The sequence below is a fragment of the Rhinoraja longicauda genome, chromosome 7 (genome assembly GCF_053455715.1).
Source record: "Rhinoraja longicauda isolate Sanriku21f chromosome 7, sRhiLon1.1, whole genome shotgun sequence".
Lineage (NCBI taxonomy): Eukaryota > Metazoa > Chordata > Chondrichthyes > Rajiformes > Arhynchobatidae > Rhinoraja > Rhinoraja longicauda.
The window spans coordinates 62,537,931-62,641,519 of record NC_135959.1 but is presented as its reverse complement, the minus strand read 5'-3'; the positions used below and the strand labels follow the sequence as shown (position 1 = coordinate 62,641,519).

Below are 103,589 nucleotides of genomic sequence, written 5' to 3'. Positions count from 1 at the left end.
GTATTCCTCACTTTCCTTGAATTATAGAGTAAGTGAAACGATTCAGGACTTGCGAAGCTTTGGAATAAATTAGCCAAGGAACAGGCAATAATAAGCCGTGGTCGAAACTACTGGTCTGAATCCTTATACTTTATCTTGCGATGGAGAAAAGCAGAGGAGTCAAAGCTAATAGTTTAATCTAAGAGGGTCCACTAATGAAATGAAGTATACCTCAGATTTGCCTGCACCATGTTATCAGTTCCATTTTTGAACACAACTTTTAAAAGCTTTTGCAACAATGAAGTACAAACAAGTCACAAAATACCAACCAAGTTCAGTGGAGTTGAGTGGTTGTAAGTCTTACAATTTTAAACAAACAAATATTTATTTTTGGGGAGGGGCTATACTGACCCTGTCCTTCAGTTTCCTCACAATAAACACGACTGACCGACAGTCCTAGTCTCTGTCATCTACCTTGTGCTGTATCCCCCCTGTGTTCCATCTCCCTGCTCCACATCCTCCACTCTCTTCCCCTCCTGCCTTGGTACACCAGCTCCACTCTGCTCCGAGTATAACCTTGATGGGGGGTGCAAAGAACACAAGTCTTCTAGCAACTTGCTGGAAATAACCCAGTGAGACACGAGAGAGGAGGTGAGCATTAAGGGGCGGTCAGAGGACACAGGAAGGAGTCTTTCAAACGACAATTGAACCATGACTGTCGTTCATTGCCTTTGACCCATTCCACAGCAAAATATATCATCAGCCCCATCCCCAACCAACAAGTAATCAAAAAGGCCATAGGTCAAATAAAAAAGCTTTTGGACACACAGAGAGGAATTTCAAGCACAATTCAAAACTGCACTTCCTGCAAGGAAAGTACATGCGAAAGAACCTTAGAGAAACTGATTGTGATTATCTTTAAATGTGGCTGCGGTGATTTGGCAGGGGTCTCACTTCTGGCAGCTACAGAGAGGTCGTCACCAGGTTTCTTATCAAATACCTCATCCCATTCTGTCCATCTGACACAATGGACATGATCCTCACCATGTGAGAACTCCAAGGAAACAGGCAAGGACATCATCAACCTCGCGAGCATCTTTGACTCCATCAATTGAGGGGGGGTGTGGTGGATGCTCCTCATGGTTGGTTGACTTCAGAAAGTCAGTTCCATTTTATGTTTGCTTCATGTTAGGACTGCCTTGGCTTCTCCCAGATTCTCCACACAGTGTAGAGAAATTTATTTGATCCAAGCAGCCATTGTTCTATTCCTAGTGCCGTGCTTCCGTTTAATAACAAACAGCAAAGTATTAGGTGGAAACACATGCAGAGTATATGACTTTAAAATAGGAGTTGAATTTTTATCTGCATGATTTGGTTTCATTTTGTTTTGTACCTTAATACTAATTCCCTTTAACGACTACATCCTTTCAAGCTCTGGGCAATATCAGAGGCAGATGTCAAGGTTTTAATAAACCGGTCCATTAATATAATTCTTGTATCGTTCAGTTTTGTCCTTCTGTGATGAGCTTCAGCCTATTAACTCTTGATTTGTCAAACAAGAAATAATCTTTCACAGATTACTTCAGATGATTCTATAAACCTCTTTAAGATTTTGTATTGAACGATCTATTCTGGTGAAAAGCCAATTTTGCTTACCTTTCATATTATACCATTTTATATTATTGCAATGGCTAGTCTCGTGACCTTTCAATGTCTATAATGCCTCCCTGTAATAGGAGCCTCAGTTGCAATATTCAGGCATAAGTGACTGGGGCAGAATTAGGCTATTTGGCCCATCAAGGCTACTCTCCATTCAATCATGGCTGATCTGTCCCTCTTAACCCCCATTCCCCTGCCTTCTCCCCATAACTAATCAAGAATCTATCAATCTCTGCCTTAAAAGTTATCCATTGACTTGGCCTCCACAGCGTTCTGTGCAATGAATTCCAGAGATTCACCACCCTCTGACTAAAGAAATTCCTCCTGTTCTCCTTCCTAAGGGAACGTCCTTTTATTTTGAGGCTCTGGTCTCTGGTCCTAGACACTCCCACTGGTGGAAACATCCTCTCCACGTTCACTCTATCCAACATGGAAATCACTGTCCTGAGTTGCCACATAATGAGTCAGAATTGTGGTTAGTGAAAAGTCGCTGGCTCCTGACTTGGTTGTCTTAGTTTAGGGATACAACGTGGAAACTGGCCCTTCGTCTTTCGAATCCACACACACCAACAATCACCCAATACACTACTTCTATCCTACACAACGGGGACAGTTTACAGAAGACAATTAACCGACAAACCTGCACATTTCTGGAACGCGGGAGGAAACCGCAGCACCCACAGGTAACCCTTCCGGTCACAGGGAGAGTGTACACACTTCATCAGATAGCACCTGCAGTCAGGATCCAACCCTGGTACTCTGGCGCTGTAAGGCGACAACTCTACTGCTGCACCACTGTGCCGGCCTTCATATTTGGAATATGGGAGGAAACCAAAGCACCAAGGGGAAACCCACATAGAAGAAGAGCTGGTAAACTCAACAGTGGAGGTCAGGATCGAGCCAGGTTGCCTAAAACTCTGAGATAACAGCTTTGACGGCTGCACCACCAATCCACTACATCCCACAAATGGAATCACCCGTAGCTGGACAGTCAGCTTGTTAAGAAAATGTGAACATCTTCAATAGCTGTCTAATTTGCAACTTTTGACTGAGCCAAAAAATGCAAAGGTTTTCAAATATATTGAATGATTTTGAATGTTTATGCGATTCAAACCTTTCAAGCACATTCAAAAAACTATTCAAACCTTATAGGATGTTTTAAACATTCAGAAACTGATGAAATCTACATCACTTAAAAAACACTAATTAAACATTAAGAAAACAGTTTTGAAGCTCAAATGGAGCTGATAGTTGCTCGCTGGTGCTCCTGTCCATGGGAGTTAACGGGACCATACTGTCTAAGGTGTTTATTCACAGAATGCTGGAGTAACTCAGCAGGTCAGGCAACATCTCAGGAGAGAAGGAATGGGTGACGTTTCGGGTCGAGACCCTTCTTGAGACCATACTGTCTGCTCCAGTTACAACCCAGTGCTGCATCATCACCCAGGGTTGTCACCATCGATAGTCAGGGATCGATCGCTCCAGCCTGCACTCCCTCGCATCTTGAAGTGTCCCGTTTCGCTGATTAATGGAAAAATAACAACAATCTGCACCTTCAGGTTTCCATGTCCCCATGCACACACACACACACACATACACACATATCTTCCAAGTTCAACACTATAGAACAGTGTCACAGAGGAACCGGCTCGTCGGCCCACTTAGTGAAATAGACTTCCGTGTGAATGAGCAGTTGCACAGAAGCCCTTGAGCATGTAATAGAAGACTGATATTTATCCGGCAATATTCTAGTGCATAAACGTGCTTGCAAAATGGCGTGAGATCAAACCTTCAGCAGAGGTGCTAGCAATTATGTTCAGAATAATGGCACATTATGCTTTTGGCTGCATAGTAACTCGCATATCACTGTACCTCAATTGGTCCATGTGACAATAAAAGACCTTTGAGGATAAAGGACCGCTCAAACTAAAAGATGATCTTTATTTGATCCTCTCTTAGGAGGTTTGGCATTGACGAGAGAAGTCCAAGACCTTTGTGCATGGTCCCAATTCCTTCTTTCTCAAAGATAAGTCCTTTCCATTTCATGGGAAACACAAGCACAACAATTCCTGCTCCTTGGATCCGTTGACAATAGACAATAGACAATAGGTGCAGGAGGAGGCCATTCGGCCCTTCGAGCCAGCACCGCCATTCAATGTGATCATGGCTGATCATTCTCAATCAGTACCCCGTTCCTGCCTTCTCCCTATCCTTAAGAGCTCCGCTATCCTTAAGAGCTCTATCCAGCTCTCTCTTGAATGCATTCAGAGAATTGGCCTCCACTGCCTTCTGAGGCAGAGAATTCCACAGATTCACAACTCTGACTGAAAAAGTTTTTCCTCATCTCAGTTCTAAATGGCCTACCCCTTATTCTTAAACTGTGGCCCCATGTTCTGGCCCCATGTACCATGCTCCTACTATCAAAGACTGCTGGTGATTATTGCCAATACTTGCCCATCACGATTCACACGACTTTCCAACCAATGTGCAATTTCCTAGCACCCGCTCTACCAATGAATACAATACATTGCACATTCTCTCACATTTTTACATTAAAGTGTTGGGAAATTGATTCTTCTGACTTTCGTTAGGTTCTGTAATTCTAAGTAAAATGCATTATTATAAAAAGCTGAATGTTGCCTTTGGTTGCTTCATCCAAGACGTAGAGGTTTAATGGTGTGGATAAATTTCCCACCACTAAATCCTTTTTCCTGAGAAACAAAACGATGAGGCTGGTGAGAAAAAGGTATTTCAAATATTTAAATAAAATAATCTGAGTTTACAATTTGGTTTTTTTCTCCTACTATTTGCAAGTTATCGTGGGTTGTTGCATTTGGGAACACACAATATATTGTCTTTGTTCAACTCCTTCTGTTTGAGTTTAATCTCGTAAAAAAACTTTGACTAATTAAACAGATGACTAATCAGGACAGTACATTTTCCTTCTGACAGTTTCATGTTTGAACTCAAGTCAAGTCAAGTCAAGTCAAATTTATTTGTCACATACACATACTCGATGTGCAGTGAAATGAAAGTGGCAATGCCTGCGGGTTGTGCACAAAAATAATTACAGTTACAGCATATAAATAAAGTTAATAAGTTACTAAACATAGCACAAAAAGTGTCGACAAAAATTTAGTCTCTGGGGTTATCAAAGTTGACAGTCCTGATGGCCTGTGGGAAGAAGCTCCGTCTCATCCTCTCCGTTTTCACAGCGTGACAGCGGAGGCGTTTGCCTGACCGTAGCATCTGGAACAGTCCGTTACTGGGGTGGCAGGGGTCCCTCATGATCTTGCTTGCTCTGGATCTGCACCTCCTGATGTATAGGTCCTGCAGGGGGACGAGTGTAGTTCCCATGGTGCGTTCTGCCGAACGCACTATTCTCTGCAGGGCCATCCTGTCCTGGGCAGAGCTGTTCCCAAACCAGACTGTAATGTTGCCGGACAGGATGCTCTCTACAGCCCCAGAGTAGAAGCAATGGAGGATCCTCAGTGACACTCTGAATTTCCTCAGTTGTCTAAGGTGGTAAAGGCGCTGCTTAGCCTTACCCACCAGTGCGGCAATGTGCGTTGCCCACGTCAGATCCTCTGAGATGCGGACTCCCAAGTATTTGAAATTGCTCACCCTATCCACAATAGCAAAAAAACACTTGGCCATGATCTTACTCAAGAGCATCATTCAACTATTCCAACCTGCTGCATGGTTTTTGGTGTGCCTGCTTGAACTCAGTTTATTGCAGCTAAAGTCTCAAAATATGTTTGCATAGTGAGTGCATTGAGCACTGAGCTTAAATAAAATAAACTAGTTATTAGGTAATATAGAGCAGCAGACAAATACTTTATCCCAATCCAGTTATTTAAAGATTGGATTTCATTTATTTCCAGTGTGATTTCTAAGTTGGGACATCTGACCTTTATGATTTAGCCAAGTCACAGCACAAATACCTGAATTAGGATTCTCACAACTTAATATCTTGATCAGACTATTGATGAAAAATACAAATATTAACTCTACATGCCACAAATATTGAAAAACAACAACAATGAATCGTTTACTGTTTAAGTTTGCTACAGGCCATTATTACCACTCCCTAATATGTATTATGTTGCACCTTTTGCTTTTTATTAATATGTCTCCCGACCTACCATGCACACATTAAACTCAGCATAGAGCTGATTTCACTGTCAGCTGTTAAGATGGCTTAAATTAAAACACCACCATGAAGAAGAGCCTTTTCAGGATGGGCGTGGGTTGTTGCCAGGAGAGAAGAAAATCTAAGAGGAAGTCCAGCTGTGCCTTTTTTCACAATTATTCAGACTGTCAAAGCACTCAAACCCGCACGTTTCAAATGTGTCAAGGGTATTACCGCAAATTCTATATATGTTACTTTATGCTTTACTTCATGGCTGCACCATAATTTTCCTAGAGCAGATATTTGTTTGCACCAGTTGAAGAACAGTGCAGGCATGAATGACCCTTCAGACCTGTTTTGCCATTCAGTGAAATCATGTCTGCCCAATGCTCCTACTCCATTTGTCCACTTGATCTCATATTCTAAATTAGTTAAGGTAACAAATATCTATCCATTTGTTTTGACATTGAACAATTGCCGTGGCATCAATTACCTTTTATAGAAGAGTTCCAAACTTTTACTGGCGTCGGTATAGAATGGGGTTTCTAACTTCACTGCCGAGAGATCTAGCACTAATTTTTAGACCCTCACCCAGGCCAAGGCTGTCCACTCTCTCTATCCAACCTTTCATTCCCCCAAATGTTGTGAAAACTGATCAAATCGAACCCCGAGACAAATTCCAGGGAATTTAAACCCTGTTGTTGTAATTTCTCCTCTTGACCCTTAGGAGACCTGGTGTCACTCTGATAAATCAGTGCCACACTTTCTTCACAACCAACAAATTTTGTCTATCATGCAATAAGAAATATGGTGTGGTTGTTGAAAGTCAATTACCTGTTCTCCATTCCTTCTCTCCAGAGATGCTGACTGACCCGCTGAGTTACACCAGCATTTTATGTTTACCTTCGATTAAGGACCCAAGCCTCCTGCAGGGAACTGCTTGGGTCCTTAAAGTTGAATTGTTGAGAATTGAGAAGGTGTACAATATATGTTACTGAATCTAAACCCCATGGCTCTGATGGTATTAGGTCAATGCTGAGCATTGCATTTGCAAATATTTTGATGGCATTGGAAGGAGAGTCGTGCTGTGTCTGCCTTGTAATAATTTAGCGATGGGTGAAACACTCCGGGTGAAACAAGAGCTAACAATATGATATGATACAATAGACCTTTATTTACCCCAGGAGGGAAATTGATTTCCCTGAAGACTCACGCACATAGTTATGTATTCTGCCTCAAATAAACTACTACCACTTCGGAAGTAAATATGCATTTCTCAAGATGTTACAAATTGACAAAGATTGGGGTTTTGGATTGTTTTTCTTTAGACATTGATGATTTTCTTGGAAGTGAGCTTGTAGTCTTAAAACTGATTTTTTTTGTGGGGGATTTTCCTGCAAGCACTAGCATGCAAATACTTTTTGAGGCCTCCACATGTACTAATCAGAGTGGACAGCACGGCAAAATGTAGAGAAGAGTGGCAGCAGAAATGGTTGATCTCTCCCATGAACCGTCAGTAGATATTCAGGAGTCAAGAGAGCAGCCGATGGAACAGCTGTAGAGTCGCTGCCTTACAGCGCCAGAGACCCGGGTTCGATCCTGACTACAGGTGCTGCCTGTAACAGAGTTTATACGATCTCCCCGTAAGCCATGTGGGCTTTCACCGGGAACACCGGTTTCCTCTTACACTCCAAAGACGTACAGGTTTGTAGGCTATTTGGCTTGGTATAATTGTAAATTGTCCCTAGTGTATGTAGGATAGTGTTAGCATGCAGGGATCGGCCTGTTTCTGCTCTGCTTCTCTAAACTAAACGAAGCATCTGGGGAGGGAATGGACCGGAGACGTTTCAGGTCACGATCCTTCTTCAGACTGAACTGAGATTTCAGAAATATTTTACAAGGACAAAGTGAACCATAAACTGATCAACAATTACTCAACAGCAGGTGCTGTTGCAGAGAGGAAAGATGATAGTCAACTAAACTGATGAGGATGACCTATTAACACCATCTAATTCTCCAACCAGCTCCACAAAAACTTACTGGAGGCAGCAAAACTGAATGCTTCACCATCTGGAGGGAATGTACCTCCTCTGCCTCTCCACATGGCCAGCTAAGTCTATTTTTAGCTGCGAGAGCTTTTATCAGGCTCTTGAAATAACAGTTAATCAGCACCAAAATATTTGATCTATTCCCAATTTTTATTTCGGCCTTCAGTAGGATATGAAATAGTATCTTAATTGATGCAGAATACCAAATGGGAGGCTTCGGTGCAAGTAGTAGATGTTATTGTCCCCAAGCAACTCACTGTCTCCTTTACTGAAAGTAACTTGAATTTACTTTAAGTAATGTAGCAAAACAGGACATCCAACAACCACATGAATTTACTTTTCCGTCTACCAGCTCTTGAGCTTTCAAAGGTTTCAAAGGTCTTTTATTGTCACATGTACTAATTAAGGTACAGTGATATGCGAATTACCATACAGCCATAGGAAAACAAAAGCAACAAGACACATAAAAGTTAACATGAACATCCACCACAGCGGATTCCCCACATTCCTCACTGTGATGGAAGGCCAAAAAGTCCAATCTAATTCCTCTTTATTCCCCCGCCGTCGGGGCAGTCGAACCATCCGTCGGGGCGATTGAAGCTCCCGCAGCTGGTGGTCGAAGCCCCTTTCTACAATCGCTATTATTTTGTACCATTTTTGTAATATTCTATATATTGTTCTTTTTTAACATCATTAGTTTAGTTTAGAAATATAGAATGGAAACAGGCCCTTGAGCTCACTGAGCCACTCCAACCATCGATAACGATGGAGCGATCGAAACTCCCACATCGGGGTAGTTGAAACTCCCGCGGCTTGGAGTTCCTGAAGTCGGTCTCAGAGACTGCGAGCTCCGTGACATTAAGTCCGCAAGCACCCATGGTTGGAGATCCGAGGTCGACCCCTGGCAAAGGGGTCGCGAGCTCCACGATGGTAAGTCCGCAGACGACCGCGGGGGAGCTCTCAAAATCGGCCTCCAGCAAAGGCCACCAACCCCCCGATATATTAGGCCGCAGTGCAGATGGAGATACGATACGGAAAAAAAACGCATCTCCGTCGAGGTAAGAGATTAGAAAAAGTTTCCCCACCTCCCACATAAAACATAAAGAACACTAAAAACATACATTTAACACAATTAAAACACAAAGAAGGACAGACAGACTGCTGATGAGGCAGCCATTGCTTTGACTTCCCCATTAAAAATGGGACTCCAATGAAGAAATGGAAACGGTCACACAACCTCAGCATCATTATTTAGGATTTTCTTCCAATTTTCCTGTCCTGAGTAATCTTTTAACAAATATTTTCCCTAAGCAATTTAGTTTAGTTTAGTTTAGAGGTAAAGCGTGGAAACAGGCCCTTCGGCCCACCAAGTTCGCACCGACCAGTGATCCCTGCACATTAACACTATCCCACACGCACACAAGGGACAATTTTACATTTATAACCAAGCCAATTAACCTACAAACCTGTATGTCTTTGGAGTGTGGGAGGAAATCGAAGATCTCGGCGAATTCCCACGCAGGTCACGGGGAGAATGCATAAACTTCGTACAGACAAGCACCCATTGTCAGGGTCGAACCCGGGTCTCTGGCGCTGCAAGGCAGCAACTCCATCACTGCACCACCGTGCCACCCTAATTGATTGGCACCCAGTAGGAGCCAACCTGAGCTGTGATACAGTTGCTTAAAACTGTACTGAGAAAGGGAACTTTCAAATTCCCCAATCGCAGCTTAGTCCGGAATGGAATTGTATGACATGCAGTTCAAAGCAGTGCGCAGTGCCTAAAGCCTTAGTCTAAATATTGTTTCTTTCTGCCTTGTAAAAAAGTCCAGTGTTAAGATATTGTGGCACAGTTGGAATTGCAACAACAAGGGAGCGTAACTGTGGGAAGAGCAACTTATTTCAATTCATCGCTGAGTGGGTTAGAAGGTGGGCTTCATCCTTACAGTGGGCACAGCTGGCCTAGTCTTGCCTAGTCTGAAGAAGGGTCTCGACCCAAAAAGTCATCCATTCCTTCTCTCCTGAGATGCTGCCTGAGTTACTCCAGCTTTTTGTGTCTATCTTTGGCCTAGTCCGTGGTGGATTAAAAGCTATTAAGTATAGGTCAGCCTTTTAGCTGACACTGAACTTGGATATCATGGACATCATCAAGTTGGCTGTGTTATTTTTATTGTTTCATGGGATGTGGACAGCAGTGGCAGGCCAGCTTTAACTGCCTTGAGTAGATGGTGATGAGCTGTTTCTTGAACCACTGCTGCCGTTCTGGTGAAGGTTGTCCCACAGTGCTGCCATAAGGAGTTTCAGGATTTAGATCCAGAGATCCTGAAAAGCTGACAATATATTTAAATGTCAGGATGGCGTGACATTTGGAGGAGAACACGCTGAAGGAGGTGTTTCCGTGCACCTGTTGCCTTTGTCCTTCACGATGGTGGAGGTTCATGGGTTTGGAAGATTCTATTGATGAAACTTTGGAAAGTAACTGTGGTGTATTGTATAGATGAAACTCACCTTGACAATGGCTCATTCCTGCTGAAGGGAGTTGATGTTTAGATGGGACACCAGTCAAGTGAGTTGCTTTGCCCTGGATTGTGTTGAAGTTCCTGAATGTTAGAGAGGTCGATACATTGAGGCAAGTGGAGACAATTCCACTGCAGTTCCCAGGGTAGGGAAGTCCAGAACTGGAGGGCACAGGTTTACATGAAAGGAGAAAGATATAAAAGAGACTGAGGGACAATTTCTTTGCACAGAACGTGGTGCATATATGGAATGAGCTACCAAAGGAAGTTGTGGAGGTGGGTACATGCGACGTTTAAAAGATATCTACACAGGGACATGGATAGGAAAAGTTCAGGGTGATTTGGGGCAAAGACAGGCAGGCTCAGTTATAAAGCATGTTCATCATGGACGAGTTGGTCTGAGACTATATGACTCTATAACTCCTGACTTGTGCCATGTAGATTTTGTAAAGATTCTGGGATGGGACTTGCTGTAGAATACGCAATTCCTAATTTGCTGTAGCAACTATTGTGTTTACAAAGCTGGCCTAGCTAACCTTCTGGTGGAGGTTTCGACAATAATAATGCTGTTGACTATCAGAAGAAGACAAAGTCTCTGTTTGAGGTGGTTATCAATGTAAATGTTACATTCCACTCATCAGCTCGAGTGTGAAAGTTATCCTGGTCTCACTAACGTGGAATAGGCAGCTTCATTATCTAAGGATAGAGACAAAATGCTGGGAGGAACTCAACAGGACAGGCTGCATCATTGGAGAGAAGGAAAGGGGTGACGTTTCGGGTCGAGACCCTTCTTGACTATATGAATCAAGCAAACTGCTTAATTTCTATGATTTAGTTAAATAAAATAGATATCCTTTAAAATTTTAGACTCTCAATTCTACCTGTTACATTTACATGGATCCTTCTGTTAGAGCTCTGATTGTTTTAATTTAAAGACCAGAGCTTACTAGTCCATCATTTAAGAATTCTTCTGATCAATTTACCAAAATCTTCCCTTAGAAAATTAGGCTCTAGAGTGAATAGAGGGATCAAAAGAAAATCCTCCTTTGGAGGACAAAAATCCTCATCACTTTAAAAAAAAACTTGAATTTGTGCTTAAAAGGCAAAGTGGTTACAATATTGTCCTGGAAGGTGTGGTTAGGCTCAAACAAACAGGATGGACTGAATGATCTCCCCCTAAATCATGAATATTCTATGATTCTAAGAAAAGCAATGGTGCATAATGTGTACGTTACCCTGCTCTGGAATGTGTAGTATTTGTGAATTTCTACAGTTCCTTAAACGCCCTTGCCTTGTGTGTATCTTGTAAATGCTGATATTCCAGTTATTGATCTCTGCAGCATATAAATGAATCAATATGACTTTGGGGTTTGTATACCACTGATGCAGAATTATATTTTATCTCCCTCTAGTCCCTCCTGACTCTCAGTCTGAAGAAGGGTTTCAAACCGAAACGTCACCTATTCCTTTTCTCCAGAGATGCTGCCTGACCCGTTGAGTTACTCCAGCATTAAGTCAAGAGTGTTTTATTGTCATATGTCCCAAATAGAACAATGAAATTCTTACTTTCAGCAGCACCAGAATATGTAAACATAGTACACTGTAAACAAGTACACTGCAATATAGTAAACAAGAAAGAAATGTTCAGTGTGCCTATATATACACATACACATATGTACATGCATACATACACACACACACACACATATATGCACACATAAAAACAAATAATAATAGTGCAAAAAGACAAAACCAATGCCCCCAAGTCTATGGTAGACACAAAATGCTGGAGTAACTCAGCGGGTCAGGCAGCATCTCGGGAGAAAAGGAATGGGTGACGTTTCGGGTCGAGACCCTTCTTCAGACAGAAACGTCACCCATTCCTTCTCTTCCGAGATGCTGCCTGACCCGCTGGGTTACTCCAGCATTTTGTGTCTACCTTCGATTTAAACCCAGCATCTGCAGGTTTTTTTTCTTGCCCCCAAGTCTATGTAGTTCAGAGCTTACTGAAGGTTGTATTCTATGTTACTATGTTCGGTATAAACCAGCATCTGCAGTTCCTTCGAACACATGATATTTTATCTGTCAGTTTCAATGTCTGGATGTCTGCCCTCCATTGGTTAAACATTCAGGGGGGAATCTTTTTGTAAACTTATTTGCAGTCCTACTTCGCAAATTTCCCAACTTTTATTTCCCACCCTGCCAATTGTTGTCACCCGTTTACACGATTGCACAAAGTCAGAATGTCCCACTTGGTCCAACCAATGCACTGAATGTACAGCAGAAGCATTTAGATCTCTTCAGGGGATGACTGTGTTTTGCCATCCTCACAGGCATCTGTGTCATCCGAATGTCTTTGCTGACACATGTTAATTCCAGATTTTTCAGCAAACAGGTGCAGGGAAGAAATGCATGGGAAGTATGTGAAGCACACTGGTGGTATTCATACCAGACATAGATGGAACACTTGGGGAGTTGTCGAAAACACTTCAGGAATTTGCTAATAGAGTGACTGCTTAGCCACATGAAAACCTTTGCAATTAATATTGTGCCAGAGACACAAGGGGAAGTTTTTTAACGTGATTAAACAGTTGTTATTTATTTGTGCAGGAGCGGAAGGGTTGAGTTGCAGTTTCATAACCACACTCTGGTTTTCTCAGAAGGTGTGAATCTTGCAGATTTGTGAAAGGGAAGCGTTCATAAAACTGGAAAATTGTAATTACTTACTTTCAACGGAATCCTCGCTGTGGGACAGTCCACTGACTCTGAAGCCAAGCAGTCATTATTCTGGCACCGGCCTCAGTTTGTGATGGGAATTATTCCTTGCGACAGGCACCTTGCCAAAGGCAAATTCGGTCTTCTGGTGATATGTGCAGGTTAACACAGTTGCCGGTAGGGGTCACTGGTTGGTGCTGTGAAGTGCAAATTGCCCAGAATCTTAAATCCCCTCCCCAGTGAGTCCAAGGACAATGTTCTTCATCGGGATGACCTGAGGTCAGATGGCGGTTCGAATCCCGGCCCTTCCTGTATGCAGTCAATCATTGATTCACCTCACACATGTTAAAATATATTTTAAACAATTGCCACACATGGAAATAATCTTGCTGATGGACATTGGAAACTAAAGTCCAAGCTGGACTTTAGTTCCAAGCTCCCTCTAATTGACAGTTGGCGAACGATAGATCAAATGCCATTTATATTAAAAAAATAACTGGATTTATAAAGAGGAATTGCGACTGTTGTTGAAACGTAGGGTTCTGCATGTGCTGCAAGAGTCAATATAATGTACACTTTCATGAACGATCAAAATCAACTGGTCCATAGCATAAAAGGAAAGGTATCTCAGGGAATTTATTGGCAACAAATATTTAAGGGTTGATAAGGTTGTATGATGGGAACCTATCGAGCTGGGTTAATATCAACAAGTATAATAGTGGAGTCTCTCAGTATTGTTCCAATGCATCTCTGTTGCTCTAGGAAGAAGGATATAGAGAAGGGCTGCAGTTCACGGCATAAGGAATCTATTGAGCTCGTCATATCTTGCAAAATAATGATTTCGAATTCAATTAATCTGGTAATTTATGAGTTGGCACCAGATAAACCTGTCAGCAAACCTGCCAGGTTGTCATTAAAACCTAAGATAGACACAAAATGTTGAAAACTCAGCCAGACAGGCAGCATATCTGGAGAGAAGGAATGGGTGACGTTTCGGGTCGACACCCTTCCCCAGACTCATTAAAACCTAACTGCTTTACTAATATTATTGAAGGGAGGCTTGTACCTCGGTGGTTGGCTAACACCTTGGCTACTGATATGAGTGGAAGGAGGAAAATTGGTCCCATATAATTGGAAAAGAAAATAAAACAGCCGGATCTTTAAGTAAAAGGCAAGTGGTTAACTCTATCTAGCTCTCTCTTGAAAGCATCCATAGAATTGGCCTCCACTGCCTTCTGACGCAGAGAATTCCACAGATTTACAACTCTGAGTGAAAAAGTTTTACCTCATCTCCGTTCTAAATGGCCTACCCTTTATTCTTAAACTGTGGCCCTTGGTTCTGGACTCCCCCAACATTGGGATCATGTTGGCATTGGCATTGACTATCAAAAAATGCTGACCATTTTCTCAGAAGCTGAACATTAAGGAACAGAAATGGCTTTGATTCGTGAATATCTCAAAAAATGTATTTTGTTTCTTAAAGGTACTTTTGCCTTGGAAAGATTCCAATGTCAGTATGCTATTTATTATTCACTAGGAGATTTGTGCAGAAGAGTATTCCAGATTCCAGCCATCATTGAGGGTTGGAAATATCTTGCAACTGGTTTTCTCTAAATGACAGTTGATGTTAGTTTTTTTTTGTTAATCAAAGGTACAGGTGGATATGGTGGAAGTTTGGAATTAGGACTGGGATCAATATGTTCTCTGAATGTTCGGACAGTTATGTGCATGGACTGGGCACTCAAATTCCAATAACCCCCCTGAGATCTCAGCTGACTGGTTATGCGAGAAATTCAAATCTCCCTTTTCAGCAACACTCTAATAGAGTTCTTAATGATAGCAGAGTATGGGGGGAAGGCAGGAACGGGGTACTGATTGTGAATGATCAGCCATGATCACATTGAATGGTGGTGCTGGCTCGAAGGGCCAAATGGCCTACTCCTGCACCTATTGTCTATAATATTGGGTCGGGTTTCAAGATGTCTTCATGTACATGAGGGGAATCAAACACGAGATCACAGTGTCATCTGGAAGATTTTACCAGCTGGAAGGATTGTAATCAAATATCAAACACCAGTTCATCCACGATCCTGATATGAAAATACACATGCATGTCTTCTTGTTCTTTTAGAGCTCCCTCAGTAACGAGCATGAAACCCACTAGTGTTTAGCAGCACCTAACACCTTGTTAGGGGTAATGAAGAGTGATTGTTATTTACTGGGTTGCCAGCAACACGCTTGTCCCAACAATAAAAGACTACTCCAGCCCATTACCTTCTCGATGGCCGATCATCTCTGCTTCCTCTTGGCCACAAGTCAAGAATACAAAACCCAACCAAATCATTACAAATGCGAAGAAGGGTCTCGACCCGAAACATCACATTCCTTCTCTCCAGAGATGCTGCCTGCCCAGCTGAGTTACTCCAGCATTTTGTGTCCATCTTCATTCCAAAACCTCTTGTTTTGCATTCAATCAGAGTTAACTTTGCTAGCGATTAAGATAACTGTCTGCCAACAACAAGAACATATTCAGAGCAACAATGGCGAGACCTCCTGAGAGACACACAGATGATATGGGAATTAGAGGAGATTGCTTTATTGCAGTAACATCCTCAAAGCCTTTTTGCACAAAGCTAACTGGGATCATGGTTCAGGATGTCAGAGTTTCCTCGCCAGACGTCAGAGCCTCTACAGTGATGTGCACAACTGGTGGCTTCCGCTAATGCTGCAGTGGATGTTGAGGTGCTGGTCATCATGATCATTGTGTAGCAAATGAAGCTCTCCCCTTCTTTCCCAACAATGGAACTCAGAAAACACCCATATTGCCCCAGCAGGTCACATTTATTTTCATTAGTGATAATGACCTCCCTGCATCCTGTGTGTTTGCTTTATGTTATTGATCAATATTGCAAGCCTATCATAAATATTCAGCTCTCTTTTTTTGGCTCAGGGAGCTCTGCAAATTGTTTTTCAGTTAGTGTTTTTACTGATTATTAAATTATCACCTGGAATTTCCATAGGACATCTTCCAGTATTCCTTCTGTGGAACATTAATGGATTCTCGGAAGAAAGATCGGAGTTGCTAACGTCATTTTTTTGGAGATGGCCATCAATTTTCTGTCCAAGATACAGTGAGAAATTCCTGGGAAGATTCTATCACCCCATACAGCATTGAGCATTACTTTGTGTTTACAGGGGTTTTGTATCTCCAAATTTGGCAAGAACATTTATTACTGAGCTAAAGTATGATACTTTTAAATAACAACTTTAAGCATAAAGATTAGAAGCATAGTTCTGCAATTAAAATCATTTCTAACAGCTGTGATACTATTAACTCTTTCACAGTTCAGATTTTGAGATGTTGCCACTGTTCGTATGAATGCAACAAGACCAAGCTGGGGAAATTGTGTCCCTTTGTTTCCTGCAACAAAAAAAAAAAAATCTATGCAGGATTGGAATATAGCAACAACTGGACTATTAAAGAAAAGATTTTCACCAAATGGATAAGCTTGCGTACTCAAGTTTGGATCTGGATTGTCCCTATTAAAATGCTTGTTGAACTTTTTTTAAATATACGTGTTTAGAAAACAAACTACATTCTAGTAATAGAGCAAATCGTGGTCAGTCACATTCCATAGATATCTGCAATACCTGTGGAGTTATGATAAACCCTTTTTCCTGAAAAGCAATGTAACCTCCATGTAACTGCTGAATGAGCTTGCCACTTGTTCTACTAGTGCCCAGTTCGACAGAAGACAATCATCCATTTGCAAACCATATTATAAATTGACCATAGGAAATTGTGGCCTACAACATTTATATCTTTTATGGTATATTTAGTGAATAAAATCCCAATTTAGATTCACCATAATAATCATGACAAAATAATAGCTAAAGCATTCCAGTGTTTGTAGATAAAATAATTCTTCAACCTCTTGATGTTTTACTTTTATGGGCAGGTTCAATGCTGTTGTAGTCTGTGAACCATTGGCAGTATATAACATATTATATAATGATGGTCAACACGATCAACGACTCAGTTATTTGTGTGCAAGGCAAGGTCTGGTTTTACTTTTGTGGACCATGCCTTTTTATTTTTTTCTTTCTTTGATTGTATTACATGGAACACTTAATGCAGACATTTTCTTATAAATATACACCAGAAAATCTGCTTCGTTGTGACCTCTCCTTGTATATGATTTGCTAAGCTAAAGATTCTAAGCCTAATGCACCATATTTCCACATTTTAAAAAAACACCAAAAAAAAACCCTAAAGTATACAAAGAGCAGATTTACACATTGCAATAGTGGCAGCCTGGTGCCTGTACATTTGTGTTTTTAATATCTCAATAGTTGCACAACTGAAAAGCAGTAAAGGTGCTACTTTATACTGTTTTACCTTTAAACATATGGTCGTGTGTTCAGGAAAAGTGCAAAAGAGCCACAAAACACTGCTCCACTATGATATGAATAGAAGACAAGTGCATAGATATATTACAATGAATATTGCTCAGAATATTGTGCTCCTAGCTCATGTCATTTGAGTTTACAGCTCCATCAAATGTATTTCAATAATAACAAACACCCATCCCATACTTTCCATCTCATCCACTGTCTTCCTCTTTGCTCAGTACACTTCCATCTTATATATAGCATATGCACAGACATGCAAACAATTTCACAAATACATCTACTTCCAAAACAGCGTCCATCTTCTTTGACAAAAAAATGTTCACGACTTCTGAAGATCCATATCATTACGATACTCGAGTCTTTAGTGCAAGCTTTATATATCTGTAGATTGAGCAGCAGTAGTGAGCAATATCCTGTTTTCAAATTAGGATTTCTACCACATCTCCATCAAGGTTGGGTTTGTAGGAAAAATAGCCACGTCTTCCTTTATTGTCACATGATCGGGAAAGCAAGGTGGAAACATCTGCCGGAGAGAAAGAAAATATTCCAACAAATCAGTGCTTTGGGATGCATGATTTCCTCTGTGTAGTCTCCCAAATTTAAAGAGACACTGGCAATTCTGAAGTAATTATAAACCTTGATTTTACTTTGTGATTAAGGCGTTTGCAATTGTGTCAAAATATCTCCACAGGCAATGTATATGCTTATGTAGATTCAAGGATACAACGTCTGAAGAAGGGTCCCGACTCAAAAGTCACCTATTCATGTTCCCGAGGGATGCTGCCTGACTCGCTGAGTTAGTCCACCACTTTGTGTCTTTTTTTTATCATTTATGGTTATGTTGTCTTGGAAATTCTTGGCATCTCTTCTCCCAGCCAAAATAAGGGGTTTCCTCAAGCAACTTATAAACTTTAATATTTTAATATGCAGGAACTAATTTAAAGTATGCTTTCCAGAACACTAAAATTGATGGCAATTAATCATTATTAAAAATATTGCTACTTCCATTTCTTCCAGTTTTTTGTTCACCTAGACTCTCCTCAAAACACTTGATTCCAAGGCAGAATCTGCTTCCACAGATACTTGTTTTGATGACTTGTCATATTGCATTATTTAATTGAGAGTATTAATGGCTATCCAGTCACGGGAAAAATGTATTCTATTTGAATGTAGAAACAAAGAACAGCAGATGCTGGTTAAATGTACAAAAGGGCACAAAGTGCTGGAGTAACTCAGCAGGTCGGGCAGCATCTCTGGAGAACATGGATAGGTGACGTTGAGGCGAGACCCTTCTCCACGCATGCTGCCTGACCCGCTGAGTTAGTCCAGCACTTTGTGTCCTTTTGTCCTATTTGAATGTTGCCCCCACTCTAGATACACCCAGACTCACCAGGGCTTTACTGAATATCACTTGGTGACCAGGCTATTTTCACTTTCCAAACCCAGTGGTACTATACACAATTGCAGCTTCCTGAAAGTTTGGAGAGGGTGTTCATCTTGACAATTTTTGAGTATTTAAGTATTAAAGTATTTGGACCTATTCCATACTGAAAATAACCTATTTTGCATAGTAAAATGTCCTTTAAAACTGATACTCTTGCTTATCTTGAAGAAAGATACCAGGAATTATCCACAAGATAGACACAAAATGCTGGAGTAACTCAACGGGACAGGCAGCATCTCTGGATAGAAGGAATGGGTGACGTTACGAGTCGAGATCCTTCTTCAGATGGGTCTGAATAGAAAGAATGGGTGACATTTCGGGTCAAGATCCTTCTGAAGAAGGATCTCGACCTGAAATGTCGCCCATTCCATCTATCCAGAGATGTTGCCTGTCCCGCTGAGTTACTCCAGCATTTTATGTCTATCTTCAGTTTAAACCAGCATCTGCAGTTCCTTCCTACATAGGAATTACCCATACCCAGTTACAAACCAGCAACCACACAATTAATTAGCAAATCATTTTACCTGCAGTCACTCAAATGCAGGAACAATGGTGGCGTTTTTTTTTCTTTATTTGGGCCAGAAATCCAAGGCTGATTATAGAGCACCCAACACCAAATCAGTCTCCCCAGTTCATCAGAGAGCAAGGATTATATGTGATCTTGCTGGCCTATACGGCTTAATTCTGTTTATGCTGCATTTATGAGGGAGCTTGTAGGCCGTCATTAAATATCAATCAGTAAATGTGGTGCGAGGGGCTGAGGAAATCCCTGGGTGCCAAATATGGGAAATATACAATGAAGTTTATTCAGCAGAAATTGCTGAAAATGGTCTCTGAAAGGATATAATCCCACAGCATTGAAGTTTAAAATCCTCAAAAAACATTTTGCTTTGCACACTCCTGGACGAGGAGGAGAATTAATTCAACTTTTTTTAGCCACCAACAAAGCCATGGGCACATTTGTTTACCTGCTCTCTCAGCACAACTACGTGCCGATTTAGGTCTGACGACAGGGCTGCCAACAGGGGTTGTGTTGAGGCGCCTTCTTCCATGGATTGGAGCACTACTTGGACGGATCAATTCGGGACTTTTATCAGTCTGCGTACTGTTGTCTTTACTGCCAGTCTTGATGTGTGTGGAAACCACTGGAATTGAGAGCACAGTTGCTTCAAGTGGGGCGGACAAAGTGTTTTTTTGACCATCTTTAGCAGTAAGCATCCCTGTGAAATAGAATTAAATTACCCATCAGTCCGAAGAAGGGTCCCCACCCGGAACGTCACCTATCTAAATTCCCCAGAGATAATAGACAATAGACAATAGGAGCAGGAGGAGGCCATTCGGCCCTTCGAGCCAGCACCGCCATTCAATGTGATCATGGCTGATCATTCTCAATCAGTACCCCGTTCCTGCCTTCTCCCCATACCCCCTGACTCCGCTATCCTTAAGAGCTCTATCTAGCTCTTAAGCTGCCTGACTCGCTGAATTATTCCAGCCGAAATGTTTAGGAAAAAACTACATATGCTGGTTTAATGCGAAGATAGACACAAAAAGCTGGAGTAACTCAGCGGATCAGACAGCATCTCTGGAGAAAAGGAATAAGTGATGTTTCAGGTTGAGACCCTTCCTCAGGCCTGAAACATCACCTATTCCTTTTCTTCCGAGATGCTTTCTGACCCGCTGTGTTACTCCAGCGTTTTGTGTCCATCTTCGAGTTATTCCAGCAGTTTGTGTCTTTTTTTGTAAACCAACATCTGTAGTTCCTTGTTTCTACATTCTAAAATTGTCTGTTGGTTGTTTGACAGCCCTATTTGTTTGTGTATTTCAACTTAGCCTCATATAAATAAAACACATTTATTGAAAAGAAAAATCACCTGATATTCCATTTTTTAACCAAATTGAACATTTGGTCATATTCATGCATGAACAGTTAACTGTACCCTACTCCTTTTTAAAACTTAATTTATGCTTCCATTCTCATCAATTTATGGGCACGGAGCATAAAACCTGTGGCCTGGAATGCATTTTTAGTAAGTGCCAATGTTTTATTGCATGCAGTACGTTGGTGAGTAAAGCTTCCCTTTTATAGTTTTGATTCATGCTCTTGGAAATGTAACCAGAGAGTAGGCTGCTTTAATGAAAAGTCCTTTATACAGATTTATATAGTAACAAATCATAGTAACAATGTCGTAAGAAAGTAGCACTAAAAATTACAAGGCATTAAAGTATAATATTTGTATCAAAATTTGAAATCCATTTGTAAAACTTGTACAATTTAGTTATAAGTAGTGAACTCCCACTAGCGGGAGAACCTAGGGCCAGAGGCCATAGCCTCAGAATAAAAGGACTTACCTTTAGAAAAGAGATGAGGAGGAATTTCTTTGGTCAGTGGATGATGAATCTGTGGAATTCATTGCCACAGAAGGCTGTTGTGGCCAAGCCGAGAGATATTTTTAGGTGGAGATTGACAGATTATTGATTAGTACGGGTGTCAGGGGTTATGGGGAGAAGGCAGGAGAATGCAGTTGCAAGGGAAAGCTAGATCAGCCATGATTGAATGGCGGAGAATTGATGGGCCGAATGGCCTAATTCTGGTCCTATAACTTGTGAACTTATCTGATAGTATTTTTGAGAATTTAATGACAGATTTACACTCATTCAATTGGCATAATCATGTCACTAAAGTTCTATATATTTCATAAATTCAGTTTTATAGATGCAGATAAAAAGTTCAGTGCTTGTAATCGTGCGTGATGGGTATGAAACATTTTACACTGGCAAAGCTGCCAGCCCCAACCTAGGGGTGTGCCAAAATAATGACTGAGGAAACAGTACTGACTACTTATCCCGAACTAACAAACTAGAGTAAAATGTACCTGAAGGTTGATGTCCACGAATGCTGATGGGATTATTTCCATGCTCCATGACTATGGCTCAATTTTATGGGATTTTGAACTCTTTCCCAGTGAGTGTTAATAGCACCCTGATGCAATTTTACCGGATGGATTGTTCTGCATACATACGTTGCTCAGATTTGCTCTTTAAAAGCATTCGAGCAAGAGTAAGTAGCTTAAAGAGGTAGATATATGTTTTTAATGGAGGTCAGGAGCAGCTGAAATGCTCTGATCAGATAATTATGTGGGCTACTGGACCCATCCCAACCCATCCCAGCCCCACTGCTGGATTTCAGATGGCCCGATGCTTTAGAACCATGCAGCCCACGAACGGCAGGAGTTCAGAGTGAGGCCAAACTCAATTTGAAGGAACAGCATCTCAAATTTCACTTGGGCAGCTTCCAACCCAGTGGTATGAATATTGATTTCCCTAACATCAAGTAATCCATATAACCCCTCTCTCTCCATCCCTCCCCCACACGTCATACTAACTTCAAAGTCATCTTGTTGAATCTCATTGTGTGTAATTGTAATTGTTTTTCACCTAGCCCACAGCTAACAATGGCTTGTTTTCTTTATCATCGTTACTTTTTTTGCATATCTTTCATTCATTTGTTCTATATCTCTCTATATCACCTTCTATATCTCTCAGTTCCCCTTTCCCTGACTCTCAGTCTGAAGAAGGGTCTCGACCCGAAATGTCACCTATTCCTTTTCTCCAGAGATGCTGTCTGACCCATTGAGTTACTCCAGCTTTTTGTATCTATCAGGAAGTATTTCCTAGGTTGACACAAAATGCTGGAGTAACTCAGCGGGACAGATTTATCTCCTTGTCAGTCACACCCTTGCCAGATTTATGGCAAAGAGATCTGACCCGCAAAGCAAAACGCGTCATTTGCCATTGGTATTGAGCTACCAACAGGTTCACCGGCTAATTTTGGTGATTGTCCACAACTGTGTTGTATCTGCATTGATCATTTTGAACTACATAACAGCAGGATGAAATGCTCACACTTACAACTCTCAGCATCAAAACCATCAGTGGCTGAATTACAAATGTCACACAAAAAAAAGAGACATATTTTCCCCACAGCAATATACAAGATACCGATGGGGCATTACATTTTCAAATACCGTAATGGGGAGGGTAAAGTATTCGTATGGTGTTCACCTGCATTTCCGGTCCAGCGGTTTTCCTCCTTTTTCCCGTCCACTATTTGGGAATTGCTGAGGGACGTCTGGTGAGAATGCAGCCCATGTGTGGAGGGAAATGACCTGCCAGGCCTCAGAGACCCTGCTTCAAGCTTTCCCGCCTCCTTCCGTGATCGCTGCTGGAGCACTTTTATCATGGCATCTTTCTCAATAAGCTGTGCATGAAGGTTTTTTATTCTATTCGAAATGCAGCTAAATCCTGTTACTTCTGCTAACCTATTGGAAATTTAAAAAAAAGTTCTTTAACTACACAGTTGTTTATTCCCTCTCCGGTCCCAAAGATGGCGAGTTAGTTCAATGGGCAGAGGTCTTCAAATATGAACATTCACAGATTCGTATCCTTCTAAGCTTATTTAACTCTCCTTGTTATTGTTGCAGCTGTTAGTTATCTCTCATCAGTCCATTAATTCCCCAACCCATTTCATGTCTTTTTCCTTCATGATCCAGTTCCCGTCCAGTTTCGCAAACGCAAACGGGGGGGGGGGGGGGGAACAACACCTCATATAGCTTGCAACCTAATGGCATGAACATAACGGTATGAACAATTCTCCAATTTTAAGTCACTAACCCACAAATAGCTCCTTTCCCACTCTCTCCCCCCACCCCCCAAGCCCACCCCTCTTTCCATCCCCTCCCTGAACGCTGGCTGACCTTCCACTGATTTCTCCCCTCCCCCTCCCTCTCCATCCGCATCTTTTCAATGGCTGCACAATTCACAACTTTTCGATCCCACAGCTTAACAATTTGCAACTCTTTATCCTTTTCGGGCTTACACTTGTCTTTTCGTCCATGGCCTTTGTTGAACAATCTCCCAATCAAAAAGGCCCTCACCTGTGTTCATCTACTAACGGTCGCGCTCTCTCTTGCCCTATTCTCTCTTCCTGCTTTCTTTCAAGCCCCCTCCCCCACAATCAATCTGAAGAAGGGTCTCGTCCCAAAACGTCACCTATCCATGTTCTCCAGAGATTCTGCTGACCCGCTGAGTTACCCTAGCATTTTGTGTACACCTCATGTCTTTACATTTTCTTCACAAATGAGGGCTGATCTGCTCTTTATTTTCAGCATTTTCAATGTATTTATAGTATCAAGCTCTTTAATTTTCCTTTTATGTCTTGTATAGTTCTGAGTATCTAATTTATAAGAAAATAACTGCAGATGCTGGTACAAATCGAAGGTATTTATTCACAAAATGCTGGAGTAACTCAGCAGGTCAGGCAGCATCTCGGGAGAGAAGGAATGGGTGACATTTCGGGTTGAGACCCTTCATCAGTCTGAAGAAGGGTCTCAACCCGAAACGTCACCCATTCCTTCTCTCCCGAGATGCTGCCTGACCTGCTGAGTTACTCCAGCATTTTGTGAATAAATACCTCTGAGTATCTAATTGATTAGTCACTACCTCTGATTAAATACACAGACATTATAAATACCATCAACCTTCCAGTCCTCAGTAATCGAGTTAACAGAAGTAGCTCATCAGCTGAGACACTGCCTCAGCTAAAATTATCCGACTTGATGATTGTATAATTACATGTCTGTAAAAATAATGACTTTCTATTTTAGAATACTCCAAGTGCCAATTGAGTGGCCATTTGCATTTTTAACATGTAGTTTCTCTTTTAGTTTCAGTTTAGTTTATTGTCATGTGCACCGAGGTACAGTGAAAAGCTTTTGTTGCGTTTTAACCAGTCAGCAGAAAGAGAATACATAATTACAATCGATCCATTTACAGTGTATAGATACAGGATAAAGGAATAGCGTTTAGTGCACGGTAAAGCCAGCAAAGTTTGATCAAGGATGGTCCAAGGGTCATTAAAGTGGTAGATTAAAGAGTTCAGCACTGCTCTCTGGTTAGACAATAGACACAGGAGGAGGCCATTCAGCCCTATGAGCCAGCACCGCTATTCAATGTAATCATGGCTGATCATTCCCAATCAGTACCCCGTTCCTGCCTTCTCCCCATTCCCCCTGACTCCGCTATCCTTAAGAGCTCTATCCAGCTCTCTCTAGAATGCATTCAGAGAATTGGCCTCCACTGCCTTCTGAGGCAGAGAATTCCACAGATTCACAACTCTCTGACTGAAAAGGTTTTTCCTCATCTCAGTTCTAAATGGCCTACCCCTTATTCTTAAACTGTGGCCCCTTGTTCTGGACTCCCCCAACATTGGGAACATGTTTCCTGCCTTTAACGTGTCCAACCCCTTAATAATCTTATACGTTTCGATAAGATCTCCTCTCATCCTTCTAAATTCCAGTGTATACAAGCCTAGTCGCTCCAGTCTTTCAACATATGAAAGTCCCGCCATTCAGGGAATTAACCTAGTAAACCTACGCTGCACGCCCTCAATTATGGTAGGATGATTCAGTTGCCTGATAACAGCTGGGAAGAAAATGTTTTAAGCATCTTCACGGAGTGCCTAGAGTTTGAATCGTGCCTTGCAGTGCCTTTAGATATCGAGCATGCATGAAGGGGCTGTTATTATGGAGACAAGCTGTCTTGGTAAGGCATTTATAGTGGTTACCTCACCTGTCAAAAAGATCACCAGTTCACACTGACTCGTAACAAGACACAGCCAATGAATCAGTTGCTTCGAATTTGTTCACATACATCGTAAAATTTGTCAATCAACGAGAAAGAGGAAGCTCATTTCAGACATCACATCCATCCATCCGCATAAATCACACATTTCCTCCATGTGTCTCTTAAAATTCCTTTGGGGTGTTTGATTACATAATCCTATCTCTTCAAGAGCCCAGCTTAAATTTGACTTCATAGTGTCCTTGCTTACTTGTGCACTCAATATCTATCCTTTGTGTAAGCAGGAAGTTAATTAAAATGCTGTTAAAACTAGTCCACAATTATTTAAATCAGCACTGTTGGAGTAAAAACACAAGTTGTTAGAGAAGTATTTTCCTTTGTACGTGATTAGGCAATTAATCCTCGTATCAAATTAATCCTCGACGTATAATTCGGTGAAAGATTCAGTTGGGGAGATGAAATGTACCTGTGTTCTGTGTCTTGGTGTCTCTGATTTGATTGTATTCTCTCTTCTTCCTCCTTCCATCTTTGTACATCCACTGAACTGTCATTGTAACTGCTGTTCGGTGAGTGATTTATTATAGTGGTGTCCCTGGTGAAACAAGAGAATTTCTGTTTTTCCAAGTGTTCAATGAACCTTTTATGAATACCTCCCCATATTCAAACATATCCAAGTCAGTCAACACTGTTTGACACACCGATGTAACTGAAAATACAGGTTTGAATTATACATGTCACTTTAGCTTTGGTGGATGTCCGTTTGCGATGCTAAAAATAAAGATTAGATATTAGATGCATGTTATACTAAAATTTAAGAAGGGAGTTAAAGAGATAGGAAGGTCAGACTGGAGAAATGGACTAGGCAAACCATTTCCCTACTCTACCCCTCAACAAGAACTGGTTCATGTGATAGGAGTAGATTTATGCCATTCGGCCCATCAAGTCTACCACGCCATTCAATTATGGCAGATCTATCTCTCCCTCCTATCTCTAGTCCTAAACTCTCCCATTAGTGGAAACATCCTCTCCACATCCACTCTATCCGAGCCTTTCACTATCCTGTACGTTTCGATGAGGTCCCCCCTCATTCTTCTAAACTCCAGCGAGTTCAGGCCCAGTGCCGTCAAAAGCTCATCATATGTTAATCTACTCGTTCCTGGGATCATTCTTGTAAATGGACCACATCATCCAGAAAAGAGCAGGGTGCCGAGCTCTAGAAGAATCTGTACCTGGTCCACACTTCTCTTTTCTGAGGTTATAAAAATCGTAACGAAAAAGACAGGTTTAACTTCTCAGTCCAGTTCAGAAAAATGGCAGCTAACCAGATGAAAGGTTCTGATGAAAGGCCATCTCTCCCTCTCCCCCTCCCCCCGTCCCCCTCCCCCTCCCCCCCTCCCCCCTCCCCCCCTCCCCCTCCCTCCCCCTCCCCTCCCCTCGCCCTCTCCCCCCTCTCCCTCTCTCCCCTCTCTCTCTCTCTCACTCTCTCTCTCTCTCTCTCTCTTCTCTCTCTCTCTCTCTCTCTCTCTCTCTCTCTCTCTCTCTCTCTCTCTCTCTCTCTCTCTCTCTCTCTCTCTCTCTCTCTCTCTCTCTCTCTCTCTCTCTCTCTCTGCAGAAGCTGTCTGAACTGCTTGATATTGATAACATTTCTTTTTTTTTAAACATTTGCATGAATCAGCCTTCAGTTCCAAGCTCAGTACAAGGCAAAATCTATATTTATTGATAAAATTTCTCATGAATCCAATCACCACATTGGTTTAGAATCTTTAACCTTTCACATTTTTTAATCCAAAATGTTAAGTTTTATTTTGGCATTTCTCCACTATCCTTTGCACAACCTCCCTCTTGCCTGTCTACCCAACCAAACCTCATAGAACCAGAATGAGAGAGTCAGGTCCTCATCCTACCAAAACATCTTCGCTTGGCGGTCAGCTCAGTTCTCCAGTTGAGGCATTTCGTTTTGGTGTCAGTAAGAGCTGGCAGTGTTAGGTAGACACTTGGCCTGGAAGGAGATCAGGGACATGATCTGTGATGGAAGCATTATTGTGAAAAATCGATTTTATGATTAGTAGGACCGAGAGTATAAGGGAAATAATGCCAAGCATCCTAAGGAACAGCTTCATATTTGCCCTTATGTAATAGCTTGACAGTGATGTTCAACCAAGACTTCATCTGGACTTAACAGCCTTTTTCAGTCAAAGATGTCAAGTCTGATTTGGTGCCACGTCCTGGTGCAATATTCTCCAAATGTCTACGTTGCGCTTGGCTTGGATTGGTTAGGTTTCAAGAATAACCATGAACTCTGCATAGTTGTTGGTCTTGTGAGAAGATACACAGAAATGCCAATTCATTGTGCCATGCTAAGCTAACTGGTAACCATAGCTCACAATATTGTTTTTCAGTTTTAGGTGTCAGAATTGAAGTTGCCCAGATAAAAAGGGGCGGAAAAAAATAATCAGAAGAGTAAAGAGCAAATGAGGTCCATCTCTGAGAAATGAATAATGCACTTGTAGTTCAACAACTGGAAGGCAGATACTATTCCAGAGGGGAGAATGCCCAAGCATCCATGTATGGCAAAGTTTCCAGGCCATTATGAATGTAAGAGGAAAGGCATGGGCTCTACATTAAAATTGAAGAGTCAACTACATATTGGTAAGTTGTGCTAAAACAGATTCCCATAATTCCTTGCTCACACGATGCTTCATCGTTACCTCTGAGCAGCAGCTGTAGCAGCAGCATCCATAGCAAAATGTCTCATTGCTTTTTCTTCCAAATACTTCTGCTCCCACTTGGTCATGTCCGCCTCCAGGGCCAGGATTCGTTCCTCTTTTTCCCGTAACGACTCCATCAATACCGGTGCATCGTACTCGGGGACATTGGCCATCAGGGGGTCACCATGCCGCTGCAACAAAAAATAATAGCTTGCATTCTAAAATCAATCAATGTAAAAGAAAAACCTGATGAGTCAATTTCAGGCTTGTCTGATACAACTGAAAGGTTCCTGCATCTGCTGCAGATGCTGGTTCGCGCCGAAGATAGACACAAAAAGCTGGAGTAATTCAGCAGGGCAGGCAGCAGCTCTGAAGAAAAGGAATAGGTGATGTTTCGGGTCGAGACCCTTCTTCGGACTGAGAGTCGGGGAGAGGGAAACGAGAGATATGATTTGTTCAGAACAAATCAGAGCCAGTACCAATGACCCAGGAAAGGTGAAGCCACAATGCTCCACTATTGATTGTGGATGAGGAGATAACGATGGCATTCAAACAGTGAAATTAGCAGGACGACTAGGGTAGGGGATGGACTGAGAGAGAGGGAATGCAGTTGATATTGATTTCTCTAATTTCAATTAACCCTTGCATTCCCTCTTTCCCTCTAGAAGGAATGGGTGACGTTTCAGATGCTGTTTTACATAGCCCCTTTTAAGATATCAATGATCATACTATTTCTTCGATGTAGAAATATGTTTAGACCATTGCCAACCCCTGAAATACATCACCAATAATTTTCGCCTTCTGATTCCTCAAATCCTGAACACCTCGCACTCTCTCATTCCTTACCCATACTTTTTCGGCTATACAGATACTAAAGAAATACAACAGCAAAAGTAACGGTGTGCAAATAATATATTTAGCTGGCAAGAAATGGAAAACTAAAAGTGTTACCAAATGAAGTTCTGATTTAGGCTGTTTATTTAAAAATTTATTTCTTACTACATAATGTTTGGATAAACTATTGTTATATCCAACATTTCTGATGAGTCTGGACATTGGAGGTCAACTGAGCCTTGGTTATCATAAAGGCTCCTGTTAAAATGTTACCTGGAGCACCTAATCTTCACTGTAGGAGCAAAATATCTCACCGTGTACTATGGAAAACAACAGACCTAACTCCTGTATTTATGCAAAGACCCACTTTGAGGGCAGGTGTGGCTGGAGTTAAGACATAAACTGAATGCAAGGTCAACTAGGTTAATGATTCCTGTTGCTGAGTCAGTTATTAATGAACATGGCAATACATTAAAGATAAATTAAATCTGCAATGTTATGCCGCATTCAGGGACAATTACAGTATATGGAGGAAGATATAAAGCACTTTAAAAGTACAAGAAGATGGAGCAGAAATTCAAGGACACAACATTTGCGCTCGGTCCGCCAAGGCCTACTAGATCTCCTGGTTTGCTAACCATTTTAACTCTCCTTCTCATTCCGATACTGACCTTTCTGTCCTGGCCTCCTCCATTGCCAGAGTGAGGCCACATGCAAACTGGAGAAACAGCAACTTGTATTCCACTTGGATAGCCTACAACCCAGTAGTATGAACAATTCAATTCTCCAATTTTAAGTGACCTCTAACTAACCCGACACAAACCTTTCCCCTTCTCCCCCACGGTCCCCCTCCCCCCCCATTCTCCCTCTTCTGTAGCCCACAGCATCCTGCTCCCCTTCCCTGTAACCCACCTAGACACACCTATCCCTCCCCTCCCCCCTCCTTTTGGCTGCACAATTCGCAACTCTTCAATCCTGACTCAGACCTTCTGCTTTTTTCTCTGGTCTTTGTTCCAACTATCTGCTCATCAAAAAAACAACCCTTGCCTGTGCCCACCTATTACCTACGACGATTTGTCCCGCCTCTCCCAGCTTTCTTCTCCCTCTTCTGTAACCCACAGCATCCTGCTCCCCTTCCCTGTAACCCACCTAGCACACCAACCCCCCCCTGCAATCAGTCTGAAGAAGGGTCTCAGCACGAAACGTCACCGATCCATGTTCTCCTGAGAGCTACTCCAGCATTCTGTGTCTATCTTTGGCTATGTCCTTTTGTGCTTTAACCAGCATCTACAGTTCCTTGTTTCTGCTGAAACCAAAGGACTTAGGTTTCAGCACAGACAATAGACATAAAGTGAAGTTCTGCTGCACACAATAATCTTGCAATACCAACCTGCAAATGTGGATTTGCTTTGGGCTTGACCCAAGTGCCCTAGAAATAAATCTGGGTCCAATGATTGGTGTGGGAAATCCTAATATACACACTAACGGCAAAATATACCAAGTGAGTGAGAATTCCTGAAAAAAACCTGCTAGTTTGGTACAAGAGATTGTCTTTAGCTGGATAAAGAGAAATTGATTTAAATGAACTGCAATTATAATGTCCAGTGGATACATTTCTGAATAAATAAAGGCTCTAATTTGGAATATTCATTGTCATTAAGTTGTGAAACGGACATTAACTTAAGTGGAGTTTATCACAGAAATCCTGGAGTTGCTACCTCTGTTGCAATGTTTTGCATACAGCATCAAACAAAACCACTTTAATTGGCACCCATATAATCTTGCGATAAAGTACTCTGAAAATCTTATGATTTTTGCATATACTGTAAGTGATCTTTTAAATAGAACATTGTTCTTTATCTACACAAAATACTGGAGTAACTCAGTGGGACAGGCAGCGTCCTGCTGAGTTACTCCAGCATTTTGTGTCTGTCTTTGGTGTAAACCAGCATCTGCAGTTCCTTCCTCCACATTCTTCTTTATCTACTACAGTAAATGTTCCTACAGAGAAAAAAATATAATGGAGTATAATTTCTTTCTAAATATTGAATATAATACAATTTATTATATTTTTCATTAATTTTTAAAGAAAATAATCTTTTAGGTTTTATCCAAATCATTTGTATGCTTGATGGCGTCACAAGAGACAGCAGATGCTGTAATTTTGAGCAAAAAATAAACTGTTGGATGAACTCAGCAGGTTCGGCAGCCCCAGTGATGCTTATTACTTTATTAGATTCCTTGAATGAGTGAACGGCATGCAAGTCATGATCCTGACCAAAGGAAATATCACAGGACTAGTGTCAATGAGGACCTACATTGAACGAAGCTGAGGACCGGTATTGAACAAATCTGTGTCACTGAATTACGCTTTTCTCAAAAATATAAGATAGAGACAAATTTCTGCAGGTAGTTTAATTTGAGGAACGTGATCTATCCATTCATTGCCTTTAATGAGATAATAAGCTTCCCCAAGTGCTGCCTAATCCTTTGAGTTCCTCTAGGATTTTTTTTTGCAATGCTGCACCTCCAACAATCCCCCCACCCCCCCCCCCCTGTTACTGACAGTAACAGTCAGCAAAGTGTCAAAGTGGAAAATACCACTGCCAACTTAAGCTAGTGTGAGCACTGGACTAGAGCCTTGGCAGAGGCAGTGATATCCAGGCAGATGCTGGCCCACTGCAAATAATAATCGGCACATTTAATTTTGCTCCTGGGTTTCATTAATATTGAGAAGGTTTGTCTCACAGGTTAACGAACAAAATGGTCTCTGTCTGTTGTGTTCCTAAAATCATCTAACCATAGCAGAAAGCTTATAGTTTAAGGTTTATTGAAAGTATATATTTTTTAAACTGACAGAGCTAATTAATAAAGGAAAGATTAAAAAAATACTTAGTAAACTTAAATAATTATATATTTGTTGATCTTTGTATCCTGCATAATTAACGATAATTATATAATTCAATGCTTTTGTATTTGAACCAACGATTGGGATTTCCTTCTGATACAAGTCGGTTGACTGAAAGCAGGAAATACCTGTTGCACGCGGAGAGATTCCAGCTCCTTCTCCAGTCGGGTACGCAGCCTCCGTTCCATCTGCTCCCTCTTTTCGCAGGCAGCTTGCAGCTGTGCCAAGGCATGTTGCAGCCTCTCCACCCTGTCCACATACATCTGCTTCTTCCGCAACTGTCAGGAAAACAATACATCGGCATCAGGGAGAGAAAATTATTTTATTTCCATCTCGGGAAGCTAGGAATTCATAGGCCTGCGAATCTCATAACAAGCGCTTCTTAATTCTCCTGCCCTATCATAAGATCACAAGTGATAGGAGCAGAATTAGGCCATTTGACCCATCAAGTCTACTCCACCATTCAATCATGGCTGATCTATCTCTCCCTCCTAACCCCATTCTCCTGCTTTCTCCCCATAACCTCCGACACCTGTACTAATCAAGAATCTATCTCTCTCTGCCTTAAATATATCTACTGACTTGACCTCCACAGCCTTCTGTGGCAAAACATTCCACAGATTCACCACCCTATGTCCAAGTAAGAATTCCAAGTGGTTGATATATATCTCTGCTGACCACAGTTCTGTTTGAACTAAGAACATGACTTTCTAAGTAATTCCTTTTGGAGTTTGTTCACAAAATTAAGTTTCATTGGCTTCAATAGAACCCAATTTCAAAAACAGGGTTCAACTTGCTGTAGGTATCTGATCATGCATTGAGCATTAATGACTTGGGATTAATTTCTATACCTGGTGTTCAGAAGTACTAACTTCAACATTGAAGAGCACAATTACTGGGTTTCCTGTAAGGTCGAGTTTATTGTCATATGCGCAAGTACGGCAAGGCTCAGGTACAACGAAAATATTGTTTGCAGCACATAGACTCAGCCTACACACAAATTTTACGTAGATTACATAAAATTCTGCAAGATAGTAAAAACATTGCACAAAAAAACAAGAAAAAACAGAGCAAATCAAAAGTTAGAAAAGCAATCCATTGTAATGTAACTGGTGGTCGACAGTGTTCTGGTGAGAAGATAGGATTAGGGTAGTGCAGGTTTGTTCAAGAACTTGATAGTTGGTCGGAGAGTAGCCGTCCTGCGACTTCAGGCTGCTGTACCTCCTGCACTGAGAACAGGGCATGGCCTGGATAGAGGGCATGGGTTTGCTGATAGATGCCGCCTTCTTGACCCAGCGGCTGAAGCAGATGCTTATGATGGTGGGGAGAGCTGTGCCCATGGTGGACCGACCGGGCTGTCCACTACTCTCTGCAGCCTCTTACATTTCTGCGCGTTGGATTTCCACTCAAAGCTGTGAGTCACCAAGTTAGGATACCTTCAACAATATACCGCTATAGGTTTGTTTGAGGAGGTGGTGACATGCCAAATCTCTTCAAACAGCTGAGAAAGAGGTGGTGCTGCACCCTCTTTGTGATTACATTTATTTGCTCAGCTCAAGACAGGTCATCTGAGATGTTAACATAATCTCCAAGCAATGAGGCAGAAGGTTTCATTCTCACCTTATTTTGTCCCATCGGAAGGTGATTTACTCTAAAACAGTACCTGTGAAAAATCTCAACGTATTTGTCTCCTTACTGACTATACTCAGGAACACCAGGTTAGTTTGGAGTCTCATCAGGGTTCCTATGTCGAGCCTAAATTCAGAAGAATGAGAGGTGACTGTTGTGACTTGTCAATCACACCACTCGGAGTATGGAGCTGTTTGATGTAAGTCTTTATTCATCAGGAGAAGCAGACATTTTCTTGGATACTTTCCTCAGTAGAATCTCTAATCTGAAAGTGCATCGTTTTTATGCAAGCTTAACATCAAAGATAACAGCGGGCGGTTCATTAAAATTTCAATGTACATGATATTGATTTCTTCCATTTTTGAGTCTGATAGAAGGTTCTATTAAATTGCACATTACAGTGTGAGCACCTTGTAACAGATATTCCAACAACTTTACTGGTTTTAGTGATTCATATTGGTGGTTATGAGAACAGGCAACTCAGAAGCCCAAAATTAGTGTAATATGCGAGTACACAAAAATCTAATTTATTGATATGACAGACAAATATGCCTATAGTCATGTTTGATGTTTAGTTTATTATTGTCATGCGTATTGAGGTTTCGTTTCAGTGCTATCCAGTCAAAGATTATACATGATTACAATTAAGCCTTCCACAGTACACAGATAAAGGATAAAGGGTACAACATTTAGTGCAAGATAAAGCCTGATTAATGATAGTTCAAAGGTCTCCAATGAAGTACATGGGAATTCAGGACCACACTCTAGCTGATGAGAGGATTGGTCAGTTATCGGATAAAAGCTCGGAAGAAACTGGCCCTGAATCTGGAAGAATGTGTTTTCAAACTTCTGTACCTCTTGCCTGATGGGAGTGGGGAGAAGAGGGAGTGACTGGGGTGAGATTCATCCTTGATTATGCTGCTGGTCATGCCGAGGTCAGTCTGTAAGTTTCCTTTATCTCATAATCACCAAGGTGCGAGATAGCTTGAGTTGAGGATTTCTGATTTGATGCAGGCCAATTAACACACCTTTTACTTTTAGAGATATAGCGCGGAACTAGGCCCTGTTACCTGCACTAACCTGCACTACCCAAAGAGTACCCAGGTCTCTGGCTCTGTAAGGGAGCGACTCTACCATTGTGCCACCTTGTTGTCTAACGTTTGGCTGATGCATACGAGAACATGTCATGTCATGTCAGTAGACAGCCTTTCAGCAAAGCTGTACTTTTAATTTCAAACTGATTACTGTTTGCAACATACATAAGAGCAGGTTTTCTGAAGACTGGTTCTTGTTTGAATTAATGTCTGCTTTATCTACATAACTTTATAACTTCACCGAAACATATTTGGCTTTAGTTTTGTTTAGTTTAGAGATACAGCGCAGAAACAGGCCCTTCGGCTCACTGAGTCCAAGCCGACCAGTGATCCCCGCACATTAACACTATCCGACACACACTAGGGACAATTTACACTTATACCAAGCCAATTAAACTACAAACCTGGAGTGTGGGAGGAAACTGAAGATCTCGGAGAAAACCCACGCGGTCACGGGTAGAACATACAAACTCCCGACAGCACCCGTAGTCGGGATCGAACCCGGGTCTCTGGCGCTGCAAGCGCTGTAAGGAAGCAACTCTATCACTCTGCCACCATGCTACCCTTGAGGGGGTAGATGCATGGCTGGAAATACTGGAACCAGGCTTCACCGACTCAAAATCAGGGGATCACCATTCAGAACAAAGCTGGGAAGAAATAATTTCCTGTTCAGAGGCCCATTTATTCTATGTGCTTCCTAGACCCAGAACTTACAATTGGTTATAACCAATTCAAAAATAACAGTGAAAAGCAATTACAAGTTATGCTGTGTCAAAAGTAAACTGCAGCACATAATATTATTTTATATTTTTTTCTCTGGCACGAAATACTCCCTTCAGATTGAACAACACTGGAATCATTAAAATAATGTATTATTCATGTGGGATAACACAGCAGCAACAGCAAGGAACAAACTAAAGACTACATTGGAAGGTTTATTCAGCTTTTTTATCATAAGCTCATTCCTGGCATAGCCTCAAGAGGAGAGCACAGAGAGTGTTTCAAAGACATCCTCAAGGCAAACCATGCAGCAAATGAGTCCGTCATTGGAGGCTAGCGCCCAACACTGCTCAAGATGGACTAAGTACGTGCCACAAGGAGTTGGCACTTTGAAAGCACGTGACAGCATCAGGCAATGGAAAACTGGGAAAAGCAGAAACAGTAAGCTGATGACCAGATGAACAACTAGGTCCCTCCTACACTGCCACTCCCAGATCAGTCTATTCATGACCATCATCCTCGCTCACTGGCAATCAGCAATAGCATTACAAAAAAATATTTTTGAATGCAAATGCAACCACAATCCTCTGCTAAAACTCCTTAGTGTTGAATTTAATGCAAATTTAGATAATGCTTTTGTTCTGCAGTTGGATGTGCTTCATGTGAGAATTGTAAAAGTTTTATTTTTTTTACGATGTTTACACATACCACATAGGCAGATAGACACAAAATGCTGGAGTAACAGCGGGACAGGCAGCATCTCTGGAGAGAAGGAATGGGTGAGGTTTTGGGTCGAGACCCTTCTTCAGACTAGCAGATATGCCGACACAGAATTTTAAAAGGGATTTTATGTAAAAATGTTTTCACTGCATTTAACTGCTTCAATCTCTGACGTCAGAAGGAAAAATAAATGGACTTTCAAAAGTGAATACACATTATACTCAGATTGATTTCAATAAAAGCATATGCAAAGGAGGATATGCTAAAAGGATCAACATCCATCAGGGAAGAATTCAAAGCAATGAATAATTGAAATTTGATTTATTTGTGCTCAGTTAAAAAAAAACTATATCAATAGCACCATGTAATTTGTAAAAGTAGCAAGCCTATTAAGACTGGATACCAAATACTAACTGCAGTGTGGCCAACTGTGTTGAATCTGGCCGTCACCAAGAAGCATAAATCAAACTAAATGATATACAAACATTGGGGTTATCAGCTCACCTCCTCATCCAATCTGACCACCTTGGCCTGTACACTGTTCAGTGCCTGTTCCAAAATTTCAATGTGTTTTCTCTGGTCTTCATTGGTTGAATGTGTTGTGGCCAGTTCCATTTCCAGCTTTTCCTTTTCCTTCAAATACTCCTTGTCTGCATTAAAGATGGAGAACAAGGTTAGGTCTGTGAGGTAGCTTTCCTCTTAGCTGTAACCAAGCCAGATGGATCCAAGCCTAAAGGAAACCTGAAGAAATGTAGTTTACATCATCCTCATTTGAAAATCTTCTCTGTTATAGTACATTTCAGCTGCAATGAATGACTACCCTTCAGAATTACATGGAAGACATTTACTATTTGCTGAATTTTAATTTGTTTCTAAGGATCAACTACCGACCAAAGAGAGTAAAAAGGTTATCACAGACTTCCAAAATAGAGAGCAAAATTCATTAGGTCTGCAAAAGTAACCCTTGAATCCCTTGGTACCCGAGAATAGCGTCCTGGAGGATTTTGGTTGTAATTTCCATTGGTGAATATTCACATGTGGATTTAGGGTTGGTGGCGGATGGAAAAAATACTAATTAGTGGAAAAGGTTAAATTGGGAAATTCACAGTTGCCTACCTTGTTCACTATTCCGAATGGATACTTACAAGGACTGGTATCAGTAAATTATCATAAAGCAAGCCTTTGCATTTGAATGAATGTGTTTGGAATAAAATATGGATTTAGGATATTAATCCCTACTTCACCTGCTATTGATTTGCCTACATTGACTAATCAAAAAGAGAAAATCTGCATGATAAAGAATCCATAATTTCTCTCAGAAATATCTGAAAGCTTTACCTAAAATTAATCTCTTTGAAATGCAATGATTGCTGCTACGTAGCTAAATACAGCCGCATGTTCAAGCACTGATACTAATGAACATAATTTGAATGAAAAAACAAGTCCAAAGTAGTGCAAAAAATGGGCCATAGTTTTCTTTTGTCAAGGTAGAATTAGGTTCAGTCTGAAGAAGGGTCTCAAACCAAAATGTCACCCATTCCTTTTCTCCAGCGATGCTGATGTATTTCCAGCTCTCTGCTTTTTTACTGATTTAACAGCATTAATGTGTGTGTGGGGGGGGGGGCAAATAAAGATGTAACCCCCTGACCTTAAGGCACAAATTAAGGTAATACGGATTCTGGGTGGTTTCTCGGCAGCACTCTACAACATTCATGCTTTAAATGGTACTGGTTTAAAAGGAAGACAGACATAAGGCGACAGCAAATGACAAATCCGGATAAGTTAGTTTTACCCATCATGATTTTTGCACTCAAGTGAGCCCTGGCAATCGAGGGACATTTGCTTTAACTTGAAGATAGACACAAAGTGCTGGAGTAACTCAGCAAGTCAGCCAGCATCTCTGGAGGAAAAGGATAGGTGACATTTCGGGTCGGAACACCTCTTCAGACTGACGTTAACTTCTTCAGGCTTTAACCGGTTCAGGTCAGTGTTGGGCTAGATATAGAGTTGTGTCAAATGCCATAGGTACTTGTGCTTCATTGTAAGATATAGAACTGCTGCCTTTTGGTCTTCATGAATTTCAGACCCTTGGAGATATTGCCCTAATTTCGCAAACACGAAAGTCGTTGTTACAGTCATCCCACGTAATATAAGCTCAATTTCAATAACGGTCAAACAGGCTGGGATGTGCTATCACTTGTCTGCAACTTGTGAAGCATTTTGATAAAGTCAATAGGTGAAGGCTCTCTCCTTTTTTCCCATTATTCGTACACGCAGAATAACTATTTATGTGGAATCCCAAGGAACTGCAAATGCTGGAATCTTTAGTGAAACAAAGTACTGGAGGATATATAAGAAAATAACTGCAGATGCTGGTACAAATCGAAGGTATTTATTCACAAAATGCTGGAGTAACTCAGCAGGTCAGGCATCATCTCAGGAGAGAAGGAATGGGTGACATTTTGGGTCGAGACCCTTCTTCAGGCTGGAGGAACTCAGTGGCTCAGGCAGCATCCGGGGAAGGAATGGACAGGCAACATTATGGACCACAGATGGTGCCTGACCCGCTGAGTTCCTCCAGCTTGTTGGGTTTTATTTGGTATGCATTCATTGTTAGTAGGTTGCATCATAGAATTCTTTAAAAAATGAATAATAGGGGAAGTTGAGATTGTAAATAAGCCATTGAGGACACAGTCAAGTCAATTTATAGATTTCAAGCATTTTCTCTGCATGTTATAATCAATGTGAGGCATTGCTATTTTAGACAATGAAATAATTTATTATAATAGCAAAGATTGCATCACATTTGTGTCAGTAGCTGTGCAGCTGATGTTTTTGCTGTTTTCACCAAGCAAAGCTAATGAGTGTTTATGGGAACTCCAATCTGTTTTGTAGCAGTCGTATCAACAGCCAAACATCTCTTGTGAAAAAATTGTGGCGTCAAATTGATATTATAGTGATTTATCCCATTACATAAAATTAGTCGTAATTAAATGTTTCGGGAGGCAAGGACAAAAAAATCTTGATCTATTTGATCACTAGACTTCCGTTCTATCTATCCATTGCTCTACAAATTGAAGCCATGTCTTCAGGTCCCTATGCCCTAACTGGGATGATGTCTCTCAAGTCCTCTTCTTCTGTATCTCTTGTTCTCTCTTTTTTAAGAGGTTCCCTTTAAAACCTATATTTTTGACAAAGCTTTTTCTCATTTGTCTCAGTATTCCGATATGTGGCTCAAAATTTGTTTAATAATATTCCAGTGTGGTGCCTTAGACATTGTTCTATATGAAGCCAGAATGTATGTTACTACTATTAAGTGGAGAATAGGAAAGTTCATCTGAAGGCCAAGGCTATATTTTGAGTTTCTTTTTCAAATTCACCTATTTATTTTACCTTGTGTAGCATTAACCAGGTTTTTATCATTCGACTAAATTTTGAGATCCTAAGAGATTTCAAAAACATTGCCTTAGATCAAATTGGTTATAAACCTTTCAATTATTGCAGCCATTCTAACTGAAGGTGGCAGACAGTTTTGTTAAGCCACATTTGAAGATGATTAAGTTTTGGGTGGAAATGTTCTCAAACAAGAGACTGTGTGCATCTTTTAACCAATTGGAATGGCGTGAATTCAAGCACCATAATGAAAATAAGTTTCCAATGAGTTTTATGTCAGATATTAATGGAAAGGTTGAATGTAGGGATAATCCAGCAGGAAACGTAAAAAAACTGCAAAACACCACACATATGCAAGCAATGGGAGGCAAATGATATGGGGACATGAGAACACGAGTAAAGAAAGACGTTTTGCCGCAAATACAAAGGGTCTTGGTGAGATCACTCCTGGAACACAGTATATGGATCTGGTTTCTACAACAGAGGATGTACTAATGATAAAGGGTGGCCAGATTGATTCCTGAGTTTGTCCTACGATGAGACGTTCAGCAGACTGGGCCCATCCTCTGTTCTGTTCAGAAGTATGAGAGGTGATCCAAGTGAAACATACAAAATTCCCAAAGACATGTGTAGACCACTAAAGACTGCTAAGAGACGGTTTTGAGCGAAGCTGGAGTCGTAGACTGATGTTTGACAGTTGTGGCAGGGATTGTATGCCATCACCTCCTACAGTTAGCATCGATACATCACTTCCAGATGAGCTCAACACATTCAATGCAAGCTTTAAAATGGAGAACAATGACGCACCTACACTAGCCCCCACAGGTCCTGCCGACCCTGTGTCCTCTGTCTCTGGGGTTGATGACAGAGTGTCCTTCAAGAGAGCGAATCCACAAAAAGCATCTGACCCAGAGGCGTACCTGTGCTCTGAGTACTAAAGATATGTAGAGACTAACAATGGAATATTCAAGGATATCATCATTCTCTCGCTTCTATGGTCTAATGTTCCCACCTGCTTCAGAAGGGCATCTATTGTACTAATGCCCAAGAAGAGCACAGTGCCTCAATGACTACCACTGGTAATACTTCTATCCATTGTAATGAAGTGCTTTGAGAGGTTGGTTATGGCACAAATAAACAACTGACTCAGAAATTACCAGTGTTTAGGAAAGAACTGCAGATGCTGGTTTACACCGAAGATAGACACTAAAAGCTGGAGTAACTCAGCGGGTCAGGCAGCTTCAACTTCCCTCTCGCCACAACCGTTCAACAGCAGATGCTATGTCTCTGGTTCTCTGCTCGGTTCTGGATCTTTTAGGTGACAGGAACATTTACACCAGGCTGCCGTTAATCAACAACAGCTTGGTGTTTAATGCAACCAAACCTCCAAACTCATCACCAAGATCCAAGACCTCGGTCTCTAACTCCTTTTTGCAACTGGATCCTTCCTTTCTTTATCAGCAACCTCAAGCAGTGCGGAGTGGTAACAGCATTTCCTCACTGACCATCAGCACAAGTGCACGTCACAGTTGTGTGCTTGACCCTTTGCGCTACTTTCTTTACGCACATGACTGTGTGACGATGTATAGCTCCTATGCCACCCATTGTTTTACCATGCTTGATTGAATTGGGGGTGGTGAAGAGTCAAGTCAAGTTTATTTGTCACATACACATAAATGTGCAGTGAAATGAAAGATTACCCACAGTCCAACAATAAGAGCAATAAAAATAAGCAATAACACCCACAATCAAACAAAAAGAAACATCCATCACAGTGAGTCTCCTCCAGTCACCTCCTCACTGTGATGGAAGGCCAGAATGTCTTTTCTCTTCCCCTGCCATCTTCTCCCGCAGTCAGGCTGTTGAACTTGCCAGGTTCCAGGCCTCGCCGGATAGTGAAAGGTCCGCAGCGGGCCGACCCAAGCCCCGCGATCCGGGGCGAGCGAAGACGCTGCCGCTGCACATTGGGGCGGTCGGGGTATAGATGGATATGGATGGAACACCTGATTGAGAGGTGCCACAACAACAAACTATTGCTCATCATCAATAAAACCAAGAAAGCGATCATTGATTTCAGAAAAGGGAAATTGAGAGACTATGTGCCAGTTTTTATTGATGGGTCAGTGCTGAAGAGAGTTAGTCGCTTTAAATGTCTGGGCTTTAATAGCTTGGATGATCTTTTCTGGCCCCAGCATGTACAAGCAATCATGAAGAAGACTCATCCACTCTTCACTTTCTGTTCATTTTAAAGAGTTTCGGTACATCGCCAAAAACTCTCACTAACCTTTACAGTGGCACTGTAGAAAGTATCTATCTAAACATAGCCCAAAAAGTAAGGAAATTTGTGTTTGGTAGATTATTTATTTGTTGTAACAATGCTTCTTGGCAATAAATCTTATACCGTTGGAAAGCCTGTTTATTTCCCTTTTAAATGGTGTCACATTTGTAAGGAACATGCATTTGTGGGATGAGCAGCAGAGCTGAGTATATGGGTTGCGCCCATGAAAAATTTGCCAAATCTTCTCTGCCAATGCCAAACAGCTTATTCTGCTGTTGCTATTGACTCTTGTTTTGAGCTTCTTGTACCCCCAGGTGCTGACAAGAATGGGATGCCATCCCACAACAGTGTGTGACCAGGCTGGTGACCAGCATGAGGAGGAGGTGCCAGGCTGTTATGGCTGTGTATGGTTCTTCCACACACTACTGTGGCTCCTGTTTATTAAATGAATAAATTGTTAAATTGCCAATATGTCTTGTTTCTTCAGACTTCAATCATCCAATCCACCAAACAACACCGAACAAGAGTCAATGGCAGAATAAGCTGTTTGGCATTGGCAGAGAAGATTTGGCAAATTTTTCATGGGCGCAACCCATATACTCAGCTCTGCTGCTCATCCCACAAATGCATGTTCCTTACAAATGTGGAACCATTTAAAAGGGAAATAAACCGGCTTTCCAACGGTATAAGATTTATTGCCAAGAAGCATTGTTACAACAAATAATCTACCAAACACAAATTTCCTTACTTTTTGTGCTATGTTTATATACTAAAACTCTCGTTTGTTTACTTGTTCCTGAACTACAGCCAAAACAGTGCACGATAACGTGACAATTTTAGGCCCACCTTACTCACCGTCGTCCCGTGGTCCGATAGAAGAAGTTTCATTGAAATTGGTGTTATATTTTTTAAGTTATTCACATTTTAAAGTTTAAAAAACCACGCATGCGCAGTTGGGGCCCCGTTGATCTAGTACTTACGTAAGATGGCCGCCGCATCCACGCGTGCGCAGAACAAACGCGTCCGCGCCTACACAGTTGGGACCCGTTGATCTCGGGAAGGAGCAGGGCTCGGCCGCCTGTCTCTTAGGGACGGGTTTGCCGGCTCCAAAGCAGGGGAGGGGGAGGGGGGGAGAGGGGAGGGGGAGAGGGGAGGGGTAGTGGGGAGGGGGAGTAGGGAGGGGGGGGGAGTGGGCAGAGGGGGAGTAGGGAGGGGGGGGAGGGGGCAGAGGGGAGTGGGGGAGAAGAGGGTGCTGCACCAATGCAGGAGAGGTTTGGACCCAACAGGTCCTCGGTCTAGTAGAAAATGAAGTTTGCATTGAGACCCTCGTACAGCAATTGCAAAGCACTAAAAGCCAAGAAGCTGCAGAGAGTGGTGAACTCAGCTGGTCCATCATGGGCACAGCCCTCTCATGCATCAAAAGCATCTACACAAGGTGCAAATCATCAAAGAACCCACCATCTACGCCATGCACTCTTCTCACTGCTACCATCAGGCAGGAGATACTGAAACCTGGTTCTGGACAACCACTTTGCTTGGCCTTGACATTTGTTACTAAAGGAACAGCTACTTTGCTGCAACTATCAGGTTCTTTTACAGAAATAAGTTATTGTAGAAACGAACTGCAGATGCTGGTTTAAATCAAAGATAGACACAAAATGCTGGAGTAACTCAGCGGGACAGATTGTTACTTTGCAACAGTCAAAATTGCATCTTAGAATGGTCCCTACATCATTCTTCTCTGCAATGATCCTGCTCGCAATAATCCCACTTACAATTCAGCCAATTTTGAATTAAAATCAAAGAAAATGCGGGATAAACATTTTGGAAGATATAAGATTCAAAGGAATTTAAGAGCAGAGAATCTCAGGAGATCAGATATACCATGAGATTGATTAATCACTGGCCTCTCAGTTTTTACTTTAAATTGTAGCATCGAGTCAAAATAACAAAAAATACTATTGACTGAGCCACAGTTAGAACATTTTATCCAATCTCTGGCACTCGTCTTTAGTAACAAATGTCAAGGCCAAGCAGAAAATACAAAGGAGATTTATTAATTTCATACCAACTGTGAAAATTAAAGAAACCAGAACATGTTGTCAGAGCTATAGTGACAGAGGGGAATGGAAAACAAAAATCTGGAAATCTTCAGATCAGACAGCAACATTCCAGGTTGATGACCTTTTAATTAAAAATTAAACAATGTTCTTTGAGATAAAAAGACATGTCTAGTTTAGTTTAGTTTAAAGTTATAGCACAGAAACAGGCCATTCGACCCATCGGGTCCGCGCCGACCAGCGATCCCCGCATATTAACACTATCATACACCCACTAGGGACAATTTTTTTACATTTACCAAGCCAATTAACCTACAAACCTGTACGTCTTTGAAGTGTGGGAGGAAACTGAAGATTTCGGAGAAAACCCGCGCAGGGCATGGGGAGAAGGTACAAACTCCGTACAGACAGCACCCGTACAACAATCGGGATCGAACCCGGGTCTCCGGCGCTGACATTCGCTGTAAGGCAGCAACTCTACTGCTGTGCCATCGTGCCAAATGTTGGGAGTGAGAATGAAGAAACAAGCACAAAGCATAAGCTCTAGGACATGATGGAATACAAGATTATGACAAGGATTATGGACAAGGCAAAAGCAGGTTATAATGGGGCAAGTAAACAAACAATGTTTTATATGCAGGAACTCATTTAAACAAACACTTCTGTACTGGTGATGCTTGTGCTGTTAAATGAGTTTATAAAACAATCTGCTCTCTAAGCTTAAATGTGGAGAGTGCATATTTAGAAAGTATTGGAGCTGAAATATGCCAGGGACCAAGTATGGCAACTGTAAACAATCTCTACCACATTGTTTTTCAGTAGATGCATATTTACTGGTATGCCATAGCTAAATAGCAGCAGTAGAGGTGCTGCCTCACAGTGCCAGAGACTTGGGTTCAATCCTGAGCATGGGTGTTGTCTGTGCGGAGTTTGTACGTTATCACCAAGTGGATTTTCTCTGGGTGCTCTGGTTTTCTCCCATTCCAGACATGTAGGTTTGTAGGTTAATTGGCCTCAACGTGTAAGATGCGAAAAGTGGAATAACAGAATTAGTGTGGTGGTGGATGGTCTGCATGGACTCTGTGGGCTGAAGGCCTGTTTCAACACTGTTTCTATAAACTAAGCTAAAACTGCTGAACATTTGGCCATCTGCACTTGCCATTATATCAGGTCCGCTGGACTGTGTCAGTGGGACCCTCTCCCAAGTTATGAAGACTCTACTGGAAGCTTTCAGTGCATTTGGATCACCGAGTGTTGTGAGGACTGATTAACTGGGGGTTCCACGAACTGTTGGGTCGGTGGGTTGGACCTAGGGAGTTTGATTGAACGGGGCAGGGGTTGTGGAAGAAATACAGTGCTAAGCATTCACACAATGAGGGTGGGTAGTACAAAAGTAATATCTCCGATAGGGTGTGAACAATTGAATTAATGTGGAAGTTAAAAATATGCTTGGCTTCTTTGTCTGTGTTATGTATCACTAATAGCAGGCTGCAGGAAAGTAGTGACAGAGGATGAGAAATAGCAGAGGAGGCCAAAGAGGAACAACCCAAAATGGTGTGACAGAAAGTCTCACCAAAGGTTCATGTTCATAGTGCAAAATAAAGCTATTATTTATATCTTCAACAGGATACAAAGGAATTTTGTATAAACTTAATAATAAATTGTCTAAATTACAATTCAAGCTGAATGTCAACGGATACACAACAGCCAATGTGCCAGATATGCTGAGTTTTGCTATGATACCAACTATAACTGACTGTTCAGCTAGTAGAGGTGAGGCCTTGTCTCAAATTTGTGGTTATGCATCGTGACACATCAGATTCACAGGGGCATATCTGTCACGTGGGTCCATCCAACCACATCGTGACCTGAAGGAGTCTGGGGCGGCACAGTGGCGCAGCGGTAGAGTTGCTGCCTTACAGCGAATGCAGCGCCGGAGATTCAGGTTCGATCCTGACTACGGGCGCCGTCTGTACGGAGTTTGTACGTTCTCCCCGTGACCTGCGTGGGTTTTCTCCTCGATCTTCGGTTTCCTCCCACACTCCAAAGACGTACAGGTTTGTAGGTTAATTGGCCTGGCAAATGTAAAAATTGTCCCTAGTGTGTATAGGATGGTGTTAATGTGCGGGGATCGCTGGGCGGTGCGGACCCGGTGGGCCGAAGGGCTTGTTTCCGCGCTGTATCTCTAAATCTACTAAAAAGGTCCCACCAATTTTAAATGAGGATTGAACGGCATGGATTTAGGAATACTATTTTTTTAAATGGTTTCATTTAAATTTTTTCAATATTTTAAGTGATTGTCTTTCTTGCCAACTGCACGTTTTAAAAAGGGATTGTTCAGTTTTTTAAAAAATGTCTTCAATTGTTGTGGATTATTTTAAACTATTAAAAATCAATGATAATTTTCAGTCTACAAAGGCCCCTTCTGAGCTTTGCCACCTGCCAAAGGCTGGATCTTCTTGCTGCAGAGTTTAGAGTTCATTGTCACGTGTACCGAGGTACAGTTAAAGGTTTTTGTTGCGTGCTAACCAGTCAGACGATACATGATTACAATTGAGCCATTTACAGTGTATAGATACATAATGAGGGAATAGCATTTAGTGCCAGGTAAAGCACAGTCTGGAGCAAACTCCCATGATCAGTCCTTTGCAGTCCTTTGTAAGCAAGGGCTAATCAGAGATACGATGGTGTAGCAGAATAGCATGACTTGGCCAAAATTATTTTAGCCCATGCCAAATATGATTCCCTTTTATTAAGTACAGTAGGACTATTTTATATATTTAGATTAACCATTAGAAAAAACGGCCAGTTGAGCAATGAACAGGCAGAAACTTTTGCAATAACTAAATCTGTGCAAAAATTATCACGAGAGCTGTTTACAATGCAAATGCCAGCCAGGATGGGAATTTCCATTAAACATGCTGTAAACTACTAAATTAATTTTTGTTCCTAATTGACATGTGATCATCCTCCACTCACCATCATTTGATGGAGAAGTGCAGTATTTACAGAAATAAGTTATTGTAGGAAGGAACTGCAGATGCTGGTTTAAACTGAAGATGGACACAAAATGCTGGCGTAACTCAACAGGACAGGCAGCATTTCTGGAGAGAAGGAATTGGTGACGTTCTGGGTGGAGACCCTTCTTCAGGAAGTGTAAGGTGTGAAAACAGGACAAAGGGAATGGAGATCAAGGAAAATGTAGAAGAGAAACATAGAAAATAGGTGCAGTAGGCTATTCAACCCTTTGAGCCAGTACCACCATTCAAAATGATCATGGCTCATCATCCAAAATCAGTGCCCCGTTCCTGCTTTTCCCCCCATATCCCTTGATTCTGTTAGCCCTAAGAGTTAAATCTAACTCTCTCTTGAAAACAGAATAGATCATTGTTAGCTGGGAGAAGGTAACAACAAAGCAAACAGAGATAACATTTACTCGGAGACAGTCGGGTGATGGGGAGGGATGGAGAGAGGGGAAAAGCAAGGGTTACTCTAAATTAGAGAAGTCAATATTAATGGCGGCACGGTAGCGCAGCGGTAGAGTTGCTGCTTTACAGCGAATGCAGCGCCGGAGACTCAGGTTCGATCCTGACTACGGGTGCTGCACTGTAAGGAGTTTGTACGTTCTCCCCGTGACCTGCGTGGGTTTTCTCCGAGATCTTCGGTTTCCTCCCACACTCCAAAGACGTACGGGTATGTAGGTTAATTTGACTGGGTAAATGTAAAAAAAATTGTCCCTAGTGTGTGTAGGATAGTGTTAGTGTGCGGGGATCACTGGGCGGCGCGGACTTGGTGGGCCGAAAAGGCCTGTTTCCGCGCTGTATATATATGATATGATATTGTAGTCGTGACTCACTGAATGACAGCGGTGGCACTAGACATTGCTATTCCTTATCCTCTAACATTCATTATTTCATCTAATTCAACATAATAAATGGCTATTTGGGGGGGGGGGGGGGGGCTAAAGAAAGGTGCTGACTAAGGTTAAAACGCAACTGGTTACTTCTGATGAAGAAAAATATGCTTAAAAATTGTATCAATTTTCTCGAATATTGAGTAAATTCAAATCAAAAGAATATTATTCAGTCAAAATTACAAATTATAATCATAGTATAATCAACTAAATAACTGATGTGTGACTAAATAGTTTACAATTTAATGGTATTGCTAGATCAACAAACGACATTAATTTATTTGAACTAAATTACTGTCTTAATTTAGGTAACATCTTTTCTTTATTGCAAATTAACCTAACCTCAGGCTAGTTACTTGTGCTCACGTTTTTCCAATTATTCCAAGTAATTTGAGGTACTTCCCGAATTTTTGCAAAAGGAAATGTACTGATGAAAGGTAATCCCCAAAACCAAGCACTGAATGTGCTATTATTTACATGCAGGCTCCTGATGTATTTTCGTATCCATAAAGGAAACTAGTGCAGAGGCCAACAGATGGGGTAGCAAAACAGCTGGCAATCTGCCAAGCGAGAGCATCTTCAAACAGCAATGAATGGCATTTCTCAAGGTCCAGGTTAGAGTCTGATGATTGAAGCTCACTATATGCTCGGCTTATTTGAAGCACGCAAAAACTCCTGGCAAGAGTAATCCAGTGAGAAACTGTAGACCTTTAACCGACATTGCAGCTGCTGTTGGCATTCCCAATATGCAATCCATCCAAACTTAATTCAAGGGAATGTGCTAATATAGAAGTGGACATACTATTTCTGCACATTTAGTTATGCAAATAAAACTGCTATCACATGGTGCAAGATTCTCATTTTACTCAACATATCCAGGTCCAATAGTGGATTTCCTGTTATATTGACGGATTTAAGAGTTCTACATGCTCAAATGAAATATTTTAACTCATACCCACTACCTTCCAAAGTTATCAGCTGCTGAAAATGAAAGAAAAATATCAATTTGAGACAGTTGCAGTGGTTTTATTTTTATAGTATCTTGATCACATATGTGACATTACATCATGGTTTATATTTGGTTCAACTGAGTCTAAGGGGGGGAGGGGGAGGGGAGGGGGGAGGAAGAAGGGGGGAGGGGGAGGTGGGGAGGGGGAGGGGGAGGTGGGGAGGGGGAGGTGGGGAAGGGGAGGTGGGGGAGGGGAGGTGGGGGAGGGGAGGTGGGGGAGGGGAGGTGGGGGAGGGGAGGTGGGGGAGGGGAGGTGGGGGAGGGGAGGTGGGGGAGGGGAGGTGGGGGAGGGGAGGTGGGGGAGGGGAGGGGGAGGTGGGGAGGGGGAGGTGGGGAGGGGGAGGTGGGGAGGGGGAGGTGGGGAGGGGGAGGTGGGGAGGGGGAGGTGGGGAGGGGGAGGTGGGGGGGTGGAGTGGGAGGAATGGGGGGAGGGAGGGGAGGGATGGGGGAGAGGGGAAGGGGGGGGGAGGGGGAGGGGGGTGGGAGGTAGGAGAGGATGCTGCACCAATGCAGGAGAGGTTTGGGCCCAACAGGTCCACTTGGTCTAATAGCATTTAAAGACTAGACAGTCCAAGTTAGGCTGGGGCTAAATTTGTTAATATCAGTCTTATTAATAAGATTCGCAAAACCCAATTTAACATGCTCGTCCAGACTATCTATGGCTAAGAGACTACCCAGGCATCTTTTGTGGTGGAATCGAGTTTCTAGCCACAATTCTGATTTGCGACCGATTCAGGTTACAAACAGTTCTCAGGAAAGGAACCCTGCCTTAACTCAAAGAGGACCTGCATAAGGTAATGTTATTGGTTTTGTCTCATAACCATTCTATTGACTTTCCAGGTTATATTGTCCAAATCATTTGTACCAGATTTCTATCTACTTTGTTAATTAACCACATTCCACTCCAAGCCTCACACTACACTACCCAAAGCAGACTGCAAACATTCTAGCTGCATTTGAACTGATAAGCTGAATGTTGTTAGTTTTGAGTCTTGACCGCCTGCTGAGACCAAGCATAAAGTAGAAAGATCATTAAAAAAAACTATTCAAATGAATTAAAGGTCAGCCAGTGAATAAAACAAACGGGAACATGAATCTAACAGACAGCAGGAACCTTCGTAGATCATGGGGACTGAATTTTAACTTTTGATTTTGCATTTTTGGGGTAGATGTTGAATTTGTCCTGCTTACTCATAAGGATGCATCTCAGCCAGCCTATGTCACCTCCACATGTCAACTTCACAGGGCTATTGCACTCTCAATACACTTTTTGTTTAAAAGTGAAAATTATTATACTTTCCTGTGATCTATTTATTGTCCATCATACCAAAGCAAACTCTCTGTAAGTGAAATAATATTACCATTAGCTCATAGCATCTACAAACCACTGCATCCAATGAACCATAAAACTTGTTCTGGTAATTGTGGCCCACATAACTCACTCTGCATTGTGTAATGATCCTCTTTTGTCATGCCATCCTCAGCATCATCATATATCCTGCAGGCTATTTGTCTGTTGGCAGTCTCCAGGCGATCTATGTAGAAATTTAAAAGAAACTTCAATATTGCTAAAATACTATTTGTGATAAGATATTGCAGAATAGACATAGAAACATAGAAAACTCATGCAGGAGTAGGCCATTTGGCCCTTCGAGCCAGCACCGCCATTCAATATGATCACGGCTGATCATCCAGAATCAGTACCCTGTTCCTGCTTTTTCCTCATTTCCCTTGATTCCGTTAGCCCCAAGAGCTCTATCTAACTTTCTCTTGAATACATCCAGTGAATTGGCCTCCACTGCCTGGTGTGGCAGAGAATTCCACAGATTCACAACTCGCTGGGTGATAGAGTTTTTCCTCATCTCTGTCCTAAGTGGGGAAAAACTTTTTCAAGTAATAAACTGATTGAGGCAAACAAAATTTTGCTCTACATAGCAATACTACTTCCAATAAAATTTCCAGAAGTTCTGCCGCAAAGAATGTGAATAATGCCTTTAGAACCCAACTTCGAACAAAACTTGTCATAACAGGAGCTAGATTCGTTCATTAATATAATCCTTTCTCAAACCTAGATTACCTCAAAAGTTGTTCTACCGAAATAACTTTTAAACTATAGTCTTTGTTGTAATGTTGCAAATGCTGCAACTATTTTGTGCATTGTAAGCTTTCAAAAACAGCAGTGAAATAGGGACTGTTTTTTTGCTCTGTTGGAATTATTTGAACGATACCTGTTAGCCAGGAAATGCTGTCAAGAAAATTGCTGCTTCAGTTATGGGTTCAGTTTATCATCTCAATTAAAAGATAAAATCTCAGCACATAAACCCAGAAGCCAGAATGCAATATTGAGACATGTTATGTAAAATGCCCTGAAGATAATAATCAATGCAAAATTAACTTTTGAACTGCAGGACATCCTGTTAATTTGACACCCAACAGTGAACTTGCCAAGATTCCCCAGCACTTACATTGGGCAATGTATTAATGGATCCGGTGAGAGTTGAGACACAAACAGGTTCCACCAGCCCATTTACATCAAATGGAGATTTTACGGATGCAAAGAACAACAATCAGAATAAGTTACACAAGTTCCCAATGATATCCAGTTGCTTCAAGTGCATCCGACAGGATTGAGAAATCACAAGGAGGATGGACCCGGTATGAAACAGTGATCACAGGGACTACACTTGACACCCATAACTGGCCTGTGAAATCATCCCTGGGAGTGCAGCTTCTCAATGGGGCTGCCAAATCACACACAGCCTTTCTGTCCATACTGTAATTATTTTAATCAAAGTCTGAAGGTGCAAAATGCTACTGAGATATTATTCGCATGAAAGTGTCACACGACTGTGGCCGATAGCAGGATGCATAACAAAGAGATTGAAGATAAAACTGTACAGCACAGGAACATGCACTTCACCCCACAATGTCTGTGCCAAACATGATGCCAAGACTAACTCATATCTGCTGCACATAATCCATATCCCTCTATTCCATGAGGGAATATCCATGTGCCTATCTAAAAGCCTCTTAAATACATCTGTCATATCTGCCCACATCACCATCCTCGGCAGTGTCTTCCAGGCACTCACCACCCTCTGTGCAACAACAAAAAACAACTTGCCATACACATATCTCCTTTAAACTTTGCTTTTCTCACCTTAAGGCTATGTCCACTTGTGTTTGATATTTCAATTCTGGAAAATGTTCTGACTGTCTACCCTATCGATGCCTCTCACAATTTTACATAATTCTTCCCTCAATCTCTGCCGTTCCAGAGAAAAAAAATAAAAGTATGTTCAACCTCTCCTTGTAGCTAATACCCTTTAATCCAGGCATCGTTTAAGTAAACCTCTTCTGCACCCTTTGCAAAGCCTCCACATTCTTTCTGTTTTGGGGTGACCAGCAATACTCCAAATGTGGCCTAATCACGTTTACTTTTATTTTAGTTTATTATTGTCACATGTACTGAGGCACAGAGAAACGCTTTATTTTGCGTGCTATCTAGTCAGAGAAAAGACAACATGAATACAGTCAAGCCGTGTACAGATAAAGGATATGTGGAGAATGTTTTCTGGGAAAGACACATAAGCAGGTTATTAGCTTCTTCATCCAAACTTACCTTATAACCCCAAATATGTTAATCAAATCTTCAAACAAGAATAAAAATGACAATGGTCCCATGTACTTGAATGCTCAAAGGAAAAGTACCAGCAAACCAAACACGAAGCTTAGTTAAATGATAGAAGGTATGAAAATATTGTGCTGGATTTTGTTTGTTACTCTAAAGCACTGACTGTTAGCCTGCTCTACAAGAGCAAATTAAAATGTTTGGAATGTGCTTCTGATAAAAGCAGACCGTTAATAAAACAATTTCATAATACCTCGGAGGTCCCTGTTGAAATCATGTAATCTTCGTATTTCCCCTTCCAGTTTGTTCCTCATTGCTTTATCCAGAGTTTCTCGTTTGGTGCTGGACTTCACCAAATTCTCATGGGCTTCTGAGATCCGCTGAATATCCATTTCAAACTGCAAAAGGACATTAAATAGTGCATTGTTACCCATTATCTCCATTTAGTTTAATTTCTTAATGGGCTATTGAAAGGGGAAAGCACATGATTTGCTTTCAAGAGTAACATGACATGTGATTTTGTTAATATGAATAGATATCAAAACAAATTTCTTGAAGCTCATAGACATATCTATTGTGTTTGGAAGTAGTTGCTAATGGCATAAAGTGGAACAAACGGGAAAGTATGTTTTCATACCAGGCAATGACAGGTAATGAAAGAAAGGCCTCACATTCCTGTACTCAAATGTAACTCAACAGAAAGTTTTAATCCAGATGGCCAATTATAAAAGCAGTTACTTAAAATCATTCAACTGTGTTGCTTGAGAGATAGACAAGAATGCACAGTGCAACAACAGTGTGGAATAACTCAAGTTGTGGCTGTAGGCAGGATATCAATGTCAGTCCATTAACCAAAAGTGAACCTGAACTATTTTCAAACATCATTGTATTTCAAAAATAATCCCTCTGAAGATCATAAGTAATTCCACAAAAAGCCCCATTAAGAATGCATACAATAAATCACCAACACAATTGGAATAAAGATCCTCACATGTTGACAAAATATTAACAATGGAATCCTACAAATGTTGGCTGTTTTAACAAAATATGCTCCACTTTTACCTTTGATGAACATGGAAACAGCAGCACAGAACAAATCTGGAGCAAGTTAGCTGGTAAACCTTTGTTTTAAAATAAGGGGAAATTAAATACTGCATCAAAATTAATATGTTGTGGAATGAGGAAACACGGAAGTTGGACATTGTGGACAATCAATGGCTCCAATTGGGTTGGGTGACCGGCATTAACTTTGAACTGTACAACAGGAACAAAAATAATTCCATTATTTTTCTCCAATATTTATTTCATGCCCTTGCCTCTGATCTTGTACAAATCCTTGATCTCACTGTTCTGCACAAATAATCTGTGAGAAAGGCGATGTTCTAATCTGGATCTCATTTCCATGGATGGTGTCACACCTGATGCCAGTGCACATCAGAAAATTACCAATAGAACTCCGCACTTCTCCAGTAATTTTGGTGACATTCAATGTATTTTACCATTGGTGCAGGTATGAAACTTCAGGCCTTTGACTACGAATTTGAATGATAAGATAAAAGAGCATATGATACGATATGATAGAACTTTATTTATCCCAGGAGGGAAATTGATCTGGCAACACTCATAAAAACACAAAATACATGAAACATGAAATTAAAGTGATGAGTGGAAAGGATTGGGGATATGCAAAGATTGGGGCGTGGGGGAAGTCAGTCTCAGTCTACCCCACGACAGAAGGGGGAGGAGTTGTACAGTTTGATAGCCACAGGGAAGAATGATCTCCTGTGGTATTCTGTCCTGCATCTTGGTGGAACCAGTCTGTTGCTGAAGGTGCTCCTCAGGTTACCAAATAGGAACAGCGGCAGGCTGTCAAACTATTCAAGTTTGCTCCATTCATCATGGTTTTGTGTCACCTTCCCACATATCCCCATATCCATTGATTCCCTTAATATTCATAAATCTAATCATCACCATTTTGAATGAATTCAATCCCAAGCCTCCACAGCCTTTAAGCCTAGAGAATTCAAAGATTCACCAGACTCTCGAGTGAAGAAAATCTGCTCATCATAGTTTCAAACAGCCCACCTCTTTTTATGAATTTTGAAAGGTTCAATGAGACCTCACGTTCACACACTATGCAGAATATGGGCCTAATCCACTCAATCTCTCTTCAAACAGCAAACCTGTCATCCCTGAAAGCAGTCCAGTGAATCTGTGCTGCTATGGCAAGTGCACCCTTTTCTGGGTAAGTGGATCAGTATATAATACTCGAGACGTGTTCCAACAGTGTGGGAGGAAACTGGAGCACCGCAAGACTTTCAAATTCCACATTCCAATCCTCTCATAATAAAGACCAACATATCATTTACCTTAATGTAATAGAAATGAACTGCAATTGCTGGTTTATACCAAAGATGGACACAAAATGTTGGAGTAACTCTGCGGGTCAGATAGTATCTCAGTGGAAAATGGCTAGGTGATGTTTCGGGCTGATTGTTGGGAGGAGGAACCAGAAGCAAAAACAGACCAGGACAAATCAGGGCTGGCAACAGATGACATCAGGCAGAGTGGTTCTGATTGGCTGATTGTTAGTTAGGGGTGGTGTGATGCCAAGAGGGATACAGCATTGCAAACCACGGAACGAAATAACCGACTTCTAATGTCATTTGCCTTTCTAAATTGTTGGTTGTGCCAGCATTTTGGTTTTCAGCAACTTGATTAAAAGGATAACTTGGCCCCTTTAAACATCAATTTCATCCCACATTTAACGAACACTTTTCCACAATTTCTTGCCGACTCACTCAGCTTATTTACATTCCCTGGAGCATCTTGATATTCTCCTCAAAGCTCAGACTCCATCCAGTTTTGTACCAACAGCAAACGTGGTAATATGACATTTGGTCCCCTCAGCCAAGACGTATAAAACATGAATAGCTGGGCACCAAAGCGCCAGTCCCTGCTGTAAACACTCATCACAAATAGCCAACTTGAGAAGGACCCATTTATTCCCAATTTGTTTTCTGTCTGTTAGCTATTCTAAATTCCTATAATTACATTAACCATAATTCCGCATGCTCTAATGCTATTCACCAACCCTTGTGTGCGACTCTAACAAAAACGTTCCAAATACTGCCTCTCTTTTACCTTTTCCATTAATCACATCATCAAAAATCTCCAGATTATTCAGACGTGGTTTTGCTTTAATAATCTGTTCCGTTTTTTCAGTCTTAAGGCGTATTAGTTACTATATCCTTCATTACAGATTCCAATGATTTCCCTCATCATGACATTAGTTTAACAGGTTACCGCTTTCCTATTTTCTCTCTGCTTTTCTTAAATGGCCAGGGAGATTGCTATCCTCCAATGTGCAGGGACAACTCCAGAAGCTGTGGAATTTTGGAAGACGAAAACCACCATCTCCAGGGGCATCACACACGGAGATGACAAGAGATAATGAGTGTAAAATGGAGAGGGAAATGAAATAACGGCGAACCAAATCTAAAAAGCAAAATAATGTAGCACAGCTAACACAATGGACAAAATGTCATAAGCTGTACACAAAGTCATAGACAATAACAAAGAATGAGTAGGCTGGAAGCAAGAGCTGAACTTGACCTTAAAGTTGCAGTATTTTGCACTACATGTTGCTGAAAGATCAAGTTGATAACTTTAAGGTATCCAAAATTGAAGTGAATAAAGCAATGTGCAAATCTTTAAACAATCACATTGAAGGATTGTGAAATTAAAAATGCAAGCACTGAATGGGAAGTAGAATTAGTAAATATTAGATTAAATGTCAAATCATGCCAAAAAAAACCCCGATTTGATCAAGAGGATCAAAAGAAAATAAATTTGCGACTCCAAAACGTCTAACTATTAAAACCAAGGATCGAGGTTAGACTTATAATAGTTAACTTCCATTGCCTAGGGGTTAAAAATTAATAATCAACATTTATTACTCTGGCAATATGATATTTTGAATGAAATTAATAAAATTAGTTTGTGACATTTAGTTCACATTAACTTTACAATGTGCAATGCATTTCAATGGTGAGATAAATGGTAGCAAGCAAAGTTCTTGATGAGACAGCGTATTGCTCCAGTTTTATTTGTATTATCAGTTAGATCTGCCCAACCCTATAGTTGTAGGATGGTTATGAATTACATAATCATTCATCGACCAGTATGCCTGTTTGTTTATGCCATTTGTAAGTACCTAGAGTTTTGGAAAATTCAGTTATTTTCTTCACTTTTCTCATTTCCAAACTATGTTTGAACCGACTTAGCACCAATAATTTGATTTTCGTAGGAATCTGCAAATAACCTTTTCAGTTGCTTGTGAGGAACACATTAGATAGAAACAATGTTTCTGGAACATTCTCAAGTATGAGGAGCAGCACCTCAAATGGTAGATGAGTAAATCAGCATGCAGTAAAGCCTTGGCAGCAAAGTGGAAGAGCTGAAACAAGTGGTCTGACATACCTGGCTAGAGCTGTCATCATTTATAAAATATTCTCTTGGGTATGGATGGGAACAATATCCAGAGCATCAGAGCAAATTAATATATTAGTCTCTCATGAACTTACATCATTGAACACAATGCTAAAGATCAAACAGATTGCTATAGTCTCAACTTCATCACCTAAATATGGTGCACTTGTGCTTTATGGACCTTGACTATTATTCCATATTTTTAAGTCCATCGAGTATTGGGAGTTAGCATTTGGATTTTCCTCCTGCGTGCAGCAAAGTTGTATTTTTAAGGTCGAGTCAGTTGGTAAACAAGAGGAGCAGAGTAGATGAGTTGCAGAATTGAGGTGACAATCAGATCAGTCATGATCGTATTAAATAGCACATCAGGGTAGTGGGACCCACCTCCTCCTCTTTCTTCGAAGGTAGACACAAAATGCCGGAGTAACTTAGTGGGTCAGGCAGCATCTCTGGAGAGAAGGAATGGGTAACGTTTCGGATCGAGACCCTTCTTCAGATTGATGTCAGGGGACAATAGACAATAGACAATAGGTGTGGGAGGAGGCCATTCGGCCCTTCGAGCCAGCACCGCCATTCAATGTGATCATGGCTGATCATTCTCAATCAGTACCCCGTTCCTGCCTTCTCCCCATACCCCCTGACTCCGCTATCCTTAAGAGCTCTATCTAGCTCTCTCTTGAATGCATTCAGAGAATTGGCCTCCACTGCCTTCTGAGGCAGAGAATTCCACAGATTCACAACTCTCTGACTGAAAATGTTTTTCCTCATTTCAGTTCTAAATGGCCTACCCCTTATTCTTAAACTGTGGCCCCTTGTTCTGGACTCCCCCAACATTGGGAACATGTTTCCTGCCTCTAACGTGTCCAACCCCTTAATAATCTTATACGTTTCGATAAGATCTCCTCTCATCCTTCTAAATTCCAGTGTATACAAGCCTAGTCGCTCCAGTCTTTCAACATATGATAGTCCCGCCATTCCGGGAATTAACCTAGTAAACCTACGCTGCACGCCCTCAATAGCAAGAATATCCTTCCTCAAATTTGGAGACCAAAACTGCACACAGTACTCCTGGTGCGGTCTCACTAGGGCCCTGTACAACTGCAGAAGGACCTCTTTGCTCCTATACTCAACTCCTCTTGTTATGAGGGGGCGGGACAAAGATATGATGAAGTTATTGAGGAGATGGAGAGCATGTGAGGTGTCTTGGACATTGGTAGGGAGGGATTGGAACAGGGGGGATAGGATGGAGTCGAGGTGGGTGGAAATTAATTTGGTGGGACATGAACAGGTAGAAACAATGGGTCTGCCAGGACAGTTCTGTTTGTGGATTTTGGGGAGAAGGTAAAATCGGGCCGTGCGGGGCTGGGGAACGATAAGGTTGGAGGCATTAGAGGGCAGAGAGCCGGAAGTTGTGAGATCAGTGATGGTGTTAGAGATTAAGGCGTGGTGCTCGTTAGGGGGGTCATGGTCCAAGGATAATTAGGAAGAGGTGGCTGAGAATTGTCGTCTGGCCTCAGTCCGGTAGAGGTCAGCGCGCCAGACTACCACGGCACCTCCCTTGTCAGCGGGTTTGATAACTAAGTCGGGGTTGCTGCAGAGTGAGTGGAGGGCTGTACGTTCAGGAGGGGAGAGGAGATAGTTCCTCTGTCCCTCTCTTTCCCCTCCCCTTCCCAGTTCTCCCATTAGTCTTCCTGTCTCCTACTACATCCTATCTTTGTCCCGCCCCCTCCCGACATCAGTCTGAAGAAGGGTCTCGACTCGAAACTTCACCAATTCCTTCTCTCCAGAGGTGCTGCCTGACCCACTGAGTTACTCCAGCATTTTGTGTCTACCTTCGATTTAAACCAGCATCTGCAGTTTTCTTTCCTCCTCTTTCTTCATATTTGTCTATGATCTGCTTACTATTATTGTTATTATTGCACTATTATTGTTTGTTGGCTTTTGATGGGGTTTTTTATGATCATACATATTATATAATAATCTGTATATATGTGTGTATATATACATACACTGACGTTTTTTTCTCGTTTATTATATTGTTTACAGAGTACTATGTTTATATATTCTGTCGTGCTGCTGCAATAAGAATTTCATTGTTCTACCTGGGAATGACAATAAAACACTCTTGACATGAAGATCTCACTGGCTCTACTTGGCTTTATCATATGATAGAAATATTAAACTATACCAACCTGAGAAACAAAGATCCTCACCCAAGCATCATGTGTAAACAATATTGGAGGTGGGCTAGACTACCACTATAGCAATGTTACATTTCACTGATTAAATCAGGTTTAATAATGTATATTTTTAAAACCTCAGCACACTGATGCCAACTATCACAGCAGTGTGTGTTTTCTGCCAAGGACAAGAGAAACCATCAGATATTCATACTTTGAATCATTTTAAGACAGTATGCTGCATTAAATCAAAGAATATCCAAATGGGCACACTTTGCTACTTGCTTCAGTACATCTATTTAACAAAACTTCTGTCATGCAACTTGAATTTGATTTGTCCGTGCATTTGCAATTTACTCATTAGATTCAGAAATAGAAAGAGAGCACTTCATTAAAAACTCTGCTCTGCGTCCAGACTTTGAAAATGACTTGGAGAAATTCCGATGATCTAAATAATCTAAAATAAACAAAACATTTTATTTGGACTGGAATCTTAAAATGGCAGGCAATCATTTGCATCAAACAACTTCTGTCGGACAGACTAGATCTCTGGACAAAAACAAAAGGTCCAACAGATTTGTAATTCATTTGGTTTTGTTTGGGCCCTGACTGAAATTACTTCTAGTTTGGTTTGACCTGTAATGCTATCTGCTAAAACATGCTGTACTGTAGCAAATATGAGCATAAAGCATGAAACAAAAGAAGCTCATTCAATGCTGGGCACATTCCTTTCCACAGTGTTGTAATCTAAGGTCAGATGGAAGCCATTTTATCCATTATGCCTGTGCTTGTACAAATGCCACATTGGATCTAACCACCACAAATCAATATATATCAGCCACAGACAGTCTGACTTTGATCGTTCAACCATTATAGGAAATTAGCACTCTAAATAGCATAATAGAAGGAAATAAGTAAACACCCAGCCATCTATAGTTAATCCTTCCCTGTGCCCATTATTTTTTCCTATTCTTTTCATTGAGCAAAAATGAAACTTGGATAAAGTATCTGTTGGCCCCATTACTAATAAGGTGCCACACAGTGACACTCTCTGGCCATGATTGCCAGCAGGCAGTGAAGAAAGCCAATGGAATGTTGGCCTTCATAACGAGAGGATTTCAGTATAGGAGTAAAGAGGTTCTTCTGCAGTTGTATAGGGCCCTGGTAAGACCACATCTGGAGTATTGTGTACAGTTTTGGTCTAATTTGAGGAAGGACATCCTTGTAATTGAGGCAGTGCAGTATAGGTTCATGAGATTGATCCCTGGGATTGCAGGACTGTCATATGAGGAAAAATTGAAAAGACTAGGCTTGTATTCACTGGAGTTTAGAAGGATGAGAGGGGATCTTATAGGAACATAAAATTATAAAAGGACTGGACAAGCTAGATGCAGGAAAAATGTTCCCAATGTTGGGCGAGTCGAGAACCAGGGGCCACAGTCTTAGAATAAAGGGGAGGCCATTTAAAACTGAGGTGAGAAAAAACTTTTTCACCCAGAGAGTTGTGAATTTGTGGAATTCTCTGCCACAGAGGGCAGTGGAAGCCAAATCACTGGATGGATTTAAGAGAGAGTTAGATAGAGCTCTAGGGGCTAGTGGAATCAAGGGATATGGGGAGAAGGCAGGCACGGGTTATTGATTGGGGACGATCAGCCAAGATCACAATGAATGGCGGTGCTGGCTTGAAGGGCCGAATGGCCTCCTCCTGCACCTATTTTCTATGTTTCTATGTTAAAACCCACGCGGTCACAGGGAAAACGTACAAACTCCGTGCAGACAGCATCCGTAGTCAGGATCGAACCCAGATCTTTGCCCCTGCAAGGCAGCAACTCTACCTCTGCCCCACCGGGCCAGCCTCGTTGGAGATGTCTGTTCTAGCTTCTCTAAAGAATTTGTAACATTGCCAAGTGGATTGCCTGCACATTACCACAGGATCACTGGTGCTATAAATAGTATATTCAATCACAGAAGATCTCCAATGGCACCTAATTCAATGCCATCATGAACAGGTATTTTACTACTTAAGAGATAGTTGATAGACACAGTAAATCATAACCGGCTCTTCATTCATCACTCTTGGGCCCAGATAAACCAAAAATATTCTCAGTGAATATAACAAATAAGAGAAAGAATACAAATATAATCTACAAAGTGGAGAGAAACTCATTCTAAAGTAATTTCCCAGCAGGTGAGAAATTCAACCCCAACTTCTAAAGTAAATTGCTTTGAAACATTTTGCAGCTAAATAGAGACAGGAGCCACTAGCATATTCTGGCTCGATGGCGATAAAAATCAGGAGGAATATGACGCTGTTTTCTGCCCAAATGACAACATTATTTGTGTAAATAATTATTAACAATAAGAGGATGCTAATAGCTCCTGTCTCTGTTAAACAGCAAAAATGCCATTGGTCATTAACTAGTGGTTCCTTAAAAGCTTTACCCCATCCCACATTCAAAAGCATCATGTATCCCATTAACTTTAATGGGAAATAAAAATGTTGTTCTGATCACATGCAGCAGATTGCTGTCTGAAAACACCCATGCTCCACTGTTTAGCAGGGCTGAAATATGATCTCGTAAAAAACAATTTTTGATATATGCATTTTGAACTGAGCGCAGTTCATGAATACATTCTTTTTAAAAGGACTCAATAGTTATGAGAGGTGAGAAGAGCGAGTTTGCACCGATTTTATTACAAGAGCCTAAATGTTTCCATATGTCCATTACAGGTTTAGATCTAGGTTTATTATTGCCCACAGTATCGAGGTACTGTGAAAGCTTTGTTTTAACAGATCGGATATACCGTACGTCAATACAATCAAGTTACACTCAAGTACAAAAGATAGCGCAAAGGGGAAGATACAAAGTGCCAAATAGAGTTCCCAGCATTGTCGCGCATCAGTTCTATAGACAAAGTCCAATGCTCTCAATGGGGTAGAGGTGAATCAGACCGTACCGTGTCTTATGGGACGACCATTCGGAAGCCTGATAACAGAGGCAAGTTCATTATAAATAAATTGTGAACTGACGCAGTTATGTGGCAACTCTACTTAATTAACCTGACTTAACTTAGAAATGTGGAGGACACGCCCATTCTTTGACACAGAGTTGTTACCTATTAATCAAAAGTGCTAAATTGCAGCATTAATAACCTGCACCCAATAGTTAAGGTACTTCACAGTTTTGGAGGGCAATAGGGAATGGGCAGAGGGACAAAGAGGAAAATTAGATACTAGGCAGAAATTTAAGAGTTACAAGTTTCTAAAAGAAAAAATATATTAAAAGAAAGTAAAATTTAAAGCAGGTTTAGAAAAATGGGGAAATTGTTATTGCGGTTCGATTGGTTTATGTTGGTTTATGTTGTATTACTGATGGAATAGATAGAGCAGGAAAGGGTTTTGCACAAACTGACGTTGACGGATTAAAAAGTACATTTAGATTTAAAATTACTTGGGAAGAAAGTTTGCAACATATACATCAGTGTTCACTAAACGCCAGACATTCTCTAATACAATTTAAAGTAATACATAGGTTACACTATTCAAAAACAAAACTACATAAAATTTTCCAACATATCTCACCTAAATGTGATAAATGTCAACATTTAGAAGCTACATTATTTCATATGTTTGCAAACTGTATAAAAATTAAAAAATTCTGGGTAAATATTTTTAGCATAATATCTAAAGTAACCAGCACACAATTGGACCCAGATCCAAAATTAATTATACTCGGAATATTAGAATTAAATCAAACATTTAGAACAACACAAAGAAACTTTATGGATTATAGTTTAATAACAGGAAAAAAATTAATTCTAAAATTTTGGAAAGGCCCTACGGCCCCCACAATCAAAATGTGGATTATAGAAATGACGGAGACCTTAAACGTGGAAAGAATCAGATTTTCCCTGTTGGACAAACAGGAATTATTCATTGGAACATGGTCTCCTTTTATTGATTACTTAAAGGGTCAGAATGGTTCAGCACAGGAACCTGACTAGCACTCGGACTAAAGAATGGATGAAATGCTATACTTTGAAATGTACGAATATATCTCGAAGGAAGTTTTTGTTATTTTAATAAATTTCTCCATTCTTCTTTAACTAACTTTTTCCTTATCTTTATAATTTGTTTTTGTTTTTGTTTTTATTTTTCTTCTCTCTCTTTTCTTTCTTTACTTCATCTATTTCTTTAGTTCTATCTAGTTTTTTAAAAAAAAGGGGCAAAAGGTATTGGAGACAATATAATAATAATTGACAATATTATCAATTTAAAAATGTATGACTGTAAGTTATGTACCTATCTCCAATAAAAAATTTATCTTAAAAAAAAAAAAAGATTTAAAATTAGCAGCTTTACCTATTTGGTGAGGTAGAGTCAGAGTGAAAAAAATGTGGAAACAGGCCCTTTGGCCCAACTTGCCCATACCGGCCAACGTGTCCCAGCTACACTAATCCCACCTGCCGGGGTTTGGTCCAAATCCCTCCAAACCTCTCCTATCCATGTACCTGTCTAACTGTTTCTTAAACATTGGGATAGTCTCAGCCTCAACTACCTCCTCTGGCAGCTTGTTCCATACACCCACCACCCTTTGTGTGAAACGGTACCGCTCAGATTCCTATTAAATCTTTTCCCCTTCACCTTGAACCTATGTCCTCTGGAAAGGTAGCTGGCATACATTCAAAACTGACAATTACGAATTGCCTTGTGTAATGGGTTTCGTGAAATGTTCTTGGATCTTGACGTTCTATTTATTAGTACTATATTAAACAGATGTAGGCAGAATTCAAAATATGCAGGAGGAATGATCATACTCGTTTACTCTTCAAAATGAAAAATACCAGATCAAAACATTTACGTACAACTTACAAATGTTTCATCCCACTCGGCTGGTGATAATTCAAATATCAAATATCCCCCCCCCTTTTTTTCCGATTCACAATGATGGATGTTTCCAATCAGTCTTTTTAAAAAAAATCTTTGCCAAATCAATCAGAGTCATAGAACATTAAAAAAAAGACCTCTTTGCCCCACCATGTCCATGCTGACCATTTTGCCCATCTATTTACATCCCACTTGTCCGCATTAGGACCGTATCCTTCTATATCTTGCCTATGTAAGTGCCTGTCCAAATGTTTCTTAAACATTGTTATTGTATCTATCTCCACCACTTCTTCTGGCAGCATGTTCCAGGTATCAACTACTCTGAGTAAACAAACATACCACTTCGTTCTCCTTTAAATCTCCTCCTTCTCACACTAAAGCCAAGGGCAGCAGGCACAAGGGGGACAATATCGCTCTAAGTATTGCACCATTTTAACTTGTTGCCATTTCTTCAGGTGCTGCTTCAAAATTGTGGAACTCCTGCACTAACACTCAAGGGTACCTTGACTTCTCGGACATTAATGGTTTAAGGTTAATTTACCACTATTTTATAGTTGACAATTGGGTGGCGAGATCTGACCTTTGTGGCAATATCCACATCTTGAATAAATGGTGTGTAAAAAAAAATGGTAGCTATCTAAATTTTAGGATTTTCATGAATATCTCTTTGAGACAAAATTAGTTACTGATTTAATTTTTATTGCCCTTATGGCAAGCTGCCAGAGCGTGGCAAATCTTTGCAAGGTCATGCCACAAGAGGATCTACCATCATTCACCACAATCATTCCACTCCTTTAAGTTACTTTTGTCTGGCTTGATTGTAGTCATGTCTAGTATAATTTGACAAGATAGTCCACAAAATAAAGCTTACTTTATCTAGATACACGCAACAATAATATACCAAAACCAATTTAAAACTGCACTTTCCTGTTTTTGATGCTTCTAACATAAGAACAGGGCGGCACGGTAGTGCAGCGGTAGAGTTGCTACCTTACAGCGCCAGAGACCCGGGTTCTATCCTAACCATTGTTGCTTGTCTGTACGGAGTTTTTATGTTCTCTCCGTGACCTGCGTGGGTTTTCCCTGGGAGCTCCGGTTTCCTTCCACACTCCAAAGACGTACAAGTTTGTAGGTTAATTGCCTTGGTAAAACTGTAAATTGTCCCTAGTGTGTGTAGGATAGTGTTAGGATCGTTGGTCAGCGCGGACCTGGTGTGCCAAACTGCTCTGCATCTGTTCATAGCAACACTCCAACACATTGCATGTGCCCAACAACACCACAGTGATGAAAATAGTAGAAAAAATTAGTGTTGTGCAGGAATGCTGGTTATTACCACTAATCTTTATCAGTTGAGGCATTCTATCAATAACAACAAACTTAGCATAGCCCAAGATGCAAGGCATGCTTTGTCAAGTCACGTTTTATTTTAAAACATGATACCGTCGTAGTGCATGTCTTTTTCTCGAGATGTGCAAATTGTAAGCTTGGTCACTCATTCCACCTTATGCAGTGTTTCAATTGGACTCAGAATGCAAAACAGAAGCACCAAGTTAAATGCTCAACATGTGAGGAGGGGCAAATGCAGATGGGAGCATAATGGCATGAAGGAAATAAATAAAAGCCCTGGCTTAAGATCAGCTCAGAAACGTTGGATATCATCCAGGACCGGCCTTGTCAATTCATGGATCCATTTGAGAGGCGTGATGGTAAATTTGGAGGACTTTACAAGCGGTAAGAACGCAGTACATTTTGAATACTTAAAAAGATCCACAATCTACCTTTCTAAGGTGAATAACAAGCAAATCAGTCTGCAGATAGTCATACTACATGGAAACAAGCCCTTCAGCCCAACCTGCACACAACGATCAACAGGTCCTATCTACACTAGTCCCACCTGCCTGCGTTTGGCCCATATCCCTCTAAACCTAACCTAGGCATGTACCTGTTCAAATATTTCTTAAACGGTGCGTTAGTACCTACACATCCTAGTTCAGCTGGAGGACCATGTCACAACCTTTTTAATTGATGCTATTTGGCCCCTGTGCTTAATAACAACATGCATGTATTTATCATGGTGATGAAATGGACTGGATATGCTGAGGAAGTGCCTAGCAGCCCTGAAGTAATACTGGATTGAATAGTGGAATAGAATCATCAACTGTGACTGAAAACTTGAGTACAATCACACAAGGTGCTGTTACACCTAGCTATGATCATTCCTGTTGAGTGGGATTCAACATCAGGGTCATGTTCATAAAATTTTGAAATTATTTTATTTATCCTTGCAATAAAAGTTAAAAAAAACATTTGCTAAAATCGCAATGTCTTTAGGTTTTAGTTTTCACGTTACACAGCTTTCATTTATATTGGCTATATTTTCTGTTCCTTTAGGCTAATTAATGACGGCAGTAATGTTGCTGTTAGAAAATTGGTTATATAACAGAGTAAGTCATATGGCTAGCAACTGCTGCAAATACCTTAACAATGAACTACCTTCGGAACTTGGCTTGACTTCAATCTGAAAGAACAAAAGAACCACAGTACCTTTTGTAGCTTTGCAGTCTTTTCACAGAAACCATCCAGTTCTTGGCGCAGGGCAAGGTTTTTTTCCGATAACATCTCCACCATCTGCTGCGCACGTGCCACAATTGAAACCGCGTCAACTGAAAGTTGCTGGTTTGTCACAGATGCTGGCTGGGGCTGGGGAGAAGCAGGCGGTATTATTGCCAGTTGCAACTGAGTCCTTTCCAAGGTGCTCTGGGAAGACATGGGACTGTGGTGCTGCAATGGCTGTGGTTGACAAAACACCTGGCATTGCCTGGAAAAACAAAGCAACCACATTGACAATAACATAGTTTATGTGTATAAAGCAGAGCAAGTTTTATGCATCCTGCTACTCCGACCTTTAAGTCGCGCAACATCTGGATGGCCATGACTACATAGCTGAGAACTAAACTCTTGCATTTCCTTCTTGAATCGTACCACCGTTCTTCATTTACAATGATTCAAATCTCCTCCTTTACCCTAGCTTTGGTTCACCAGATCCAATATATCCTGGTGACCTAGTATCATAGAAATATAGAAAATAGGTGCAGGAGTAGGCCATTCAGCCCTTTGAGCCAGCATTGCCATTCAATATGATCATGGCTGATCACCCAAAATCAGTACCCCGTTCCTGCTTTTTCCCCACATCCCTTGATTCCGTTAGCCCTAAGGGCTAAATCTAACTCTCTCTTGAAAATGTCCAGTGAATTGACCTCCACTGCCTTCTGTGGCAGAGAATTCCACAGATTCACAATTCTCTGGGTGAAAAAGGTTTTCCTCAACTCAGTCCTAAATGGCCTACCCCTTATTCTTAAACTGTGACCCCTGGTTCTGGACTTGCCCAACATGGGGATCATTTTTCCTGCCTGTCCAACCACTTAAGAATTTTATATGTTTCTATAAGATCCACTCTCATCCTTCTAAACTCCACTGAATACAAGCCCAGTCGACACATTCTTTCATAATATGTCAGTCCCGCCATCCCGGGAATTAACCTGGTGCACTCCCTCAACAGCAAGTATGCCCTTCCTCAAATTAGGAGACCAAAACTGCTCACAATACTCCAAGTGTGGTCTCACCAGGGCCCTGTACAACTGCAGTAGGACCTCCTTGCTCCTAAACTCAAATCCTCGCGCAATGAAGGCCAATATGCCATTAGCTTTCTTCACTGCCTGCTGTACCTGCATGCTTACTTTCAGTGACTGATGTACAAGAACACCCAGGTCTCGTTGCACCTCCCCTTTTCCTAATCTGACACCATTCAGATAATAATCTGCCTTCCTGTTCTTGCCACCAAAGTGGATAACCTCACATTTATCCACATTATACTGCATCTGCCATGCATCTGCCCACTCACCCAACCTATCCAAGTCACCCTGCAGCCACATAGCATCCTCCTCGCAGCTCACACTGCCACTCAGCTTTGTGTCATCCGCAAACTTGGAGATGTTACATTTAATTCCCTTGTCTAAATCATTAATATATATTGTAAATAACTGGGGTGCCATCACTGAGCCTTGTGGCACCCCACTAGTCACTGCCTGACATTCGGAAAAGGACCCGTTAATTCCTACTCTTTGCTTCCTGTCTGCCAACCAGTTCTCCATCCATGTCAATACCCTACCCCCAATACCATGTGCTCTAATTTTGAACGCTAATCTCTTGTGTGGGACCTTGTCAAAGGCTTTTTGAAAGTCCGGATACACCACATCCACTGGCTCTCCCTTATCCATTCTACTTGTTACATCCTCAAAAAATTCCAGAAGATCAGTCAAACATGATTTCCCTTTCATAAATCCATCCCGACTTTGACCGATCCCAAATGAGCTGCTATAATATCTTTAATAATCGACAATCATCTTCCCCACTACCGATGCAAGGCTAACTGGAATATAATTTCCTGTTTTCTCTCTCCCTCCTTTCTTAAAAAGTGGCGTTACATTGGCTATCCTCCAGTCCACAGGAACTGATCCAGAGTCTATAGAACACTGGAAAGTGATCACCAATGTATCCACGATTTCCAGGGCCACCTCCTTGAGTACTCTGGGATGCAGACCATCAGGCCCTAGGGATTTATCTGCCTTCAGTTTAACTAACACCATTTCCTGACAATGTGGATTCCCTTCAGTTCCTCCCTCCCACTTGATCCTCAGTCCCCTAGTATTTCTGGCAGATTGGTTCTGTCTTCACTAAGGAAGACACAAACAAAGTACTCAACCGGTCTGCCATTTCTTTGTTTCCCTTTATAAATTCACCTGTTTCTGACTGGAAGGGACCTACATTTGTCTTCACTAATCTTTTCATCTTCACATGTATCTAAAGAAGCTTTTACACTCAGTTTTTATACTCCCCACAAGCTTTCTTTCATGCTCTATTTTCCTCTTTTAATTAACCCCTTTGTCCTCCTCTGATGAATTCTAAATTTCTCCCAGTTCTCCAGTTGCTGTTTCCTCTGGCCAATTTACATGCCTCTTTCTTGGATTTTACACTGTCCTTAATTTCCCTTGTTAGCCACAGCTGAGCTGCCTTCCCCGTTTTATTTTTTCGCGAGACAGGTATGAACAATTTTTGTAGTACATCCACGCGATCCATAAATCTTTGCATTGCATCTCCACCGTCAATCATTTACGTACCATTTGCCAGTCTATCCTAGCCAATTCCCGTCTCATATCAAATTTTAGGTTATGTATGATCGAGTCCATTTGGCAAATAACCTTAACGTAATTGTAAAATCATAAATTATACTTGGGTTAGTCACGATGACTGCAAAATCCAGAGTCCACAGCAGAACTTTGTATTTACTATATTCGCGAGTACTGAGGGCTGCACGGTGGCGCAGCGGTAGATTTGCTGCCTTACAGCGCCAGAGTCCCGAGTTTGATCCTGACTGTAGGAGCCATTTTGCGTTTAGTAGTTATTTTGCATATTATTATATTACTTTGTATCCTGTTGTATTATTTTTGGACACCAAGAGTTTAATACTATGCTTATGTAAATGGACTGGGAGGAGCCATGTGCAGGGCCAGATCATTAGTATAACTTGCCCAGCACTGACGTAATGCTTCAGTGTGTGACAAACTAGGAGCTGCTAAGATAATGTCTTAGCAGCCATACAAGTCAAGCCTGCTAAGATAATAAGATTTTAGCAAGTTACAGGATATGATGGAGTGTCGGTGAGAAACTAAGTTCTTACGACATACAAACAAACATGTTAACGACGGGAGATAAACTAATCTGTTTTGTATTTTGCTTCAATAAACGACTAACTAACAGCCACGTCGTGAAGATCTCTCTGTTGTTGTTATTTGAGTCAAGAACCACTGCTCCCATTCCTTTGTCAAACAGTAAGCTTAAGGACTTTATAAGGAAGGAGTAAAGCTGGCCACTACACTGACTATGGGTGCCATCTGTACATTCTTTGCACGTTCTTCCTGTGACTACATGGGTTTTCTCTGAATCCTCCGGTTTCCTCCCACATTCAAAAGACGTGCAGGCTCGTAGGTTAATTTGCATCTGTCTAGTGTGTATAGAAATAGTGTAGAGATGATTGCTGGCGGGCTTGGACTCAGTGGGCCAAAAGGCCTGTTTCCACATTGTAACTCTAACCTAAAGATTAGGTCCAGTTTGTTGGATCTGCCTCACCTCAATCACTGTAGGGACTACAATGTCCCCTGCAATATAACAGGATTGTTAGTTGTTAAAAAAAAAATGATTTTAGATCATGGACAATAGGTGCAGGAGTAGGCCATTCGGCCCTTCGAGCCAGCACCCAAAATCTTAATCTTTCACCCACTTCTCGCTCCACTCAAAACTTAGTTTGCCACCTCTGGTCATTGTAAAGCTTGTCATACAGACTCGCTGTGGCAAACTCAGTGTAGGCCATCACAACGCTCTTTTCAAAATCTCTTGTCATTTGTAAATATGACTACTAAATTAAACTTTTGAAATTATCAGATCTGCCAGCACTTCAATTGGAACTCAACTATTTTTAATAAATGAATCAATATTTCAAGTGTCTTCTGGCACTATATTCCACAGATCAATATACTCCCCATTCAGTTCATTTCTCAATCTGTATTTTTCACTGATTTAGGCTTTAATTCCATCCCCACTCCCCACACTAATATCTTTGCAACATAGAAAATGGAGGGAATAAAGAATGTTTCAATACAGGTGATTACTTAAATAGGTTTTTTGTTTTTTAATTTTTTTTAGTTAATTTGATTTTCATGCAATCCAACCCTATAAGCTTAAGAATTCTTGTAGTTAACGGCCAATTAACATCTAACTCATCTCTTTCTTTCCTTTCCCACATTTCCGTTGTTTTTCAATGTACATTGCTCTTTCTTAAATCTATTTAGGCAGTTTATTTAAAATTCAGACCTAATCCAAATCTCCTGAGAGGCTTTTAAAAAAAAAAGTCACCAGAAAGTCAAAATAATTCAGTGCAATCTTTTTTTCTCCATTTCTTGAGGGAGTTATCAAGAACATTGATTAGACTTTGCTGTAGAACTAGTGAACAATTGGATTGTTTGTGCTTGCACTAAGGAATGAAGCCTGGAGAACAGAACATTTTCTGTTTCTTTAGGATAGTGTCTGGAATGGTCATTTCAACTAATCAGTTTATTAAGTTTGCAACACATCAGTCCCAACATTAGTCCCAGTATTTTGACTTGCTACTGTAGTTCACTCCATATTCTGGAAAATTCCACAGCAAAAATGATGCAACTATTGGCCTAACAGGGTAGTTTTTGTAATATAAACACTGCGGGCTTATGTTCACTAATATCTTAATAATGAAGAGCATACTTCATCTTTATAAAATATCTTTGAACATTGACACCCTGTGTTTTTAAGCCGTCTCTTAAATTATTTTCAAAATAGTACCTTGTTTACAAAATAATACTTTTAAAGTTTGCTGGTACCTCTTTATGTGGATGAAGTTTATTCTGTAATCTCTGTGCACAAGTATTTGAGCAGAAAGGCATATTATGGGACAATCAAAGCAGTGTGTTCCAACAGTCTTGCCACAGTTATGTGACAGTTAAATGCCAAGAGGCATAAATACCTAGATATAAGCAGGCCATTTCTGAGTACAGAATAAACATGGCTTACTAAAGAGCTGATATGATTAGGGATTGCATTACTGTAGAATTTCCAAAATATCCAGCCAGGAGTATGGCTGGTTGGTAGAGAATTTTGTTATACAAAAGATACAAGTACAGGTTGAAATTATAAAGTATTTTTGAGATCCAGGATTTCTCAGTTCTAAAAATACATATCAAGGTTGCCTGGAAGAATTTTTGTGGTTTAGATGCTTAGGATAAAAATTGGCAATGGTTGACGAAATATTGGGGGCACAGTTCCTATTGAAAAGTTCAAGATGTGTGGGCTTTGCAGATGGGACTCCTCATCAATAGCTATGCAACATGTCGACTTCCACAGATTCCCCAGCTCTTAGATTTGAAAGACCACAAACATAGCCTGAGACAGCTCATAAGTCTGACAAGTACAGTGGCCCCATTCAAACTGACTCCCCTCCACCTCCTAATGAAAGCCAGCCTCACAGATAGAGATGGCATCTTTGCTTAATGCAGACCCCCTCCCCCAGCTTGATCCAAAACAGGTGACTGGTGAGCTCTGGTTAAAGATCGATACCAACTGACTCGGCACGTTGTAAAGCAACTTCTTTAACTTCCAAAACCCACTCAAAAAACAGAAAATGTTACTTCTAAGTCACTGGCATTTGATACCTAGCATGCTAACCAACTAAACTGTAATGAGTCCAAATGAGATAAATGACCTTAAAGAATTGTTAAGGTACAGAAAACCGGTGTTACTTTCAGAGTTATGGTGGGGAGGTGAAAATAAATCAGATTTAAAGCAATATTATTCTTGTGAAATATTCTTAATTCATCATTCCAAATGAATTCCATCATCATCTTCATCAGTGATGGCACTGCTACAGCTGGTAGTTGGTTCTAAGTAGAAAAATAATACCTGCTGGATGAACTCAGCGAATAAAGCAGCACCTGTAGAAACAAAGGGATGGTTGATGTTTGAAGTCGAGACTCTGAATCAGAAACTACCCCTTAGCCTCCACAGATGCTATAGATGGGTTCTTCCAGCAGTTTACTTTTTGTTCTAGATTTCCACTTCAACCACGTCTTGAGTCTCCACTTGAAGGATAAATTCCATAATGTCATAATCCTAGCAGTGCCTTGAGTTGGAGTGAGGCAATGCAGGCTGCAGTAGTGGCATAGCAGTCCTGCAGACTTGTCTTCTGATACAAATTACCTTCCACAGCCTTTAATATTATCAGCAGGTAAAATGATATAATTCAAAATGCTTCTTTCAGACAAGACAGAAATGTAAAATGTATAAATGAATGCTGGCAATTTTTAAAACTGATCAACATTCTTAAGAGGTACAGAGTAAGGAGGACCATCGAAGAGTGAGGAAGGTCATCAGAGAACGAGGGGACTATCGAGAGCGAGGAGGGTGGTCGGAGACCAAGGAGGCCACTGAACACGATGGGGGGGGGGGGGGCTACTGACACATGTGGTGGCTGGCGATCGATAGGACTGTTCGGTGAACATTTGTAACTTTGTTGGCGCCAAAACGTGGCAACACTTGCGTACTGCCTCGGTGAGGCACGCTACATGATTTAGTCCAGTTGTATGCAAAACAAAGCATTTCACTGTACCTAGGTACATGTGACAGTAAAATATCATTGTCATTGAGTTTCCAATGGGTGCCAGATTAGGTTAAAAGCCTTACACATCTATTAGAAGTAGAATAGAAACAGAATTCCCATAATAAACACACAGCATTAAGAATCTAATATTACTATTTCACAACTTCTAATTAGCTTGTATTTTTGTTAAAAAAGAGTACATATAGCTGTTTTTACCTTGCCGATCCATATTCTGGTGGTGACTGGTATCTTAGGATGGTTGCTTCTTGTCTAATTGCGAGAGTACCAGAATATGGTTTAGGCAACTCATGAAGAATCCCCGAGGATGTATCACTGTAAAAGTGCCCAAGCTCGTGAGGCTGATTAAGTGTTGGAAACATTTGCCTGGGTTTGAAAGGGTATTCTGGGGGAGGACCTCTCAAGTCTATTCCTGTGGTGGGGGTCTGTGGAGATGGCTGCTCCCCATTCTTGAAGGTTTTGTTGGACTGTTGGGACGTGATATTGTTGTTTGAGGCAGCAGGATAGGACTTTACCCCACTCCTTTCCAAAGAAAGTTGCATCAGCCGCTCACTAAGTGAGCGAACGTGACCTTGCTTAAGTTCTTTCAGTGCTTCATCTTTGTGCACCTGCCCAGAGCTTACTCGGTTCACTGTCGGTCTCCCCTCAGTTCTGGTTTTCTGACTGACAACTCCAGCTACATATATTCCAGGAGCAACAGTTGCCTGTTGTTGCCCTCTGAAGAACTGAGACTGTGCTTTGGCTTCCTCGTAAGTTGGTAGCTCATCGACATTCTGCTGTGCAAGAGCAAGCCGTGCCTGCTTCTCCATCACGCTGTTGTCCACCTGATGCTCTTGCCCTTGAGGTTCTTGGCGTGCTGACTGGTGGACCATTTGTGGATCTTCCTGCACAAGGTTTTCTGTGGAAGAGTGCGTGCTCCCAATGTTGTTGGATGGTCCTGCACTCCCTGTGGCTTGCTGCTGTATTGCCAGTAAGTTCATGTTCTCATTTGGATTCCCATACCTTAAATGCTCCCGAATTAAACGCTGCAACACATTTCCCGTTGCTGCTTCCTCTGAACCTCGCATTTCAAAGTTTGCAGTCCCGATGAAGTCCTGAGGTGGATGGTTGAAAAGTAGCTCTTTATCTAGAAAAAAAAAGTCAAGATGCAAACATTTATGACTTAACATATAAATGGACATAAAGTGCTAGAGTAACTCAGCGGGCCAGGAGTAAAAGGATAGGTGAGGTTTTGGGTCGGGTCTCTTCTTCAGACTGATCGTTACCCATATAATTTCTCCAGAGATTCTATCTGCCCCACTGAGTTACTCCAGCACTTTGAGTCTGTCTTTGGTATAAACCATCATCTGCAGTTATTTTGTGTTTACTTAACATATAGACATTGGCATTATTTGAATAAGAGTACAAAACATATTACCATCCTACATAGGACAATTAAATATTGTCGTGTATTGGAATAATTACAATAATACTAATGAATTATAAAAAGATGCATATGTCACACTTAACTTTACAGCAGCACTTTCAAACAAGTTAGCAAGATGAGAATGTAAATGCCAATGTAGGATAAGTTCTAGACAAATTCTTAAATTGTACTGTAATATGTCCTTCACCAGAAATGTTAAACCAATACTCTTTCTGCCCATGAAACTATTTGAAAATGAAAAATGGATGTGATCACTCCAACATTTATCCTTAATTTGTTATTGTGTCAAAAACAGATAACCTGGTTACTTACGTTTCTATGACTTTGTCATACACCTTTTGACCATTGTGTTTGCATACATTCCAGAGGGAAGTTACCATAAGTTATTCCCAGAATAACAATGTGCATTTATATTGCAAATCTAATATGGCCAAATATCCTGTGGCATTTCACAAGTGTTATGAATCAAAATGTGAAGTTCAGCCACGGAAGGTGTTATCAGGAGAAATTTTGATTTAAACAAGTTTTAAGGAACACCTTTACTGTGAATACTAGTGATTTATTTGGAAAATACAGCTTTGTTATCATGTGGAAAACTGAGGAATAAATTCAGATAAGAAAACTGAGCTTCCTGTTAAATATTTCAAAACGAAAAGGTAGAAATACAATAGAAATTTGCAGTTTTGAAAATTAACATGTTTATTCTCACAAAGATAGACTGAAAATGCTGGAGTAACTCAGCTGGGACTGGCAGCACCTCTGGAGAGAAGGAATGGGTGATGTTTCGGGTCGAGACCTTTCTTCAGACTCAACCCGAAATGTCACCTATTCCTTCTCTCCAGAGATGTTGCCTGTACCGCTGAGTTATTCCAGCATTTTGTGTCTATCTTTGGTGTAAACCCTGCATCTGCAGTTCCAAACTACACGTTTATTCCCTCAGTTTATCTTAATGCAAGAGTTAAAAAAACAATCACTGTGCTTGCAATTATAATTTGAGCTTTTAGCTTCAAGCATGGACAGAAGCACTCTTGGATAGAAATACTTTTTCCAGATCGCTCTCTGACAGCAAGCAGAATTTAATTTTAGTTTAACTCTTGCTATCAGTGAACAGTTAGAAAGAAGGGTACCTTCTTCAGTTGCATCAGTTTCTTCTGTGTTTAATGGGAAATGCTCATGACACAGTTCAATCCCACCATAAGGCCCCTGTTCATAGAGATATCCCCTTTGCTCCAATAGGCAAAATGGAGGACCAGGGTAATATACATCAAGGGAATCTGAAAATTAGGAAAAAAACATCAATTACCACTTTTATTCTACATATTCAGGAGCTACTATAATGCAGCAAAACAGTCTTGCATCTAACATGCATCCATTCATCTGAATCTCCACAGACACCGCACTTCAAAGTATTACACTTAGATACAGGAGCAATCAAAGAAAAAGTGTTTAATTGCCCTATTTATCAACAACAGGACAGTGAAATTCTTATTTGCTGCATCTTACCAGGCTAGTAAACATTATACACATAAATAAAATAATCAAAAATAGATTGATAACCATAATACTAGCTAACCATAATAATGCAAATTACTGAAGTTAGCGTTGTATAATGTTCAATTGCCCTCTGGTTAATGGGAAGAAGCTGCTCTTGAACCTGATGGTCACAGATTTCTGACTGCTGTACCTTCTTCCTGATGGTAATAGCAAAATGAGAGTGTGGCCAAGGTAGTGTGGGTCTTTGGTGATATTGACTGCCTTTTTAAGGCAGCATCCCCCATGGATCCCTTCAATGGTGGGGAGATTAGTACATTGCAACGCATCAGCTCCATAGACAAAGTCCAATGCCCACAATGGGATAGGGGTGAATCAGAGAGTATCCTAGTTTAGGGAAGGACAGTTCAGAAGCGTTATAACAGAGGGGAAAGAGCTGTTCCTGAGTTTGGTGCTACGTACTTTCGAGTTTCTGTACATTCTAGCTAGATGATAGCAGGGAGGAGGAGGAATGACCATTGTGGGACGTCTGATTAGGTTGGCTGTTTTTAGACAGCAAAGTGTAGATGGAGTCAATGGTGGGGGGTCTGGTCTGTGTAATTCAATAACACATCTAGCCTGCAACAAAACGCTGGGTAATCTAGGGACCCCATAGTAAATGTAATCTTTTGATGATATTTCGCTATGACAAGGAGACAAAGAGTATAATTTAACTTTAATTTGTTTTTTAAGCTTATTTTTATTTGCCTTGTGCTCTTCCTGTATTTTAAAAAACAGTCTCGGGCAAAATCTCAATGCTCCTTGAATTATATTTTTCTTTCCTATTCTCGTCAACTCTAGGTACCATCATCCATGGACATAACCCATCAAATGGGTTTCTGAATAATGTCTAAATTCCTGTTCATCGTAAGAGGTTTTTTTTCCTTTTCTTGATAAGGAAGTTTAAACAAGTGATCTAGTTTTTGAAAGTGCGTTTCTCAAAGATTGTAAACAACAAGCAAGTTCCCAGTTTTATTCAGTAAGTGATCAATACCTCACATTCCACTGTCTCTTGTCCTAGATAGATGTTTTGGGATGTGCATTTCACTCTAGTTGCATCAACAAAACTAGGCCTACAGAGAAGTGTAGCAAGATGCTGGTTTAAACCAAAGATAGACACCAAAAGCTGGAGTAACTCGATGAGTCAGGCAGCATTTCTGGAGAAAAGGAATAGGTGACATTTTGGGTCAAGACCCTTCTTCAGACTGAGAGTCAGGGGAGACTCCCCTTGAAATATCACCTATTCCTTTTCTCCAGAGTTGCTGTCCGACCCACTGAGTTACTCCAGCTTTTTTTGTCCATCTTCGGTTTAAACCAGCATCTGCAGTTCCTTCCTACACAGAGGAGCATAGCATGCAGCTGAACGGCCCATCTTATATGGCAATAATGACCGGAAATAAAATTCTCCCCTATATTAAATCATGCTATGCCAAGAAATAAAGTGTGTTCAGTCAAGTCTGAACTGTTGCTGTGAAATAAAGCAGTCTAAATACTTCATACTTGCCAGTGTTTAGCCACATGTATTTTTGCTCCTCCTCCAGAGAAAAGATACAGGGAAGCAAATCTGGACACAGATAAAGGACCATTTATCCTGTTTCTATCATAATATTACTAACGCTGTGGCTGCCTGCTCCACTGCGGGGCTGTAGATTGGGTAGTTTGGACTTGAAGTTCAAACCTCTTATTACAGAACTAACAATGATCCATGAGAAAATATCCATGCCAAACTACATTGTAAAGAGAATTCAAATTCCTTAAAGTTTAAAAGTCAAAATAAGAACAGCAATATCAATATTTACAAAACTGTAGAAATCAAAATTATCGCTGCCACCAAGAGTGGTACGGGTCAGGAAGCAAGTAATCTAGACAGGTTTTCAATTATAAGAGGAGAGTTTAATGTAGAACTTGAGCCATTAAGTGCAGAAAATTCTTGGGAATGGTGGCAAGAATAAAGGGAAATAAAATCAAAGAAGAATTCAGGAAAGAGAAATAACCAAATTAAAAGCCAAAATTAATAAAACCTTATTAATAAAAATAAGGCATCACTGTGCCTTTGAATTGGATGACTGCTCTTCAAGAGTTCTATGTCTACCACAGCTTGTGCACTGACCAGTCATAGGTTCCAGTGACATTGTTTAGACATGGTTTGAGGTTATCTATTTTATTCAATCAAAATCTGGATGTTAGAATTATTATTAGGGTAACCAGGGATAGGTGGAGGGAGCTTGACTTCCAAGCCTGGTGTAATATTGGGCACCAAGGATCTGTACTCATGAGCTTGGCCATACATTTACCAGCAGGATGATACTTTCCTCTCAAGCCTTCGCCTGTGATGTTTAATGGTTCCCGTTTGCTGTACAAGGGATTGCGCTTGGGTTTGCCAGCTGGTGTCAGGAACTATCAATAGCTGTTGTGTAGCCGGAGGCAGGGCGAGGAACATAGGGCATCAGGAACGTGGGTAGGCCTGTGGCCGGAGCCAGCTTCCCAGTGGCGGTTAACATGCACTACTGGAATCAAGGTCGGAACACCAGGATCAGGAATGTGGGGTAGGTTTGTGGCCGGAGATGGTGTCAATAACTTGGGAAATTGTAGTGATATCTCTGTTGCTTGCTGCTTCAATGGTAGTCACAATGGTCTCCCACCATCCAGTTGCCACGAGCCTAAAGATAAGTTGAGGTCCTCCTGTAAGGCTGCCGCATGTCAAAAGCAGCTGAGCATGCCTTGTAGGCTGAAACATCCATATATTACTAAAAATCTCATTATATATAAGAGAGAGAGGGGGAGAGGGAGAGGGAGAGGGAGAGGGAGAGGGAGAGGGAGAGGGAGAGGGAGAGGGAGAGGGAGAGGGAGAGGGAGAGGGAGAGGGAGAGGGAGAGGGAGAGGGAGAGGGAGAGGGAGAGGGAGAGGGAGAGGGAGAGGGAGAGGGAGAGGGAGAGGGAGAGGGAGAGGGAGAGGGAGAGGGAGAGGGAGAGGGAGAGGGAGAGGGAGAGGGAGAGGGAGAGGGAGAGGGAGAGGGAGAGGGAGAGGGGTTGCTGAAATTCCCCTGCGTTGTGCAGTATCCAGTTTTGTTCAAATTGTTGCGCTATCGTGTACCGTTTCGGCTGCTTTCTGCCCACCCAATTCTTCAAGTGCTTTTGATTGCAACATGCGCCTTAATTTAGTTCAACAAAGAAACTGACAAGTTACGAAAGAACCTTCAGTAACAACGGGAACCCAACGGGTCCACGGGTCGTCTAGTTGAAGCTAAAGCTTTCATTGAAGTGGTTACATCTAGGGAGGGATTGACTGCTACCTGTTAGTGTCATTGGCTGTATCCCAGAAGGTACCTACGGTCTTTGCTATCCACAGTAAGTCCACATCCCTTAACCATGCAGATGGCATGCAGTGTACTTCACATCGTTTTATTCTTTGAGCTCATAATTTAATGTTTGAAATATGCAAGCTAAATCTTGATGAAAGATAGAATAATCCTACAAGTGCTTATAAAAAAAGAGTTAAAGACATACGAGAATGTCACAAGAAAATGAAAGCAGCCCGGACAGAAAAACCCTTTATACTTAGGGACAGCTTTGTGGGAATGTATTTGTTTACACATGCAGGAAAATTCCCAGAAGTGCATGGATGGATCATATTGTGGTCTCAAAATTTTTTTTATATACAAAATTTTATTTGACATAATGATTTAAACATTTAAAAGGAATAAGAGCAAATCAGTTAATAAAAACAGAAATAACTCAAATCATGAAAACTTTTAACAGGGCTTAAAAGGGCTTCCCCCCCCCCCCCCCCAATAGTACATCAAAGGGGAATAGAAGCATGTACTAATACAGTTTGAAGTATGAAAAGGAGATTGGCTGCAGCATAAATACCAAACAAGCCATTTTTGTATGGTGGACTAATTCTAGAAATTCAAGTAAATTCAAGCTGATAGTGCAACAGGCCTATGATGATTGTTCCATTGGCAGACCGTTCAGTGCAAGTTTCAAGTGCATATTTTCACAATAAATGTCAGGTTGGAGGATAATTTATAAGGGTAGTGGCCAGTCTAGTGAGAGACTCAGGTAAGCAGCAAAAATAATTTGGTCTTTGGTAGTGAATTATAATGGGAACTAGACCAAGTGGACCCGTTGGGCCCAAACCTCTCCCGCATTGGTGCAGCACCCTCTCCTCTCCCACTCCCACTCCCCCCCACCTCCCCTTCATCTCTCCCCCTTCCCCTCCCCTCCTCTCCCCCTCCACCCTCCTTCCCCCCCTCTCTCCCCCCCTCCCTCCCTAGGAGATAGATTTAAATTTAAAAATGTGAATAACTTTAAAAATATAACACCGATTTCAATGAAACCTCTTCCATTAGCACCAAAGGGACGACGGTGAGTAAGGTGGGCCTAAAATTATCACGTTATCATATACCGTTTTGGCTGTAGTTCAGGAACAAACAAACAAATGAGAGTTTTAGTATATAGATGAGCCTTGGTGAAGTGGCAATAGATTAAAGGCATGTGGGGTGACTAACTTTATAGCATTCTTAACCCAGGTCTATGTTACTCAAACACACTGTAGTTGTAGCAGAAGTGACTCACACCACTAGAAAACCTAGTCTAAGTTCTCGTTCAATATTCCAATACTGCCAAGGCAGGCAGAAAATGAGGCGATTTACTGCACTCAACTCAGAAAAGCTTCATGCTATAAAAGTGACTAGCTTCCGCTAATCAATTTTCAGGAGTGATACAAGATATTCTGGAAAAGGTCATTAACCAGTTTCATCCCAGGAAATAAACAGTAATTACAATTTTTAAATGGTAAAAGGTTGTTGCTATGCTGTGCTATTTCCCATCCAAAGAACTGCATTTTTTAAGGTGCCAACTTTAATGCCAACATATGAAACAGATGAAACATTGTGGAACGATGTGAGAAACAAATAAACTGATGCTGTACATTAATGCTTTTGTATGAACCACACACTAATTTCTCATTCATGATACCATTCCCAATCACAGCCAGGATCATCATGAAGAAACAGTATATAGAGTGAGAGACTAGGTATTTGGATAAGGGAGCCATTTATTTATTTGTAACAAAGTACAATGCTCTCTGAAATGACTGATATAATTGTAGGGGAATGATAGGAATCCTAATTCAAATATATGGGAGGAAGGTTCCTCTGAATAACAAAACAAGTTTGAATGGAGGTTGACATTTAGAATTTTTATTTATTTATTAGCAAATAGCCTAAAGTAATGATATTGAGTATATTCCAAATAGCAAAATAGAATGCCACACATGCTTTGTAGTTCCCTGGTGTAAACTAGTCTGTGCTGATGTTGATTCGACAAAAGTCTCCTTCTATTCATCTAGCCAACACTGATGGTTACACTCCAAAAAGTACTTTGATAGTTGTAAAACACTTGGGATAGCCCAAGTCATAACAGGAGCCATATAACTCAAGATTATTTTAATCTAATAATAATCTAATAATAGCAGGAAAAATGTTCCCAATGTTGGGTGAGTCCAGAACCAGGGGCCACAGTCTTAGAATGAAGGGGAGGCCATATAAAACTGAGGTGAGAAAAATCTTTTTCACCCAGAGAGTTGTGAATTTGTGGAATTCTCTGCCACAGAGGGCAGTGGAAGCCAAATCACTGGATGGATTTAAAAGAGAGTTAGATAGAGCTCTAGGGGCTAATGGAATAAATGGATATGGGGAGAAGGCAGGCACGGGTTATTGATTGGGGACGATCAGCCATGATCACAATGAATGGCGGTGCTGGCTCAAAGGGCCGAATAGTCTCCTTCTGCACCTATTTTCAATGTTTCTATGTAATATCATCATAATATTTCTCTCATTTGTTTATAGATATACCTTTCCTAAATGCACACAATTATTCATCACAAATCCACCTTCAAAATGAAAAGAGTGAAAAATATTAGACTGGTGATCCGATCACCATAGCCATTCACAAACTTCTAGCATAACCATTCATTCACCAGGGGTGTCACAAAGAAGCAATTTAGGAAGAGAGCGTAATATTGTATGACAGAATAAAATGTACTTATTTTGCGTGGTGACCAATGCTTCCCTTCTCTTCTGTCAGCAATTGCTGCAGACCCAAACCCAGAATAGATCCTTTGCAGCTATCAACTGTCTATTGACTTCAACTTGAGAAATGCATCTATCCTCACACCTCTGTCAGAAACACAAATGCCAATTACTGATAAAGATTTGACACAACTCTTGTGCAAATCACTTCCAGAGAACTTGGTCAGCATCCCATGCATTTTATTAGGGCCCTACATGCCCAGGAAGGACTGACCTTCCCTGCCTTTCAAAAAAAGGTGCAAAGTGGTGGAGTAAATCAGCGGAACATGCAGCATCTCTGGATAGGCCACGTTTCGGGTCGGGACCCTCTTGAGACTGTTACTCCAGTACTTTGTGCCTTTTTTTTGTCAACATGCATTTGCAGTTCATTGTGTCTACATTTTATTCATCCTATTCTACATATTTTTAACTCTTGACTGCTCCACCTGTACCACTGCCTGCATCATAACTGCAGTTACTATGGGCACAGGCATTGAGAGGGTTCGCTAATAAGTTTGCTTTGACGCTTTCTCGTCCTTATAAATGGAGTTTCCCATTTCTTTAACTGCTCATCTGTTGTACTGGCTATTTTCTGTACTGAAAATTCTTTCGTGCAGCTCATAATTCCCTCCTCCGATCATCCAGATACAATGTAGGACAGGATTATCCTCCAACTATATCCAGAGACTGGACCTCTGGCCATAGATATGCTCAAGTTGCCATAAGTGGATCTTGAAACCCACAATCAAAAGATTTGCAGATAACTATTACCAGGCTAAGTCTCATTCCAATACCTTCTTTGGCAGGGAATGTTACTACTCAATGTCCAAAATCACAGAAAGAGAGAAGAAAATAACTAACAGGTGAAGAGAAAAATATTATGGAAACAAATATTAAAGCATATTTCATTGTTTTTCACGCAAAGCCAAATATCAAATATTCCCAACAACATTTTAAATCAAAGTATCCCAATTTACTTGGCGTAAACAATGTATGTGCCTCACAGCATAGAGAACTTTAAAACAGTTCTTTTATCACAATTGTGAATAATCAGTCTGAAGAAGGGCCTCAACCCAAAATGTCACCCACTCCTTCTCTCCAGAGATGCTGCCTGTCCCGCTGAGTTACTCCAGCTTTTTGTGTCTATCTTCGTGAATAATTACAAATTGGTTTACATCACAACTCTCACTTTGAAATCAAAGACACAGCCTGAATAAAATGACCTGGTGGTGCTGACTTGAAGGGCCAAATGGCCTACTACTGCACCTATTATCTATTCCAGCAAGGTCAATAACACTTATCTGCAAAGAATAAAAACATTCAAAAATGCAACAATATTTTTAATTCATCTACTTCAAAATGTTTTTTATTTTTGTATTCAAACATAAAAGCACATCAGGTAAATAGGGTTTGCGTTGTGGTATAATTATTAAATTTGATGACTAAGTAAGTATTGTGCATTGGATCTATACCATGCAGTACCTGATAGTAATAATGATGGACTTACTGATTAGTAGTAACAAGGATACAGAAGTCAAGTCGCCTCTTCAAGCAGCACAAAATTAAAACTATTAGAAATATAACTAAACTATACCTCAAGCAGGTTTTGCAACAAAATGATTGCCCGGTTTGCTTAACAGTGAATGTGAATGACTGTCTGTTATGACCTATTAATGGACTAATACCACATCCCCAAAATACCCAATATAATTTATTAATTAGGATCATTCCACGGACTGCATTTTTTTGTGGTTATTTCCAATTGGTATGTATTCAATCAATTGTTTAAATTAGCATTGATAGGTGAATGATAGATTGAGTTTGGAGTTGAATTTACTTCAGCAAAGCTGAATAAAAAACAATAATAAATATAATATCTTAATCGCTCAGCACGATTCTTCAGTTAGGTGAATGATAGATTGAGTTTGGAGTTGAGTTTACTTCAGCAAAGCTGAATTTAAATATATATATATAATATCTTAATCACTGTAAGCAATATGTTCTGCAATCTTTAGTTAAAGAGAATCCTGTACAGAAATTTAGATTTAACCAATTTACAAGTGTGGTGAATACACAGACCAGGCTGCATTTGGAAGCCGTGATGACAAATTCCATCGTAATTTTTCCAGAGGAACTACATGGATTTTTTTTTACAGAGAAATATAATATAGAAAATTGTAAAATGTTTTGGACGAATCAGATGAAATGCAAAAATATAAAGTAGTCTTCTGAATGCAAGCATTATAAGTGACAGTAATATATATACATATATGTATATGTATATATATATATATGTAATATATATACATATATATATGTAATTTTGAAATATTTATATAATTTTGAAAGCTTTTTGTTGTGTGTAGCACAATATGTACACAGACAGTTTAACTCTATTTCTCCATATCCATATGAGTGTTTTTTTCCCACTCAATCTCTGTTGGTGTATCCCCCAGCTGCAAATTGTAAAACAAATACCCAGTGCTGGTTTGCTGATCCTTCAATAGAACCTCTTGCTCCCTCCTCATTTATGTTATTATCAGATGGACTTCCACAAAACAGCTTCATTGCATTCACTGCTGGGACTGTTACTGTCTCTCAATGACCCTGGAATCAAAACATACACTGCCTTGGAAATGCTGTAATATCTGAACCCATGATATAATGAGGCACACTGATAAGAAAGTTGTAAAGTCGTTTATACGAGCAGTTTACACTCAGATTATTTAACTACAATCTTTATCTCACCGATTAGAATTTAATGTAATCTCTTGTTAAACTAATTATAATTTTTATGTAGTTAATGTGTATAAAGATGGTCTTCAACAGAGGATCGTATCAAATTCACTTGAACTTTGTCCAACTGCTTCATTAAAAATTCATAAAGTAGTTTCTGCCAAGATGCTCAGACTACTAAAGACTAAAATACCACAGAACCCATGGAAGACAAGGAAGAAGCAAAGATTCATTTTCCTGGGAATAGGGAGGTCAATTACAAAGAGCTGAAAAAACAGATGAAAACTATTACGAAGATAGAAGGATATGATGAAGAGAACCAATCTGCATTTGTATGTCAAAAAGCACTGTTAAAAAAAATAAAATGGGTTTGTTGAGCAAAATATTTTGCTTAAATTTTACTGACATTATAAGCATAATCTTAACATGGTAAACATGGAGATAATATCAGAGCCCAAATCAGATGACACTGTTTTCACCATGTTTTCTCCGTTACTACAGAAGTGTAGCAATGGCATTCAATACTGTAGGATTAGTGCTAAAACCTGGCACCAGCACATCATTGGGATAGGATGAAGTTGAAATCCATATAATGAGTGATCTCCGGTGGAAAGTAACTGCCCTGAATGAGATCTGACTTTTAAAAAACATTGTCTTTCAAGAAAGCTGATGTTAACATGAATTAATCAAGATTTCATTCTACCACAATTTGTTCCTATTGTTGAGCAAAGGGTCACAATTAGTTTGTAATTGTTCTACATTGGTCGGTTATAGAGAAAGTTATAGTTCACATGAACCGGCAGGAGCTCATCACAGGAGATAACTCAGGGCAGCGAAAGTTCCATGTCGTTAAAACAAGCACCCTTTTGTGCAGTGCATAAATGATTTAACATGGGTAATCGTAAAGAGCATGAAATGGGCAATACAAGTTTATAATCTCAAATGAAATGCGTTGTTCCTCTCAGGAAGGAAAGAATAGAAACATTACTATTTACACTACGCTAATGTAACTCTTAACTGTTTCAGGAGTGGAAACAACTAAGATTCTATAAATAAGTAACTTGAGCATCATCTCAATTGTAAAAAGCATGAAACATAACAGAAGATTACAAAGTAAGTAGGGAAAATGAAGCAGAATAAAATAGGAGCAAAATACCAAACTGATAGAGGAACTCGGCAGGTCAAGCAGCATCTGTGGAGGTAAATGGACAGTCGACATTTCGGGATTTAAGACGGTTGACCCTTTGGGTCTTTGAAGTTTTTCAATCTGAACAAGGATTCCGATCCAAAACGTCATCTGTCCATTTCCCTCCACAGATGCTACTTGACCCACTGAGTTCCTCCAGCAGTTTGGGTTTTTTTGCATAAGATTCCGGGATCTGCAGTCCCTTTTGTCTGCAGAATAAAATGTACTGTTGCAATGGGAAACTCTGCTTAAACAGACTTGAATTGATAATACTTCATAGGTGTAATTATTTAGTACAAGGAACAGGAGCCTCAGTTAGATAGCACCATAAGGGCAATAGCCATCCGGTAAAGACTGTGGGGAAAGTACTGTGCGTGCGTCTTAACAAAAGATGCTGTACAAGCTAAAGGCATGAATCTACACTCCCTGCGAAGGGAGTTTACTAATCTGCAGGTGGAAAACTGTGATGGACATTTCTCGATGACACACAGCAGCTTGGATGCAAAATATATTTTTAGCATGGCAAAGAGATTCAACATGGAGAAATAAGCAAAAAAAAATCTTTTTTTTAAAAGAAATAGTGCTATAATTTACTATAGCAAAACATCTCAAGGTACAGGTTTGTAATCAGACAAAAACTGGCACATGTTCAAGGTAGACACAAAAAGCTGGAGTAACTCAGTGGGTCACACACCATCTCTGAAGAAAAGGAATAGGTGACGTTTCGGGTCGAGACAGAAGAAGGGTCTTGACCCGAAAAGTCACCTATTCCTTTTCTCCAGAGATGCTGACTGACCCGCTGGGTTACTCCACCTTTTTGTGTCTGTCTTCGGTTTAAACCAGCATCAGCAGTTCCTTCCTACACACCTGGCATATGTTCAATGCGGATGAAGACTAAAAATGTCAGGAGAAGGAATTTAAGGAGGATTTGGGGGGCAGGGGAGGGAAGAGAAGGGCTTGAGAAACGATTTAGGGAGGAAACCATGAGTTTAGGTCTGAGCAGCCGAGGCCCAATGCTGAAGGCACGAATTAGACAAATACAGAGTCCTTGTAGAAACGTGCAGTAAAAGTACAGCAGGGCAAGCAAGGAGCCAGATCTAAAGATGAGAAATTACAAACAGAGTTAATGGTGATTTGGAGCCATATTGGTCAATGAGGAAAGAAGTGATAAGAGTATGGGACTTAATATGAGTTTTGATGGTCCAAGTGTTTCAGAGGTGGGTTAGAAGACTAGTGGAATAAATGGGTCTTGAGGCAAATAGGAGGGTTGTGCCCATTCAATTTGGGGGCTAGGTTGAAGGTTAAATTATTCTTTGCAACAAAATATACATGGTGTGAAGTTGTGTCACATCTGATGCTGAAGTCGTGAACAGTTTGATTCGTCCTTAATGACAAGGAAAGAGGATGCAATCAAAATGTAATCCAGCAAAAGTCCTATGTGTAGGAAGGAACTACAGATGCTGGTTTACCTCAAAGATAGACACAAATTTCTGGAATAACTCAGTGGGTCAGGCAGCATCTCTGGAGAAAAATAATAGATGACATTTCAGGTCAAGACCCTTCTTCTTCAGGTCTGAAGAAGGGTCTCGACCCGAAATATCACCTATTCCTTTTCTCCACAGATGCTGTTTGACCCGCTGAGTTACTCCAAGAATTTGTGTCTATTTCCAGCAGAGGTCATAAGGTTATAAGGTCATGTGATAGTAGAATTAGGCCATTCGGCCCATCGTCTACTCTGCCATTCAATCATGGCTGATCTATCTCTCCCTCCTAACCCCATTCTCCTGCCTTCTCCCCGTAACCTCTGACACCTGTAAAAATCTATCTATCTCTGCCTTAAAAATATCAACTGACTTGGCCTCTACATATCATATCATATCATATCATATATATACAGCCGGAAACAGGCCTTTTCGGCCCTCCAAGTCCGTGCCGCCCAGTGATCCCTGCACATTAACACTATCCTACACCCACTAGGGACAATTTTTACATTTACCCAGCCAATTAACCTACATACCTGTACGTCTTTGGAGTGTGGGAGGAAACCGAAGATCTCGGAGAAAACCCACGCAGGTCACGGGGAGAACGTACAAACTCCTTACAGTGCAGCACCCGTAGTCAGGATCGAACCTGAGTCTCCGGCGCTGCATTCGCTGTAAAGCAGCAACTCTACCGCTGCGCTACCGTGCCGGTCTTCTGTGGCAAAGAATTCCACAGATTCACCAACCTCTGACTAAAGAAATTTCTCCTAAACTCTTCCCAAAAAGAACGTTGTTTAATTCTGAGGCTATGAACTTTAGTCCGAGACTCTCCACTAATGGAGACATCCTCTCCACATCCACTCAATGGAAGCCTTTCACTATTCTGTATGTTTCAATGTGGTCTACCCTGATTCTTCTAAACTCCAGCGAGTACAGGCCCAGTGCCGACAAACCCACATCATAGGTTAACCTACTCATTCCTGGGATCATTCTTGTAAATCTCCTCTGGACCCTCTCCAGAGACAGCACATCCTTCCTCAACTTTACATGCGAGTGGGTGAGATCACTCTAATCTCGCTCCAAATCGATGCCACCGCCAAACTGGTTCAGGGGGTGGTAGGAGGCGTCTGTTGGGGTGGGGAATGGTCTGTCATTTCTGTTTGTGGTTGGCGGCATTGTCGCACTCACCTCATGTGGTTTCAGGTGTGGAAGATCTGGAGCAGATTGCAGGTCGGATCAGGCAGAGTGTGCCAGGTGTAAAGTAGGTGGGCATGGTAGGGGGTAAAGGGGCAAGATGGGTATAATAGGTCAGGGTGGTGAATGAAGGGTGAGGTGGAGTGTAAAGTGGGTGGGGGTTAAAGGGGGCGAGGTGAGGGTAAAATGTTGAGGTGGTGGTTAAAGGGGTGGGATAAGGCGTAAAGAGGGTGGGAGGGGGGGCAGGATGGGGCGTATTGGGGGGGTGGGGTGTAATGGGGGGATGGGGGGGGGCGTAATGAGGGGGTGGGGTGTAATGAGGGGATGGGGCGTAATGGGGGGTGGGGCGTAATGGGGATGGGGCGTAATGGGGGATGGGGCGTAATGGGGGATGGGATGTAATGGGGGATGGGGTGTAATGGGGGGATGGGGTGTAATGGGGGGATGGGATGTAATGGGGGATGGGGTGTAATGGGGGATGGGGTGTAATGGGGGGATGGGGTGTAATGGGGGATGGGGTGTAATGGGGATGGGTGTAATGGGGGGATGGGATGTAATGGGGATGGGGTGTAATGGGGATGGGGTGTAATGGGGGATGGGGTGTAATGGGGGATGGGGTGTAATGGGGGATGGGGTGTAATGGGGGATGGGGTGTAATGGGGGATGGGGTGTAATGGGGGGATGGGGTGTAATGGGGGATGCGGTGTAATGGGGGATGGGGTGTAATGGGGGGATGGGGTGTAATGGGGGGATGGGATGTAATGGGGGATGGGGTGTAATGGGGGATGGGGTGTAATGGGGGGATGGGGTGTAATGGGGGGGATGGGTTGTAATGGGGGATGGGGTGTAATGGGGGATGGGGTGTAATGGGGGGTGGGGTGTAATGGGGGGATGGGGTGTAATGGGGATGGGGTGTAATGGTGGATGGGGTGTAATGGTGGATGGGGTGTAATGGGGGGTGGGGGCATAATGAGGGGTGGGGGCATAATGAGGGGATGGGGCGTAATGGGGGGGTGGGGTGTAATGGGGGGATGGGGTGTAATGGGGGGATGGGGTGTAATGGGGGGGTGGGGCATAATGAGGGGATGGGGCATAATGGGGGTGGGGTGTAATGGGGGGGGTGGGGTGTAATGGGGGGGGTGGGGTGTAATGGGGGGATGGGGTGTAATGGGGGGATGGGGTGTAATGGGGGGTGGGGTGTAATGGGGGGTGGGGTGTAATGGGGGTGGGGTGTAAAAGGGGGCGGGAGGAGGACTCGAGGTCACTCCCGGGTCGGAGCATGTCAACCTGCCATCTGGCCGCAACTAGATGTCAACTATTCTCATCATAGACTGGCCTGGCACGAGAGGGTTTCCTCTGCTTCGGGTGCGGGACACACACATACACACACACACGCACACATACACACACACACGCACACATACACACACACACGCACACATACACACACATACACACACACGCACACATACACACACATACACGCACACATACACACACACACACACATTACATACACACACATTACATACAGACATACACACACACATACACAAATAAACACACACACACACACACATTACATACACACACATTACATACAGACATACACACACACATACACAAATAAACACACACACATACACACATTACATACACACACATTACATACAGACATACACACACACATACACAAATAAACACACACATACACACACACATACACAAATAAACACACACACACACATACATACACACACACATACATACACACACATACACACACACATTACATACACACATTACATACAGACATACACACACACACACATACACAAATAAACACACACACACACACACACATATACATACATACATACACACACTGTGTAAAGTGAGCGAACAGTTTTCACACAAAGTAGGGAAGCACTTTTGGCCAAGTCCACAGAGATTCTCCACCACGAAACGTTATCTCCGCGGTAGAGAGAAACTAAACGTTGGGCAGCGACTACTTCCACACACACACTCTGTCCCAACTCCACAGAAAGTGGAAGCCCCAGCTCTCTGCTTTGCGCCTTAATGTTGTACCTTAAAGCGGGCCCGCTCGGTAGTCAGTCAGTCGGTCGCTGAGGTCGGGGCGGCCCCCGGAGCGAACCCCCTCCTCGCCGGGGACCAGGTGAGTGGGGAGCCGGCTGTGAGAGGCGGGCAGGTGAGGAGCAGAGGCAGAGCCCACCGCCCGCTGCCCCATTCATCCGCCGCCAGCCCAGCTGCACCAAGACCAAGGGCAAGGCAAGGCAAGGCGCTCCCGGGACCCCCCTCTCACAGGCTCAGCCCAGCCTCAGCCCAGCCCCATCCACTCCACACTCCTCCACACCACTCCACACTCCTCCACTCCACACTCCTCCCCTCCCCACCACACCCCTCCCCTCCACACCCCTCCCCTCCCCTCCACACCCCTCCCCTCCCCTCCACACCCCTCCCCTCCCCTCCACACCCCTCCCCTCCCCTCCACACCCCTCCCCTCCCCTCCACACCCCTCCCCTTCCCTTCCACACACCCCTCCACACTCAGCATCAGTTGGCCCAGACACCAACCTTCCTCAAACCTTCGCGTCCAGCCTGCAGATAACTTTGTTCGCCCAAGTGCCCGCCTTCACTCCAGCTGCCTCTTGCAAAGTTGCTCCAAAGTTTGCAGGAACCAGCCAATTTGGACGCGATCCTTGCAAACGCCACTGCCAACCGAGAGAGAGAGAGAGAGAGAGAGAGAGAGAGAGAGAGAGAGAGAGAGAGAAAGAGCAACGAGCCGAGTGGAGGGGCTGATGCAGGCTTGACTTTAGCAGCCGGAGGGAGAGCAGCCAGCGCCGGCCAACAACAATCAGCCCCCAGGCATTCACAGCGGAATGAGAGGAATGGCAGGGCTTCACCTCCTGCAACACAGCGCCGGCCCTCTGGGTCCTAGCGCACTGTGCAATCACTCACTCACACTGCAGGCCGGGAGCATCTGAGGACTGACTGCAAGGATTCACTTGTTCCCAGACAGGCACAAAATGCTGGAGTGAGTAACTCAGCAGGTCAGGCAGCATCTCATCAGACTGAACTAACGCAGATTTCCACAGGTCACTGTAAATTGCAATGAAGACACAAGAGGCTGCAGATGCTGAAAGCTTGGACAAAATAAAACGAGGTGCTGCCTGCTGGAGGAACTCAGCGTGTCAGGTGGCATCTTTGGAGGGAAAAGGACAGACCACGTCCCGGGTCGGGACCCTTCTTCTTAGACTGACAAAGAACCGCTGTAGTCTTCCTCCAGCACTTTGTAAAATACAATGAATTCAATATGGTCTCTTTGCAGGTCAGTGTGTGGTTTAAAAAATATATAAATGTTATAACGCGTACAATTTCAGGCGCCATAACATTACTGTTAAGGGGGAAAATCCACTATTACTCGGAAGAATTTATTTCATTATCAAATCAGGTGAATTTCAGGTTCTTCAAAATAGTGAGGTGGCTTTGGTGGTTATATTGTAAATTACTACCTCTGTGCCTCATCACAATATTCCCATCTTTCGCTTTCTCTGGGCTTTCTATAGACAGCAACTCTTTTTGATGTGCTCGTGTAGTGTTTCTTGCATTTATTTAGAATATATGATTCTATTTTATATTCTTTCAACTTTAATTATGTTCTTTCCAGATGATGTTCCGTTGCCCTCAGAAAATGCAACCGAAAGCGCGTAAGCAGGAACAAAATTGTAATATTTTCAAAATATTAAATTATGTGTCCAATATTATTTTCTGCTTTTGAAATGTTTGGGGGAAAACATTGTGTAAACGTATGTTTTAATTTATTTAAGGATGAGGAGTGCTGACTTTCCTGACTGCCATGTTGGCAGTCAGAGTAACCAACATTATTATGTAGGAAGGAACTGCAGATGCTGGTTTACACTGAAGATATTAGACATAAAATGTTGGAGTACCTCAGCGGGACAGACAGCATCTCTGAAGAGAAGGAATGGGTGACGTTTCGAGTCGAGACCTGTCTAAAAAAGAATGTCGACCCGAAACGTCACCCATTCCTTCTCTCCAGAGATGCTGCCTGTCCCGCTGAGTTACTCCAGCTTTTTGTGTCTAACCAACATTTTTATTGTCTCATTTAGCATACCTGGTCATCACTCATTAGAGTCTGGGAACTGGGTCTCTGCTCATCCCTATGCAATTAGATCATTGACTTCCTCATCAGCAGACAACAGTCAGTAAGAATTGGCAACGATTGTTCCGCGACGACCATCAACACGAGGTCATGCCCGAGCCCCTGTTATACCCATGATGGTGCAGCAAGACACAGATCCAATGTCATCTTTAAATTCGCTGAGCCAATAATGGATAATGATGCGTCAGAGCAATGAAAGAAGATTGATAATCTGACTGAATGGTGCCAGAGGAACAATCTTGCTCTCCACATTAGCAAGCCCAAGGGGCTGATTTTTGACCTAAAGAAGGGAAATCTGAGGATCCACAAACCTGTCTTCATCAACAAGATTGTAGTGGAGAATCGACAGCTTAAAGTCCCTGGGGTCTGTGTCTCCAAAGATCTATCCAAAGCCCAGCTCATTGATGCATTCACAAAGAAAACTCATCATTGCCTCTACCTCTTTAGAAAATTGATGAGATTTAGTGTGTTGCTGAATATTCTATTGAACTTCCACAGGTGTGCATTAGAGAGCAAGTTTAGTGGTTGCAAGAAAGCCTGATTCGGTAAATCAAATGACTAGGAACGATGGAGGCTGCAGAAAGTTATTATGGTTTATTATGGATATTGACCTTCCCAGCATCGAAGGGATCGACAAGAGGTGCTGCCTCAAAAGGCAACTAATGCTATCAAAGACCCACACCACTCTGGATATGCTTTCATCTTGTTTCTACCATCAGTGAGGTAGAGGAGCCTGTGAGCTACAGAATAAAGAACAGCCTTTTCCCTGTCAGGTTCTTGAACACTGTACAACATTAATCACAACTCTAACCCAGCAACAATCTATGAAGGACTTTGTTTTGGTTGCACAGCATACTTTGATTTTGCACTGTTATGGTCTGGTTACCCAGTATTACCGATTACTAATTTATAGTATTATTTATTTATTTGTTGTGTCATTGCATTAAAAGGCCTGTATAGCTGCAGCAAGTAAGGATTTATTTCCCACCATGTTTTTGAATGACTTCAATAGGGAAATCCAGTGACGAATACTTGAATCATAACGTTATTCGACATTCTGGCTACCTTTATGTGAGCACAAAATGCAGGAAATATGGGGAGCTGTGTCATTACATGACATAATCACATTAATGCTCAGCCCTCAATCACCAGAAGGTAGACACAAAAAGCTGGAGTAACTCAGTGGGTCAGGCAGCATCTCTGGAGAGAAGGAATGGGAGACGTTTCGGGTCGAGACCCTTCAGACGGATGTCAGGGGAGGGGGCAGGACAAAGATAGGATACAGTCGGAGACAGGAAGACTAGTGGGAGAACAGGGGAGGGGAGGGGATAGACAGGGAAAGTAGGGACTATCTGAAGTTAGAGAAGTCAATGTTGATACCGTTGGGGTGTAAACGGCCCAAGCGAAATATGAGGTGCTGTTCCTCCAATTTGCGCTGGGCCTCACTCTGACAATGGAGGTGCACCTCCTCCAACCTCATCTATTGTATCTGCTGTTCCAGATGTCAACTTCTCGACATCGGCGAGACCAAACACAGGCTTAACACCTCCACTCAGTCCGCCTTTCGCTCAACACTCTCTGCCTCAGAAGGCAGTGGAGGCCCATTATCTGAATGCATTCAAGAGAGAGCTAGATAGAGCTCTTAAGGATAGCGGAGTCAGGGGGTATGGGGAGAAGGCAGGTACTGATTTAGAATGATCAGCCATGATCACATTGAATGGCGGTGCTGACTCGAAGGGCCGAACGGCCTCCTCCTGCACCTATTGTCTATTGTCAACACCTCCGCTCAGTCTGTCTTAACCAACCTGAACTCCCAGTGGTTCAGCACTTCAACTCCCCCTCCCATTCCCAATCTGACCTTTCTGTCCTGGGCCTCCTCCATTGTCAGAGTGAGGCCCAGCGCAAATTGGAGGAACAGCACCTCATATTTCGCTTGGATAGTTTACACCCCAGCGTTATGAACATTGACTTCTCTAACTTCAGAGAAGCTTTCCCTCTCTATCCCCTCCCCCTTCCCAGTTCTCCCACTAGTCTTCCTGTCTCTGACTACATCCTATCTTTGTCCCGCCCCCTCGCCTGACATCAGTCTGAAGGAGGGTCTCGACCCGAAACGTCACCCATTCCTTCTCTCCAGAGATGTTGCCTGACCCGCTGAGTTACTCCAGCCTTTTGTGTCTACCTTTGATTTAAACCAGCATCTGCAGTTTTTTTCCTTCCTCTCAATCACCAGGAGTGCCATTGCAATGTTAAAGTAATAGTTGTAAAAGTAAGGCAGAGTAGTAATTCTACTTTGAAAGTTTTATTATTGAATCCGTGCTCCTGTGTTTTTGCATAATTTTAGTGTATTTTTAAACGATGCAGGAAATTAGAGATTCTGCAGGTTTCTCGAGTGGAAAAGTTTAATTCTGTGGCATGACACTACATTTCACAGACAGGCTTGGTTATTGGCCAGTGATGGTCAGACCATCCCTCCTCAGGGGAGTACATTTTCATCCTCCACACCCTGGACAATTATCCATCAGGGTGTAACACCTCTCTTTATAGGACGTGCATGATATCCATTATTTAGAAAACAATGGAAAAGTGTAATGTGCTCCATCAGCAAATTCAATCCTATTGTTTATAAATCACAATAGTTTATTAAAGTGAAAGTTTGTTATAAGATTAATTTATCTTGCCTTAAAGCATCATGAACAGAATCCATATTTTGTGTAGGTGTACATTTAGCCTGTCTTTAATGAAAATTGATTAATAGTCCATCAATATAATGGAAAGTACAGCATAAAGTACTGATTATAGCTTTTACACGTGAAAAATCACAAATTTCTTCATTTTTCTTTAGTTTGTCGCTTTGAAAAATTTAAACTCCCACAATTGTTGCTTTGTTACTTACTGCTTATATTTCTTGCATTTTTAAAAAAAAATCTTCATTTGCACGTTAATTAAAATAATATTAATCTGGCCTGTTTCAATTTATTTTCATATGTATTTAAACAGACTAATAGTTAATTTGTATAAGAAAATAACTGCAGATGCTGGTACAAATCGATTTATTCACAAAATGCTGGAGTAACTCAGCAGGTCAGGCAGCATCTCGGGAGAGAAGGAATGGGTGACGTTTCGGGTCGAGACCCTTCTTCATCAGTCTGAAGAAGGGTCTCGACCCGAAACGTCACCCATTCCTTCTCTCCCCAGATGCTGCCTGACCTGCTGAGTTACTCCAGCATTTTGTGAATAAATCTAATAGTTAATTTGGGTGGGAGAAGGAATCGATTCTTTCCAAGAAATATAACAGCATGGAATACCTCCCGGTGCTCCAGTTTCTACTTATATCCTATAAGTGCAGTAGGTAAATTTGGTTTCCGTAGAATCATCGAGTCATACAGCATGGAAACAGCCATTCGGCCCATCTTGCCGATGCCAAGGCGCCCCAACTACATGTTTGACCCACCTGCCCATGTTTGACCCATATCACTCTAAACCGTTGATAGACACAAAAAGCCAGAGTAACTCAGCGGGTCAGGCAGCATCTCAGGAGAGAAGGAATGGGTAACGCTTCGGGTCGAGACCCTTCTTCAGTCTGAAGAAGGGTCTCGACCCGAAACATCACCCATTCCTTTTCTCCCGAGATGCTGCCTGACCTGCTGAGTTACTCCAGCATTTTGTGAATAAATCTAATAGTTAATTTGGGTGGGAGAAGGAATTGATTCTTTCCACTCCCCACCAATTCTCCCAAACAGCTTAGTTTGTCGCAAATGAAAAGTTATATATTTAAAAATAATGATTGTTGGGTCCTTGTGATTGATTGGAAACCCTTTGCTACTGTGTTAAGTGTTGTACAGTGGTTCTTGATTCATAAGCTCTAATCTGAACTGTCCTTTTGTATTGATTCATTTTCTGGGATCTAGATGTCACTGGTCGAAACGTATAAGATTATTAAACGGTTGGACACGTTAGAGGCAGGAAACATGTTCCCAATGTTGGGGGAGTCCAGAACAAGGGGCCACAGTTTAAGAATAAGGGGTAGGCCATTTAGAACTGAGATGAGGAAAAACTTTTTCAGTCAGAGGGTTGTGAATCTGTGGAATTCTCTGCCTCAGAAAGCAGTGGAAGCCAATTCTCTGTATGCATTCAAGAGAGAGCTAGATAGAGCTTTTGATGATAGTGGAGTCAGGGGGTATGGGGAGAAGGCAGGAACGGGGTACTGATTGAGAATGATCAGCCATGATCACATTGAATGGCGGTGCTGGCTCGAAGGGCCGAATGGCCTCCTCCTGCACCTATTGTCTATATTGTAATGCCAGCTTTTATTGCCCATGTCCAATGGTCCATGAGAAGAGCTGGTGAGCCACATTATTGAAGAGCTGTAGTTCTTCTGGTGATCATACACCCAAAGTGCTGTTGGTTAGGAAGTTCTCAGATTTACCCCCAACAGTGCTGAAGGTCCAATGATACATTTTGAAATCAGGACAGTGAAAAGTTCTGTGTCTCTGTGCATCTGTAGGTCTCTATTCACTGATTACCATTAAAAGCAAACATGAAGGTTCAGAAATGTGACATTTTAGGGTAGAGGTTAACATTAACAATTGTGTTAAATATATCACCATGTTGCTCTTTTCTCTCTAATAAAAGATTAATTTTGTTTTAAAACCTATTGGGTATTATAAACCGTGATCTTGATGAACCTACACCGTGCCTTGGTGTGAACAAGAGTGCCAGATGCAGGCAGCTTATGCCATTGATACATTGCCAGGCCTCTCGACATCTGCTTGTTGCAATGATCTGCAGTAAGTGCACACACAGAATGTGCTTTTCCAGAAACCTTAAAAGGATCTGATCACTCGGGCAAGATTTATTTCACGCTTTACTTAGTTGAAATTGTTTCCAAGTAATTGTTGGAGTTTTTAAAGTTTATGTAGTGGGTTGGCACAATGGAACGTGTACGGTGGGGAGATGATGAATGTGGGGAGGCAGGAGGCAGTGGAATCCAAAGTTGAGGCTTAACCCAATGTCTAAGGGAAAGAGAGACTGAGACCGTTCTCTATTTGAGGGGCGTACTGTTGTGAGCTGGGTGAAAGGTCTTGTTAGTCATTACGACAGCTTTTCCCCCATAAGATAGCAAATGAGGTTATTGCAAACGGGTCCAAATTATTGTACACCTGATACCTGTAAAAAGGGTCACTGCAAAATTCTGGCGATGTGTTAGTAGTGCAGCAGGAAAGCTCCAAATTCTTGGAAGTCATTAAAAATTAATTCAATACAAGCTGTAGTTTCAAGAATTGATAATGATTCAGCATTTTACTTTAAACTCCAAATCATTTTTTGAATCGATTGATGTACAATTATGGAGCTATATATCTTGCCATCTGATATTTCATCCAAGCTGCTACTTCAGAGTTCCAGCACAGATTTTTAACTGACTTTTGTGGTTGGCATGCTTGAGTTTAGCTCGGGGTTTGTACTGTGATCTGATCCGGTTGCTCGGTGGATCGAAAACAAAAACATGGGTGGTTCACATGGTAGACCTACTGCCTCACAGTGCTGGACACCCGAGTTCGATCCTGACCTTGGATGCTGTCTGTGTGAAGTTTGCATGTTCTCCCTGTGACCACATGGGTTTCATCTGGATGCTCCAGTTTCCCCCCACGTTCAAAGACGTGCGGATTTGTAGGTTAATTGGCTTCTAAATTGCCCCTCGTGTGTAGGGAGTGGATGAGAAAGTGGGATAGCGTAGAACTAATGTGAACACTGTCATAACAATGGTTGGCTTGGATACGCTGGGCCAAAGGGCCTGTTTTTAAGCTGCATCTCTAAACTAAACTAAAGTTTAGCTCAACATCATCTTGCTTATTCTGCTCACTGATTTATGTTGTTTGTTTAGCATCCAGGATTGCACAGGAGAAATGTTCTTCTATTTAAACACAGGGAAGGTTTTTTTAATGGCACATACTCTATAATCTAACCATAATTTCCATTTCTGCCCAAGGCTGAAAGCCTGAGGGAATCTTTCAAATCCATATCCACTTCAACACAAAGTGCATCTATTTCTAGCTCCACAACATCATTTGTATTCACTAATGCTTTCATATCGCCTTGAATCGGAAATCCTGTAATTCTCATACTCGCTTATTCTTATTTTAACATGTTGCTCCTTTTATAACCCACAAGTATTCTGATGGGAAATGTGTCTCATAGGATTATTGCCAATCTCCTAATTCTAGTGCTGTCATACAGCATGTGGGAAAGAATGGTTTGTTTGGATAATACAGTTGCAGATGTCTGTGCTGGAGCAGGTGGACTGACCAGAAGCATTTCTGATAATGTATCCAGGACCAATACATTGCATGGGTATTGGGTTAGTGCAGGGAGTTCATCAGCAAAGATCACTTCTGGGTGTTCCATCACTAAAACCGAGGAAGTGAATGGGGGAAGGTTGACAGGAAGAGAGGCAAAGACCAGGACAAATACAGTGGCTACAACAGAAGCGAGACTTCGTCACAAAATGCTGGAGTAACTCAGCAGGTCAGGCAGCATCTCGGGAGAGAAGGAATGGGTGACGTTTCGGGTCGAGACTGAAGAAGGGTCTCGACCCGAAACGTCACCCATTCCTTCTCTCCCGAGATGCTGCCTGACCTGCTGAGTTACTCCAGCATTTTGTGAATAAATCGATTTGCACCAGCATCTGCAGTTATTTTCTTATACAGAAGCGAGACTATCAAGGATGGGACTAGGAGAAGAGATATAAACCAAAACTTGCATTTACATAGTGACTTTGATGACCTCAGGGCAATCTAAAATATATTTAGTGTACATTATAATACAGAAGGCACAGTTGATGCAAGATTCCACAAAAACTATCAAAACATTGCCTAGTAATTCATCTCCTGTTGTAGCACTGAATACATCAACTAGCAGTGATAATTTCTGCCTCTGAAAGTCAGGTTTAGTGCTAACAACTGGGGGTTGAGTGTGTGGCAAATCTGTTTGGCTGATGGTAATAAAAAGTTGCTTATGGACTGTGATGACTACCCTGTTCTTCAGAATAGTGTGTTCACCCCAAAGGAAAAATCTAGTTTCAGTCCAACACCTCGTGTGTATGCCACCGTCCCTAACACTGCCATGCTCCAGGATTTTGTGATCTAGTCTCTGGAGTATGCCTCTATTCCATGAATGGACACAAAGTGCTGGAGTAACAGCATCTCTGGAGAAAAAAGGATGGCTGATGCTTTGGGTCAAGTCTGAAGAAGGATCCCGACCCAAAACGTCACCCATCCTTTTTCTCCAGAGATGCTGCCTGACCCGCTGAGTTACTCCAGCCCTTTGTGCCTATCTTTGGTATAAAGCAGCATCTGCAGCTCTTTGTTTCTCTATTCCACGACCTTTTGCTCAGAGGTAAGGGTGCCTGCCACTAAAACCCATACATAAAGTAGTGCAGTTAGTGCTGTTTCACCTTACCAGTGACTTGGGTTCAATCTGACATCTGGTGCTGTCTGTGTGGAATTTACATGACCACCCACATCACAAAGATGTTAACTGGCCATTAAAGTAGCAGAATCTAGGAGAAGTTGATTGGAATTTGGAGAGAATATAATCAAATTACTATATATGGGTGCTCAATGGTCATTGCTGATTTGATGGGCTAAAGGTGTAGGATGAAGGGTCTCAACCCAAAACGTCACCCATCCCTTCTCTCCAGAGATGCTGCCTGTCCCACTGAGTTACTCCAGCATTTTGTGTCTATCTGATGGACTAAAGGGTCTGTTTTCGTGCTCTATGACTCTAAAGCAAAACATAGACTTGGGAGTGACTTCTTAGGAAATGAAGCAACCTTGTTCCACAGCTTCACATTCAGATAAGTCATTTTTAATTTCTTATTTCTTTGTTTCTCCTTTTATAGCCTCGAAATAAAGCGACACAAGAGGTTATTGGCCTAAACATATGCCATTAATTTGCGCTAAGTTGGTTCCTTTGAGCAGACCATGTTGCTCTCCTGTCCGACACCAAAACAGATTGTTCTGATCTCTGTCAAGTAGGGAAAAATATTGTGATATGGGGATGTTCTTAAAGCCTCTTGGGGGGGAAAAAAAATGCAACATCCCCACAGAATTTAGGGAAATTCTGGCTCATGACCATGAAAGGTGGAGTAGGAGCATTCGGGATGATGTTGGGCATTTCAAGAAAAGACAAAGCCCTGAGACTGACATCAACTACTGCAGGAAGATCATCAACTTGGTGAAAAATGGATTTTGGTCGGCCTGAAACCTATTGGTCTTCCAGTGTCAGGAGATGTCTGTGAGCAAGTGCTGCCGACTGAATGACACATTCCAAGGTGCACAAACATGTGCTGAGTGATGTACGGAAACGCTTTGATTCCCACATTGGCCACAAGACCAGAGTGGAAGATCACAGATGGATGCACAGTATGTCAAATGACACATAAGGCACAACCACAATCCTGGAATTAGTCTCACTATGTGGTCTGTAGATGGAATACCAGATTATATTGTGGATGAAGTAGAGCGATTTAAATGGCCATGAAATTACTAGGATTATGATTGAGAAGCTGGAAGCACTGAACAAAAAGGTAGGAACCCCTGCCCCCTAGTGGATTATGAAGTGATCAGGTAGATTTATTTCACTTTTAAGAGGATTGTTTTTCTGTCTGTCTGACTTGTTAGTCTGTATATATATTTGTTCCCGAAATACAGCCAAAGCGTAACACGATAGCACGACAATTGTAGGCCCACTTACTCCCATTGGCCTCTGGTTCAATTGGTTGTTATATTTTAAAAGTTTTTCACTTTTTAAACTTTAAAAATCACTTTTTAAACTTTAATAAATCCCTTTCCCACTTACCCTGGCTGTCAGCCGCGTTTGATGTCACACTGGGACCCGCCCGAGTGACGCAAATGGCGGCCAATGAGAGGGGGGTGCCCAAGATGGTCGCCGGGGGCGGGACCCGCCCGAGTGACGGGAGGGGCGGCCAATGAGGGGGGTGCCCATCTTCCCGCTCAAAGCAACGGCCGTCGCCATCGAGCTGCTGCTGCTGCTGAGCCGTCGAGAGAGGTCCGCAGGAGAGTTTCCATGCCCGGCTAGTTCTTTATAATATTATAAGAAAATAACTGCAGATGCTGGTACAAATCGATTTATTCACAAAATGCTGGAGTTACTCAGCAGGTCAGGCAGCATCTCGGGAGAGAAGGAATGGGTGACGTTTCGGGTCGAGACCCTTCTTCATATTATCACTGAAAGGAGCATTTCTCTAAGTATTTTTATGGAATAGTTAATTTTTCTGTTTAGTCCTGGTTTACATGTGATTCTTTGAAAATATATTACAGAACGGATTTTAGCACAAGAAACTGCAAACAAAAAGAATTAACCATACACTTGACATCAACAGCTATTGTGGAAGAAAGTACACATCTTCTACAACCCTTTGCTCGGAGTGTCAGCCAGGAAACAACTCTAACTTCTATGCTGTCTCTTTGTCCTACATTCCAAAAACGACAGAAATAGCAAATCTCTACTTTTGCAGTTCTAATAACATCTTGAAAACTTTGATCAAGTTACCCTGAATCTAAATTCCAGTAAATGCAGCACAAGTTTGTGCAATCATTCCTTGAAATTAAATCTTTGAGTACAATTCCTCTAATTGTAAGCTGCACACTAATTTCGGTGACCTCACATTTGCCTTTACTTAAATCAATTTGCCACAGTTATGCCTGTTTGTCCTCTTGGGAATCTCTTTAATTGTAATTACAATCTCTTTGTAATTTTATGCTTCCATATGACTACGTTCTCCGTTTACACTTACACCGTAGACTTCTCTAACTTCAAGTCGCCCTTGCTTTCCCCCTCTCCATCGACCTCCCCCTTCCCAGTCCTCCCACCAGTCTTACTGTCTGCGACTACATTTTATCACTGTACCGTCCACTCCCCTGACATAAGTCTGCAGAAGAGTCTCAACCCGAAACATCACCCATTCCTTCCCTCCCGAGATGCTGCCTGTCCCGTTGAGTTGCTCCAGCATTTTGTGTCTACCTTCACCGTTTACAATCCTGTTCACTTTAGTTTGTGATGTCACATTTCGGGCTGCTCTTATTCATGAATAAATTATTGGTGTCTGAGTAGAAATGAAAACAACAAACAAAAAGCAGGAGATACAAAATCACACTAAATAAGAAGCTGGACAATGTGGAAAATTTCAAAATTAGGAGCATCTGATGTTGATAAAGTGCATGAAATTGTTTGCGAGTTGTGTACTCTACATCACCTGTTGATTGGTTTTGCAATCAAATCTCACACTCACTGAACATTATTCCCTCTTCCATTTCCTTTTGTCTTTTCCCATCTTCTCCATCAATGTCTCTTCATATATTCACTTTGCTCCCAACCTCCTCTATCTCACCTCTCCTGATTTTCTTTTTTGATAGGTTTTATGTTTATAACAGAAGAGGCATGTGCCAGAAAATCCTAACATTATATCCTCTAGTGTATTAA

The 103,589-nt window shown here is 41.5% G+C and overlaps 1 protein-coding gene across 1 annotated transcript; it reads right to left on the bottom strand.

Annotated features, from left to right (window-relative positions):
- Positions 1–17,165: 17,165 nt before the first annotated feature.
- On the bottom strand, positions 17,166–91,163 carry amotl1 (angiomotin like 1). Its single transcript, XM_078403142.1, has 13 exons — positions 90,975–91,163; positions 75,814–75,960; positions 73,459–74,386; positions 66,546–66,819; positions 52,696–52,840; positions 50,254–50,346; positions 36,663–36,808; positions 32,124–32,273; positions 28,254–28,444; positions 26,012–26,137; positions 22,969–23,225; positions 19,875–20,126; positions 17,166–17,985 (listed from the first exon to the last, which is right to left on the bottom strand). Exons 3-13 carry the CDS (start codon positions 74,325–74,327, stop codon positions 17,882–17,884), a joined length of 2,607 nt encoding a protein of 868 aa, XP_078259268.1. The 5' UTR covers positions 74,328–74,386; positions 75,814–75,960; positions 90,975–91,163; the 3' UTR covers positions 17,166–17,881.
- Positions 91,164–103,589: the final 12,426 nt, after the last annotated feature.

Coding starts and splice junctions, on each gene's coding strand:
- amotl1 (XM_078403142.1), bottom strand. CDS start 74,327: ATGCGAGGTTCAGAGGAAGCAGCAACGGGAAATGTGTTGCAGCGTTTA. Junction 50,347..52,695: donor TTTCAACAGGGACCTCCGAG/GTATTATGAAAT, acceptor ATTTCTACATAG/ATCGCCTGGAGACTGCCAAC. Junction 36,809..50,253: donor GGATCATTACACAATGCAGA/GTGAGTTATGTG, acceptor TCTTTAATGCAG/ACAAGGAGTATTTGAAGGAA.